Source organism: Vanessa tameamea, chromosome 6, assembly GCF_037043105.1.
Source record: "Vanessa tameamea isolate UH-Manoa-2023 chromosome 6, ilVanTame1 primary haplotype, whole genome shotgun sequence".
NCBI lineage: Eukaryota > Metazoa > Arthropoda > Insecta > Lepidoptera > Nymphalidae > Vanessa > Vanessa tameamea.
In genome coordinates this window covers 13016480-13160658 of record NC_087314.1, presented here as the reverse complement: position 1 = coordinate 13160658, position 144179 = coordinate 13016480, and the positions used below count along the sequence as shown (strand labels likewise).

At 32.2% G+C, this 144179-nt stretch overlaps 5 protein-coding genes across 8 annotated transcripts; 1 reads left to right on the top strand and 4 right to left on the bottom strand.

Annotated features, from left to right (window-relative positions):
* Window positions 1–24117: 24117 nt before the first annotated feature.
* Window positions 24118–29542, bottom strand: LOC113396384 (lebercilin-like protein). Its single transcript, XM_026634302.2, has 7 exons — window positions 29416–29542; window positions 28591–28792; window positions 27871–27935; window positions 27023–27214; window positions 26327–26546; window positions 25421–25558; window positions 24118–25085 (listed from the first exon to the last, which is right to left on the bottom strand). The coding sequence occupies exons 1-7, from the start codon at window positions 29460–29462 to the stop codon at window positions 24138–24140; spliced, it is 1812 nt and encodes a 603-aa protein (XP_026490087.2). The 5' UTR covers window positions 29463–29542; the 3' UTR covers window positions 24118–24137.
* A 681-nt stretch (window positions 29543–30223) lies between these two features.
* On the bottom strand, window positions 30224–42022 carry LOC113396383 (iron-sulfur clusters transporter ABCB7, mitochondrial). 3 transcript variants are annotated; one of them, XM_026634299.2, is made up of 14 exons: window positions 41815–42022; window positions 41623–41728; window positions 40581–40711; window positions 40149–40356; window positions 39826–39992; window positions 38687–38816; window positions 37464–37612; window positions 36845–37019; window positions 36388–36545; window positions 35909–36072; window positions 35158–35287; window positions 34348–34476; window positions 32703–32849; window positions 30224–32430 (listed from the first exon to the last, which is right to left on the bottom strand). In XM_026634299.2, the coding sequence occupies exons 1-14, from the start codon at window positions 41968–41970 to the stop codon at window positions 32215–32217; spliced, it is 2166 nt and encodes a 721-aa protein (XP_026490084.1). In that variant the 5' UTR covers window positions 41971–42022; the 3' UTR covers window positions 30224–32214. The 3 variants fall into 3 exon arrangements, with proteins under 3 accessions (XP_026490084.1, XP_026490085.1, XP_026490086.1); XM_026634300.2 differs by having other exon boundaries at window positions 40581–40657; XM_026634301.2 differs by lacking the exon at window positions 41815–42022 and having other exon boundaries at window positions 40581–40700.
* A 452-nt stretch (window positions 42023–42474) lies between these two features.
* LOC113396385 (uncharacterized protein) lies at window positions 42475–44090 on the bottom strand. Its single transcript, XM_026634303.2, has one exon. The coding sequence runs from the start codon at window positions 43854–43856 to the stop codon at window positions 42489–42491; it is 1368 nt and encodes a 455-aa protein (XP_026490088.2). The 5' UTR covers window positions 43857–44090; the 3' UTR covers window positions 42475–42488.
* An 839-nt stretch (window positions 44091–44929) lies between these two features.
* LOC113396387 (mitotic spindle assembly checkpoint protein MAD2A) lies at window positions 44930–46811 on the top strand. The gene is made up of 3 exons (XM_026634305.2): window positions 44930–45144; window positions 45320–45466; window positions 45717–46811. Exons 1-3 carry the CDS (start codon window positions 45075–45077, stop codon window positions 46121–46123), a joined length of 624 nt encoding a protein of 207 aa, XP_026490090.1. The 5' UTR covers window positions 44930–45074; the 3' UTR covers window positions 46124–46811.
* Window positions 46812–50861: 4050 nt separating this feature from the next.
* On the bottom strand, window positions 50862–115832 carry LOC113396415 (protein vein). 2 transcript variants are annotated; one of them, XM_026634334.2, is made up of 6 exons: window positions 115329–115832; window positions 56055–56223; window positions 54760–54905; window positions 53728–53824; window positions 53544–53602; window positions 50862–51023 (listed from the first exon to the last, which is right to left on the bottom strand). In XM_026634334.2, the coding sequence occupies exons 1-6, from the start codon at window positions 115741–115743 to the stop codon at window positions 51001–51003; spliced, it is 909 nt and encodes a 302-aa protein (XP_026490119.1). In that variant the 5' UTR covers window positions 115744–115832; the 3' UTR covers window positions 50862–51000. The 2 variants fall into 2 exon arrangements, with proteins under 2 accessions (XP_026490119.1, XP_026490118.1); XM_026634333.2 differs by lacking the exon at window positions 50862–51023 and having other exon boundaries at window positions 51719–53602.
* Between the last annotated feature and the right edge of the window lie 28347 nt (window positions 115833–144179).

The following is a 144179-nucleotide window of genomic DNA, read 5'->3' as shown; positions in this document are numbered from 1 at the left end:
GCTGATCTCAATATAACGTTTTAATATGCCCTTAATAACTATTATTAGTAAGATTTCTTCAACTTTTTTTTTACCCTGCTGTACATTCTGAATTCATAATCATAATAAAATTCGTACAAAGTTAAGCTCATTCAGAAAAATATTTACCCATTTTATTAAACCATATATTTTTGTACAAACCTCGATGAATCCTCGTTGAGATCTCGACTAACACTTAAGATATTTTTCTCCTCGATGGAACGAAGCTGATTTTTTTGTCCGTGGCATAACTCGCAGTTGACATACTTTTTTTTTAATTAAATAAAATTCGGCGGTGACTTCGGCTCGATTCGAAAATAATAAACCGTGTTATTATTTTATGAATTCAAATAATCTTTAATAGGCTAGAGGTACTACAAGATTATTACAAGATAATGAGTTCATGTATGATAGCAAATCTTGACATGAAACGCTCACCTCCAGGACTCCTGAAGTCCGTTTTAGTTTTTAATTTGTCAATTCTTTTTCTTATCAAATTCTAATTAAAATTACTCGAATGCTAAAATATATTCCATAAATAATTAATTTACCATTTTAAATAAATAATTTACAACAGTGTACAAATTATTTAATTTAAAATTAAAATGTAACTTACATTAGTTTCGATTCGAGAGTATACAGTTCATAGAAGACGTATTAAACGGTTGACGAAATCTCTTGAGTGGTAACATCAAAGTATAAATATATGAGAAAAAGATGATACAGACACACGTTTCGAGAGTTCAATGCCTTATGGCTGAAATACGCTCGAAATATGATGAGCCCGGTCGAGAATAAAGAGCAAAGGAAGTAAGAAACGAATTCGAAAACCAATACTTAATTCAGTCGTATAATATTGAAAGTCGACGGAGGATAATAAGCTATTTTGGAACTTATATCCTTTGACATTACTATTAAATTTTTATTGAATCACGCATATCAACAAAGGCCAATTTCTGACTTTTCACTATTCTAGGTGGTGGTGGAGGTCTAAGTCGATTTTCAAGTTTATTCTTACAGATTAGCTCGTGGTAAAAAATGGTTAAGCCTGACTTACTAATAAATATAAGCAATAGCCATATTACGAAAAATTTTGAGTAGTTTGAGTTAAGTATTCTTCCGGCAAGACATGTCTACCTGTCGTGTACATTTACTCTTATTATATAATGGTTCATACCTGACAAGCTCGCTTTTTTATTTTTATTATATATATATATATATATATATATATATATATATATATATAAATAATATGAAGATGAAGAATACTGAACAAGAATAAAGTAATAAAAATGAATCAAAATTACTTGTCAGAGTTACCATTTGTCGGATTCAACTTTCGTACAATATTGTGTAAGGTTATGTAGTTACTACGTTCGAAAATCTTAGATTCGTTCGTGCTTTTATATAGAAGAAAAAAGGTGCCACTGCGACGAGTGTGGTGGCGTTTCTGGAATCTCAAAACGTACAGTTGTTTTTAAGTGAGCAACTTTTCTAATTGAGATGTCCATTAGAATAGTTGCAGGTGCTGTGTATTCAATTTGTCGAGAGCCGAGGTGGCCCCGTGGTTAGAACGCGAACATCTTAACCGATGATTGCGGGTTGAAGCCCAGGCAAGTACCGCTTAATTTTCATGTTCTTAATTTGTGTTTGTAATTCATCTCGTGCTGGCGGTGAAGGAAAACATCATGAGAAAACCTGCATATGTCTAATTACAACGAAATTCTGCCACATATGAATCCAACCCGCACTCGAGCAGCGTGGTGGAATATGCTTCTAACCTTCTTCTCAAAGAGAGAGGAGGTCTTAGCCCAGCAGTGGGAAATTTACAGACTGTACTGTATACAATTTGGTGCACGGTGTAACGGATACAGAGCCAGTCAGTTGGTTCACTCTATTTTGTCGTTTTCATTAAACGTATTATTTATTTACGGAGTTCGTCAATCGATGTATCTAACCTTCTCTTTAAGCTGTAACTTACATAGTTGTGTTCCATTGAACCAATTAACTACTCAATTTAATTATCATGAAATATTTTTTTGGTGATTTTATCTCGAGTTATATAAGAACGTCAGAAAATCTAAAGTAATTAATTAATTGATGTTGAATGAAAGGCAATTAGTCGTATATTCAGGTGTCATGTGACGTTAATCCTTAATCAAACCGGTCGTACTTCATCGTATTCACCCTCAGAATACAAAACCCTTTGGGTATGATACGTATAAATTGGTTCACTTAAACTCAGCCAAACTAGTTACTACTAAATACTTAGTGAACCTTTGAAAGATAAGTAAGCCAGTGTAACAACAGGCACAAGGAGAATATCTTAGCTTTCAAGGATCGGTTGATATTTTTTACAGCGCCAGTATCTATGGGCGGTGGTGAACACTTACTATCAGGTGGTCACTACCACCCACAGATATTGGCCAGACAGTACACCCAGACGGCTCCGTACAAAGTTCTACTCTGAGGAACATAATCTTTTTCTCATTCTCAGTGACATTTCTTTTTCCCCGTCTTGTTCTAAGTTCTAATCCACCCCGTATTAACAGAAATCTACATAATACAACGTAACTTGAAACGATGTTTGTATTTGAAGCTGATTTACGTGCGCAACATAAACTTGATTTATTTCATGCAATTTAAATGTACAGTATTTTAAAAAAACAATTAAGAAAAAACACTAAACTTAAAAACGACAGACTTTAAAATAAATATTGCTATTTGATTCACTACTCAATTGGAAGCAATTAGTATAGCGACAGACTGTAAACTTACCACGATTAAAATGAAGGCTCTTTTAAGAGAATTTGCAGCTTATGTCACCACGCTTCATCATACGATTTGGTGGAACAAGTCCATCTGAAAAGACATTCAATCAAAACTTGATTCAACCAACTTAAACCTTTTGTCGAGAACGATTGTGTCAAATCATCAACCATTTTTTTTTTATATTTGCAGTAAAGATCACTTTAATTATCTAATTTGACCTGCAAACACGTATTAAATATTCAATTTATGTATTTTTTTTTGTTCTTAATGACTACAATATTCAATATTCTGTTCTGCAATATGAACCTTCAATTGACTAATTGGTTCGAAGTAGCCACTAAATAACGACTGACCACATTATTTATCTTGTTCTGTAGTTGAACTTAGTGTTGTTAGTTACTTATTTAACGCTTGTTTAAATAACATAAGTGCATATTTAAATTATGCAAGTGAATTATTCCTAGAAGACTAATATATTTATAAAATTGTATGTTGGTATTTTGTGATTCATAGAATTCGACACTGTCCAATCACTTTGAGCAGTGAAATTTGGCATATGTACATATTTAATTTTAAACTGTCCTATATTTATATATATAATAGTTTAAAAGCCTTTTCCGTTTCAAAGTTATTACTCAGAAATTGAACTATTTGACTGTATGTTTTATTGAGCCACCCCGACTGTGTAGGTACCACCCACTCTGATATTCTTAGATTCTTTATCAGATATTCTTAGAGAAATACCCAGTAATGTTCTTGAGTTTCAGTTTGAAGGGCGAGTGAGCCAGTGTAACTACAGGCACAAGGGACATAACATCTTAGTTCCTACGGTTGGTGGCGTATTAGCAATGTAAAGAATGCTTAATATTTGTTACAGCGCCATTGTCTATGGGCGGTGGTGACTACTTACCATCAGGTGACACATTTGCCAATATTCATTTACCAAACTATCGAGTTTCTTTCCAGTTATTCTAGGTAGAATCACATTCGACCAGTTAGTAGTTTTACATTCAATTAAATCCAGTAACATGATGATTTGAAAGCGCTGTAAAAAAGTCTACTTTAGTTGATGATATTTTTATTTTATTTTGTTTAGTAAACAACGCCATTGAATATTTCCGCTCATGCTCTTTTTTAAATATTTGAACAAACTGACAAGCGATTACAAGCTGCCGGAAAATTACAAAAAAAATTGCAAGAAATATTATTTCAAATTAATAATTTCGAAAAAAAATATTTATTTTTATTTTACAAGGTCATCCATCTAAGGTATACGATAGAATAAGGGTCTACATTAAATATTTATATTGAAAGACACACAATAACTGCGGACGTATTTTAGCAAATTTTCATTACAATCGGTTTAATGGTTGAGGAATGCTTAAAGGTCAAATATACAAACACTCATTTTTATTTATATTGATTACTATACGAAGCCGAGACGGCTCAGTGGTTAGAACGCGTGCATCTTAACTGATGATGACGGGTTCAAACTAAGGCAAGCAGGTCTGTATCTTCGTGTACTTAATTTGTGTTTGTAATTCATCTCGTACATGGCAGTGAAGGGAAAAAGTCGTGAGGAAACCTGTATATGTCTAATTTCAATGAAGTTCTGTCATGTGTATCCAACTGCACCGGAGTAGCGTGGTGGAATAAGCGCCAAGCCATCTCATCAAAAGTGGGAGGAGTCCATCAATGGGCTATTTACAGGCTGTTACTGTACCATACGAGCCATTATCATGTACGTAATTTATTGATAAATATTCGACATGGTTCCGGAATATGAATGCACTCAATTAATGTAGAGCAACAAAAAATGGGAGCATTGCCCAACTGCAGATTAAACATAGTAAAGTGGACAGTGGTTGCATCGGAACCAGAACTACATATTTGGAAATAGCTGTAAGGTAGCATCTGTGCCAAAACAACAAGAATAATTATCAGAATGGATTTAAGAATGGCTATAGAACGATTAGAGGTTCAGGAAAAAATTATTTCGTAAGAGATTAAGAATTCTAGGATTAGGTTATGTCTCAAGTCCTAGAATTATTTCAGCCTTTTTAAATTTTCATTTTATCACAAGATTTAAATGATACAAAATTAACGTGCCACTGCGAAAGTAAGCAAGCAGCAATCAAAAGGGCTGTCGTTTATTCCAACATACTCCTCCATTCGACACGATGTTTGTTGCCATTTTCCTAAAATGCATAAGATATATGATTAACACTAATTAAGTACATAAAAGTCTGTGGTCTCAACGAGGTTCAATCCCGAGAACGTTAAAATCCACGTGTTCTTTAAACTGGGTCAGCTGGCTCTTGATATAAAACGATTTAATTTCAGAAAAAAACCTTTCCACTCTCAAAGTGTTTAAGTGTGAACTAATTGGAATATTAGTGTAAACAGATTAGTGTGTAGCTTTATACATCCTTCTCACTCCTCACTTCTCTATCCTTCTCACTCCTGCTTTTTGAGAAAAACATTTTTACGCAATTTAATAGAACTAATTATTATATGTACAACTTAGTTCCTTGTAGTTAATAATTGCATGTACGGTAAATTAAATTGTAAATGAAAATATAAAACAATAAAGTAAAGAAATAGGAGTAAAGCGTGAACCGACTAGATGTATGGACCATTACAGCTAGTGTTAGTGTCCGGTCCGATACAGACTAACAAATCGTAGCGCCCGACACTCACGTTTCCAAAGGATCTCAATATCACGAACAAAATAAACTCTTCGTTAAAAATCAGTTGACACTTTTCTACCCTGACATGAATTAGCATAAAGTAAAACATAAAAAATCTATGTAAAGAAGATTCAAGTTAGTTTAATAAAAGTAATGTATTTGGCTTGCAGAGCATTAGCATTAGCATTAGCAGCCTGTAAATTTCCTACTGCTGGGCTAAAGGCCTCATCTCCCTTTGAGGAGAAGGTTTGGAGCATATTCCACGACGCTGCTCCAATGCGGGTTGGCGAAATACACATGTGGCAGAATTTCTTTGAAATTAGACACATGCAGGTTTCCTCATGATGTTTACCTTCACCGCCGAGCACGAGATGAGTTATAAACACAAATTAAGCACATGAAAATTCAGTGGTGCCTGCCTGGGTTTGAACCCGAAATCATCGGTTAAGATGCACGCGTTCTAACCACTGGGCCCTCTCGGCTTGCAGAGAGGCGATACGAATATATAATATGAATAAATATATAGGAAGAAGATGTATGTATGTCTGTCGTAAAGATTTGGAACCGTCAATAGTTTTCTTAAAGTAATGTGCGCTTAATGCAATCTTTATGCATATGAACTAAGCTTGTAGCAACACAAAGTTTTCTTAGTGCCTTTGAGCAAGTCTGTCTGGGTGCGCTCAATGTAATATATTTTACAACCAAACAGCAATTCTTGAAAGTTATGTTCCAGCTTGAATACTGACAAAGCCAGTGTATCTACAGGCACAGGTTACTTAACATCTTAGTTACCAAGGTTGGTGGCGAATTGAAAATGTTAAGTGATGGTTAATATTTAAAGATGTGACGTCACAAACTGTACAGGTGGGCTTGACGTATAGTTCCGATACTAACTTTACAATATAAGGTGTCAAAAAAATTCAACATAGTAAAAAATAATTCTTTAATATCAAGGTACCATTATTAGTAAATAGTTTAGCAGCATTACTTAGTAAATAGTTGTCTTATATCCATATGATAATGACAGTTGTTTTGAAAGTGAAAATGAGGGTAGCTCTAAGTTCATTAGTAATCTCGTCTACACAATGACATCCTTTGATATACGTAATCGTATGTCAACGTTTCAAGTTTGGGAACGATTGACGTTAAAATAGATCGTTGATTAAATCGATTTTAATTAAACTAATTACGATTTAGTCTAATTATATTGTTTATTGAATATAATTAAAACCTCTCAATATGCTGTCTGGTAATAATAATAAGTAGACATATACAAAATTAAAGATTGATACACTAAAGTACAGACATGTCTATAGGGATACAAAGGTAATAATAATAAAAACTCTCAATACATATAATTATATTTATTAGTAATTTAATATAAAATTGTACTTAAATTATATTTTGTATTATTAATATTATACGTGATTGAATCGGGCTGCCCAATATCGGGATGGTTGGCGTTTGTTCGGTTCGATAGCTTGTGGTGTTTAAATGAAAAGTGGACTGTATTTGTCGCTAACGGGAAATAAATCAAAATAAGATGCGCGTGCATTCGTCGGCTGTCGTAACAGATGAGCGACTACTGATGCCGGCGGCCTCGGCCGATGACTGCCGCGCTCGACCCCGCTCCTCGTATGCTTGTCGCCTCCTTCAACGTTGAATTGACGAGACAACAGCGTTCGATGGCGGAGGCGTTCATCTAGCAGTGGACGGTAAAAGGCTGAAAAAACTTTATATTATTGTGTACTGTTTGTCGATGTGTCATGTTTTTTAGAAACTTCGCTGGTTTATGATTCAATTATTCATATATTATATTGGTATATTTATTTCCTTTATCTTTAATAAAACGCAAAATTATAACTTTAATATTATTTAAATGTATTATATAACAACGTATATAATAGAAAGAGTCAGAGGGAAAGACAGGAAAAGATCACTTACGTGACGATTTCTGACAGTTCACTCTACTGTAGCCGCGTAAAAAAATCATTCCGATAACAATACATAAAATATTTAATTTCAATAACTTTTCTTGAAGGTTCCCAAGTCGTTCCAAGATTTGATTTATGGCACAGGCTTGTGCAGCGAATGTTGCAGATTTTCTGATTTGAAGTGATTAATATGCATAAGGAACAGAGTAAGTGATAATACGCAGCCCTGTGGAACACCAGAATTGACCAATTTTAAGTCAGAGCATGCACCGTCGACAATGACCTTGATGCTCTGACCTGCCAAAAAACTGGCGATCCAGTTGCATTTCGCGCGATGTCCATAGGAAGGTAGATTCGAAAGAAGCGCTTTGTATTGTACGCGATCGTAAGCCTATGTTATGTCCAAACTGACTGATAATGTGTCCCTCCTTGGTCTCAACTGCTTCCGCCCATTTATGTGTCAGATAAACTAGAAGATTACCGGATGAGCGAGGCCGTAAGGAGCACGCGACCGACACTATACCCTAGACCTGGAACCATACTATGGACGGCTACCCATCCCAGAAGGGGATCAATGGTAACCTGGTAGCCGTTCGGATGAGATGTCAGTAGTAGGTCTAACAGGGAAGGTGTATGATTTTCCACATCAGGTATTCGCGTTGGTATTTGATCAATTGTGTCGAATCATATGCTAAAAAGAAGTCAAGAAAAGATCTATCAGCAAAATCGGTGTGTGTGATCAGTTTGTGATCGAAGCCATTCGGCGTGGTAGACATTAAAATTATAAGAATTACGATCCCTGTCGATGGGATCTGCTGCAGCTCTGCTGTTGCAGAAGTTCCAGAGCGACCTCCACCCGGAAGGGGTTGCCAGTAAACCGAATGTGATGTTATTTGATACGAAGCTTGAACCTTAAGGATGGAAATACTTTTAGATACCTACGATCACCGATAGAATAATTTTCGCCCGCGAAAATTGTCAATAATTAAATTGTAAAACAAACTTTAATTTAATACAGTAACTTAGTAATTTTATTAAGAAAAAACTTCGAGGAACAACTCTTAAACTAAAGTTATAGAAAGGCAATATAATATATAGTTCACACATACATATATCCAACATTGCCGTTATAAGTCACACCGATGTTTATATATTAGCAATGTCTAATTTCATTGGGGCTGACTTAAATAACAAGTCATTCGGGAATTTATTCGGTTGTTTCCGCCAAATACGTATCTACGCAGAGAAACATGAATATGGAATATATAATATTATCAAAAATAATACGTTTTATTTTATTATACGTATTAATTTTTGTTACCATATCATGTCTTATAATTTATTCATATATTTAAAGTATTTTATTTTGATATTGAATCATTTAATATTAAATTTTATACACAAGCTAAAATCAATTTATTATAAATCACACACAGAATAAAAAGTATAATATGATCATGATATTTTGCGAGTGGTTAGACTAAAGTGTTTATGTTTACACACACATACAAGATTACATGTATACAGGATTATAGATGCCATAAATCAAGAAGCGACAATTATAAAAACAAATAAACATTGATACAATTTATCATAATAAGATGTAAAGATGTAAGTACTACTACTTACTACTATGTAGTTGCAATAGCCAAGTTGCTCACCTGTGTTTCTGTAAATTAATACGTAAAAACAACCAAACTAAATTCACGTCAATCCACACCCAATAATAGTTAATAAAAGATTAAATTTTATTCACATCCGTTGTTTTCGGATTAATAAGACATTTATTTTCATTGATAGAAATAAATACTCCGCGTATTCATTGATCGAAACAAGATGGGTCGGAGTATCTGCTAGTCGAAATGTTTACACACGGTCTCTCATCACGGTTTATTTCTATAATTCAACGTTAGTTGTAGGCGTATAACGATTCCGTGAGTCTGATTTGTGTCGATTTCAAACAATAATATATTTCGTATGGATGATTCATTGAACCATTGAGAAACCGATTTATGAGCAATTTCAATGAGCCATTTTAAAACGTTTTTTTTTTTCGTAAATAACACAAAAATAATTAAGTATCAAGATTGCTTCCGCTATAATTTAACTAAACATTGAAATTATATTTCGAATACCTATTTAGTATTACCTACTAATTCGAATGTATTTGTGATTATTTGATACAAAACTTCAAATACATATGTCAGTTAGATAGTAAATAATAATATTAAAGCGATCAATTCGTGGGAATCATAATGAATTCCATTAAATAAGGTATATCATTCAACACAAAATTATCGTAGATGATAAAGAGGCGTAGAGATAATACGTGTTTACTATCAGGCAGAATATATTATATTATCTTTCAAATGTTGAAAAAGAGTAAGAATTACTGGTTCTTTTCGATGGAATTTACATTACGAACCGGTGGTAGCTTTAATTCAGTTCTGTAAAATGACGATTCAAAATTGCTTGTAGTCCTACTCGAATAAAGTATATTTTGTTTTTACATAAACATAAACATAATCAGCCTGTAAATTTCCCACTGCTAGGCTAAGGCCTCCTCTCCCGTTGAGGAGAAGGTATGGAGCATATTCCACCACGCTGCTCCAATGCGGGTTGGTGGAATACACATGTGGCAGAATTTCGTTGAAATTAGACACATGCAGGTTTCCTCACGATGTTTTCCTTCACCGCCGAGCACGAGATGAATTATAAACAAATTAAGCATATGTAAATTCAGTGGTGCCTGCCTGGGTTTGAACCCGAAATCATCGGTTAAGATGCACGCGTCCTAACCACTGGGCCATCTCGGTTTTTGGCAAATAACAAATTATAAAATTAGTGCAGGATATATTACAGGGCACGACCGTACTCGTAAACAATGGTATCCCTTTTTGTTTCCTCACTCTCTTAACTTATTAACCAAACATCGAAGGGGTCACTGATAACACGTATAATATATTACGTAGATACATTTAGCGAGATACAAAGGCGTGATTTATACGGTAGCTAATGTCGTCGCCGTGACTACCTCGTTGGTCTAGTGGCTAGATATAAGACTAGACCAAGACCTCGGGACGATGAAAAGTTATTGAGTTTCTCTAAAGAATTTCTGAGTAACAGTCGTGCCTCGGAAAGCAAGTAAAGCCGTTGGTCCTGCGCTTAAACTCTTTCGGGTCGCTTTGGTTGTACCGTCCCATCGGATTTAAGGGTGAGGGAATAGACTGTGCGCCTGAGTGTCTGCACACATTTGTACATTATAATATATCCTGCATATATTGGCTGATCTCCCTTGAGATGGACCATCGTAGCTGTACTTTGAATTAACCGTAACAATAAAAATAAAAGCTGAGTAAATAAATAAATAACTATTGGACAACATCATACACATTACTCTGATCCCAATGTAAGTAGCTAAAGCACTTGTGTTATGGAGAATCAGAAGTAACGACGGTACCACAAACACCCAGACCCAAGACAACATAGAAAACTAATGAACTTTTTCTACATCGAACAACAATCGAACAATCGAACCCGGGACCTCGGAGTGGCGTACCCATGAAACCCGGTGTACACACTCGACCACGGAGGTTAATGACTACTTTTTTACGTGTGTTACATGTTAACCAGACAAAATGAGTAGACTCGAGGTTGATAACTTTTTGTTATAATCATACAATTAATAAATTAATAACGATGTTTAATTGAAATAATAAAATTACTTTTTCTAATTTACTAAAAAAAAATATCTCAACATTCCTGAATGACAAAAAATATAAGTTACCTATTTATATATATATATTTTGAAAACAATTAGCTATCTATTTGATTATTGAAATATCTTACACGTAGTTCGAATGTATAGTATTCAGAACGTGGGCTTGTGTGACGTATGTTTATGTTCAATCTCTCCATCGTGATAACTAATTAGGATATTGACATTAAACTAATTTCATCCGACGCGTACTGACAGCTTTATTTCATTAAATTCAGTTCATACTCTTAACTTCCTATTTTCTTTTATATACGCTAAAATGATCTCTATGTAATAAGTGTATTGTGTTTAAAGTAAAGTAAAGTAAAAAAAAAGTAATGTAAAGTTTTTTCACGTACACCATCGCGCATATTTGAGTAGAAATATATAAAGCAAATCCCTGAATATACATAACACATTACATACAAAACGAAATAGCTATATAGTAACTACTGATTTAAGCCGGTTATTTTTGGTAGAATCTACATTCTGAACCATAGAATATAATAAGACATAAGTATATTTCTAATACTGATTTTTATTTGTAAGAAGTTCTAAGAAGAAAACAATAGGCGACGTAACATATTGTTCGATTGGAAATATTAAAACCTGTTATTATGTTTTAATCTTTATTAGTAGAGAAAATAAAGGCAATTTCAAATGGCTACTGTTATATGTTTACTTAACTAAAGACTAAAGAGGAAGCCGGAATATTTCCTTGTTTTATTAGTATTACACCTAACTTTTAATACGTGACTTAAAATAACCATCATTATGTTTAAAAATATGACACGGCCAATATGATTTGGTTTGGTACAAGGTTCTAATTCATAATGATCATTCTGGTGTACCACAGGGTTCTTATTTTGGTCCCATAATATTCATATATTTCACAAATGATATTACAGACTAAATTAAATAAAGTATTCACTTTTTGCTGATGTTCTAAAGTTGTATAGGTGAATTGAAAACCAGTGCGATGTTATACTACTGCGAAGATATCTTAACAACATACAACAACGGTGTGACTATAACAATATGGTCCTAAATGTTAATAAATGTCAACCCATTAAATCTACAAAAAATCTAAATTTTATACGATTCACTTAACCTTGGAAGTAAAACATTATCCGAAGTAGAAGAGGTTCGCGATCTGTGAGTCATTTTAGACAAAACATAACAATTAACTAAACATATCAATAAAATTATTAGAAAATCCAATTAAATTATCGGCTTTGTCATGATTTCAGAAGTATCCAAGCTTTTATCATGTTATACTTCTCACAAGTGAGAAGTGCTTATACAATACGCATCGCCAGCTTGGGATCCCAATTAGAACTCATATAAACAGGGTTGAAAGAATTCAAAAAGCCTTTTCCAGGTTCCTCCAAAGATAAGAATTGTCCTTATCGTGCGCGGTTCGTACATTTTATGCTAGACACTGTACAAGCGACGTTTTATTAGTAATTTAATGTTTTTTATATAAATAAACCGTATTATAATTTATTCACCACAACTTCTATCTCAAATCTGCATTTGAATTCCAAGAACATTTCCTCGTTTTCCAATAAAACACACACACACATATCAGCCCGCATTCGTCCACTGCTGGACATAGGCCTCTCCAAATGCACGCCAATGTGGTCTTTTTTCGGCAACTCGCATCCAGCTCCTGCCAGCCGTCTTGCGCAAATCGTCACTCCACCGTGCCTGAGGACGTCCTACACTACGTTTGCCGAGACGCGGTCTCCACTCTAGAACACGTTTTCCCCAACGGTTATCGGTTCTACGACAAATATGGCCAGCCCACTGCCACTTCAGCTTACTAATCCGGTGGGCTATTGTTCCATGAGCACCTACAATTATATTCATTCCAATGACATCGAGATATTTAGCCAAAATCTAGTTTTAAAAAGAAAGTAGTGGTAGTAGTATTAGAGTTTGTTTTAAAAAAGTTTGATATTTATACATGTTTTTATTTTATTTTTGTTGCTTCTTCGGACTTCATTTTTGTGTATTCTGTGACTATGCCGCTGATGTTTCTTATATTAATAAATAAATAAATAATCATTCAAGGTAATGATTATTTATTTATTTCTACTTATCAAACAAATAACAAATAATTTTTTAACTGCCATTGAAGTAAATATTGTTTTTTTTTTTTGTATTGAAAAATGACTACCAACGTCCAAGACATCTCAACACTGGGGAGCTAGCAGGTGCGTTGCTGACCTTTAAATTATTTATAAGTTACTTTTTACAGTATGTACGTATAAGCAGAATGCGAGCGAATAGGTCGATTTCGTAAATATGTAATGTGTTCTTTGGTTTAATAAAAAGAGCAAGGAACAAAAACATTATTGTAACTGGGATGAATTATACGAAGTCGGGACATGTAACTGGTAAAATTTATTTTTATTTTCATCGATTTCAGCAAACACGTAGCAAATAGAAACCATTAACAATGGCGTTAACGATGTAAATAATATTCCTGTACAATTTAACGATGACATAAATTCGGTTGGTAGACTGGATACTTCCTACTCAGCAATTATATTTCTGTTTATTACAGAAGATTATTTTTATTTTGTTCGGCTTAATCAATGTATGTTTTATCTGTGTGTGCGGTATCCACCACTAATGAGGTCAAACGTGGCGTAATAATCATAATCGTTTCTCAGACGATCGCAGTCCACTGCTGGATATAGGCCTCTCCCAAGGCCTCTTCCACATCAAGTAGGATCCCACCACCTTCCACAGACCCACTGTCATTATATACTGCTATACTGCCATTATATTTTGCATGTAAAGTTATTATTAATTATATTAATTACGATGTTATGCACAGTATTGTTGTGTTCCGGTTTGAATGGTGAGTGGACATAACATCTTAGTTTCCAAGGCTTGTGGTGGATTTGGGATGTAAGGATTGGTTATTATTTCTTATAGCGCCAATATATATGGATGGTAGTAACCACTACTAATTAAACATTTTACGCTCGTGTAGAAATGAGGATTCAAATAATTTTACTATAAAATATAAAGATTTTTAATTAATATTTTTATTGATGTCATGGGAATGCATAAAATTATTATTGAATTAATCAACTTTAAAACGTAGGAGGTTATCAATTCTTATCCCAGCAGTTGGACATTTAACCAGAAGTTAATTTTTACTTTACTCATAATTACTGACCATGTAGGTTAGCGCCATGGACAGGAAGAAATGCTAAAGCACCAAAACAGCTCATTTGGAAAATGAGATTTAACGTAAAAAATGTAAACCATTTCCTAAGAGTATATTCCGGCGAAATATTTATCGGCGAATACATTATAAATATTAATAATGGAGAAGAAACATATAATCTGTTATCAAATCTCAAAAATATTACATTTTTTTTCAGTAAAATTATTGATGAATTGCACAGAGTCCTAAACCTATCGATTTGCAACATGAACATGTCTCAAAAGTTAATCTGAATCGTATTTCACCGACTAAACGAGACCACGTCATATCAATAAAGAGTACAATATTTACTTCATTCGATGCCTTAACTTACGATTTGGATCATGTTGTATCCACATCAATTTCCATAAATAAAACTAGAATATATTGTTATTATTATTACACGGATTCGTTCGAATGCGGTTGAAAACGGGCGATTCGATCTCTGTTATGGTTGGTGTCTTGTGGAAGGTGTACATGATTTCAAACTAAATTTACCTCCATAATATTATAAAATTTGTTTATTTTTCCGTTTTCATTCAAAATTTATAATCCGATTGATATTGAACTATCATATTATTTTAGGCTATGTAGGTAATATTTTACAAATTTATTGATCTATGCCAACGTAAATGGTTTAATTTTTATAATACTGTACAGCTATACTAATAGCCGAGATGGCCCAGTGGTTAGAACGCGTGCATCTTAACCGATGATTTCGGGTTCAAACCCAGAGTTGAGTTTGAGTTTGATCTCGTGCTCGGCGGTGAAGGAAAACATCGTGAGGAAACCTGCTTGTGTCTAATTTCAACGAAATTCTGCCTCATGTTTATTCCACCAACCCGCATTGGAGCAGCGTGGTGGAATATGCTCCAAACCTTCTCAAAGGGAGAGGAGGCCTTAGCCCAGCAGTGGGAAATTTACAGGGTGCTAATGATGACTATGATACTAATATAAATAAAATAAAATTAATTTGTTTGTATGAGATGGTCATCTTGGGAACTAATGATCTAATTAAAAAAATATCATCACTGGTAGAAAGACTGCTACATTTATCCTTGCCATAGTGTATAAATTATTAATATTTATTATTCATTTTCTTTATTAATAAATTGAAAGTCGAAGTCGGGGCGGATTGTTTGTATATAATACAAGCAAAACACGGCACACATTGTCCTGCCTACGTAATGATCGTCGTGGGGATAAGGATGAAAGGACAGTGAGGCTACACGAGTGTATTGTACTGCGTCGCAACGATTGAGTCGTATTTCATACGTATTTCAAGAAGACCCGTTTAGTTTATATAGAAGTAGAGTTATTCTGTAAAAACAAACTCGATACTTAACGCAGAACAGTCGATTTTAAAGACTAGCACTGCAGAAAACATTCCCGTACAGAAACGTCGACAACACTGAATATTTTTTTTATATGTTTTTGTCTTTTTATCTAAGAAATGTTAAGAAGCTTGCAGCGTGCAACCTTTCATTAAAATTTAGAATGCACAACGATTAATGTTTTCGTAAAACTCTAAGAATAACTGGTCTTGACTGTTTTCTCTTAGGAAATTCGTAGAAATGTACGTACCGAAGGTATAAGAATCATGCTCACTCAATGTTTGTATGAATTCACAGAACATTGTACATTCGCCTTGAAATGATTTGTTCTTATATAATAATAGTACATTCTGTTATTCTAACCTGTATCTATCACGGAATAAGGGCGTGTTCAGATTGTATTAAAACATATGAGATATAATATGTAGTACATTATTTACCAACAAAATATGAGTAAAAACCCCGTTTAATACCGTTACGATTAACTTACGCAGTTATGAACCCAGAAAAAAACGTTCGAATCCCGAATAAGAATCCTGGAATAGAAGTTTTCAATTTAAAAATTTACAGTACACTCAGACGCTTGTCGCTCCAACAACGTTACAGTTACATTGCCGTCTCTATTAACTCTATCGCGTTATGAGATTGAAGAAAGAGAGTGCCTGAGTTTATTCGTCCCCTCAATAACATTCCCTATACAAATATACAAGTATTTTCAATAATTATGATGATGATTATGTTCTGCTTACTAATTTTTGGACACGATGGCCAAACTCTAGCGAGATTAGCGAACTATGCATAATTTATTATAGTCGACGAGTGTTTGCCCAAAAACAAATCTCTATTCAAAGCCAAATTGACTTTTTATTGGCACAAGCTGGGTTTGAAACTCGGAATCTGTTGTTTTATATAAAACAAACTACTAGAATATCGAGGTAACGATTTTAAATAGAGTCATAATGTCATTATGTCTGCATGGTGACAGGACACTGATTTCGAGTTCAATTACGCTACTTCCAGACCCCTCTCGGTAATGTTTCACGATGAACTCATTATCACATAAAACTGAATATATAAATTTAAATTGAGTTTTTCTTCTGTCATGGGATATTTGCGAAAATTATAATAAAACTTTTCATTTCACCAGAATTAGTTTAGGATTCTTGTTTTATTTGTAATTCATGATACCGTTTTATATTTGAACAGTATTCATTTAATTCTGAATCTGCTAAAAATAGCATTAAGCGTTTATAAGGAGATGAATGATTTAATAAGACGTAAGTATTAATTCATAGCAAAATTTTACGCGCGACTTCGTTCCCTAAAGATGCTCACACGAAATTTCATAATGGCTTATAGATATCAACGTAGAATTGTTAAACTATATTGAAAGATAAAAGGTTGAAATAAAAACAAACAAAAACGCACACATTTTCGATAGTTTATCATCTTTAAGTTTGGTTAAGTTAGAGTTTTTAATCTACCGAAAAGTAATGCTTTAAAATGTAAGCAGTATGTTACGGTTCAACAATCTTTCGACAGTTTACAATCTAACGAGTTAGATTATTATCTAACGGTACTTACAATTTTACGATGACATATACATATCACCGTACAATTGTACCTTTTGATTGTAATTTGTTTAAACTGTCGTACTGTAACTTGTGTTATTACCGCTTAAATTTTATTATAACAAATTTGTTTATCGTACGTTAATCTCCAGACACTCGACGAATGAGAGCAAGACCTAAATTTAACACTTCAAAGTTTTACTATAGTATGTGTTCTAATAAGTTAATTGTACATACAGCATATTATATATATATCTATTGTGTTATAGGTAGGCGAAATGACAAATGGGCCAACAGATTTTAACTGCTCACCACCATAGCTATTGGTACGATAAAAAAATTTTATTAATAATTCCACATAGAACCTCCAACAACTTTGACAAAAAATATATTGTATCAAGGACCTGTAGTTACACTGGCTCATTCACTTCAAACCGGAACACAATAATACTAAATATTATCATATTTTTATTAATGTTAGGCAATGTAGCTCAGAATTGTTTAAAGTGCGTAATTTTATGTATCGTCGATTGTGTCTGTTTGTGTACTTATAAATAAATAAGATACTATTTGGCGTTAGAATATGTGACAATTGTGCCGTGTGCGGTCCTGCCTCTCCATAATATGTATTTATATGTATTTCGTGTAGTTACTCTTATTTCGTACATAATATACATATGTCGAAAGCTTTGTTCCAAGCGGGTATCCCACTGTACCTTTATTTTCGTTAATTCGTGACCATCTGAAGGTTTCTAGCGTAATTAATGAGTGAATAAATTATATTATATTAATTTGTTCAAAACAAAGAACATGGCAAAGAAAATCTCTCTTTGGAAACGGCTGATACCGATTTACCAATGTAACTTTTTAAAAAGAAACCCTATTGTGTTCCGGTAAAAGGCTGAAGGTTAGAATTGACTAAGCTTTCTTGATAAATGACTGCGGCTCGGAAAATTAAATGCATTACTTACTCTTTTCGCGGTAAGAATATTTAATTGTTATTTTTTACGCAATAACGTCGAAATTTCATCATCTTGATGTAAATTATACTTGGTAGGACATAAAATAATTAAATCCCATTTGTAAAATAATAATCATTTAATCGTATTCTATGAACTAACACTGGTAAAAGAGGAGGGCAAATTTTCTACATTAGTAGTGTATTGTAGGCGATTTCGTAATACCCGCTCTATTTTATTTATTCTGCATTTTATATTCATATAATCAATTTGGTTTCACATGTGTAAATATTGGTGTTAGAAGATATTTCGCTCTTTTCGTGAAAATCAAGTAAAGGCCACGACGAGTGATCAATCTTAATAGATCGGCTCAACCTCAAACTGGCTTACTATGTAGAAACGGTCCACCCAATGTATAGTCTATAAAGGGTTGTATTTATAGAACGCAACGTGGAAACTTTGTAAGCGTGATTCAGAATCGTTTTTAATATTGATCGAATAAATATGCTGTTAGCGAATAACTCTAGCCTCCAACACGGGCTTATGTTATTGGATTTAATAATTAATTAAATCCAATTTATATATTATTATTACATGCATTTACTATAACCGAAACTATTTAATTTAATAATATATATAAAATTATTATTGAAATTAGTAGTCCACTAATTTCTTAAACTTTTTATTATTTTATTATATGTGGCATAATATTTAAGACTGACATAAAATCCATTATTTCTTTTCTTTGAAAGATTGATCTGTCATGAACTATAATTACATGGTTGCTGAGGATTCCTAGATATATTTATTGAATAATTATTATAAAGCTTGAATTTATTTTATTATCCTGCTCTACCGAAATTACAATAGTTTGTCATATTTATGAATGTTCACTAAATTAAAATAATAAGGTCTTCGTACCGAAATAGACATATGTTTTAATTTGATTCTAACAATTAACAATTAGCTTTGATCTTAATATATTTCTTGTAAAGCACTTTTAATAAAAGTTTTATCGTATCAGATACGATAAGTCAATAGCGATTTAAAATTTAATTTCAGTCGTAATTTCTATTTAAGGAACTAATTGCTGCTTTCTTTGACCATTTTGTACATTCATTAGACTGATGAGACAAAATATCTGTGTGTGTGTAATTTGTTGGTCTGATGAAACATTTCAATGGCTAATGTTAGAGGCAAAAATGTGTTTTGCACTTAATGAAATGTATTTACGCCGTAATTATCGCCATAGAGATGTAAAGCTAGAAGCTGGTCACGAATATTACACTACACAAGCCCATTTAGAGAAAACTTAATCACTATAAATATGATTCATCGTTCGAAAATCAAATACATTTTTATTCAAAGTTAAAAAAATAATAACAATTAGCGTCAATAGCACAATGGTTGGCGATGTAAAAACTCGTACGTTATATCCTGATCTCTTGGGCTATTGTCAACCCCACTCCTAGCACAAACTTAAAGGTAAATTTGTTGCTTACTTATACTCTTATATGTGGAATATGCTCCATACCTTCTCCTCAACGGGAGAGGAGGCCTTAGCCCAGCAGTGGGAAATTTACAGGCTGATTATGTTTATTATTTTATACTCTTATCGAAAATCCAATAAAAGTTTGAAAAAATAGCCCACACTAGAGAAGAACCGTCGAAAGATAATGACGACTATTTAAATAATATAACCTGTCTAATGATTTCACAAAAGTATTAAGAGTCCCGTGGACAGTGACCATTGCTGCACTGCTGTCAATATTGTAGCGACAAATATCAATACTCAACTTGTTATTTTTTTTTTTTTTGCATTAATAGCCTGTAAATTTCCCACTGGTGGGATAAGGCCTCTTCTCTTTTTTGAGGAGAAGGTTTGGAGCATATTCTACGCTGCTCCAATGCGGGTTGGTGGATACACATGTGGCAACATTTCGTTGAAATTAGACACGTGCAGGTTTTCTCACGATGTTTTCCTTCACCACCGAGCACGAGATGAATTATAAACACAAATTGAGCACATGAAAATTCAGTGGAGCTTGAACCCGCAATCATCGGTTAAGATGCACGCGTTCTAACCACTGGGCCATCTCGGCTCTTATGATAATACCGTGATATTACAAATAAATGGTAATACTATTTATTATTTTAGAAAATATTAATAAACCGTTATGATATAACTGAGAATATTCACTGTATATTATGTTCTAAATGTCGTTTAATTGTCGTGCTGTACGTATCTACCTCTTATTTATAATTCTTAAAATTTATTCCTTCTTGGTTGTGCTCGAAGAAATATCTTTGAGAGATAAGTAAGACTTTTTTATAAATTTTTTTCTTGTCAAATTTTGTATCATTTTTTTCCTGTAACAGACGTCGTCTTAAATAACCTTATCACGAATAAAATAAAATTGTTTTTATATTATTTTGTCTCCATATACTTCATGAATAATACTTGTAGCGAATAAATAATTACAGTTTTAAAAAAATTAAAATATATATAGTGTGCTTATGAAAATAAGCAAAACAATACTTATAGCTGACTTTTGATGCAAAACAGACTATTTTGTGTGTAATTTGATATTCCAATTTACAAACAAGACGAGTTTTAGCTTAAGTATCACCCACTGCTCGCATGTTCTACAGTCACTCAGCAATACTTGATATTATTAACTACAGCTAAAAGACAGTTATATATAATATAGACAGCAATATAATAATATAGCTTATTTAGAGACAGCAGGGATTTTATTTATTGACGACAAGAAGATTCAGCAGATACGTAATTTCGATAAATCAAATTGCAGATGATTTTATTCCATTCCAAGTCTCTGCACAACGCGTTTAAAAAAAGTACCGAATCGTTCGGGCAAGGCCCTCGTAAAAATGCTTTTTTTTTATTAACGAAGCTGTCCTATTTTAACGAGATTTTTTATGGCTGAAATCTAGCATTAAAACTGTGATACATATTTTAAACAATAATTGTTTAATGTTCTGAAGTAAAATAGATATAAATTCAAAAAAAAAGTAACAGATTGTAAATATCCCAGACTGGGCCTGAGGTTGTTGGTTCGGCGCTTTATGCATCACTCTACGCTAGGGAGGGTTAAGGCCTGATTACCATCTCAGAAAAAAATATGTGTTACGATTTTATTCGATACGAGTTTCATTTTATATTTTTATTACATATGTCGACAGACGGACAAATAGGCCATCGGATGGTAAGTGTTCACCATCCATTCCTTACATCACCAATACGGCACCAATCTTGGGAACTAAGATATTATGTTCCTTGTGCCTGTAGCATGCACACTGGCTCACGCACTCTATAAACTGTAACAAAACAATACTAGGACACATGCAGGTCTTACGAGTTCCTTCTTTGACAAGTACGAGATGAATTGTAAACAAAAATAATCAATAATAATGAATATTCAGATATTCTCGGTCAGATTTAAGCAGTTTGTATAAACCAATATTTTTAGAAATAAAAATAATTATAGTAATTTTTTTCCTAATAATTCCTATGCACAATTAAATAAAGACAACCGTTTTAAATGTGTTTGTAACTTACATACGTACGTACATATTTGCGTCGAAGCAGTAGTACTTTCAACGTGGTAATTTTATGAATCAATCTGACGTAAAGAACTAATAAATTGTACTTTCGTAACGCTTCGTAACGCTTCGCTTTTAATTGTGTTGATTTATAATTACATGTATTACACTAGTAATTTCACATTTAGCAGTTTTATTTTTTATTTAATTCATTCTAATGCTTCCAGCCTGCGATCGCATATACAAACTGCGAGACTATCGACAAATTCAACATAGCTCCGCCTGCTATTGGGCAAGCTCTATTCCGATAATTGTTTAGGAATAAAATCAGCAGTTTTTCTGGAATAAAAAAGAGTTACTAAATTACCTGGCACATAGGAGATGATTATGAAATAGCACGTCTCATAAATTCAAATAATTTGTAAAAAATACATTTTTAAAGAAGGCATATTATTCGATACAAGATTATATATATGATAAAAAATCGTGGAGTTAATGCTTGTTGACTTCCAGGCAGGATATATAACATATGTACATATATAATTGTATTTAACTAACAGTGTACTAACTAGCACTCAACTGAACCCAAAAATCACTAATTTTGTCTCATCAGTACGACTTTTCTATAATTTGGTTAATGATGTAAAACAACTTTTTATTAATTAAAAAAAATATTTTAAAAGTATAATAGCAAGAAAATTCTACGCTTATGTTATACGAACTTGTTATACCTAACCTCAGATACAGTAGTCCGGTCACAGCTTACTTGGTGATAGTGCTTTGTGCAAGCCCATCTGGATAGGTAACGTCTACACATTAGTTTGAAGGATGAGTGAGGCAATGTATGTGTTCAGGCACTAGGGACATAACATCTCAGCCTCCAAGATTGGTCGTTAATATTTCTTATAGCACCAACATATGTATATGGGGTGGTGACCACTCACTATCATTGGTACATGTTACCACAGGTACATGTTACCTGCTTTATCGTAGTAATTTAATTGACATTGAACCTTCGAAACAAAATACGAGGTCAACAGACGATTTCTTAAAGTGTATCAAACAGTAACAAAATATTTGGCAACAAAATTTGCACCATTACCTTAAGGCTCTCAAAAGTGAAGTGATTATTGAAGGATTAACAAGAATATGTGAGCAGTCAGATCGCGGTTCGAACCAAACGTATTTCTAAAATTTATCCAAATGTACAAAAATAATGCTATCATACCTTGTTATGTACGATAACATAATTTTTTTGGATTTTTGGTTTAAAGTTTAAAATAAAAAAAAGATTCCCAAAATATATAATATATATTTGCACTATCTACTTTCGTATTTAATTACTAAAGCTAAGTTACATAAAAATCAGCGTACCAAATATTATAAGCGATAGAAGAAAAAGCCAAAATATATTTTAATCATTATCGATTCAAATAGTGAAAACTTTAATAACAATAAATATAAATTAATTCGATACAAATCACACAAAACACGAACAAATGCCGAACACAAATAGTTGAAGTCGACAAATAATTAATACGATACAGTAGTAAATAACGACTGAAAAATCGTTCAGTCAAGGAAAAACAATTAAAACGAAAATAGCTCGCGCCGAAAACTCATCCACTTGAAACGATGTGTAATCGGCGCTTTATAGCTCGTTACGTTTTATTACTTATCCTTTTGACTAAATAATATAAACTCAAATTTATATATTATACAGACAACATGCGAATTCGTTACAGGCAACATTGTAGAGAATTCAACTTTGCAAAAATTAAATATTGCGTGATAATTTTGTCCCTTTATGGTTGGTTGATTGGTTGAAATCCAATAAATTATATCAGCGTGATGCGCGAGCTGAAGACGCGGTCGAAAGACATTCAAAGATATATTTATAAAGTGTGGGGCAATAATAATAGGAGGGAGGAAAACGTTGAAATGTTTTAACATCAGTTTTGATAACGAAGCGAACCCGAAGAGTCTCACGACGCTTTAAAACATTACAATAACAACAACGATCGAAATTTAAGTCTCCATAAAACATTCTCACGTTAAAATCGTAATTGTTTATGGATATAAGACTAATATTTATTTGCATATAAATTACTTAAACGATTTCTTTGTTTAAGAACTGAAGTAATAAATTATCGAATGGCCAACGAACTTTGACTCTGATTTATCCTTGTATAAAAATATCTATAAAAATTCGGAATTATTGCCATGCGGTTTGAGTTAACAATAATAAATTCTATGTTCTGATCCTAACGTCTGGCAAGGGTATGATTAATCCTTCAAGGAAATACCGTATATCATTTCTTTCCTAACAGATCGTCTAGTAAATCTTGATTGCTCATGTTAGCGTCTCCCAGCAAATTTGTTTTGGATTCGATACGAGAATTTTTCCTACTGGACAGAGAACGTTTTCTAGCTACTGGTACACTTTCAGTGAAAACTTGTTCAGATAACATTTTAAAACTATTATTCAACTCTGTTAATGTTTCAGTTGGTATATCTCCGCTTCCATTTACGATCTGATTCAGTTTATCCACAGCTTGTAGCTGTTCAACTATTTTGTCGCCTGTGTATTTAGATTGACTAAATTGTTTCATATGAACATCAATAACTTTGCTGCTTTTCTCAATATCTTGTATGATATCTTTGCAATATTTCTCGATAGGTTTTACTACTGTCTTCTTATCAACGATACTTATCTCACGTTTTAAGTGTACTTTATCGCCTTCATCGCCAGTGCTATAATTGTTCCCTTCCGAATATGAATTATCATAGAAGGAAACCGTAGAATTCCTTCTTCCTCGAGATTTTGGTCTTTCTGTTGGAAGTTCTTCAACGATTTGCTCTTCAATCGATTCCTCTGTTGACATTCTCCTTAAACCGCTCGATTTTCTTGAACATGGCTCTTCGTTATTCTTTATTTTATTCATAAGATCCAGTTTCATAGCTTCCTTTCTTTTTTGCATTTCATCTGGTGTAGAATTTTTTAAAGTATCATCAATGATTGTTAAATCGGCCATGCCGTCTTGGACAGTTTTTGCAAGTTCTATAATCCCATCTGAATTTTTAGAACTTTTTCTTACTGGATTGGGCGTAGTGCGATTACTTGTTGAGGATCGACTGGAAATGTATCTTGAGCGTGGTTCAGTTGAAGAACTTGTATCTTCCTCGTGAGACAACGAACTACTGACGTTACGTGAATTTTCACATAACTTGGCAAGTATATTTTGTTCCGTTTGAATAATCTGAAACATAAAAGTAAAATATATATATTTAAATATTAAATTAGAGTATTCATTGTAAAAATATATCTATAAAGAAAAGTTGTATTGCTGTTTTTTTAAGAAAAAAGCATTTAGTCATGTCGCCAAGTAAATGCTTCACTCTAAGCTAGGTAAAAATAAATTAAAGAGATTAAATCGTGTTCACTACAAAGCAGACATTAATTTTTAACTTCATTTAATACATCCAAGCTTCCTCACGCTGTTTTGCCTACATTATTTTGTAAAACATTCTGTGACAACCGTCACGAAATATTAACATGCAAAACCACAAATAAATTTTCTTAAGAGTATCATACATTAGCTCTTTCATCATTTCGATTTGTTGCTTCTTTTCCCGTCTTACTAACGGGTCGAGCCAGGTTCATAACAGACGGTACTTTAGTAGGTGATTTACCACCTCTACTGGCCGCAGTGCTGAGCATTTTTTCTTTCATCTGAAAACATATGTTCAAAAACTATAATATTTTTTTACTTATAACATGTTAATATGTATACCATAATTTAAAAAAAAAATGATTGACTAAACAAAAATATCGACGGAGAATAGTAAGTTAGCTTGATATTAAAACACATTAAACAGTAAACCATACAAACATTTCTTTCACTACCCAATTAAAAAAATATATTTTATCCATATTTTAAGTAATGTTAAGTTTAAAGAGGAAAAGGCTGAGATTGACCAAAATAGATTTTAAGTCCAATGACAAATAGATTGTCCATATGTAAAGCCGTGATTCACAATAACGAGCTTATCCACAATGCATAATACCTGCATCTAATCAAAGTGACAATGTACTTGTAATTTCTAATTTACTTAAAGCTGAAGTGTTAAATAGATGAGGAATTATTTTTAGGCTTTCACGCAGAATATACTAAATATAATCATATTACTTGTGAGATGACGTCCGACAGAGAAGTATGGAGGAAGAAGACATGCTGCGCCGACCCCAAGTAAAATTGGAATAAGGGGATGATGATGATATAATTATAAATAGTTTAAGTGTAATTCGTATAAAAACGTAAGCATTGAATTTTCAACCTATACTGTGAAATAGTGTTTAATTTAAGTTTAATTAAATTTGTAAAATTATAATGTTAAAATGCTTGCTAATTTTCATTAAAACGTATGCCCTACTATGGATATCTATAGAATCAATAATCTGATGTGCCTTCGTAATACAGATTCCATTACTGCTTCCTACCTCTATAATAGTGGACAACTTATCAGCGTTGGTGATGGCCAGGTCCAAGTCGTGTCTCGTGTCTTTATGTTTGTTTATTTCGGCCTGTAACTGATGTTTGAAGTTCTTAGCCTCTAGCGCTATTCTTCTTTGCAGCATGCTTATAGTTTCGTTCTGTTGTTGAACTTTCGCCGTTAAATCTGCTACTTGACTTTGAAGTTTTTCACGATCAAGAAGATTTCTAGAAAATAAAATATTCAATTAACTAATGATATTAGAGCGATTTTAAAGTTACGATTTTATAACGCTCAGGTATATTGTGGTCACTTGCAAGGCTGATAAGATAGCCCATTCAGGGTGCTGTTGGTTATGTCTGTTTGTTTGCACACATCGACCGTTTCCGTTATTAACTTCCGTTATTAAAATACGATGTGGCACATTTTTTATTTTTTTTTATGTTATGTTACATACATTGCTGCGCAGGCTTCGCTGTGTTATAATATTCTGATTTTTTTCACTAAGCTGCAGGACTTTCCATGTTTTAGATGATTAAAGTTATTCCATTTACTAATAATTCTATAGATATGGTCCGTATTTTACTTATTAAATAAACTTATTTTTATCTGAATTTAATTTACTATTTATTATAATTTACCTATATATATACAAAGATTCAACTTAGTAATTAGGGTAACTCATAAATTCATTCATCATTACCTGTCCTTACTCAAATCTAATAAATGCTGGTGATCATCTCTTAGCTGTTGCAGCTGTATATCTTTCTCTTTTAACTTCATCGTCGCTTCCTTGAACTGCTGCTTCAACTGTTTATATTTACTTTGCTGAATTCTCATCTCTTCACTGTGAGAGTTTAGCACCTGAGGCAGTTCTGCGTTGGAGTTTTCGTATCTGATAAAGTTTACATTTTAAATATCTAAATTAAAGGTTTGGTCAAATAAATTTTCGTCCTGTTTATTCCTTCATTTTAATGTGGCGTTGTATTACTTTCAAAATGGAACGTTATAACTTTTTGTCTTGGCTTATATTTTTTATATGTGAAATTCACTATTACAAGTTGTAAATTGAATTGTACAAATAGACGATTCGATTTGATTCGATTTTTCACAAAACACCAAGAGCAATCTGCAAAACAATTGAATGGTAATGTTCAATAAACAACAATTATCATAATGTTCTTGTTTTAAAAACGCGAAGCTAGTTTCCCTGTGGGTATATTAGATGATTAGTTTTATTCTTAATTAACGTTCAAAATGAAGATAATGTTTTCGAGATTTTTAGTACCTTCACCTCAGTTGGTCCCTAATAAGATTCGAATGGAATGCAAACAAGTTTTATTAAAAAATGTCGTTGCTTAAGAGCCTTATCCCGAGAATATATAAAAGAAACCTCGCTGCTTCCTGCTTTTCTCATGCTAATTTACAAAAATTCCAACTTGCTGTTCCATTTTCTCATTCATAACGTTTATTTAAAAAATGTTATATTACATTAACTTATTACACTATAACATACTACAAATAACTTATTCGAAAGGTAAAAAATAATACCTCTGTAAAGCTATGTCTTGTTTCTTTTGTAAAGCTCGAAGCACTTTATTCTCATTACTTAGCTCCTGTAACAAATAATTAATTTTATTAATTGATTACTATTGTTATATTTGTTAAAGTAGTAACATAATATCGATGTTAACTAATCTGTAAATATCAACAAATGTAACATAAAATTCGATTATCACTGACATGTAAAATCTTAGACGATTATTCTTCTGTAATCTTTATAACGCTTTTACAATATCAAAACTTATTAATGTACTTTTTTCTTTTCTTTTTAGTCTCTACAATATGTTAAAATACCCATTGTGAATGATTACTCATTGAAATTATTACAATTCACGATACAACCACAAAAAGTAATTTAGTCTATTTCCATTAATTAATTAGGTTAATTTAATCAAATTATATTCCGGTTAAATATAAATATGTTATAGTGAAATTAAATACATAAAAATATATTGCCTGTGTTTTGATTTAGACGGTGAGTGAGCTAGAATAATTTCCAGCACACGAGAATCTTAAATCATGGTGCTCAGGCTTTAGGCTGTGCTTAATAAATAATTTTTCATTTAAAAGTACACGTCTTTATAAAACAGAGTTGTGTATATCTGTTCTTTTTAATTAAATAAAACAGAATAAAAATGAAATAACCAACGTTTAATGTAAGTATGAATATAAAAATAATAATACATTTTAATATTAATAAAACCTTACTTGTAAATGATAATGGGCGTCAGCAAGCTGATTTTGTAATTGTTTGACTCTGTGCGTCTTTGCAGATAAAACACGTTGGGTTACGTATTTATCTCCCTTGTTAATAGATTGATTCGACATATCCAGTATTGGGTTCAAACGCTTGCGTTTGTTAAGCAAATTGAGTCGAGAGTTGCTGCTGTATACGCTCTCTAGGGAATTTCTGTAATTAAAATTATCTTGTTATCGTTAGATAAGTTACAAGCTGTTTTTAGGTCACGGCAAATAGCCTAGTAAAAATTGTATAGGGCTGGAGTTTATAGTAGTATATAATTTTATTTATTGTCTATGTAGTTTCGTCTTCAATACATATTCTCACTTATTATAAATACTATACTCGTATAACGCATTCGTATCGTAATTCGTAGGCCGTAGTAACGTCACAGTTGCAAGTTTCTGTGTCCTTAGTTTAACCTTCTCACCATAACTTAAATTATAAGCATTTTCTATGTAGCGCAAGAAGAGCCTTTACTGTCACGGACTCTACCAGTACCAGTACCAATGGAACTGTTTATTACATATAGTTATTTTCTATAGAAAATACCGCTATTTTTAATTAAACACAGAACCAAATGACCATTAACAAAAGTTATAATTAGTGCGGAGATTGCTAGTTGATTCGCAAAAATTTACTTCGACTCATAATGTAAGGGAAGACACAAGTGGATGAACAACATAAGGCTTATCAATATATATTTTATGTGTCTGAAATGGTGCGTGAAACACAATTATAAATCAATCGGCACATAATATTTAGTGAGTGTTTTTTTAAATAACAAAACCAACCTCTGATCCCTACGTTTTTCTTCCGGCACGAGACTCAATACTGACATTATTTATATTAAAAAAAAAAATCCATTTTCTAAAAGAAAATAGACGATCTCAAAATAGTAATAAATATTTCTACGATTTGTTGTGGACTGTTACCATGGTAACCGAGTCGTAATCGATACCATGATAATGTATACTCTTTGCTCATTCCTTTTCCTTTAAAAAAAGAAATTCGAGCATAAATATATACATCTATTTTTATTTTATAAATGTATATAAAAAAAAAATATAATTTGGTGAACGATATTTCGATTAAGGAAAATATTAAAGGCGTGCAACTCAGAGTACGTGACACAAGTAAGCCCTTTTTTAAATAAGTTTCTCTCATACTGAGAACTCTCCATAAAAATCTTTAATTTTGAAATTGAATCTAGCGTTTTTAGAATCTTTAACTTCACAAATAAACAAGCATATACTTACATGCGTCCGATGCCTTTGAATTACACTATCGTACTCACGAATTAAATCAAAAGTATAATATATAAAAAACGCTTGAGCATAAGGATTTGTATCGGGAAAGCGTTTCTTGAAATATGTCTTTTTTTATGTAATACGTATGTGAATCGGCAAATGGGCCACCTGATGTTAAGTGGTCGCCACCGCCCATAGACATTGGCGCTGTTGGAAATATTAACCATCCCTTACTTCGCCAATGCCCCCCCAACCTTGGGAACTAAGATGTTATGTCCCTTGTGCCTGCAGTTACACTATTAGTATTGCTATTTGACGATAGAAAATAAAACGGGTAAATAAAACACATCTAAAAATAAAACATAATATACTTAATCAACAGTAACTGTACATAGTACCAACATACGTTTATTTACATTTCTTATATATGTCAGATATTTTAATTTTCTATTTATACATATTTTTGGGCGAAATGTAATAAAATCGATGATTGTCAAGACTAAAGAAGAAGTAACAATTTCGTTATAAATAATTTTAAACTAAAAACGTTGAACGTCTTTTAAAAAGAAAATTACGAGGTAGTATTTTTATAGAATTTAATATTGAATAGTTGTACTATATATCAATGACGATCCATATATTATAGACAAGATACATCTTGAGGATGCGTATACACTATGTTCGTGAAATGTCGTTCCAACTGCTCCAGCGAAGCGGCTTATTTTGCGAACAATCCCAGCCGTCGGTAAGTACTGATGCTGTTTAAAAATCGAACGCATTTTCCTAGAAGATACCCATACGCTCTTGACTTGAAAATAATAAGATTTTAATACTCAGAAAATATACGCCGGAACGATATCACGACCGAGTGAAATGCGTGTAAGGAGTTGGAATGTCGATGATTGTTCTTGATTGTTATCTGGTGGCAGAATACCGTCTTCAATAAAGCAGTTGCACGTGCACGGAACTTATTCGGTAAGAAACACAGTGAACAGGCACCGTTAGAAATAGATATATGACGTCTTATTTAGTAAATAAATAAAAAATTACTGATTTTGAGTTATGTTAAGAGGCTTCGTATTATAGTTTCGCCACTCGCACATAAATAAATAATAAATATAATTCCATATTTAAATTTGTTTCTAAAATATGGGTTCGTTTATAAATATTTTGCTCATATTTAAATTAGCCCATGGTTACTAATCATGACTACGGACAAACATCTAGACTGGAACTATTTTTGTTACTATAGAACAGATCTATAATGACTAAAGTAAACGAATCGACCTAGTAGTACGTAATAGCTCGTGAATGTCCCACTGCTGGGCAAAGAACTCCTCCCCCTTCTAAAGGATGATTAGTGGTTACCCGACACGTGCAAGACTCCTTATAATATTTACCTCCGAGCACGATATGAATTATTGAAGTAGAACAACTCATAAGAGGTATTAAGATTCATAAGAGACATTTTTATAGTGACAGTAAATATGTCACGTAATGTTGTAAATGTCTTTAAAATATGCACAACTGACGGACAACGGAACATTTCAGCGCAAGACGGTACAATTACAGTCACAAGGAAATCTGTACTCCTAATCGGATATGAAACCGCCATGTTTTTTATCCAATAAGCCCCGCCAACTCGACCAAACCCAAGTATATTTACACTTGTATAGCCTCAGCATTATAGAAAACAACAATGGCGATCTTTTCTACATCTCATAGTCGTTTGTGTGATAAATCTTTTTTTTTTTTTTTGAATTTTTGATACATAGTACATCTACATTTTTGTTTTGAGTTTGTTTAAACGTCTTTTATAACAACAATAAAAAAATAATTTGGTCAAAATCCATCCAATATAATAGAATGCTCTACAATGATTGCACACTGAATTACATTCAGCGACCACATTAACTCGTACCAACGTTTGATCCAATCAAAATATTAAATTATTGGTATTCAATAATTGGTAAAAAACATTTCGGATAATATTTCTAAAAAACGCTAATATAATTTTCAACAATTGTATTATAGGCCAAGGCCAATGAAAGCGAAATAAAACAGAGACTACTGTATCTTTTTTATAGTTATTCAGTATCTATCATTAAGTGTAGAATTATAAATTTAATAGGTGCTTAATCTTTAAACCCAAGGGTGTAAGGGTCATTTCACCCTGAGATATAAGTATTGAATGTTCTCGTAACGATTACATTTATAAACCCGAGTTTAAGAAAACAAAAAAAACACTACAATTGATTTCCATCAATATTTAGGAATGATTGGATCAAACATTGTCCTCAAATAACGGACTAAACATTTGCTCAAAATATTGTTTAAACGTTTTCACACTTTCGGTACAGCGTCTCTATTCTGTTTCTCCCACAGTCTAAAATACAATGAAGATTTATTGCTTATTAGGTCAGCATGTTTTCCCCTCTCTGATATCGAACCATTTTCTAGAACAAATATTTCGTCAGCGTCTGCAACGGTCGACAGCCGGTGGGCGATACATATCGACGTTCTGCCGACCGTGGCCGCTTTTAGGGCCTGGAGGATTGCCTGAAATGTATAATATAGTTCATAATTTAAAGATCGATGAGGCGACTCCATGCCGAGAATGATATTAGATAAATATGTTTAAAAACTGTTTAATTGATTAAATTCTGATTTTAAGGTCATCGAAGATTTTTCGGTTAGGTCAAGGGAGCAAAGTTAATCTTCGAAAAAAATTGAATCGCGAAATTCAAAAATCGCCTCCTATCAAGCGTAGGTAGGTAAACGCGACGAGGAGCAAACGTCGCCCCACAGAAATATATCTAAAGCGTACGCACGTGCTCGGTGAGCGAGTCGAGGCTGGAGGTGGCCTCGTCGAACACGACGACGGGCGCGGCCTTGAGGATGGCGCGCGCGATGGCCACGCGCTGCTTCTCGCCGCCCGACAGCTTCAGCCCGCGCTCGCCCACCTGCGTCGCGTAGCCCTGCGGGGCCGGATGTAGGCGGCAGAGTTATTTGGATTTCATTTGAAGAGTAGAAGACAGCGCGAGTACGATACGGCTTTTACGATGAAACACCTTACATTATAAAAATAATTCTTTCTTATGGTACCACATCCATACTTATATGATCATTCTCAATAGCTCCACAGATCATCGAATGACTCATCGCTATCTGATGACGACTCCTTTAACAGTTCTTTGATTTCCGTTAAATTACTCGAGACATTTTTAGAACTAACGTGAACTTTTATTTGGGCCTCCAAATATTCTCGATTGGGTTAAAATCCGGATGATAAGGAGGTACCGGTAAAACGGAGTGACCATGTTCCGCCATTATTTGAGTTTTTAATATGATCTCCTATGTGACGTGTAACGATTTCATACTATTCCGGTTTCATGAATGCAAAGGGTATATTTTCAGCGGTATCTATGACTATGGCTACTTTAGGTTGTGGATTCAGGACGAGATGTCGTTTTAACTATTTTTCGTAATTTTCTTTACTCATTTCGTGATGATAATCGCCAGTTTTTTGGAAAAATATATAAACTAGGAGAGCGCCGTGTACAAATCATGTAGGTACCTTCACTTCGAAACTTTTGTATTTGTCTAAGAAAGATCTATTTTATTTTACATTTTTTTTTAAATTTAAAACCTAGTTCATGAAATATTCTTCGCAGTTTCTCGACTGTCATTGAACATTTTTAATATTATTAACAAAGATTTTGTCACACAGGCTTTCTTTTTTTGGTGAAATGAAAGCCATTCATCTTCCTTCTAATGACATCATAATCAAAACCATCTATATTGCTCGACGTTCTTAATTTTTTTTTGAGCAAAAAGCTCAAAAACATGAATTAAAAGTTGTATGAGAAGAACCATGACTTGAACTAGTGAATTATCCTTTAAAACAGCGCTTATATGCGTTTTGATAGTGATCTTTCCCAAAAACTATATATTTAGACTCTGTATCCATTTGATAAATGAAGGAAAAATATTTCATACTATTATACGACCTACCCAGTTTCAATAATTCATATTTTAAAAAAATACCAGAAAATAAATAATATCTCTTTACCATTAAATTGTCACGCAGTGTACGGAATGAGTCACTCACGTGCATTCCCGTTGTTGTCTCGGGTTGAACTGAAGCGAGAATCTATAGCGTCGAATAGCGTCGAATAGCGTCGAGTGGCGTCGATTGGCGCGATAGAGCCATTTCAATTGGTTGTTTAAATCGGCAATAATCGGTTTTATTGAATTTGCCGATGCTACATCTAAATTGTGTCTTACTATACCACATACACCGAGACCCAGGGCGACATAAAAAAAAGAATAAACTTTTTCTCCATCGACTCGGCCGGGAATCGAACCCGGGACCTCGGCGTACCCATGTAAACCGGTGTACAGTCTACTAGACCACGGAGTTCGTCGATATAATATAATCTTAAACGTTACAAAAATTAACAAACTCGTATGAACCTTCGGCCACGTTACGACAGATTCGTGTAATTCGGCCATTTTGCTCGCCCTGAACACGTCCTCCTCGCTCTTGGAGAGGTCGCCGTAGTGCAGGTTGTGGAGAATGGTGTCGTGAAATAGAACGCAGTCCTGAAATTATGCATCCTATTATTATAGAGCAGCTGCCCGATGACGTCACTGCAATACACTATCACTAAGCATTGCGTTCATAAAATGACTAAACCTTTTAAATAAAAGAGTCATGTTTAAATAATACGAAAAAACTGTCATTTTTGTGTACAAACATCAGCCATTATTCAAGATATATTATTAAGATATCATACTGTAAATGTGCTAAATAATCTGATCATGTCAGCCCAAAAATTTGAAGTAAATTGGAATAAATTTCCAAGAACTGAAATTTTATGTGAACATTAGTTGACTTTTAGAATGGCTGATACTCAGTAATTTTTAATCTTTTGAGAAAATGTGTAAGAATTTTTTCGATAATTGGATGCTTTACAATTTTTGTCTAAAATATTTTTATCATAAAATTATCCTCAAAAAAAAAAACAGATAACTATTTTTGCGAACTTTGACCTTGCATTCATTTTTTGCACACAGGATCAATAGATACTTCATAAATTTTACTATAACGGTATCCCTAGCGTTTATTCTTGGAAATTTATGGGAGAGTGTGTGTCTATTTGAACCGGACTAAAATCCTTACACTCAAAGTACTAATTTCATATAATATCCGTTTTTATTTTTATTTAATAATCGTGTGGCACTTAGAGAAGTTTTACGTGATTTAAATTTAGTTATGCATACTTGAGGTACAATAGCGATGGCCTTTCGCAAGCTAGCGAGGTCTACATCTTTGATGTCTTGTCCCCCTATCTTGATATATCCGGATTGAGGCTCGAAGAATCTGAACAGGAGTCGCACCATCGTCGATTTGCTGAAATATATATTATTTAAAGCGCTTCATACTGACCAACGTTATAGAAAACTGTACCATTCGTAAAAAAGTTGATGAGAAAATATTACATTTACAGGAACAATTTCGAAACACTACTGCATCTATTGTATTGTACATACAAATATCAGAAATATTTGTAGGCAATTGTTCTCAGGAGTTGCATATTTTTCTTTATAAAAACAAACCTACTTGAACACTCCCTGATTTTAGAAGGTAGTTGCCTAATCGGACCATGACCATGAAAGAATTTAGAAGACATTTTATTTTAAATCCCATATATGTAGTCGGACTGACAAATTGGCCACCTGATGGTAAATGGTCGCCACTGCCCCTAAACTTTGGTACTGTAAGAAATATTAATCAATCCTCAATCCTCATATAACCAATGAACCACTAACATTGGGAGTTAAGAAGTAATATCCTTTGTGCCTGTAGCTACAGTGGCTCACTGACCCTCAAATCGAAACACGGCGATACTTAGTATTGGCGATAGAACATATGATGAGAGGTACCTACCTAGGCCCTAACACCAAATTGCCACCACACCTGATTGCATTCGCTAGTGACTATACACTGATCACACTATTAAGACCAACTCACCCACTTCCCGATCCCCCAACGATCCCAATCTTCTTACCCGCTGGTATACTGAAAGTCAGATTGTTCAAAATCGGCTTCCCGTTTATATATTTGAAGCTAACGTCTTTGAACTCAATGGACGCAGTTTTCGCGTCCACGTTGAGCTTTGGTGCTCTTTCTTTTTCCTGCAAGGTATTCAATAATTTTATGATTTTAAAAATAAACAAATTATTAAATTCTTTAATATAGTACGGATGTCATGGTTGAATCGAATCATATTATAATGTCAAAACCTGGATGTTCAACAAAAAAGTAAAAATTAAATACTCTGTGTATACTATTAAAATATTCATTAGAACTACATATAAAATAAGTTTTTAATCCAAAGCATTTCAAACATAAATAATGTATCACGTGATATAAAAAAAATCGTATAAAATATATAAAATAATGTGTTATAATTTCCCAAACTGTATAGAGGTATGTTTGAGAGCGCGCACCGCGACGGAGGACGTGAGCGTCATGAGCGTGAACATGGTGTGCATGTCCTGCAGCGCCTGCCGCACCTCGCGGTACACGGAGCCCAGGAAGCCCAGCGGCACCGACAGCTGGAACACCAGCGCGTTGACCATCACCAGGTCGCCCACCGACATGCCGCCTGCGGACCGCCCCGTACTCTTACTCGTGCCGTCATCTCCGACCATCTCTTTATATCATCCGGTATAAAAATTCCAAAATGACAATTATTCATACAGGTATTAGTACCTGTATGAATAATTGTATGGTGTCTCTCAGACTTACCAAGATCAAAACAATATTTAGTAACGACCGTGCAAATCATACAAACATTAGTAACTAATTATATAATGTATTCTAAGTTCTAAGTTTTTTGAATTTAAGGAAATATGTGAAATACTGAACATTATACAATTATTTCCTTTTAATAAGTTACGTTACCCTGAGCGATTTTATTGGCCGCCATTATCATTATAAAGCTGAGTCCCGTGCTGAATATGGCGTGCTGGCCGAAGTTCAGTAAGGCCAAACTTGACGCCGTTTTCAAAGATGCATCCTCGTACTTTTGCAAGCTTTCGTCGTACTTCTTCAGTTCGTAAGCTTCGTTATTGAAATACTGAAAGTATATCACAAATTGGATCACTTCCCACTCGGATAAAAAAATATAATATTTTCACGGGTCACTTAAAATAGATCTAAGATGTCCCAATTCAAACCCAGTCGAGCAAAATTGAATTAATTTGAGTTTCTAATTAATCTCGTACACCGTTGGGAAGGAAAACATCGCGAGGAACTAGCACGTATCTAATTTAAACGATTTTTTTTTTTTTATGTTAGAGGTGGCAAACGGGCAGGAGGCTCACCTGATGGAAAGTGACTACCACCGCCCATGGACATCTGCGACACCGGGGGGCTTGCAGGTGCGTTGCCGGCCTTTCAGGAAAGAGTACGCTCTTTTCTTGAAGGTTCCTAAGTCTTAATTAATTCTGCCTCAAATTTAAATAATAATAATAATTTAAATGCAAGTTCCGCAGAGGCTCCCTGCAGTGATACCAAGCACCTTGACGGTCTCGTAGTTGATGAGCGAGTCGACGGCCTTGTTCCCCGCCTCGTTCTCGGCGCGGTTCATGTGCACGCGGAACTGCGTGCGCCACTGCGTCACGGCCAGCGTGAACGCCGCGTACACGCCCACGCAGCTCACCGCCACGCCTGCGGGCCGCACGCACGCTACACTTGCACCCGGGGATAGTGGGCGGTAGCCCATCGGAGACATTATTTCATCCCCAATTTTAAAGGATGACTTTTCGTGGGCACTGGAGTGACTGGCCTATACTTATATACGAAATCCTTAATACGACGGATTTAGAGTAGGCATGTTTTTTATAACTACGATTATGTCATCTCAATCGTACCCGAACATCATAAACGATCTTAAATATAATTACAAGTATCGAAGCAACAAAATTATTTACCAATGGTAGATTATACAACCATCGAATCGATACACTACCCTAGAAGAGTTTTACAGTTTATGACGGCATAATACAAACTAAAGTAATAGCGCGTCAAGTTTGTGCATGCACAAATTTCGAGCACACTTGGTCGGACAACTTGTGGTATTCAGCCTACACTAAATCTGTAATTAAAACCGATTTCCATATTTCAAACGTTTAAAAATGACGAACTTCGTTATAAGATTTTTATTTCTTAGTTCTCTATATCCTATAAGACCAACCGGTTTAGGCTGAATGTTTTATATCAGTACGTAATTTTAATATTTAATTAAGTAGATATATACTCTATTCCAACAATAACAGAAGAAAAGTCAAATAAACAACATTTGACAGCAAATTGACGCGATATCATTGGTCGAGAGCTTGAATAATTATATTTACTATGGATTTGCGAAACAATGGCGTTTTGAGCGTCGGCGAAAATGTTATTGAAATTTTGTAAATAAAATTAGAGTGGATATAAGTAGTTAAGTGTAAAAGTGTTGTATTATAAATAAATATACATATATTCATTATAAACACTTAGTAGTGCACAATGTAGCTGAGTTAGAAGCAAATCGCGTGAAATACGAAATTTAAGGTTTGTTTATATTTATACCTACTTCGATTGGAATAGTTTATAATGCAAGATGTATCTGCTTAAACAGACACTTTAATTTTATTTAGTAGTATTCAAATTTGACTTAAATTTTTTTTTTTTAAATAAAATAAGAAAATTATCTTTTTGAACAAAATGTCTATCAAAATATATATAGGTCATATAACGCACCTGCGAAAGCGAGTCCTCCCTTGAGACCCAGGATCATGGACACCAGAGTCAGTTCAAATATAGTAGGCACGATATTGAACACCATAGCTGATAACACGAAGTTTATGGCTCTAGAACCTCGGTCTATAGTCTGAAATTCAATTTAAAAAAAAAAACTGTAAAACAGAATAAATACCTTATGTTTTTTAAATAAGATGTGCCATTTATTACCCAGACCTACCATGATTACGTCAACAATTTTGTAAACAATAAAGGATGTTTTATTTATTGAAAGACTTGCTATCCTTTTTAACTTTAGAAATAAGAAAGAAATAGCAATATTGTGACTTAAGTATATTATTATTTATGTAAATAAATGCACAAATTTGATTACAGATAAAACAAAAAATTGCGTTACTATTTTTTGTAAATGTTTAATTTATACAAATAACGTCACTGCGATTCGACTTTTATATTCTACTGCTACATAATATGACTCATTGGGTAGCTGTTAAGCAAAGCAACTAAACAAAGCGTGCTTGTACATAAGGTCAGTTTGACATGTGCCTTGTACTAAAAGCATATCCATCTCTAATATCTGTGGTACGAAGGGATTCTCAGCTTCACTATTGTCAACATGACTTGTGTCATACGCGGTTTAGAGTGAGAGTGAAAGTTTAGAGTGAAGGGAAAAGGCTATATCTATTAATCTCATATAACTCTCTTTCTTTTATAATTAGTTTTTTTTTTATTTAAATTACTTTATATATTTATTATTTTTTAATTTATATGGAATTTTTAATTACAATTTTATTTAATTGTGTCTATTATTTAATATATAATACAGCGAAAGAAACTTCGTTCCAATCGGGTCTCCCACGACTATTTCACAGACAAGTAGTTTTAGATACGTTATTTCATTTTATTTACTCACATACTACAGATGTTTTCTTTAGAGTTTCGTCCTCATTCGTCGAGGTTCCCTTAAATTGGGGGTCTGTTTGCACACTAATTTATCCTGTTTACAACTTTAATATGTGTAAATAGAACAATTTCTACGAGCAGTAACATTCGACGAGTGTAACCGCGCAGAGAAGTTAATAATGAAGTCGTTGTCACAGATACAACTTGCTCGTCACACAACTTAAATATAGAACTACCTTAGATAAAGCACCAGTCTGCCTGCCTAAGTGAAAACTGAGATCCAAGTTGTGTAGATGTGTGAATACATTGCAAGCTAACTTCCTAATCGAATGTTGAGCGACTTTCGCGAAAACGGCATTCCTCAATTCATTGAAACCTGCAGCTGTAGCTCGGGCTATGCCATCTGAGAAAAAAACAGATATTTTTTTTATCTATGACATTTTAAAAATTTATTAAAGAACATATTTTTGAACAGATAAGACTATTAAATTCTGTCTACTGTTTTTTGATTAATTTTACAAACAATAAAAGTGCATTGATAAAAATATTTTATACTTACAGCCCACCAATAAGCTAAAGGCAGTGGTACTCAAAGCCTGAGGTACAGTTGCCATCCCTAATAAAGCATCACCGGTTGGTGTTGTCGTCAACAGATTTACTTCATCCACGGCATATTTGAACAAAAATGGAACTGTTACATTCATCACTTTAGCACCAAACAGGAGTGAAAGGGACAGCATGACTCTTTTTCTTATCATTTCATTGTCCTGAAATAAGGCAAATATTTGCATTAGCAGTCTATATGTGGTTCGCCCAGTAGCATTACATTATATCATTGATGTTTTATTTGTTTTATTAAAGAGGAAATATTTTGGCAAATATGATTTGTTTAAACAAAGCAATATTTCTCAAAGCAACTCTAATAAGCTAAATGAAGTGCCACCTTTGCAGATGCAACCATTTTTTACCTTTTATGTGTAATATTTATTACCTTAGGCCAGACGTAAGCCAGCATGCCCCTAACCATGTCCGTCCCAGTAACCGGCTTCGCACCACCCAGGCTAATATCTTCTCGATCCAAAACAGAAGCGCCTGGATGAAAGCAGTCTCTCTTTTGGATCCCTAGGACGGGGAGACCATATCAGGATATTTTCAGGATAAGGGTTAATAAATGAATGGAAAAGGTGCAAGCGGAAAAATTGTTGCAGGAGAGACTGTATCAACCAGGCATAAATAAAACACAAAACAAGTAACAAATTAATTACAAATAATATGCAAATCACATACACAGATTCAAAGAAAAATGGTAAAATGTGTATTACTATAAATATGCAAATAAAATATTACTGTGCACATGTTCTATATTAAAGTTTGATTATTTAACTGAGCATTCATTTTTCAATAAATAATAATTGTTACAATCTACAATGTAATGAACAAACTAGTCATAAAGAATACTATAAGTGAACTATTAAAACAAGATAATGAAATAGATTTACAGATAAGCATAGTATGTAAAATTTGGTTTTATAATTAATATTGTTTAGGGTGATTAGGTGGAAAATTCTGTATCTTCTTTTGAATAGCAAATCATTAATAGCAGATAGCAGAACAAAGTATTTAACTAAACAACAGTTAATCAATGTTTATAAGTAATACTGCAAGTCAATACAAAGATTTTAATCAACAGGGAGTAGGAAATCATATTATTTTTACTACTTACAATATGAAGCAATATTAGCATTTGAAATCATAATAATATTAAGAAAAACACACACAGTATTGGATTGTATTGAAAATATACAAAAGTTATACCATTTCATAACTCTAATACGAAATCTCTTTTGTTTTTGTTTTAACAATTTTATTTACATTTATTTACATTCTTGAATTTTTAAGTGTAATATTGACAAACAGTAATTCAAGGTCAACAATTAATTACGCAACGCTATGTAAACGAATCATAGGTATATATTTTTTAGTAACTAACAAATTAATATACAAGGATCTTTTATATTTACTAAATTACTTACCAACTGGAATTTTTCCAGTCTTCGGTTTATTAGCCAAAACTGCCGCTAAAACATTTTTCGCGGAATCTGGACCACCAGGGTTGCTTGGTGGGGAAGAAGAGTAACACTAGAGAAGAAATAAATATTTAGTGCGATAATGACAGAAAAATTGGTTCGATCATAAAATATCTCAGCTCCAGAACATTATCATACCCTGAAGTAGCTCGTAACCGCACATTGTTTACAAGTTATATTAAAATGAGGCTTATTGAGAATCACTGATTTTTTATTCGAAAATGCTTTTCCAAATTTAACATGATTTTTTAATATTTTATTAAATTTATTATTAGTCAATAGCGCTGCGGCCATTGTCACTCAACCTCCGACGGATGACAAATGTCAAAAAATGTGTGTTTAAATTTTGACTTCTGAGACAAAATAAATGTCAAAATAAACCCAATGTTGCCTGATTTTTTGGTTTGTTGCCTCAATTATTAACTTCATCGCAATTGTTTCCAAAATATAAAATAAGTACACTTCATTATTGTTATATTAAATTTAAAAGTCCTATAAATAAAAGTGTATTTAATTTTAAATTAATTGGTATTTTTGGTATAATTTATAGCAATAACTATGAAGAATATTTGTATCTAAAATGTATTTATTAAATATTGTATTTAATTTAAACAAACAAAACAGTGTCTTGTTAAGTAATTGTGTATATTTTTAGATATTAGCAAGAATACGTAATATACATATATATAAGTATAAGAGTAAAACATACAGTCACGATGTTTTACTTATAGGATCATGATGGTACCTACTATATTATAGGTCTCTTATAGTAACAAGGGTAAAAAAAAACGAAACTGATTCTAAGAAATATACTAACATTTAATAAACTTCTCTAATATTTTAACATACTGACACATAAGATTTGTACAATTTTCTAAAGTAAAACACTTACTAAAATTGCTTAATTTACTAAGAGCAGCTTGAATATTTACAAGTCTATCATTGACCATTGGCTTTATAAATTCTATTAGGACTCTATCATTAGAACAAATAGCAGCGGAATATATTAATCTACTTATATCTACATTTTTGTCATAATAATATTTAATGACCATTAATAGACCATAAAAATTAAAACTTAGGCCTCTTAAATCAATATACAAATCTTTATTCAGTCCATGGTTATTGATAAATGCTAATTGATCATTAGAAAGTTTTATACTTACTGCATTCAAAAATATATTAATTTTATCAAATTGAAACAATACAAAATCTATATCATTTGAAGGTAAATAAAATCCATACTCTGTGATCAATTTTAAGTTATGACTGTCTCCATAACATATAAAAACTTGTGTATATGGATCAAAATTATTTTTTGTGTATATAGAAAATCTTACATCAGAAAATATACTCTCATCTATTTTAGTAACGGGCATTACACCTACTTCTTTATTTATCATGAGTTTTGTTTCATTTCTCGCACTTGGACTATGGTTTATCATATCTAAATAAGGACATAAAGAGATTTTAGTATTATCATTAATTAGAGATAAAATGGAATTATTAATATTTTGTAAGTCAATCACTTTTGTTAAGTCCATATAGACACATCTTGTATTAACAGTAAAATAGGCCCATTCATAATGGGATATTGAATAATAAGATTTAAAATTTTGAACAGTATTACATAAGGTATTTTTTAAAATTTCATCAAAAATATGAAATGAATGTTCAATTATATTTGTTTGCTTTGTAATCACATCTAATATTTCATCATCAATATGTTTTTTTATCTCTATTGGCAAAAAATATGGTACTGTATACACTTTTGGCAAACTCTCCAAATAAATGTACCATTTACATTCATTTCCTTGAGATTTTAAGTATACTAGATAAAATGCCATAAGCGATTGAAATGACACTTTATAATTGTATTTTAGTAAACAGGGAATTTTGTTTTCTAAAAAAATACTACAAAATACAACATCCATTAATAAGCTAGTTACGTTAATAGTTAAATTAAGCGGCAGGTTCATTAGCTCTTCTCCCGCCATTATTTTCTTTTTGGTTAGAACTCCCCGACCGGTGTCACTGAAAACGGCCAATACAAGTTTCTTATTGTAGCGAACTCCATTTTTCTTTAGCCAAGAATTCAATAATATTAAATCCTTTTCGTTATTGCAGGAGTAAAAGTTGAGCAAATTCTTGTGGCGCCTCTTTCTTTGTGTTCTTCCCATCTTGTTTTTATTAAAAGACGGCTTTAATTTTATTTTAATTGACTTCTACTTGTTTTCGTAATTACTGTTGATTCAGTCATTGTTAAACAATGAGCATAAAACGCAGTTAAAGATATTATTTTCCATTTTAATTTGATTTATGCCTTGCAGGTGTAAAAATCCAAAACATCAATGAAGAAGTCTTATTCTAATAGTAATTAATATTAAAAACATTAAGGAAATATGATTCAACTGACAGTGACAATAACAAACATGGCATTTGACATGTGGCTGTTAATCAATATTCAATAATAGATGATAAATAGTAATACAATTATTAAGTCACATGTACATTTTAAGCAAAAGTAAAACCAATCAATAAGTAAATTAAACGATAAAAGACATTGCAGATTCAAAAAATTCCGGCCTATTAAAAACATATTGGGTTATACCTTACGGAAAGGACATAATATAAATTGATCTTGCGCTGAAATTTTTCCCGTCTAACTTTTATTGGTCTCATAATAAGAGTTAGGAATAGAACTTGTGCATTAATGATGTTCTATAATATCATTGTTGTGCATTATAATATTTTTTTTGCACAGGTAGCTCGTTCTCCATTATACCCTTCACTAATGGTATCGCATTATATTTTCTTCTTTACATAAATATGTTTAACAAAGCATTTTCAAAATAAAAATGTACCTTAGTGTTACGGCTTTGTCACCTGTCTGTCTGTTGTTACCTGTTTGATTAGGTACCACATCCACCATCACATTCACCGCCAACCAGCAATACTTAGTATTGTACAGTACGTATGTCTATAAGCAGTCTTCGTGTACGAAATAAAAAAACGACTTTTGAAATGTTACTTTTAGACATTAATCAAAGTATGTACTTTCTAGCTACAATTCTGTTTTAATCTACTGAGTTTCTACTATAACTTTTCTACTACTACTTTACTATTAGTATAGTCCTTTGAATTTTTTGTTTTAGCTAATGCAGCGCCATCTAAATTTCATACAATTTTAGGGACATTTTTTTTATACACTAAGATATATCTCCTTACACTCTTTTTAAAGTTTTAACAGCTAACCTAACTAAACTGTCAGTAGTGTCAGTTCAAAAGTTAACGGCTTTGTTTAGTTTTCGATGCTTAATATTCAACTGTTTTTTTGTTTATTTGATTGAACTTGGTGTTCTAAATTTGAGTTATTATATAATCATTTGTTTAAAGTAATGTCTCAACAGCAGACGAAAAATTGTATAACGCTTCGGGGTTCAGCACAAATATTGTGTGAATATTTAAGTACGTTAAGTTTTACATTATTTGAACAATAACAACTTCTGCATCAACAATCTGTGTAATTTATAATTTGTAATATAATTAACCCATAATTATTGTAGTGTACATAGATCTATAATAAAATATAAATATATTACATATGAACATTACAATTATTATGCTTTCTTTATTTTTATAGATTATGCCATAAATTCAGTACTATTTCAACGTGGTTTATATCCACCGGAAACGTTTAAGGCGGCTCAACAATACGGAATTACTTTACTCCTTTCTGAAGATCCACAAATCAAGAATTTTCTTACAAATCTATTAACTCAAAGTGAAGGTAAATTAATTACTTCAATATTACGTATATTAGCAACTTATGTTAACCATTATTAATTGTGCATCGTTCAGATTATTTATTGTATTTCTTTTTCTCTAAAGTTATATTACACAAATTATGTAATGTTGAAATGTTACTGTCACATAACTGAATGTTTAACTTAATATACACAAAATATTGGTTTAAAGAAAGTTTTATAGGTATTTATTGTTTTCGAAAATAGTAAACAATGAATTTTTATTGCTTACAGAATGGATATTAAATAAAAAAGTAAGTAAACTCTCTCTAGTAATATTAAATGTAGCCAATAAAGAAATTTTGGAATGTTGGGATTTCAACGTCCAATATGAAGAAGGTGATGTAGCATTATCTAAGGAAAAAAATGAGACTGTTGGTAGTAAAGATTTGAAGAAAATACAACAGGAAATAAGAGATGTTATGTTGCAAGTTGCGGCTACAATATCTTATTTACCTTTCCTAGATTGTAGATGTTCATTTGATGTTCTAGTACATGCTAAGACGGACTGTGACATACCAGAGAAATGGGCAGAAGCCGAGCCTGTTGCTATAGTTAATGCTCAAAATGTACAATTAAAAACATTTTCAACAAGTCTACATAAAATGGAAACAGTAGTTAGTTATAAACTTGTTGATTAGAATGTAGTCTGTGTAATATAGTACATAAGATTTTGTAATTTTATTTAGTAGTTTTTTTAAATAAGCGTTAGTTTCAAATAATCAAAAATTTTAACTTTTGATTAAAATAATTTAAATAAATTTCACAGGCAGTATGAATACTAAATATAATAATGATATGTATCTTATTATAGTGTTATGATGCATAAGGAATTCTACTTGTAACACCTCTTGATGCTCGAGGTGCGAATTATGTTATGAATTCCAAAGTATTGCCACATAATCTGTAGTGACTACCACAGAGCTCCAAGCAAAAATATATGTAGATTCTAGACACTATATGTCAGATTCTTAATGAATGTAAAGTTAGAAAGGAACCTTTACAAAACAGAAGTTTTATATTTATTTCATGTTCTGATGTTTGGATAGACAGATGTTATGATACTCTAATCACGGCAGAACAGCTGAAAGGATCTGAATGAAATTTATATTATATGATATAAATAGATTATAGTCTGGAATAAAACATAGGTTAATTTTTACCTATAATAATGGCAACCCCAACACCTTTCTCAGATCCGGGCCGAAACTAGTATTATTTTATAAGCTTATTCGATAATTCGAATCTAAATTATACACTTATTCAATATACTTAATTATGTGGATATGTGGCATAATTCGCCCTTTGTGCGCGACGAATTTAATAAATCAACAATTGGCTATTTGACTGGTTTTTAAAATGCATTTTATATTATTTAGTAGAGGTTAAGGAACCCAGTAAAAGTTGTTTTTTAAATTCTAGTATATATTTGCTGAAAAATATCAAAATAAAAATTCCATATTTAAATAGCGCGCGAAAATGCTACTTTGACAATATGGCGCTGCCAATGGAGTTGATGACGTCACTTGCCTGTATTGTAATCTGTGGCACATACAATCCACATACAGTAGGCAAACGAGGTTAATAAGCAAGTGACGTCATAAGCCCGACTAATGGGGAGCGTTTTGTGTCATGTGACAAACATTTAAAAAAATGCAGTTTTATGGATTTTTGAATAAACTAATTATTATTTTCAACTTTCGTTGATTAATAACCATTTTTAAATTCATAATTTATTCTGATTAAAATAATTGACACTTTATTTTTCGCATTGTCAAATAGCCTATTAGTCCAATTTGGAAACATCGCCGATAAAAATATATATATTTTTCTAACACTAGTCTTAATTTTGTTATATAATAAGGTTTATCTTTTGATTTTCGTTTTATATATCCCATTTTAACTTTTAGACTGATTATTTTGAAATAAAGATTTTTCACTTTTTATAGTTTGGTAAGTTTTAGGGGAAATATTACAATGTTTAACATGCAGCTAACATTCTTGTAAAAGTTTGTATTCAGTAAACTAGGATGGTTCATTGAAAATATTGCTAATTTCCGTTGATAAAACTGTAAATACATTATATTTTAGAAAAATTGTCGAAATTAATTGTAATTAAGTATATACATTTTTCACGATCGCATGTTGATGTTGCAAATTATCAGCTTGTCTTACAGTAAATAATCAAGAGTGGTTTGATTAAAAAATAATCATGCTTTACAAATATGTTTATTTTCTTGATTGGTCAATATTGGTTTAAATAATTCGCTGTACGTTATAATATACATAGCTTCATATAATCTTATACATTATATTCCGTTTTTTACTACGATCATATACATGCATGTCAAGACCCATTTAAACGGGCAAAGATAAAAAAAAAACGGTGTGATCGCGGTTAAAATTTGGAACATAATGTGTGACTGAAATAGATGTCAATACATTCTCATCTTGTCTTTGTTCTTTGGAGTGTTTTTTTATGTTCAAAATTTGTATAAAAGGTGTTTAATTATTCTGTAATACTTATTAACTGTTCGTTCGTTTTAAGCACTTTATGTCTAGACATTTTTGCAACGTAAAATTTGATATGGTTACCAATTTAATTTTAATTTTATATTTTCAGCATTTGAATGAATAAAAACATCATGTTCTTAATTTTTATGCTTTAACAGTGTAGTTTGTATTCAAAACAATTATAGTTCAGCAACTGTTGGAGAACCGAATGCCGATAAATGTAAGAGCCTTCTTAAATTCATCAATATTCGACTCGTATCACCTCTCTCTGTTTGTGTATTTTTTTTTCAATATGAAACTTCTAGGGATGCTTTGTCGATGGTTTTAAAATATAAACATAAGGTTCTAGTTTAATTATTGTTTATGAACTGTGATAGTACAATAAGCGTAGCGATATCGATTTTGCAATTAATTTTGTAGAAGTTATTTTATCTAACTTAATTCTTAGTATTGAGTGCATGGTAATATCGATTGCAAATATAGTTTGATATGAAAAAGTCTTATTATTTACAAATTACTGACCCCTACTATATAATTATTAGATTATTAGTGACATTATTTCTAAGTAGGTCCTAATAACTATGCCCTTCAACTTCACACGGTTTCGAAGCGCTGCAGTGCTATCTTGTAAGGACTCGCTTTGTATCTTACTCGTGAAATGTTGAAAACCGACTTAAGGTGATTTATGCTTGTATTATGTTATAATTATAATAGACAGTTTTGCATAAAACTGTTAGACATTTCACGATCGTTTTCGATTTTGAGTTACAAGTTTATCCTTACAGAAAAGCATTAGTCTGATTAAAAAAATACAATTATATCTAAAACAAAAATTTCAAAGTTTCTATAGTTGTTGTTACAACTGATATCTATTTTATGACAATCGATAAGATTTCTGATGTATCGATTAATTTTTCTTTACTAAAATACCGAATGCGTATAACTGCATCTGCTATTCAATAATACTGTGCTTTGATGCCTCGTTGGTCTTGTAACTAGCTTATAAACTGTCACTCGCTTACCCGTGCACTTTATTTCAAACGGAAACAATTAGGTATTTCAATTGAGAGTTCATCAGTAGCAGCTCGTAGTTTTGAAGTTAGCAGTATTAACGTTCCTTTGCCTCGCGAAAAACGCAAGGCCGTTGGTTTTAAGCCTGGATTTTTTCATACGTACCATCAGATTATGAGAGGGGTATAATAAGCTCTGCGCAGCTGATATAGTGTCCGTTGAGGTTGACCACCGTGACAATAATACTGAATACCTCCATGCTTGGGGGCGAAGATAAAGTATCTCAAGTCACTAGAGGTTACTAGATGCTACCCACTTTTTTTTGCTTAAAAGTGGAATCAAAAGTTAATATTATTTTTCATTCATATTTATTATAACAAAGCACTTATGAAATAGCCTTTAAGAGTACAATAAATAATGTTTTTTCAGCAAATAATACTGTACAAAAATTGTTAATACAACTTAACATTTTAGTAATGTGATAAGCCTTAACTATAAAGGTCTTAATTTTTTTTTTCTTAATAAGCCTCTATAAAAATAAATTATGAAAAACCTACTCGTGGAAAATCGTATGTATAATTTAAAAAAAGAAAAATCAATTCTCTTTTGTAATGTACCAAAATGTTATTAAATATCTTAAATAAAGTACATAAAATAGAAAATAGTGATTAAGATCCTGTGCTAAACTGCCAAAGCATTTTCATTCGTCAATAATTTCGTTGTAGACTTGGGTCAATAAGGTTAGGACTTCTACATAATGTGTAGGTTACATTGTTATTACGTATCATTGAAATATAAAGTGCGATAAAGTGTAAAGTAATATAATACATTCATTGTTTCTACATGTTATTGTAAAGGTCTCATTTTAAAGAATTGTCCATAATTTATCACTATACCCACAATTTTAAGTTTAATTTCGTAGGAACAGATATATTTTTTAGACACTGATCAGTTAGTATATAATTTTTTTTTACAATGACGGAAATATATGTGATTCAAATTTTTTTATTAAAATTTTTATATATAGTTAGGAGATAATTTAAAAAGCCGATTATGTAATATTAATTCCTGTACATACGCAACTACAAACTAAGGTATATTTATATACAGACATCTATTAAAAGTTTATTTTTAATTAATTTGTATAAAGTTACAATCGAAGTCAAAATAATTCCAAAAAAAATACCTCCTATTTTAATGAAATAATAAATGAAAATGTACTTTAACAGAATAACATATCAACTTACGTTTTATTTATATAAATTAATTTGAAATGAAATAAATGTACTGTCTTTTACAATATTTCTCTAAATAAAATAAAAATATATTAAGCAGATCTCCCGTCTTCACGTAAAGGCCACGAATCAAGGCACTATCAGCCTAATTTTCTTTCATAGTGTTTTTCACACATTCCAAATTTTTTTTTTTTTATTTATTTACCAAAGAGGTTTGACATATATGTATTGAGTGTTTTAATGAAATGAACATGTATTTTCAGCCTCAAAAAGCTGTATATATATAAAAGAGTAATTATGATTACAATGATGTGTCAATTCAAAAAAAATTATATTCTAACTAAAACAAATTAAATTCACAAGATTCCATCGTAATATCTACAAACACATGAATTACGGAATTTTGATACATAATATGTATCGGAAGCAGTATTTTGAAATCTACAGGCTCGATGTCGATATTTTGTTCGGGGAGAAATAACTATAAAAATGAAAACGAATATAAAATAACTTCTTGAGGCTTATTATACATATATATGACGTATCAAAATCAAATTGTTTTCTGTTATCAAAATATTATTCGAAATAACTCCAATTTTATAAATATACACAATAAGTTTAAAATCGTATACATTTAACTTTTACTAATTTCTTTGAATATTAAGCTAAACATATTTTAAATGCGGGAATGCTTTACAGTATAACTACTATATATTATCGACCAGTTCGTTCCCTTTCGTCGTTTCGCTTTCTGACATTTACCAAAGTCGCTCTCCTAAACCTGAAAATAATAAGAAAAATAATTTTGAAAATGAACTAAAATAACACCAACAAAAAAAGTAATATTGCACCAGGATTCCAATTTGTATTTATTAAATATATACATTCAACCAAAAACGGTCTATAAAAGCCATTTTATTAAAAAGTTAAGATTCTAGTAGTCTAGTAGCTTTGTAAATGGTCAATGTATTTAAAATGTAAAATCACGATTGATTTTGATATTTGACAATATATCCTTAAATATATATACGCTGTGGCAATCATAAAAAAAAAATGATTGGCGCCAAATTTTAACCACTAAAGTCTTATCCTTGTATTAGATTATGAAATGCATAGAAATAATATTTTTTCATGCATGGTTATTTGCTAGTTATCTCACAACAAATACTTAGTAAGTTTTATTGATTGCGACCCCATAGACAGTCCAAGCATGCTTCCCAAAACATTAGTGAAAGTGATGAAGCATTAGTATTATGATGTTAGAGAAATGAAAAAATGTAACTGCAACAAAAAAATATGTAAAAATAGAAAATTGGTTACATTTTTCCACGTGATGAAATGAGTGCGGACAGCGAAGATTTAGGTGAATAACAAGAATAAAATTTTGAATAAAAATACATACCATTTTCCGTTTATTCCACAGTATTTTCAATGTCTAAGGATTAAGGAGAGTGCAAATGAAAAAAAAAAACAAAATAAATTATCGCGTCTCTGTTAATTCCAACACTCATTCTTTTATTGTGATTTTGGTATATTTATTACATTAAATAACACTGCGTCTTAGTATTTGTTGTGAGACTACAAATTAATTAGGAGAAATGACGTCAAAAACTGCAATAAATTATCTTCTGTCGCAACTAGGCTTTGTTTTAAAATTTGATAGACTTTTCTAGAAGAATATAACGTCACTTAACCTCAATGTAATGCCCTATAATCCTCGTACTGAATTAAAATAAATAGTCCCTTTTCTAGTTTAATTACATAATATAAATAATGAACTTAAACAAGAACTTTATACAAAAATGAATTATTTAACTATAAAAACCGTGTAATGAATAAATAGGTTCGGTCCCACATAGCGAGTTGATTTGACGTAAGTACATTTAATATCTGAAAGTTAACAGAAAAATACATTTCGCTATATCCACAACCATCCTTCCAACATTCCACACTCGTATTAAAATTATACATACATTTATTTATATAGTCCTATCTAGGGTTTATGTATTAAAACTGCTATTTGACTAGGTGGAGTATAACGATTTTCTGTGAAGTTTTTAAATGGCTCTACTTTTGTTTTTACTTCGCTATATTAAAAACATAAAATAAATAGTTCTTGATGAGGCCGATACGCTCTGAAAACTTTTTATCACGATAATATTAAGGCAATTATTTTATTCATTGATATCTTGGCGTTATTTTATTTTTCGGATATTAATACTGTGACAAAAAGGTAACAAGTACGTAATCAACTGATTTACTAGTCTATGGTTTCAGTTAAATTTTATATGATAAACGAGTGGATATTTTCTTCATTAAAGGGTAATTAAAAATCTTATCCTAATAGATATGTACAAAACTTGCAAGTCTCTTTATCAGAATCATATTATCTACTATAATGTTATCAAACCTTAGAGTTAATAACAATATAAAAATCGCAAAATTACAAATATGTGTAAAATATTTACAACTTTGAATATAGAACGAAACAGTTTTTTTTATTAATATAATGGGGTCATTAATTATGTTTGCGAATTTTTCCCTTAATAAATAAAAATCATTATAAAGGCTATTTCAATTGCCTATTTTTATAGTGTTTAGTAATAATTTAGTATTTGTGCTAGTAAAAATACTTAAAAATATAATCTCACTGGGCCAGCTATTTATATACAACATTTAAAAATTTCTAATGTAATTTAAAGCTTTCGCTAAAAAGTTTATTAATCAGTGGCAAAAGAATGTTGAACGCATTAGTAATGGAACCTGCATGTCTTCTCGTCATAAGCGCGAGACACATGAGCTTCAAAAAAATAAAACAAAAATGGCCATGCAAACAGCTGGCCCTATTGACAAACGTTGCAACTTTAAAAACGCTCTAATATATTGAAGCATTTCGCTATTTTAGCTACAAAAATCTGTGGACTAAGAAAATATTATACTAATGCAATAAATAAAATTACTTTTTAATAGAATAGGAATAAACGTGACTGGAAATAATTGCGTGACAGGAATATATTCTAAGTCCAACAGTGAGCAGTCATAGACATATATCACGGAATGTACAATGCGTATACTATTTTCGGACCAAAAAGGAGTGAACCAATTAGTTGTCTAGGATCTCTCTTTCGCGCGGTTTTCTAACATTATTTATCTATCACATGCTATATGTCTATGACGCGGCGTGTCCGAACGGTGCTAAAATTTAAAATTGGAACGAGGTGGGTAATGCGCCGGCTCTACGCTGGCTAACAGTAGTAGGACGTTGAGAGGCCCAGTTTGCATGTGTAGGAATGATACATACTGCTCCTGTTCGACACGTCCTTGTTTTCGCACCGTTGCCCATTGAAGCCTTCCGGACACCTGGAAATTAGAAATAATTTATTAATTAACAAACAAAACTTGCTTCAATTTTAACTAAAATAGGTGTGGGACCTATTTTATTTATAACTATTTTCTAACTTCGTTGAAAATATATTTGTACTTACTTGCAAGCTTGTTCCTGAACAACTTCAAAAAATAAACAAGTGCCTCCGTTGAGACAGTACGAGGCTGGATCGGGCATTGGACATGGGGCACCAGGTGCTATAAATTAAATGTTAAAAATGTACTATAATTTATTTTTACATAAGGCATGCAATAATCGATATGTCTATTACATTGGAAAGCATTTAAGGTATTCAAGCCTTAGATACATATTTTATATCTTTTGTAAAACCTTGTTTAGTAAACTCAAAACTATTTATACAATTCGCAGAGCAACTACTCTGCGAGGTTTTTTCGGATTTCAATATTACAACTGTGCCGTGAATCCTAGCGTGATAATTATATACCTCGCTCGATAATTGGTACTACTATCTTAAAAAAAAAAAACTTTTAAAATCGGACGAACGGACAATTCTACGTGTAAAATATAACTTAAATAAATATTGCCCTCTAACGTCATATTTTGTCACACTTCATCGATTGTTGGTGTAAAGTTCCATAGACAAAAAAACGAATAATACCGATATTTATTAGAATACTCATATAATGTATATTCATCATGGGTAACTCATTCTATCGGCCTTTATATCATTGTTTATTAACATTCTCGGAATATTCTGTGAACTGTTCCCGTATGTCAGTAAACTGAACCGGTATTTAGAGTTGGTAACAATAGCACATGATACCTTCTGGTTTCCAGTTACTACTAAAAGCTGTTAATCGACAGCTACTTTAGTTTTTTTATAGTGTAAGAAGTTTTTTGCATAAGCATTTTAATTAATTATTTTATTTAATGCTACCGAATAAATAATTTCTGCTCGTCTAAGTAATACAATGTGACATAAATAATCGTAGTTAGAACACTTTAATTATTTAAAATTTGAAATATAATATAAATAACATATTTCTCACGTCCATTAGAGATTAATCGTTCGATTAAAAACTAAATAAGTATTAAACATGATAAGATGTAAATAAATAAATATTAAAATATTTATACTTATGAGATATTACGACTAATAAATGTTGCTTACGTGTATCTGGAGCTGCTGTGACTTGTGGTAAGACGCTAACATTAGCACTTGCTATCGCTGGCGGTCCTACTGCGCCTTGGGCCCTACACTCGTACGTCGCGGCGTCATCACGACGCGCATGCCTTATCACTAGTACCGAGCGCCTCCTGAAACAGATTTATTTATATTAAACTAACTATTTACGTACGATGATCCAAAATGTTTTATTAGATATTTCCACTACTACTACAAAAATATTTGGAGAAACTCTAGTTAAAATATAATTTCATATTGATTTTCAAATCGAAACTTAGAAGTTAATAAGTAATCGTTACTTCATTTTCAAATTATCATCAAACAAACACAGTCTGTTATTTGTTTCTGTTAAATCACTAATCAGAAGTCAGACATCTGGTGATGTTGTTTAATACGTGATGCTTCATCAGCAAACGACCCGTGAAATAGCTGTTCGTATCACTTCATTATAATTAACCCATACAATTATCATTTCGCTCTACCCCTTTATGAATAAGGACCATTTTGTCTCCAGAAAGATCTATATCACCTTAGGTCAATGACAGTCTGTGTCTGCTATTAATGCAACGTAATCTGTTTGCTGTAATTGACCGTTGCACATTCCTAATGTAAGCACCACATGAACATTGTCTCATTGTTGGTATTGCACCACGACAATTCCGTTTTAGATCAAGATCAACGGCTTATTATAGACAAATGAATTAGGTCGTTACAATAGATGTGACGGAATTTTGTGCAGTTTTTCCTAGAAAACAGCTTGCTCTAGATTACTTTATGATTTTAAAAAATAAAACGTGCTTCATTTTGAGATGAGTAAACATTTTTAGATTGAAATTCGGTAATATTAGTAAATTAAGAGGATAAATATGTGTATAGTAAAGTGGAAAATTTCTGTTATGAATAATTAGAAGGTATGCTTAAAGTTGGAGTACTTTTTAACTGCACATCGTTTTAGATATACATATTATAAAATATAAATTTAAATTTTCTTTATGAAAGCGGATATTATAAGAGCTTTCGAATTAATATATCATCAACGGAGTGAATGTATACCACAGTAAGTATAAGATTATCTAATATCTGACTTCAAATTTAATTATATTTTCTAGATAATTTTAACGTCATCAACTTTTTTTTTGCATCCCGCTTCATTAATACATTCTGATAGTGCATTACCTGAATAGAATTTCATTCATTTTGATTTGGATTGACTAAAACGGTACTTGGACATCGATGTATTGTATCGACTTTAACACAATCGAATTTAGTTAGCTGAGTACCTGTAATTTTGCACCCGGAATCTTCTTAAAGCGATATCGGCAACGGGCTTGCCATCCTTGTACCAAGATATATGCGGCGGTGGACGGGCGCTTGCTCGGCACTCGAGCCTCACCCGTTTTCCCTGCATTGCCAGCACCGACTGCATTGGTTCTATTCTTGCTGGACTACCTGTTAAGAGAGAATTTTGACTTAGTTTAAAAAATACAATTATTAAGTGATTATAACTTTACAGGAGATATGTCAAGAATTTTGTTTTTGATTTATTTCTATTTAGATCAAAAGACGATGCGAATCAAGTCTTATAGCATATTTAAGTAAGACAGTTGCACGAGCGTTCCTGCTTCAATTTATTGAAAAGTGTTGTTATTCGCAGTAGTAGTATATGATCCCACTACTTTGTCTTTATTTCATTAACATCAGTGTTTTAGGTGATTTGTATATTTAGCTTTGTAAATTAGTTAGACTTAAGTGTCACGTTTTATACGATTATTTATCCGAGTTCTCAGAAAACATTTCACAAGAAAAAGTTCGTTTATTTATCACTTTCAGTGTGTACCCATTGTTTACCTTCACTTGCCAAAACCAAAATGCCGTCACTAAATCTAAAGAAAATATACTACCGTGCGTAGTACGAGATAATTTCCACTTTCGTTTCTCACCTCGCACTTAAAACGAGTCGCCTTCAAAAGTCCCGAACTAAAAATAATTCCCTGTCATTAGGCCAATGGCCTTATTATTTCATCTGACGAGTAACATATGTAAGAACCGAAATAACCTGTATTATCTAAGCAGGAGTCATTGGACAGGCCATCCTGGTGACAAAAATTTTGGCTTCGTTTCAGTGTATGATAATGAAGAAAATTAACAGGTTTTAATTAATCGAAAATATATTGAAAATTAAATAGTCCCTAGATTAATATTTTATTTTAAATGTGTCACTAATTTAAAGTAGAATTATTAACAGATCATTGATATTTTTGATTGTTGATAATTACCCATATTAAAAGAACCAATTTATAGTTCCACTCAGCACTGACGGCAACAGTATTATTTTTTTTTTGATTTATAAATTTTACTCAGGAGAATAATGCTTGTAACGATTAAATTCTTAATAAATCATCTAAAACTTACACTATATAATATAAATACACAATATGAACAGTAAGTGAAATCTATTTTGATCATCATTTGTTTTATTAGACTTGTTAAAAAAAGGCAATAATTTAAATATTTTGATTAATATTAAAGTATATTCAGAACGTTTACTTTTAAATTATTATTTGATAATTTACCAAATTAATGACTATTATATATGGAATTCACGAAGCTTTTGTTATTGGAATGATATTTCCCACGCATTTCAATTCATGAAAAGTTTGCTAACTCATAGATTACGCCCACATAAAGAGAGTTAAAGGTCAAAATAGTTAGTTCAATGCCAATTATATGACGTAAGCCCATTGAGGCTGTACTACGATACGTCCATTCATAACTACCTCTAAAACAGAATTTCTTCCCTTGCCAATACTATCGCCTACGTATGACGTAGATAAAAATATGAATGAGATTCCGTAATCGTTTTGGTATACGAAATACTGAGGCGTTGAAAGTTTGCGTGTTTTATGAGCTCCGGAAACAACGTATACAAATAATAATATAAAGTATGTCTGTGCATAAGTATTTCAGGTAAGAAGTTTCTTAATTCTTCATCTACAAATAGCAACACGAGGACACAGGCTAAATAAAAACAAAAAAGATATATTGTAGGACAAAAATCGAGATCTTAAACATGCAAAATATCCCGCGAACCATAAATTTGACTAAAATATTATCCAATTGTGCAATAAATTATGCCAGAAAATTAAGCTTATTAGTCAATCGAAGTTGACATTTTCATTTGTAACATTTAAGTAGTCCTTCATTACGCATGGGCGATCTGTTTCATCATGCGGTGAAAAATTTACTCACAATTTTTGGAAGCCAATTATCTCGCAGTTGTCATCAGGCAACTCGTCACGCCATTATAAATAGATGCTACATCCTGAGCGGAAACCAAATTGGTACGAGCAGGTAACCTGGACGACGTCCAAGATCATTCGTAACACGATTAAGGACTGGCGACTGTCATTCAGAGATTCGATATTTTCGGTGAAGTTTTAGAATAATTGCCGTGAGTACGTTCACTAATTACGTACATCAATTTATGTGGCGACGAACTCTTGGTAATGTATGATGTCATTTGAGCTGACATACCCATAAACTTTGTTTTCGTACATAATAAAATAAAATGAAACTTGATTTTAACGACTGTCTAGATATAATTAAACAAGTGTTGGATGGTCAAGGAAACCTTATCCTGTATTTGTCGGGTGTTCTGACAAATGTGTATCCTCCAATCTGAATTGAAGCAGCACGATAGAATAAGTTATAATCCTTCTCTCTAACAGCGGCACGTGTCCTAATTGTATAATGATTTTGAACAAACGTTTTTTTTTCCTTTAATTAGATTTTGTACTACAAAGCAGTATTATGTGTTTGTCGTAACTGACTTCAAAGTCGGAATAAATAGTCGCTTTAAATATAAAAAGGTGATTATACTTTTCAAGCAAAAACGTGGTATAATATTTTAATTTTAATAATTATATATTCCTACGTTTTCATGCTACTAGCCCAAATGCAAATGACAGCGATAAAATTTACTCGAAATAACTTGAATGTTTTTAAAGCAGTCAATGGATCTTGATTGCGCAATTTTAGTAATATCAACATTTGTTTTTTTCCCATCTTCATAGAATTTTTAGTAGATATGTAGATACCAATATAAATTAGACGTTTAATGTTAAAAAATCATAATTTTTAATCTAAAATATAATTTAACTTTACTCATCTTGTTCACGGCGGTTTCTAACATCACGTGTACAATTATAAATTACAATTAAATATAAATCTACCGCCAGTTCGATATTTAGGTTTTAACGAAAATAACGGGTAAGAAGTCAGTATTTACTATTTTGTACATATTATATATACCTAGTGCGAGAATATGTATTTATTAAAAATTTAAACATCTGCGGAGTTTTATAATAAATTCGAATACCTTATCATTGGAAGGATATAAAATGATATCATAGAAACTAAAACACGATAATTTTATTCCACATTCCGGTAACCTTAAGATTTAAAAATCAGCTCAATTATGTCTACAACCGTAGCTCATTGGAGTATTTGAATTACTAATGTATTTTATAGACACTAGCCAAAAAATATTTTATTGGAAATTATTCTAACGCCAAATTTCAGGACAGACGAGGAAATAGGCCTTCCGATTTGTTCACGTAGACTCGTACTAAATGTGTGTCACTGCAAGAAGTATATTGAAAAACTCCTTTCTTCACTATTATTTTGCCGTCGATGCGCCAACCATACGATTTAAGATCTAATACACTTGTTCTCGTAATTACATAATAACACTGACTCAGTCACCCTTCAAACCGGAACACAGCAGTACAGAGCATTGATATTTGGCTATTGGTTAATCGAGTGGGTGGTACCCAATTAGACAGGCCTACAAAAAGTATTATGTACAATTTCTTATTATTTAGAATTTTCAATAATTAATATTTTGAAAACTCCACGTGTACATAGGCGAAAAATAGAAGATTATAAAACATATAAAGGGTAATCGTGGTTCAAAACGTAGATGGCGCTAGTGAGTCGAAATATAAATATCCCAGTAGCAATTAAAGACAGACGGTCGGGAGGATTGAAAATAAACTAACGTTACTCGCTTCGTTTGAACATTTGTTGCTATAAGAAGTGTCTATTGTTTACGATCTTTAAATGAAAATAAATTGTATCAAATAAGTGGATTTATTTTTAGATCTTTTATATAATCTGTCTGTAATGCTCTCTTAGCATAGACAAAACCATATGAATGTATGATTACCGAGGCCGCTATAGTTTATTTTCAAGTGTTACATTGAAATGTCAAGATTATCTGAACATATTTTAATAAGTTTGTTGATGGTATTGAATGTTACTATATTAGAAATTTCATATTGAATACAGACGGAAAAAAAGTTTTCCGATTCGGTAAAATTATGACCTTATTAAATGTGTAGACAAATCAAGAACTGGACTTCAACGACCCATTTTGTTTAAATAAACAATATTTTTTACTGACAATTATTTTGGTGGTATTTGAAATTCTTGTATTATATTGTTCATATATAATACATTATACGATCTTCATATTCTTACATAAATCCCCTAATATATTACCCTACGAATGATGATTCAGAGAATGTTGTAAGCAATATATTTTATTAAATGAGTGCAGGTGAATTTCCTTATGTTTTCTTGCGATACGATTCAACCTCAGCTAAATCATTTATTAGTATCTTGGATTCCATATTAGTAATAAACATTGCGAGAAGTTAACAAACTTTAGTCAATATTAAAAATATACATTTTTGATGTTAAACTTTAAACAGTCGAATTAGCTGCAAGTTCTTATTAAATCACAATACACTGACTAATAAATCAAAGAAATCATTCCCAAAACCATAATAAAGACAGTCGATCCAAAATCGCGGATCGCGTACAAAGACCGATTAAAAGCCGTACGCCGGTCGAGGCTGAGCGCTATACCAGTTTGTTTACGCTACGTAGTAGCGGGTCGCGGGGGTAGGGGGGAATTCTACTACTACGCCCGATGGTTTCGTTTTTTTACCGCATTCGGGTTACCTTTTGATTCGCTCACTTTTTTCGTTATCGCCCAGTTTGGTGCTGGCGACTCCATAAACAGTTATACTTGAGAGGCAACCCCGCTGAATTGTTTTTAAACGACGTTGGCTGCGCGGTGTGCGTGCACAGACGTGTATAATGCGTTCGGGGAAATCAGGTGCGGTTTACTTAATCCGATATTTGTGTCTGTATTGATACACAATTTTGGGATAACTTTTAGGGTACTGTATTTGGGAACCCTTATACATACCTTTCTTTGTGCAACATAATTTTCTCTAATAAATTATAAATATAACAAAGAATATAGATGTGATTATCGTACTCATCTACACGAGTTTGCATTTTTTTGCGTTTATTTTATCAAAAACATTACACCAGTTTATTTTGTAATTTTTTATCTAATGAAGCCTTTTGAAGATCTATCTCGTAATTTTCTCACATATTATATGCATTTTAATAATTTGTCGCTATTTCAAAATTTTATCTTATATTTAAAACATTTGGCCAGGACAAAAGTAAATGTATAAAATATAAAAACTCTTTTATACCCTTTTTACCATTACACACGGTCAGAATTGTCGCAACAGTTATTATAATACTTAATTACGTCCAGTAAACGTAATTTTTAATTTTATTCGCCAAGAAATGGAATATTTCTAAGATATCCATTATATTATTAATGTAAATTCATAAAGCGAGTCTTTTGAAGTCCACAGAAATACATTTTTAATCAATCTAAAAGGAATTCGATTTTGAATTTCGCTGCACGTCAATCATGCGAGCGGTCTGCAGTCGGCAAAATCAATACGATCTTTTGTTCGTCCCCACATGGCTCGCTACGATAAGCGCATCGCAATATCCCATTCCGTCTGAAGACAGTAGTAAGTAAGTAACCATTTATTTGTTTTTCTCTTTTCTGTTATGTCTAAATTCAGACTTTCCTTATTCCACGTAGTCATGACGATAAAAACGTTCACGTTTGCAGGATTAACTCAATGTTGCAAGTATTCATGAAAATATTAGATTGATTTGACATTTAGGTATAATTACAAAATAAATTTCATTAAAACCCTGTTTACGTGACATAGGTGTATTTTTTTTAATTTTCGGGTTGTGATTTATGTAAAAATAATGATTGATATTAATTATTTCTACCTTGACATAAATGTTAGTCACCCCGTTTTTCGAGAAACTTACCTAAATTATTTATGAATTATATTCTTGACGTAAGCGTCAGGAAATATTCGAGTAGACAGTTGAATTTAATGAGTATGTATATTACTTGAACAGGTATATTACCAATAATAACTTATTTTCCGTTTGCAATTATTGTTACTAAAGTGCAATAAAGCTTCTAACTTTTTCATTAAATTAAAAACATATTTAAACTGCTTTTGCATGTAAATGTGAATTCTTCGCATGGTCTTGCGAATTCAAAGAGACAATTATGACCTATCAAATTTAGTATGAAACGTGAAACATTCAATGTTAACTACTCGCTTCGGGCTGTGTTTAAATATTTATAGGCCATGCGTGGTAGCGATGTTTGAAATAATTCGATTATACGAGATGAAAAAAATATATATTAAAAAGTTCAAGCACCTAAATGCGAAAGAATAAATTAGCTTCAAATACTCCTAGTCTTCTTTATTTTTTATATTATAGTTTCGTTGAAATGATGGAGAAATAATTGTTTGACAAACCGAAAAATGTCTGGCAGATCTTTATGCAATTTTTTTTTTTCATTCGAGATTAGACCGTGATTCAGGTGGTATTATGCACAGAAATTGGATTCCAGTAATTTTTCGCAAAAGTTGCGTGATAGACGGGACGTTAGCCGTTTTGGGAAATATTTTAAGAGTTCGATGACTTTTGTTTAGAGGTCGTGGCCGTTGCTATGCCCAATTTTGCAGGATGAAAGTTATTTAAAAAATTATATTTGATACCATCGATCAGTCGTTATGCCAAAAAAAAAGTGTCAAAATTAGGCGGAGGTAACGCGTTTATTAACATAGGTGTTGATTACCAACTGTAATAAAATATTTCAATAAAATAGTAGGTACATATTCAATCATCCGTTGCGTTATTGAAAAGAAAGACATGTTGTCACCTGGACTGTTTTAATGAAATACAACCCACGATGCTGGTAAGTGTAATTAATGTTTATTTATACATGTGCAAAACGTACGAACAGATCTCAATCATTTTCGTCAGGGTTTACGGAAAGTCCCAGCAAATATAAGTTGTGTGTTTTAATCAGATTGTATTTAACATATGTAAGACTATATTTCTCCGTAAATGTAACAATATATCGTAAAAAAGAAATATTTGGAGAATTTCAACCCTCGTAACACACATATCAATATTGTAAGTAACAATTGTATGTCATTTTAAAACAAATTTAAAATGGAGCTATTCAAATTATGTCATCTGTAAACAAACATAAGGCGGCGAAGAAATCAAAAGGACCGAAGTATTTTCAAAGCATACAGCAACAATTGTTACTGAAAGACAATTTTATACACAACTTACGCCTATTTGCACAGCGATTGATCACAAAACGAGAGCTACCGTTTGTTTAATTTCCCGATACTTAAATGGATTGGGCATATTATAATAAGCGAGATGATGATATAGATGAAGCAAAAGAAAGAGAGGGATAGAATATAGAAACACTTGAGACCACAGCGGTCCGTGATGAAAGAACGAGCGGAATACCAATGAGGTGGTGTGACAATGCTAAGGAATCCACACAACAAGTGGGTTAAAAGGTGACTCTTACATGTATTACTGTAATTAGAGGTATGTTGGCATAATGCAAATGGAGATGGCGATTCCATTATGCGAAGAGGAATTTTCGAATAAATATCGACAATGGAATGCAATCCAATTCATTGTACTGTTAGATGCACTCATGATCACTAGCTTGTAGCATTGTACCATTTTGTGATATTAGTATTTAGTAAATATCGTATGAGTAATAATCTATTCAAATCATTTTAAGTTAATATTACATACGCTATTCGAAAAATATTTAAGAAATTTAACCGTCCAAAATTATATTGTATGTTATTTTTTAATCTAATTGAATAAGTAAAACTAATAGTATTTATTAAACATATCCAGACTTAAAACTGTAAGTGTAAGTTCATAATAATTGATATAAAAAACTGACAACAAAATAAATTATTAGAAAGAACAGTTGTAAAAATATTTAAAAGAAAAACTCTACTATAAATTCAAACTAAAGCATATCCCTTAATCACATTTAAATGTAGACGGTTCTTTTAAATTCGGCCCACATGCAGTGGCGGTATTTGTCGCTGGTCTTAAATCGATACGATCGCTTTAATTGTGGTCCGATTAAAGTCGATTATGGTCATCGCAAAAACAAACGAAAACTGTGTAATTAGACCTCTCCGTCTGTTACCGTTCGGAAATATTTTAATTACTAAGTCAATGTGACTGCAAGAAGTATCTGATGGTAAAAGTTTAGCTGAATCTGCTATTTGATGAATTGAAATGATGGTGGCAGTTAGCAATTTGGTGTATATTTTAATACTAAAAGCAACATCAAAGCTAGGCTTATAATATGGTTTCTAAAACGTTTTACCATAATATTATTTTAGCCGCCTCGTTGGTCTAGCAGTCCTACTGCCAATCAGTGGTTCCTGCGTTTAAATTCGAGTTGACTTGAAAGGTATTTATGATAAGAAAATCTCAATAGCAGCTCGGAATTAGGCAGTTAGTCGTGTTACGCTTTCTGGCCTCAGATAGTAGGTAAATCCGTTTGTCTTGGTCTTGATCTATTTCTGGTGATATTGTCCTATCTGATTATGAAATGCGAGATAGCCCGTCGTTGCTAATATTTGCTCAAGATGACTTTAAATTAACTGTAACTGATGTTTTTGTATATAAAACTATTTGACAGCTTCGCATAGTTATACCTGAAGATGAAGGGAGATGAAGAGATGAAGAAGAAAAATGCATCGAAATATCGCTAAAATATTTCTTCCTATAGGAAATACTAAAACACGGGCAATGGAAATCGTGACAGTGAAAATTATTCCATTAGATTCGAGTAAAGCTTCATTTAAGATAATCGTATTATTGGATGATAATAAATGAATATAACAAAACGATGTTCAATTAATGGTATTCGTTGTCTTCCCTCAACATTTTATCAAAGTTCGCGCCGACGGATTGACGTTGATAATATTAGGTGCATAGCTTCATGCATACAAGGGAATTTATCCACGACACCGAAGCGTTGCGAATCGAATACAAAGTCTGATGAAAACGAAAGCCTAATACGAATTGCATACAAACATCGGCTACTGTAATTAACGATGTCAACTGCACCTGCTTGGTAATGACTGAGGTCTTTTATAAGATTTAAATTTTAATTATTTCATTGTCATTTTAACCTACTAGTGTATTTTATGTAGTTGTATCTCCTGTTTACTGTGACTCCTGTGTATGAGATCGTAATGTTAGTTCAATTTTATATGTACAGAAAGTCCATTTATTTTGATCTATAAATTTATAGTTTATATTTTACATTGTATTGATTGTTATATTCAAATTACAGTTGATATGCTGTATAATATTTTATAACGTCATTATTTATTGTAAAATGTATGTTATATTTACTTTTAAAATTTAACTCTATTGAACATTATTTTGTAATAAATCAGTCCTCAGTTCAGATTTCAAGTGGTTAAAAGGAGGTTAATCGTAATTTATATAACCTCTTTTACTTTCAGCGTCTAACCGATCTAGGTTGTCTTCTAAATTCAAATGATTTTGTTCTCGATATGTTAAAATCATTTTTGTTCTGCAAGATTACTGTAAGATATTTCGCGCTATAAAACAATAAACTAAATAAGGATCACATCGTATTTTAAATACGACCATATGCATGTATTAATAGTAGTTTTAACGTACCTACTAACACAAACAAAACGTTTTATCCTAAACATGTTATCTCCGAACTCTTAAATCAAAGATTAGGATCTTTGAGAGCAGACAAAACAAAACATGCAAAAAGCAATGGACAATAAAATTAAGATACTGTTAACGCAAAAAGAAATCAGCTAGCCTTGTCGGCAGCGCCGCCGTCCGAAAACTTAGGAATTCTTTGGGTAATAAATTGTAGTTTTCATTAAAACTGCTAGTTTAATTAAACATATTATCAAATACTAATTGACGTATTATAACTCATTAAAATAAATAAAATATTTTAATTTTTAATGCTATTCACATTTTTGTCATGATCTTACTTATTATAATATTATAATTAAATGTTTATAATTATTATTTAAAACAGTTTTAATGAGCAAAGAATAAAATTTTCAGTGAAGGTGTGTAATTTAATAAAAATAATAGGATCGCGTAAATCGACCGAATGCAAATTTTTCCAACCCGAAAAATTTAAACTTTCGCCGGCTTTTTTCGACATCTCATTGTTTTTGCGGAGCATTTACGGAATTCAACCATTTACATAAATACCGAGGTCTTTGTACAGCGTCGCAGGCGCCGACGACCGATGGGTCGCATTCACACGGTGCCTTGGAAATGGTGATCACGTTTACTTTTAGGGTTCTCTCAGGCATCCCATCTTGTCACTCGTAAACTTAGTCAACAAGAGCCTACCTGAACATTAGATGAGCGCGTTCATATCTAAATTATAGCATTTAATTTTTATTTATAATTGTATTTCTCCTAATAGTCATTCAAATAACAAACAAAAATAAAATTTCGAGATACGTACTTTTAAATCGGAATGATACAGGATTAAATAAATGAGAAGCTTACAACAGGATTGAAATCTTGATACCGAGCTGAATCTCTAAGAAAATCAGTAAGCAGTACCGCTTTTGTACCAATTCAATTATAAAGGTATGCAATCGAGTTCAGTTAAATAAATATTAATACTGCATGAAAATCAAAGAACCATAACTCCAGCTTGTTATCACCTATAAATAGTATTTTATTGTTTTATAATAGTCGGCTGTAATGAAGTATGTTTGTAAGTCGTCTTTACGGTAATACATAATTATTTTTTGTGCGTCTCAAATCAGAAGATCGAAGGTGCAAATTACGTGCTAGGGTTTATAAACTTTTTAAATGTATTTGCATATATTATATAAATAAATGTATAATTTTTATATTTATAAGTTTTATAGATACTCTAAACAAAAATCTAATTGGATGTGTTTCTGTAATCTCAATACAATCGATACCGATCTCTGGAAGGAGCCCGCATGGGTCATTAATCTTGCCAGCCATGGCGCCATTTTTTCACTGACCCTAACACCCCGATCTCTAATACAAAAATTATACATTAATTCTGTCTGTCGATAATCCTTCGCAAATCAGACAATATTCTTTCAGATGTGATAAAATAATTACAAAATTACTTTTTAGTTTAGTCATTAGACTAGATCACGATAGAATAGTTTTAATTTTGATTTCTTATTCACTAGTTTTGTAATATGGACAAATAATTAACTTTAAATAACATAATCTACTATATATAAATATACTATACTAAGTATATAAATATTCAAGAGATCTTGGACAGGCGTACTGGGTTACTTCGTGTTAGAGCCTGTACCTTACCTTACCAATTTCAATTGTTATTACCTGCATATCAATTTAAAAATATTTATACATTTTTGATGAAATGTTTTTAATTTTTGTTTGGTTATATACTAATACTAATTATGTTGTAAGACTATAAAAAAAAACAGTATGGCTTGAATGTAAAATTAATCAATTTTCATTATTAAATTGTACGTTTAATAGGTCAATCGAATACAAAATTTAATTAATTCAAATGTGAATTTGAAAGGCTGTTATACAATTCAAAATTTTCAAGTTACTGCCGTTTCGGAATGTGGATTGTACCAAGAAGAACCGACAAGGAAGTTAATTATACAAGTATGTTAATTCAATTAAATTTTATTTAAAATAGCTATTACATGGTTTATATAGATTTCAATAAAAGCTTAAAGAATATTTAATAATAATTCTCTAAGCAATCGCCACGAAACAAGCAAATGTCTTAGACGTAAAAAATAAATGCCTCCAGAAAGCGATGCTACTATAAAGAATGAGCCGCAAAAACCATTGCAAATTCCTTAATAAATCTGAACACGTAAACTATGCCTTCGGTCCTTGTGTTAAAGGCCTTAGTACCAGAAAATAGGATTTTAAATTTGGTAATTAGATTCTGACAGGTTGAAAACTGTAAAGGAGCCGACTGTCAAAAACTCGGCGCCAGTGCAAACGCGTCGTAAATAAAACATAACGTATAACAATAAAAATGTGATATTTTTGATTTAGCACAGTTTGGCTTATACCCTTTCTAGACTTTAAAATGTTTTGAAGTTCGAAACAAACATGGGTGTCGGGGATTAATGCAGTTTAAAGAGATTATTTGAACTTCTATAGTAGTAAAAGGCAAAAGTTTATTGTTAACAATATAAAAAAATGTTGTACCCAAATATCGTTTATGTAACAGAAAGTACCAATGCTAGAAAAGCCTTCGTTCAATTTAAGAGAACAAGCACTCTTCTAAGTGTTAATTGCCTGCGTATTTTAACTATTTCAAATCCGTAACCTTAGCTAAGTCATATATCGTATCGAATATCCGGACTCGTTTCGTTTTTTTGTTTCTATAAACATTTTTACGTATTTTATTTTTAAAAGATTTACACATTCTGGCGCGTCTAGACGGCTGTAAATTCACTAGTATTTTTTTTATATACATACTATGGATTATATTTCCTACTGCTTTGACATAATTTTAGTGCTCCTGTTTAAGATCTCATAAATATAATGGAACACGAAAGATTAAGACGGTCACATATAAGAGGTGATTATTGTTGATTATTAGGATTTTATTTATGTTATTTATCGAGGAATGCTCGACATTTATCGGATTACGGAGTCCACCATCGCGTCAATGACATTCAAAGATATTTTTCTAAGAGCTCTGTAATGATGTATGAAATCATTTTAAACAGGTGTGACCGATGCGTTATTAATTTATTACTTTTCTGTGCGCTGTGTAACTTATTAGATTTTACATTCGTAATAAGAATATTTTACATATGTCGGCTGTTATTTAAATGCCTGTGTCTTGTCGTCTATCTGTCTGTGTCAGGGTTATATATTTAAAAACTAACATGTCAAATAAAAAAGTCAGTAAAATCAAGACAAAAACCAAGGGCGGTACGGAACCTCTTATCTGAATCACACTCGTTCCGTTTGTTATATCTCATAAAATCGACCGAAACCTAATTATAAAAATAGTCCTACTTTGATGATCACAATTAATAATCTGAAATCATTTTTTTTTAATGAACACGTATTCCTAATAAACAAGAGTATGCACTTGCTCTTACATTTGGCACAGTTGCAGCTTCATATCGTTTTATTGAAGCGTGAATTTGAAGACGTTTTATCATTACGTAAAGTATGATTCACGTAAATGAAAGATTTAAACTGAACGCCGGCGAATATTGAAAAGTTTAGTCATATTTACATACGAAGGAAAGAATGCTACCACTGGGTTGAAATAATTCATAAGAATTGCGAAATTTTATATCAAGTCAGTGATTTATTTATTTTTGGACATTCAACAATAAATTTGTTATACAAAATTGAACCTTAATTGATCCTATATATTGATAACGGATATTCAAATATCACAAGGAGGCTTAAGTGCTCATTGAGCTATGCTTTCAAATAACTGAAGTTTTTTAATTGTTTATGTGATGAATCTGTTGAGTTTGAAACGTATTAACGCAGGTATACCATACCTAGTGTATAAGTGCTCGATTATCTAGCACGTGTTTTATCTAAGGAACTACATTTGGTTTCCACGACGTCTCACACAGAGGCGCTCAGCCTGACAATATTTTTGGCTAAGAAATATCTCTGTAACAAAGTCCATATCATTTTAATTTAAAAAAAATATTATTGTACACGGAGTTTCATGAGTAATATCAAAAATAATAAGAAAAGATGCCGTTTACATTTGATTTAATATATTAAATTATAATAAATTACTAATCTTCCAAAAAATATATTTTTACGTAAAAACGAAAACAGTCATAACTAAGCATTAAACTAATCCACTCACAGAAGATATAAAAAACCAATAACACTGCAAGGAGAGAAAAGGTATTAATTACATTTAATTCGTATTACGCATATTTAAAATAAAACTATTTTGGTGGCGTCAATGCGTCATGGTATGACAATATAAATTTACTGGTAGTACTCTTTATTCCTTAGACCTTGGAGGACCTTGTGCAGGTCGACCTGGGTATAAACTATTCCTTAGGTATTATATTTCTAAGCAACAGTAGAGGTTATTCATTGTGGGACGAATGAGCCGGTGTAATTATAAGTACAACAGACGTAGTTTCCTAGTTTCCATGTACAAACTCAACTACAACACGACCCATTTGACCGATCGTCTTATTAATGTTAACTTTAAAAAAAAGCGCTATAAATATATTGGTATATTTATTTTTCAATTCGTTTTTGCTAAATATTTCCTCAATCTAAACTGAAAACTGATTCAACTAAGAGAAACAATTGCAATGAGCCTCTGCAACCGTTTATGTGTACTAGCTTGGCTGAATGGCTCTACAATGACTTTGTGTACTAAATAATTACCGAATCAAATGTTTGTATTCATGATTATGACCAACGTTACATACGAGGAACAATAACATTTTTAAAATAATAAATATCTTTAACGAGAACAAATATATTTTTATTTGTTATTAGTAGAATGTCGAGCAAATTGACCAAATGTTGGGAATTAGTGAACTCGTTGGCAACGTTAGAGATATTAATCACTAAAAATGTTGGCAATGCGTTGGCAATCCTTACATTTAAGTTGCTATGACTCTCTAGTAATTACATATATTTGACAAAATGTTCTGATCACCCTTCATTGACCATCTTTCATATCTAAACAAAACAATTTAGCTATGTAATCATATAATTGTGATACACAAACGGGGTTGCACCTTAGCTTTACCTCGAGTGAATTCGTTTTATTACAACCAAATTAAGGTTAATCTTTTAGCTTTAATTATAACAATTAATAAAAGGCTATAATTCTGATAAGAACTGTATAAAAATGACGATTTCAAACAATTTTCAATTTCTTAAAATATTGATTATATGAAACATTTTTTACAAGCAAAGAACCAATAATGCACTTGTGCGTTTTCGAATCTCATTCACAATTTTCTGTTCCGAGTCACTCATATCCGTCGAATAGCTTAAGTCGCGTAGAAATTATATTTTTAGACATTGCTTCTTTTTACGTCTCGACGAGGTATTTTCGTTGCAAAGTTTCGAGACAAATGGAGAAAATACGAAATTCAGCGTTCCTCTCTTAATTTCTATATCGTTCAAATAATAAAAATCGACGGTATTGGGTTTTATTTTGTGTTCCTAATTTGAATATAAATTTTTAAATAACTATATAAGATCATAGATCTTGTAATATCATACACGACATGATATCAAATTTCAAGACGAAATTATTGATTTTCACTTTCAATATTATCGAACATTTATATACTGTGTATTTGATGTTAATTTAGACGTCAGAAAATTTATCAATTTTCTCAAAATATTCTATATTCTTTTCATATACCTAACCTAATCGAAAAATTACTACAGTTAAGATTTTTTTAAATTCTCTGATACAATAATTTTCTCACATAAAATTATCTTCTAAAAATAGTATTGCTAATATTACATATATCAGTAAGTTTATTCTTTACTTTATTAATATGACCCAAAACACCTGGCTATTAGCCTAATGTACAAATCCGAGTAATCGCCACTCGTCAAAGTAGTTGAATTCTAAGCAGTGCCCATCAGCGTGGCGGAAATACAATATATAAATATATAAAGCACCTGCTTTTTCACCCAGATATGGGAAATAGCGTGTTGTTACTGTACTTTATTTCTATCCAATGAAATATGATTATATATTAAAAACAATCGTTGACAATGTTCAGTTTTAATAGCATCTATTTAATAGCTCCACGTATTATCCTCATTTTGATTCCGCTGAGAGTATTTATATTTACGCAATCCGAGAAATTGGGATAAATGTGCCGACAACGTAAAAAGCTTATAATTTGTCGTGTAAGTTGTACAGCCGTGACATATACAGCTGGCGAGAGCCTCTTGACCCGAAATTTTATACGATTCGAAGAATCACTACTGAAAAAGATTAAAATTTTTATTCGAAAAGACTAAAATGGGATGATTTGATAGTGCATTAAATGTGCGTACATGTCGCATAATTAATTATGTAGTTTAATTATTTTTAATGTTAAATTACGGGTGTTGACTCGTTCAATTAATTTTCATCTTACGACTTGTCAATGAAATTAAGATGAATTTGCGTATAAATGCTGCTGACATTTAAGTGAACGAGTGTTTTAATATTTCGTTACGTTAAGAACTTAATTTATACTTTAACAATTCATCTCAAACATCGTCTAAGGATTAAAAAAAAATTGTTTATGTACTCAAAGGTTTCCGGTGAAATAAAATTGTAGTAACAAAACCCAGCCTAGATTCGTGTGTGTCGTAAGGGCTGGTGGTAACTTTTTGGTGTTAAGCCCATCGATCGCTACTACTTGTTTAGCTTATAATCTGATGGTTAAAGTTAGCCAAATTCTTCTCCAAAACTCCTAACAGCAATAAGGCTTTATAATGAAGCTAAATTATTTGTACAAGAAAATGTGTGTGCCGATTGTGAATCTTATATGAACAAGACAAAAATATTAAATATAGTGCTTATTTACAATTTCAAACATATACATGTTTTTTTCTCCTCAAAAAAAAACAAACCCTATGTCACAATATAAATTTCAAACTAAATTAAGATAACAATTAAAGATCAACCGTAAGTGCGGAGTTAGTATTCATTATACACCACAGGTCTTCATCCAGTGGAATCAGACATAAGATAACTAAAAGCAGAATTACGTATGAAAAAAATAAGAAACTTTATGTACTAAACGCGAGCACATAACACCTGAATCCGGCACTGAAATCTAGACAGATGTTAATGTCTGACGCATTATCGAACAAACACGTAATACTTAAGTGGTGTTCCTGAAAACCGTCTGTAAGAGGACACCCACTCGTCCCCATTTGTATGAAAGCATGTAATGTCTCAATCCGAATACGTGCTATGGGAAAAAAGAAAGAGATGAGGTACAGTCAACAGAACAATTGATATTCGATTTTTTTTTTGCTATTTGCTAATCTCATATCGATGACAGCTGTGAATATTACACTAGCTTATAAAAAAAGTTTTTGCTGTCTCTACGTGAAATTGTCAATAAACTTGCAAAACATTGTATATAATTTTTTAACTAAATTAATTGCAGTATTGTTTGGTATGAATTTTTGAAAGTTTCATTTTAGCTGTCTGGGATTTATTCAAGATATTCACTAATTGTGCAAAAATATGCTAGAAATTTACCAAAAATATTTATATAGATAATAAAATAAATGCATTTTATTTATTTTAAAGAATTGTTTTTTTTTTTAAATATTGAGCGAGATACTTGTGATACTAGATTATAAATAAAACTTTACAATCTAATATTTTAATTAAGACACATTTAGTTTAATTACACGAGGTAAAATATTAAACATTTAACAAAATACCATATATACAGTAAAAAAATAACTACTTCAAATTGATTTATAGAATTATATTGTACCGTCAAAAGTTCGATGTGCGTACATGAGTTTTCTTTTCAAAATCTGTTATATTTTAAAACCTAGAGTTATAATAGTTATATCGTTTGTGGTCAACTGTTGTTCAAATGAAAATATAGCAAAGGAAACATCGTTAACGTTACGAAATTATGTTACACATCCTCTTTGATATTATGTGGTGTCGAAACATTCAGTTCTTGAAAGATAAAAATATAAATCCTTCGGTTATGTTTATCGCCTTATTAACGCGTTAATGTATTAACCTGGTCTTATATTGTATTTGATCACTGATGAAGTATTTTTATATATCAATGCCAATTAATATTTCACTTGAAGGAAATTCTATAGAACACTTAGTTCCCAATTTAGGATTGTATGTTGTTGTTTTTGTTCAAATAACTCTCTTTGTCCTTATTTTATTGCGATTAACTGACACTAATCGTTACAACTTCAAAAAAAATATATAAATACGTTATTTTTCTCTTTATAACGATGGCCTCGCGAAGCCTCCAATTTTAGATATATTATTTATAAAAATATACAGTAGTTAAATAATATGTTAAGCTCCTTGAAAATAAATTAGAATATGACGAAATTTTAATCATAACAAAGACGCTAGATAAATATATTGTTCTTGTGACCAAATGTCAGTATTGAATTCATTATTGCCAGTAGACCTAGTTTGAATCTAAGACATAATAATTTATGCATTAAACGTTATAGAAAAATATAAATTATAATAATTATTTATAAGCAAAATCGCCATTTAGTTGATAATATGAAAACACTATGATGACAATTCTAACATTAAATCTAGTTCAGCTGCTGACGGTACACGGCGCGCCGTCTCGCCTCGCTATTTCTAGCGCGCCCGCCCAACCAAGTTTATTGACTCGAGTCGACTCCTCTACCCGGATTTACCACATACTTCAGTTTCATATCGATACTTTGAATGAAAAGCGATGATGAATGATTCTTTGCCGACCGTCATGTGTCAAAATCGTTTGTATTTCAATTGTATACCATTACTCGGGTAAAGATTGTAAAATTGAGAGACACGCGTTTCGTTTGTTAGTCAGTTTTAGCGCCCATACATTTACGTTTATCTGGTTTGGCCATGGTTAGTAATATTGGAAATATTTGTCATAATATCAGTGTAATAATTTGCACTTAAGTGGCTCATTTGAAAGTGCAGCTACCTTTTTCATAAAATATATTATGTAGATTTTGTACTATATATTATAATAGCTATACTAGTTTATGAGCGATCTAATGTTTATGACTGATATTTCAGATTCAATTACAATTTCTCTCAAGCTCAATCAAACTTTCGCTTTTGACGTTGAAATATTTGAGTATTCACTAAATCTAGTGTCTTAGTGGCATTGTCGAAATAATCTTTGTCTATTGGGGACGATGTAAATAAAAAAATCTATAAAAAAATAGTTGTAGCCTTCATTTGTTATTTTGATAGCTCACTTCACCTGCGATTTATCACTAAGCTAAAAGTAAATTGTTTATTCTGTGATCATTTCACCATGCAATTCAAAAATGTTATCTGTAGGTTGTTCAGTTTATTTACAACTTTAACTTTGTTATAAAAGTGTTACGTCTGTTACATAAAGTTTTATATACACTTTATTAGTATTATAGTCTATTGTGCAGATGATTGAGACGGCTTCTTATGTACAAGAATAAACAATTGACCGCATACTATGTACTGAAACGTCCTAATAAGATATACTAAATCGATATGGAATTTTTAAAGAGAGTCTTGATAATAAAATAAATATTTTTATGTTATTATAATATTTCGTTTTAAGTTACTCTCTAAATCATTATAGTATTTACAAATTTCTATATTTTAAAAAATATTGTCTAAATAATATTTTTTATGCTGACGTTATACGTTACGTGATCTTATAGTTGACATTCAAATATAATTTTAACTATGAATTGTGAATCGCTAAGTTATAAATATTTTTTTAAATGAGATACTTGATGTTAACATCGACAAGTGATTGCGGAATGTAGTTCCTAGTCAGAAAAAAACTGCCAAGAAAACTTAAGAGGCTACCCTTTTAAAATCGATTTACTTCAAATGACGTTAATGTTAAGTTTTATTATCCTGTCGGAGAAATTAACTACTGACTTCACAATTTCTCAGGATCAGTAATGTATCCGATACTCTAAACTCGGTCTAGTACCTATCATAATATTAAATAATATATATCAGATATATAAGGGATTATATCGTAACTATCAATAAAATAAACAAAGCTAGGCCGGTCTAAAAGTCCAATTAAGTACCGTTTACACCGCGTCGGTTGCGCACGCGCCGGCAGATGCGCGCGCCATCTGCCGCGAGATCCCGTTTTTACCTTTAATTCGTTTGTTTTGCCCTTGGAAATAATTATGTACGGACAGCGGGTTTGACTGTGAACTTTATAAATGAAATGTACATGATTAAATTGTATTTTCATTTGTTAAATACAAAGCTATTATTTATTTCCTTTAGCCGTAGTCATTTATTTATTTTTTGACAAAATTTGTAATTATTTTCAATACTAAGTTTTTCGCGACTTCATCGTCAATTTGTTTCCATAGATCGTTGTCTTTATTCAAGTTCCAAGGCCGTATAGATAGCCAATGTAAAATGTCATCGCGATAGATTCAGTGGTTTAGGCGTAATAAAAAAACAGACAGGATTATTTTCGCATATGTACTATAAATGCAATAATACCCTCTAAATGAATTAATCAATATTAATATATATATTAAAATATAAAATGAATTTAATAACACGACGTCCGTTGGTTACACCGTTGTCTGTACGTGCAGCAAGGTGTCTGCCGGCGTGTCTAGCAATGGATGAAATTAATAGCACGAACTACTTACGTATAGCGCTGATATTATACAAGTTAAATTATAATTGTCATTGAAGTTTTATTGCGTTATTAATAAAATGATTACTTTTTAATTATTTTGTATGTTACGTACATTCTGCCTAAAAATAATACTTATAAACATACGTATCGGGAATGTTTTATGGTGATATTAAACATGTCAAATTGTTGCTTCCTATATTTTTAAATTTATTTTACATCATCATCTTACATCTTACATTCTAGCGAACCCACGCATGTGTGTCAGAAACGGACACGCGTGCAACGCACTAAAGTTTAGTAGTAGCTTTACTTTTAATAAGGTAGTATATTTACGAATCAAAGGTGCTTCTATGAGGCTTCTTTTTTAATTCAATGCGATGTCCTAAATTTTATAGGTAATTTTTTTTAAACCTATAATATACAGACTGTGGAAAACTGAATAATAAGGTAGGTACATTAAGTTCCAATGGAGGAAATATTTTTGTAAACTTTGTATCGACCTTATTAAACACGAACAAATGTTACAGTTTGCTATCAGTATCGATATATGTACGCGCAGAGCAAGGTGTCTCCGCCGCGTCTAGTTCAAAGAAATAATGTTAACTAGATTAAAATCATTAACACGGATACTTGCGTCTTTTATATCTTCGGTTTTTAATTAATGTTTATATTGAATCGTATTCACGCGACTGATAAAGGCCATGGGATACAGTCAAGGTAAATACCTACTACTTTAAGAAGTCTGTTATAGATTTTTTTGTATCGAAATCTGCATTTTTAGGAAAAATTCATATTAGATCTTTTAATTTTCCTAGCATTGAGACATCACCATGCACTTTTGACTTTTTTTTGCTTTGGGTCAAATTGTATTAAGATATACATTCTTGGTGATATAAATATAATATGATATAAAAGGCGTTATTATATTAGATTTTATCAAAGAGAGGGAGTAGGGAAACTGTATTTGCTTCACTTGTGCAAAATATCTCCTGCGCAGTTCGCTAATCTTTGTTGAGAATGTGGTCGAAGTTAGTAAGAAAGAGAAGAAAAGTTTAAACTTTAAAACCTTTTCTAAAATTACCGCTGAAGATATGATCAATAAATATTCAGCAATATTAATAACAAACATATATTTTAAGTTTTTCTATTTTCATATATTCATGAAATGTCTGAAATTGAACCCAAAACAATACCACCGTTATTAAGATAAAATAATGATACATTATTAAATATAAATTAATATTCAATTCAAAGCGTATCGGACTTACAGAGTAAAAAATTAAACTACGCAATAACATTCTATTTTTAAAATTATCGTAAAAGCTTATAATCATTATTTATTTCTTCATACATAATTGAGTCTTTTGTTCAAAGCCAATATCTTATATATATTATGTTATTTGAAGAGCAATAAAAACATATAAATAAATAAATAAAGTCACTTCAGAAGAGCTTAACTAGCGTAATAGTATAAACTTATAAATAATATTAAAAGTGCTGTTAAAACTTGAGTGTGCTCATGAATTTATACTTTAGGCAAGTTTATATTACGCACGCGAGCGATTGAGGAAGCGTTTTTTCAATTTAACATTTGATTGATCGTTACAATGAAGTTATATCATATATGTTTTCAAATAGTCAAAAAAATACTAAATAACTCAAATCAAATAGTAATCTTATTTTAAAATAAAAAGAGAAGGCTTTACAAGTTAAAGCGAAAGAATCGCATTAAAAATATATCAAAGTTTAAATATGTAATCCTAAATTGATCATACTTATTAATTGTTTTTTGTAATGGCATGGAAAGAAATTTGTTTTGTGTCAAATGGCATGACAAATGCCATACGGAGTGTTCTAAATTCCTTCTCGCTACTGATACCTGTACAGGTGACACATTTAGTTTCGTCTCATACGAGATTCACTAACGCATAAACAATTGTGGGATTGTGTGAACACTTCCAGCTTTTAGGATCTTTAGTATTATATTTCTGTCAGCCAGGCCAAGGCCTCCCCGCCAACGCCGTCACCATGAAAAGGCATTAACTGAGTTAATTAGTGTTAACAACCGGTGCAAGCGGTTTTTGTCCGCCATTGTTTCAGCCTGTCTCGCTCGGTTCCCACGTCCCGTGCGACGTTACACATATATTTTTTATGTTAATCTCATTTTTTGTTTATCTATTTTTTTCTCGTTTGAGAAGGCCGCGAGGAAAATGTGATGCCGATGATGTATCGACTTGTTAGACATTTTCATTGTATGTTTATTCGAATTAGGAATTATAATTTTAATCGTATCCACTATTCAGTTTTAACAGTCTTCATTTCAAATGTGCCATTTAGTCTGTCCTTGTGACTAATAATTTTATTTCTTCTCTGATATATTTTATGATTCAATTTATACAACTCTCAGCATAAACCTTAATTTCTAAAATTCAAATATAAAAAGGACTTGCGTATATTTTGATTTCAATGATTGTATCGCCATGAATTATCATTAGACTATTCATATTAGTTACATCATTAAGTTGTCCCTTTTTTTCTTAACAGTATCACCTTGCAGAATAATAAAATTTGAATCTGCAGAACTTTTGCACAAGCAAGATGAGCCGTCTCGTTCTTAATGCCTATGTCCCGTCTCACTCTTGAGGTGTAGAATTATTTTCTAGTTCGCGTATTTAGGTGCGGACGCCACTAGATTAGTTTGGAGGTAGGTCAAGGGCGAAGCTTGTATGTTGTTGCCAACAAATACTTACCACAGATACGCTATGATGTGTTCGGCAGTTACAAAATATTCATATTTTAGGTACTTTTTTTAAATATAATTAATTAAAGAATTTCGACCCGTACAATCGTATAGCTCGAAAAATTATTTACTTTTTTGTAAATATGATTTAATTTCAATAGAGACAATCTGTGCCTAGCCAAACCTATGGCGGTCCATTAAATTTGAAAAAGTTTAACGTGCGAACAATTTTACTTATATTATAAATGTGAAAGAATGGATGAATGTTTTTTACTCAATAACGATATAGATTATAGTCTGGAATAGCACATAGGTTACTTTTCATCCAGGAAAATTTACCCAACAATTGCTCCCTCTCACCCACGGGCGGAAACTGGCGTCTTATATATTTAAAAAAAAAACAATTAACTTAGTAATCTAAAAATGTATATTTAATAAAGCTGGGCAACCTAAATTTTTCCAATTTTTCGTGTACTATTATCTCGACTACTGCTCGATTTTCATCAAAAAAAATCGGCGAAGTTTTACAAAAAAGGGTTACTTAAAGTTTGACCAACCCATTTGCGATTTATGATTGTACGATGCATGTACGTATATTTCTTATGACGTATCGTAGACTATATAATTGATCTTGTAAACCTGGAACCATTTTTTGGACAATAAATTAATGAAAAATACATAATATCCGATCCAATATACAATATTATTATCGCGTACCTTAATATTTATTTAATATACTAAATAGATCATTAAAACATATTACTGTTAGAACTGTAATAAATTGATCGTTTAGAGACTATGCAAATTTTATTCGAATAAAGTAATCATGCTTCGCACATAACATAATTACTTGGAATAGTTTTTTTTTGCAATTAAATAGTAATTGATTTTGTTTTATTGTTTTATTGTTAAAACATAATATCGGCTATGAGTACTATTTTATACCATTAACGACCAATGCGTATCGTTTAATATTAAATATTTATATCTCTGATGTTAATTTCCAAGTAGGTATAGGTTAAAGCAACAGGCCGTTGGTAGTCCACTATGCATTTTTTAAGAAAAATATTTGTAGCTAATTTCATCACTCTAAGGTTAAAGGGAGAGGTACGTCTTTGGGCAAGCCCGTCTGGGTAGGTAATCAGATATTTAGAATTTTTATGTTCCGGTTTGAAGGGTCAGTAAGCCAGTGTAACTCTGCAGTTACAAAAGCACAAGGGACATAATTTCTTAGCTTCCAGGGTTGGTTGGTGTGATGTAAGGAATGGTTAATATTTCTTAGAGTACCAAAGTCTATGGGCGGTGAACATTTACCATCAGGTGGCCCTACTTGCTCGTTCGCCGTTATTACTTAAAAAATATCATACTAACATCCGACACATGGATTTGGAGCACGAGAATAAATATTAACGCAAATTAAGTCCGTGAAAAATCTGTGGTGTTTGCCCAGATTTCAACTCGAAGTCTCCGGTTATGATCTACATGTGCTATCCACTGGGCCATATCTGTTCTCTTAGATCATATTATCTATCATATCAAGTTTCCGAGCCCTGTCACATAGATGCTAATGAAGTAATTAGTGCATACTTAAATCTTTGTCTCTGTAACTTAATTCTTATTGTTTCATGTTACGGGTACTGTATTTCTGGCTCAGCTAGATATAAAATTGTAAGCACATAGTACAGTGTTATGTGCATTTTTAAGGGTTTAAGAAAACGAAAGTAAATGAGGATTTACGAATTGGTTATAGATCGGAGTCTAGACTGGATTATGAATATATTGACTGTCTGGTTTTTGAATTAACTCCAATTTTCTGAAAGCGAGACAAACTGAAAAATGATCTAGTTCAAGTAGAGATTACTCATCAGGCAACAGCATCAAAATGTCGTAGCGGTCTGTCTACACCCTGGTCTTCAAACGAAAGAATTACTAAGCATCTAAATTTCTAAGTAAATAATATCAGATTATACTGATAATACATGATTCAAACTATTATTTCAATTCGACGTAGCATAGTGGAAAAGTATAATTAATTTGGTTTTCCATCAAAGTTCAGCGACCTACCGCTTACAATTTTAATGCCTATCATAAAACGTCCTCGGCGAGACTGATTAAAGACGCAATACACGTTTAACGGCCTCAGTGGAGACGACCGATATATTTTCGTTTATTTTGCCTCACTTGCGTAAATTTCAACACAAATCCGTCTATAATGGCCTGCCCGTTTGATGGTTAAATGAACACACCCCAAAATAAAACTTCATGGCGCTATTATAGAACGATCCTTTTGGACTTATATATAGGATATATAGTCCCCTCCGTGTAAACATAATCTATGCCTCAGTCATTGTCATTGTATTGTTTGTCATGTTGTATTGTTTTTCAAACAACAATCATCTTTCCTCTGTTTAGATCAAACTTCCAGCATAGTATAGTACGTACTATAATACTATCATCTGGATATATTCAAAGAAAATATGTAAGCAAGCGACCTCCATTTTAAACTTCATCAATACTTCAGATATATCATCACTGACCTAAAATACTTTTCTCCGACCTTTAAATTATTTGGTAGTTATTTTGTATTATTATATATTTTTTATTTATTTATTAAAAGAGATATACATAAAGAAATTATTCACGTTAGAAATATTACCCATTCTTTACAATCCACCACTAATGATGAGATTTAAAAAAATTGTGATCAGACGCAGAAAAACCTCTCTGAAGAAGTTTAATTGAAAAAAATTGATAAATTATATTATTTCATTGAAGACCATAAATGTGACTGTAAAGAAAATGATTTAAGACAAAAGTAACGAGTGTATATAAGGATCTAGCTAATGCCTAATGTACGTTGCAATGCTTCTTGAAAACTATCGTCAAATAGGTTTTCGGCTAAAGTATTATCCGCGCTCAATTCAATTTTCTTTGAGAAGTTGATATGACACGAATTCCCATCCAATCCAATTAAAATCCATTTTATATTATTTAGTAGAGTTTAAGGAACCTAGTAAAAGTAGTGTTTTTTAATTTTAGTACATATTTGCTGCATAATATCAAATTAAAAATTCAATATTTAAATAGCGCGCGAAAACGCTACTTTGACAATATGGCACTGCAATGGGGTCGGTGACGTCACTTGCCTGTGTTGTAATCTGTGGCACATATAATCCATATACAGTAGGCAAACGAGGTTAACAAGCAAGTGACGTCATCATAAATCCGACCAATCAGGAGCGTTTCGTGTCACGTGACAAACGTTTAAATAAATGCATTTTTATTTATGGATTTTTGAATAAATTAATTATTATTTTCAACTATCGTTAATAAATAACCATTTTTAAACTCATAATATATACAGATTACAATAATTGACACTTTATTTTTCGTATTGTCAAATAGCCTATTGTGAGTAAAAGAGTTAATAGCATAAAACCTCCATGTAACAATCCACAGTATACGTGTCAACATTGACATCGTCTATTAATCTCAAAAATATGTACGAACATCCACATATAGTAACATATTATAGAGGAGAAAATTTTCTGACATTCTAAATATACTCAAGCTCATAATGAAAATCTTAATAATTACAGACATTAAAGTAACATAAATTATGTAATATTCGTTTAAGAACGTTCTTAAATAAAGACGCCTGGTCCCAAATGGGGTTTTAAAGATGGTTTGATTGATCGTTATATTTTATTATCTAATGAAAGTAATAATATTTTATTATGTTACTCGTATATGGTCTTGTTGATTTATAGTTTTTCGATATGATAGTATTTGGTCGGTATTGAAATCTCAAATTTATAATAAAACTTTTTGACTTTTTTTATAGAAAAGTGAATTTTACAGTGAATAAATAAATCATTATGAAATAAGATTTCCATTGGCATCGAATTTAATACTTTGATTTAACAAAAAATTACCAAATGACTACAAAATTTTCAGACTCTTAAATCATTTAACGACAATACCTACCCTTTTAATCACAAAAAGTACCATTTGTCAGATCCAGTTTTCTTTCAATTCCACATATTCTGGGCACTTTGGTTAAAAATCACCTACAATACAGGTTGTATTCTCCCCATCACCAGACCAAAACTTGTAATTTTATGCCATATAGCACTATGTTTAAAGAAGCTGAGGCTTTGATGTACAAGTCTAATGTATCCGTTCAAATGAACGGCCCTAATGTTCGTTGTTTGTAAGTGAAATATTTCAATCTGGGAGTAACAAAGCAAAACAAATCCTAAAACATATAATACCTCGTCGTATTGCCTGTAGGTAGCTGGACGTTTGGTTAATTTTTTTTGTTAGCGTTCTCATCACCATTCTACGCAGAGATCATCTTCCGTTTTTTTAAGTCCTATTTTTGTATAATTTTTAATATGTATGCCTTTAAAAAGATTCTTAAAAAGTAACAATGATGAATGAAAATTTAACACAATTTATTATTGATAAGTCAATAATAATTACGTCATAAGTACGCCTGTTTCAGCCGCCTCTTAACTGTAATCGGTTCGTTAGTGATGTGCGTAAACACTCGATAATTTCAAGTGGAGCTACGAGTTGATGACAGTTATCGATAACTTTTTACGATGTACTTGAAAGCGTTTTGAATGAAGGTCAATATTATTTAGTATGTACTATTTTTAATACTGACGTTAAGTCTAAAAGTTACTAAAATATATATGTTTTAATAAGGATTTTTTTACATTACTACGAAAATTAAGATAACTTTTATGTAACTTGATTGATATATAGTTAAAATAAAGTTAATTTTAAACAATAGCATAATCCCATTTTACATTTTAATAAGTATTTTAATCTTGATCAAAGTCGTAAAAACATTTGCACCTTTAATGAAAGGAAATTATAAATAAACCGAAATCTTTTCCGCTTCAACGTATAAACACATTGACACGTGATTTTGAAGAAATAAACATTTTTATCAACAGTAACATATTGTGACAAATTAATTTATGAAAAAAAAGTTTAGGTTTATTGACCTATATCAAAACAGTTAGGAGTGCGATTCTGTAAGAATTCACTTCGTATCTTACCCTTGAAATGTTGATACTATATTTATTACTAGTCATTTTGATATGTGTATTCTATAGATTATGTAATGATTATATTTAATTTAGCATATCAAAACTGAAGCTCGTGTTAGATATGAATAATGTGATAATGCGAGTGAGTTTCTATTTTATTTTTCTGGGATAGTTCTGCAGTATCTTTTTCTCCTCCGTTTGTTAACCTTTTTGTATATATGTTTTGCAATAGTGACGAGCTTTAGTGTTACCAATAAAAAAAAAATGTTCGCAATATGCGAATTCAAATATGTGTTACTCTAATTTTATTAATAATAATGGTCGAATTTTATCTACTAAGCGAATGTACAAAATTCATTGTTTTAGTATAAACAATAAACTTAATAATTAATTTTATTACAATTACATAGGTCGCTTATGGTAGCCCTACAAAGCATCCGATAATTGTAGCCGTTTTATGTAATCGACAAATAAACATGCTGAACGCTATTAATTTTAATCATCCCACACAGATGGGTTCCTGCGTTGGTCTTCGAGTAATCCCATAAAATGTGGAGCAAAGCCACAAACAAGAAACAATAATTAACCTATATTTAGCAGATCAATCTACCTTTCATTCTGGAAATAGTGAAGACGGCTTTAGTGGTAATATTTATACTCGACGAAATGTACACAAAAGTTATCGTAGCTATCGGACTATACGAGTGACGGAATAGAGATTGCACCTGCGTCGCTAATATACTGTGTTGCCTACGTTGAGAATAGCCGCTGTGTTCAAAATCAGTTAAGAGATAATTATATTATTGCAAATCAATCTTAACTAATTACTGTCTTTATTAAAAATGATAGCGAAATTAAAATAATTCTTACAATAAATAAGATCTAGTGAAAAGCTCTTTGAAGCTAAACATTCATTTGTGGAAATGATTTGACGTCTTAGTATTATACAATACAATTCTAAAACCCAAGATAATGTAGATATATTTTTTGTCATAGTCATATATTCTAATATATTATATTTCTAATATCAAAAAGCAATACTTAGTATTTGTGTTCTGGTTTCAAGGGTGGGTACAAGCAAAATGATAAATAATATCTTAGTTCCGTAGGTTTGTAGCGCATTCTAGATGTAAGGGATGATATTATTTGCAGTGTCGATGGGCGAAGAAGAACAAAATCATGACCACGACCACGACCACGACCACGATGACGGTAACGTCAGGGGCCTTTTTACCAGCCTGCCTACCAATTTTAAATAAATAAAATATAAAAATAATTGAAACCATATAAACTATATAAATAACTATGTTTATGAATTCTCCAAGATGATATATTTAGAACATAATATTAACAATCTTGTATTACGTATAAAATATATATTTTAGATCCAAAGTAAATATTAATTCTAACCATACTTTTATTGCAGTGCAAATTGATTTCCACGTCTTTATTGGAAACGTTTAAATTCACAATCCGCAAGCAAGCGATATTTTGCAACTGGAAAACTTTGGAAACTTTCCAATACTATCTGATAAAAAGATTGTCCGTTCTTTCAAAAAAATACTTTTTGTTTCAACCATTATAGATCAAATATTAATTTTTGTATTTAGTTTAATATATAAGCATATAAAACGGAACATTGAATTTTTAAAAGTAAATTATATTCTATAGATATTTAAATATAACTTTTAGGTGTAATACAACTTACACAGGTGTTTGTTTAGTAAACTGTAATGTCGTTATAATAAATAAATGCGGCTTATTTAAGTAGTAAAATTAATCGATTTATCGATAGCGTTTTGACATCTCTAGCAGGTGCCGTGCAACTGCGATATCTGTAGCGCCATTTTATTAAAGGCATAGTAGGCAGATGGTCAACTGATTATCACGTTTGCATGTAAACATTGTAATTGGTAAAAACTATTTGGTTATACAATTTTAATAATCAACTACATTTGGTCACTCGACTTTTAATGGGTCCAACAGTTTTATTCCGTAATCTGTCGTATCTCTCTCGGGAAATTCTGAAAACTGACTTTTGGTCGTTATTATAGGCAACATCGGGTATTTCACTTGAACGTGTTCTGAGGTAAGTTTGAGCTTGTTTTTACAGAACAGCCCTATTGGACTTGGCAAATACAAATTCAAGAAAAATTAAAGTGATTTTTTTAAATTGTTCCATATTAAAGCGTACACTTTCTTATTGATAATAATCAACACTCTAACCCAGTGGTTAGAGTTTTGATTCCGGTGATCAGCAATAAATACATCGGACCTGAGAAGAACCGGCGAAAGAAACTCAGTAGTATTTTTATTGAAGTTATATACACATACATATATATACTTTTTTTGGTGTGTTGTTAAAAAATGCTAAGACTGTAGTTTTATGAGACTCACGTATAGGGTGACATGCAAACAACAATGAAGTTGCTCGCTAATCCGCCAATTAAGTGTTAAGGCACTCGAAATAAACAACTTCACGTCTTATCTTTTTGTACTTGTGTTATAGTAGTAAAAAAGAAGAAATTAAGTTTATATCTTAATGATTATTATTAAGTAATTTATTATTGTTTTATTGTATTTATTTGCATGCAATAAAAAACTATTTTTAACTACGGCGAAGAAGTAGCCCTCCTCACACGGGTTCATAAGTACAGGCAACTTTTTTCATATTTTTAATTTAAGTCTTTTAAGGTTTATTTCTAAAACGTATCCTTAAGACTTATCAGTATAGACGTAGAGCCCTACGTGTATAAGCGTCATGTTGTGACTGCTACCTTGTTTGTGTGTTTTTTTGAGTTTTTTACTACAGACCGGAAATGTGGCGAGTCAGTCGACCGTTGCTAATGACTATGGCGCTTGCCGTCGATTCGTTAACGCCTTGTATTATTATTCCAGTTTAAATTAAGTGCTTCATTTTGCTACGAGTATTGTTTATTTCTTTTATAATTATAGTCATATCAATACTTGAGTCATAGCACCCCAAGACCGATATTATTTATAACAAATATAAAATCCATTCGAAAATTTATTTATTATATGTAACATTCAGGTATTATATATTGAATTTAATCGTTTTTAGATACTGTATTTATTCAGAAATCGACTATGTCATCGAAATATAAAATATTTTTTCATAAATATAGACTCAACGAATTTGCTTAATTTTTCTCGTATTTTTTTTAGCTATTCTGAATCTAACGCGACAATAATTATCAATAACTAATATAAAAAACCGGTAGCGGGTGGTTAAAAATGTAATATGCTTTTTGAAATTTGGAAAATATTTTTAAATATGTATTTTTAAAAACAAGTCATGGCTTATTTTATATGAACATAATTCTTTATATTTGCATTAAATTATTTCATAAATTAGTCTCACATTTTTTCCGATTTACAATTGTCTCAGGTCACACTTGAGTTCTCAAGATGTCGGCGGGTCGATTAATTAATTTCTAATCCTATCCACAGTCGGTAGTAACGAAATCGATAGTCGATGCGGTGGACCGTGGCGCATCACTTTTTGTAAGCTATGAGCAATAGAACTAGCTTTCGCCTTTCGGTGTAAGTTATACATTACATGAAATTTTAGTCACTGAAAGAGGTTATATTTCAATCAGTGATCAGTGAATTATTATTATATAAAATGTATTATACGACAAAAATTAATACACCATGTAAGCTGTAATATGTCAGAGTAAAAACGTTGGTCCTGCTTGTCATCTCAATCCGGTCGAACTATGTGCGTGAGGAAATGAATGAATTTTGGCTGCTGTACCGTCGTCGGGTACAAAGACCATACGATCTCATATGCATCATCTTTCATCATCCTTTTAATGTTTTAATAAAACACCCGTATACACATAAAGCTGAATTGATAAACTCCTTCTTTTTATAGCCAGCCGGTTATAGTATTTAATAATACGTTTGTGTACTTGGGAAGTTCTTAGAAATCTATTAAGGAAAATATATCTAAATAATTTGTCGAAGACTGCTTCATGTACAAGTTTTATATCTAGTTCACGATCTATTTTATTTATTTCAATAAATTTTACTAGTTTATCTTAAATGAACTTATTATTTTATTCAAGTTTTAATTGATTTAAAAAATATAACTTTACAACTAACACGTTTATAGCAGTTACTGGACAATATTTAGTACAGTATAAAAAAATAAAAATTATAGAAACAGTTGCTTTGAGATACATCATCACATAAGAAATACAAATAAAAATACTTAACAATCTCATTGTTTATTAATTTTTAAGCAATGTGAAACTGCAAGTCCAACGCTGACTAAGTCCCGTTGTCGTTGTCTTCTAACACAATATATAAAATAAATAAATATTCGACAACATCACATACATTACTCTGATCCCAATGTAAGTAGCTAAAGCACTTGTGTTATGGAAAATCTGAAGTAACGACGGAGTACAGAAGTAAATTTTAATATTCGGTGAATTGAAATTGACGTTTCGAGAAAAATATAAAAACAATCAAATAATCGTAATGTTAGGTATCCTCTCCTTACTAATCCCGCTGTACATTATCCTTGTAACCCTATACACCAGTTCAAAGTAAACAACAACCTCTCCAAATCTCCAAGGCGACTTCAACTAGCCCTGAGTACGTAGGTGATGAGTTACGCCTGTCTATAAATACAGACATACACGTATCCAGTCTATAATTAACCCTCACTCATTGGAATGAGTAACCGAGCTATTGTTAACTCACTTGTCAAATGAAATCGCCAAGAGTTTTTGTTAGCTTTGAACAATTGTATGAAGTTGCTTACTTTCAAGTAAATTTTGGCAAAGAAATATAAAATATCGGTCAAGCTTTCAGGGCTACTTAAAACCGAGTACTTACTCGTACGATGAAAACAGATTATTAAAGTTCTGTATGCTAGATTTGAGGAACTATATGGCATTCTTATTCTTTAAATGTGTAGTCAAAATCCAAGGCGTTTGCTTTCAATGAAGTTTTACTTTATTAAGTTCATCTGAATAAAATATCTATTAAAATTCTGCTATCTATATCGTGTTTATTTACCAGACTATATACAGGCTTTTAATATGAGTGTATAAGAAAGAGTAATGTAACAGTTTATTAAAGTCCCACGGCTGGGCAAATGGGCAAAAGCTCTTTTTTTGACGAGAAAGTTTGGAGCTTCTCCATGCCATCATCCGCTACCTGCAGGTTTCCTCACAATGTTTTACTTATGAGATGAATTATAAATACAAATGAACCACATGAATTCAGCGCATGTTTAGCCAGTGGTTAGAACGCGTGCATCTTAACCGATGATTTCGGGTTCAAACCCAGGCAAGCACCACTGAATTTTCATGTGAGGAAACATCGTGAGGAAACCTGCATGTGTCTAATTTCAACGAAATTCTGCCACATGTGTATTCCACCAACACGCATTGGAGCAGCGTGGTGGAATATGCTCCAAACCTTCTCCTCAAAGGGAGAGGAGGCCTTTAGCCCAGCAGTGGGAGATTTACAGGCTGCTAATGTAAAAAACATGAATTCAGTGGTGCTCTGTTTGAACTTAGAATCGGCTTAGATTAACATCTAGTATCTCTGGTTCATCACGGCTTGATTGTATAAAAGACAATAAAAAAAAATTATGATACAAATTGAAGAGAATCACCTTAAGTAGGTTATCATATCAATTATTATCATATCAAATGCTTGGGCGCTAAACTACTAGTATACTAGATTCGGCGTAAAGCTGAATTGGTATTTATTATGGAAAATGGCAATTGGCATATTTATTGACAATGATATATTAATTCCCACTGCCTGATTAAGTTAACGAATTGACTTTAATATCGTTAAAAAAAATGTTCTTCAAATAATGAGTAGGTAAAATTGACAGTAAATTATGGAGAACAATGCTTTTATAATAATATAAATATTAATTGTTTTGTTCATTACTTGTTTTATTTTGACTTTCATAAGCATAGTAATTCACAAAAAAAATCTAAACATTATTTATTCAAGTAGGCTCAGAGAAGCACTTTTAATTCGCCTCTCAGTGTTGAGTTAAATGTAAAGCTGTCCCCGGTTCTGAAAGTAGATTCTACCGATAAGAACCGGCAAGAAACTCAGTAGTCATTTTTCCACCACTTTAATTGCAGAGTATGACAGTAATGTATAATAACATTTTTATATATACCTAGAAATAAATAAATAAATAATAACTAATAGATAACAGGATTTTCATTGTTCAAATCTTGGTCGGTGATCCAGTGTAATTCCCGTGTACAATACAGTTAAGGTGCAAGTAGCAGCATCATCATGTCCAGAATTATGATTAAACGTCGTGGTTCCAGCGAAATATTATTTATCTCAAACTCGTAAAACCCGAAGCGGTAGTCAATCTAAGAAATGTGTGTACCAATAACCAATCAACAATTATACGATATCTATACATACAATAATTGTCATAGATCGAATGGTCTGGACGTTTAACTTGTGGAAAAACTTTTAGCGGTTTATTATGGAAATAAAATAATTGCAATTTATTTTCTCTTTACGATTATTTATTTAAAATTTATATGCGTTTTTCTGGTGTTCGTACTAAATTATTTTGTTACATAGAAAGTACAGTACATCGCCTACCATTGTGACCTGGGCCCCAATTCTGTTAATAAATAAATAGTTTATCGCAATCGAATACAAACGTAATCATTGCCGTTCAGCCAGATGCGAATTCTACAAACGCAACGATTCAGTTGCGGTTCGGCCAAAGTTGGATGAAGTTTGGAATTCAGTGGGGATCGTATCGTAACCGATATAAATATTGGTCCTCGGTTACGATTAAGCTGAGTTTAATTTTGGTGAGGAATTGTCGATAATGGGCCGGAACAGAATCGGGAACGTATCATTACTTTTATGAGTATTAGTAGAATCGTCCCCCTGGTATCAAACGGACTTTGACATCCTAAATGTACGAGCGATCTGTTAAATTAAATAATTGGTGTGACAGAACTGTATCACAAACTTGGTACATAGATTCAACTCGAGGCTAACAATTTCATTAGATGCCGGATTGACACAACAGATACGTTTGAGATCTCTTATTAATATAATTTCTGATGGACGATACTGCGTGTTAAACTAAGTTCGTAAAATATAGAGTAATAAACCGTTTAACACGAAAGGTGTTGAAAACGGCTAGGTTAACAAGGTAATGGGGTAATTTACAAATTGATGTATTATATCGGTCGTCGAATAGTTCAAGGATATTTAAGTTGAGTGGCTTAGAAGGGCCTTTAAGTTGAATGCACAGTTTTTTGTGTTGGTTTTTAAAAGAGTGACGTATTAATTAACTAGCACTTCTACTAGTCTCATTGGTTCATTATATAGTTTCCTGTGACTTCAATGATATTACAATAAATTGGTAACCCTGATATGATACTGGATCATCATTTGGAATCAGCGGGAAAGACACACCCAAAATATTTTTAATTGATTTAGAATAAATGCCTAAAATTTTTGCGATATTGGTGTATTGTTGTCCTGTTTCAATTATTTTAACCTGACGTTTTCATTGAAACGTCAGAAACGTAATAAGAAGTCATTATTTATTCTGTGCGGCATCTTTGTAATGGTTGCAATGTTTATTATTATAATTGATATGTTCTTATAATGATAACTTATAATAAAAATAATATAAATTGAATTCCATTTTATATAATTACATAACAGATTTTTATAATTTGCAAAGATTTAATAATTACATTATTATTTTTTAAATTATCTATTAATTTTTTTTTTTTTTAAATTACTCCGATTCGGAAATTACTCGTATTTTCTACGGATAGGAACCAGCAAGTAACTCATTAGTTACTAAAAGACTTTAATTTCAGTGGCCATAGATTCACGCAAAATCTTTGGTTATCCACGTGTTTATTCAACTAAGATGGTGGTATTAAAAATAAAGGTATAAAGTTATACATATGGAAAACAATTTAATTGATTGATAAATAACTGAACAATTGTTGATTGTAAGAAATATAATTATGAATGCAATCGATTATCATTGAGTATAAAAGAGTCATAAACCAATTTTAAATATTGTATATATTCTTATATAGATTAGAATAATTTCAATGAATACTTCGTTCAATATATAAATATTAAATTAAAAGTGTGCGAATCGTATCTGCTCAAATTCAACATACACCGAAGCGTTACTCTCCTTGTATTCAACAGCAAAAATTTAAATTTCGAATATTATTTGAAATATTTTTTGAAGTCACACGTAATCGTGAGATTGTATTAGTATCGAGAGAACGGGGCTGTACAGATCTGTCGCAAATGGCTATCAATGATCGTTCTCACGTTGCTGAATCATAAAGTGATCAGCTCATATTGAGTATGACTGTCTTCTGATTTATCGTTATGTAGTGTGATTTGAATGCCGTTTATATTCAAATGATGTAGAGTAAGTTCGTATATTTAGAATTAGAATATGTACTATTCTTGACGTTGCTTTGCTTGGATGCTTCGCGTTATTACATAGGCTTTCGTTTTTTTTATTATTATTATTAAACATTGATAAATATAGCATATTACTCAATACAAGATTGTATTAAAGATAAAAAGCGTGGACTTAGTATTTGTTGATTTGTAGGCAATATATACATATAAAAAAAATATTATCCTTTGCTGACAGAAAATGATGGAAAAGAGTAACTACTGAGTTTGTTCTTCTCAGTAGAATCTACGTTCAGAACCGGGGGTAGCTTCACATTTAATTCCACTGTGACATGATGATTTGATTTACCTACAAGTAAATATATCTTTTGAAATTTAATCGTTATGACAATTTTTGATAATGACATTAATTTTATATTTGCATATGTACTTTGATTTGAAGTTGAAATGAGTCGAATTTAAGTTTAACTAAGTGTTTCCATATGGAACACTAAATGATTTTATTCGTTGTAAAATGGACCACCTCACGGTAAGTATTCACATAGAAGCCGTTCAATCATCTATATCAAATTAATACGAGTACATGTTTTCTTTCGTATTCTATACGCTTGCGTACAGTTCGATTGAGTTGAAAGTTTGTAATAGTTGTTTTTGGCACTGGCGTGAAGGGATCTGGTATGTTATTATTACTAAATATATTTCGATCATATCGTCAATGGATAAGAAGAAACTTTAAAGCGCCAAAATGGTTCATTTTGAAAATAAGGTTTGCTGAATTTTAAACCATATTTACCACAAGTACAATTTTGGTACTTCACTTGCCTTTCTTTCGACTCTATTTCCTCTGGTTTGAACCCAGGATCTCCTGCTGTCCTCTTATAGGTTAGCCTTTAAGAAATATTTAACATCCTTACATCTCTAATGAGCCACTGACCTTGGAAATTAAAATGTTACATCCCTGTGTCCGTTGGTTTACTGGCTTACTCACTCTTCAAACCGGAATCTGAATCTAGAAAGTCTGCTGAGTGGTACAGTATGAGGTATCAAATCATCTATTTAACAAAAGTAATTGATTTGTGATACATCACATTTATTGATACGTGTCATAAATCTGTCATCAGCATGAAATATATCATTTCTATATACTTAGTATACTTATATGTTTTTGAATTCTCAGAAAACGGCGCACGGCGTCGTGGCGCCAACATTCCGAGTATTAGTCAAATAAACAAATGATGTTCAGGATACAGAACTATTATCTACGATATCATAGTATAGAAGTACCATTAGTGGGACAATATATGACGTCAACTTCTCAGTTTGTAATCATTTAAAATAACTTAAGTATTTACTTTACATAACAAGCTGATCATCTTCAATGACTACGACTTCTGATTCGTAAAAAAAATCGCTTTGTTTTTATTATAATTTAGTTCATAAAAGTAAAATAAAATGTAACTGCCTTTAAATGTATCCCAGTAGTATTCTATGGCCTCACATTTTGGAGGGTAGGAGCTCATTCCTTAATGTGATAGATTTACGTCCAAGTACCGAAGTATTTTCCTTCAAATTGCAGCACCGTAGTGGAGAGGAAGCCGTTCTCCAGCCGTGTGACATTTACAGATTATTAATGACCTTTCAATTTAGATACTAGTTTCAATTAAAATGCGTATGGTACGGAGACTTATGCTAACTGTTTTGCCCAAGATTTACGTTCTGTAACTAAAATTGATTTTATGGCAGTTTGCAACCTGATATTCCATTAAAACCCTGGTTTTTTGAGTTTCGTAACTGCTCTAAATTTTCTACTTCGACAATAATTCGGTTGCGTCTTGGCCATAACTGCAGCCCTCATTTTTTATCAAAGATCAGGGTTCGGGACCACTCTTTACGTTAATGTGGCCTTGATGAGGGTACCGTTGTACATATTTTCTTTGATTGCACCAGATTTCCTGTTTCTCTGTATGATGTTCTTCCTCCTACTTTCCCTCGCCCTTTCAACATGTCCTGTATTTTATCTTCTTCAGAAATCTCTATTATAACTATTTTATTTAAGTATATTGAAAGATATAACATTAAACTTTGAGTAAGTTTAAATATATATTATTTATATAATAAGTATATTTACGTAGGTAGTTTTATTATTTTGTATCTTAGTGGATGTTGGTGTTGGTATATTATATTGTGATGTCCTATTTGTTTTAGATCGTGCTACTGGTCATTTGGCAGAACGATAAAGTGCTGTTTCAAGCAACCACGTGTATTTTTCAACCCTGACACTGGCAGAATTGTCAACCTATTGACAGAAGCCATAAATATAATTAATAATAATAATTAAGATGCATGAGAAGAAACGTGTTAAGTGTAAACGTAACGCCGTCTTGACCTTGGTTGACTCGAAAACAAATCTGAAACGTATAGATTTACGCGAGCTTCGTGGAATCCACCGGCTCACAATACGTTGACCTACGTTGTTTACATTATGTAAATAAAAATTGCATATAAACTAAATTTTTCACAGCTCCAGAATATTTACGACCGTCTACATAGGTTTACGTGTCTATTTTATTTTCTAGGTGTTTTCGTTACGGACGGAAAACATGTTTGTTAATTAATACGTTGCTCAGGAAATTATATATATTTGTTTAACGTATTTGTTTTATTAAACATCTTGGACTATTAATGAAAACTTTTGTACGTCATATTTTATATCTGATACTCCTTTTAAAAAATTATGTAGCCACGGAATACGAACTTGTCTTCGTTAAACGTAACATTATCACCAAATAAAGATGGTTCGAGTTGACGCTTATTTACGAATAGAAATAACACCAATAAAAAAACCGTATAAATCAGTAGTTTATTTTTTTTTTAGGAAATATTATATAATTTAATTAGAAATAATAACATCGAATATTAACTCCAGATCCTACAGCAGAAGACAGAGCTATGGATCAAAATTTTTAACTTATTATTAAGGTTTTAAGCAAAAAAAATAATTAAATCATTTTTTGATTATAGCTAATTTCACAAAACGATCATGAAAACTAGCAACACTGTTTTTTTATCGAGGAATAGCTGAGCAAATTTTAGTTCAGTAAAATGTTTACTTTCATTATTTTTTTCATAAGATAAAGTATAGCGCGAGTATTATATGTAATGTTAATTTTTTTAATCTCATTTTGCCAGCTGGGCAGAGATTTTTTGCAATAACAAGTAAGATAGAAAGGACACGAAGGAGGTTGGTTGGTGTTTAAACATTATAGCGGCCCTTTATCGATGACATTGACATTAGACGTTTATGTACGAATAAATCGGAACTAATTAATTCGTATTGAGTTGTCTATGTAAAGTAACCATAAACCTTAATTAAAATCATAAAATGGCTATTAGTAGCTTAATGTGTGATATGATTACATCGAAATTGTGAAAAAGTTTAATTATTTATGAATATCAAGTAATTTTAAAATGAACGAACGCTAACAAAATATTATAACGGCTTTTGGTTGTAGTTCAAAATGAATATTTCCAGTTTTATAAAGTTATATAATTTATTATATTATTGTTAATGGTCTTTAGAATATTTAATAAATATTGCTTTTGAAAATTTTGAAACGGAACACAGTCCTGCTAATGTTATATTAAAGATAAACATTTTTCATCTCGAAACGGAAATCTGTCTAGTTTTACACGCAAAAGTCTTTTTGCACATATTTCTCGGTATGGATGAAAGGTTGTCAGTTTGTTTACTACGCCCGAGTCTAGACAAGGGCGTTATTTAGTCTAGACTCGAAAGATACACAGGAAGCGAAGAAATTAAATATCAACGCTGGCCATCTCACATGACAAAGGTATCAAAATTAGTGCATCCGGTCCGACTTAAATATTGAAATTACTTTTTTTATCGCAACCAAAGAGTTTGTACATATATGTATTTATATTTTGTATTAAATAATTTTAAATTTGGAAATGATTATAATGGCTTTTTAAACTCTAAAGTTTGTAAGCTAGTAAGGAGTCATCATCAGCATCTCAGTTTCCAAGTGAGGTAGCGCATAGGCGATGTAAGAAATGGTTAAAATAGCTTACGTCACCTGTGTCTCATTTTTAAATATTGTCTTAATATTCGTCACATCGTTATTACACGATGAAAACGCTAAAAAGGTTAATGAGTTTTCGTTACATTTATGTTTCTGCGTAGGAAGTTGCATTAAATTCGTAGAAGTTAAATCGAATCTGTGTGTCATAGACTGTATGCATATGATTTGATAAATAAATTTTATGTCTGATTTATTTTTAATAATACATATCTAAATGATTTTGTTATTTTTAAGCAAATAAAGAAGAAATATCGAGTCAAATTGAGGTAATTTATATAACCTATATATTATATTATATATTTTATACAACGATATATAACAGTGTTGTAAATAACAGTAAATTAAAAAAAAATAACATTTTAAAACTATTGGTGTATATATAATTTATAAGCAATTAAACAAAAAAATAGTAAGTATTCCCTTATATATACTCCTGTATGTATATTGTATATATATATTTCGAAACGTCATATAATTGTATATAAAGTACAGAGAATGATTTTACAATTTATAATTATTTTAATACGTTCCTCATCTTAAGTTAAGAACTATAGCGGTGGACGCAACGTATACAAACATATTGTAAAATTATATTATTAATATTTTTAGTGAATTGTCTGTGGACAGTAGGCCTGGCAGTATACACGTCAATGCTTTTAAATGATGCCTTCTTGATTTTAGGACTTTTTGCGTACGTTTGTTAGGGAGTTGTCTGTTATTCTATAATAATTATGTCAGTGGACCTGTAAATGATTTTAATCGCATAATTAGCAAATTTGAATCGATCCTTTCGTATCTTTTGTTTGTGAAAAATTGTTATTTCTCAATCGATGTATCACTTTTGCTAAAAGTGAGTATATATATATACAAGTAGTCTTCGATTAAATATCAAGATAGAGCGTCGCACTAAAAAATAACTAGTATTTTGGCTTAGATACGTTTGACACTCGCTAAACGTCATACAACTTCACTTAGTCAATTGTTTGCCATAATATTTTCGATGTCTTCTTGACTTTCTATCCAGATATATACATAACCAAAGCATGTAGTGTGTCTGTATTTAAACGTCAGTGATTTACTATCAAGAAAATTAACGGTAGCAGTTCGGAATATCGTAGTTGACAGTATGTAAACTTTCGTGTTTCCTAAAGTTAAACCTACTTCGCGTGTTCTCTACTTGATTATATCAGATTACAACATATTTTTTTTAATCCATCCCCGATTATTATACGGGCGTTATCGAATAAACAGCAAATTGCAATGTGAAAAATTTGCTCTTTACCCCACTGAATTTTCCAAGCATACAATTTGTGTTTACCATTATTGATCCCCTGATTGATTGTTAAGGAAAATGTTATGAGGTCAGAGTCATCAGTCGAATGGTTTAAGTGCTTTCTAAGGCAAATGAGTTGAAACATTGCTAACTTTGAGGATTTTTTAAACACCGGACCTAGAGTTTATAAACTAGCCACTTCACCGAGACAGTCAATGCATCAAAATAAAAATAGACCAATCAAAATAAAACCCTGATTTTCCTTAACACTCAAGACGACTTGCAGGCACAACGCGGGCAAAGCAATAAGAAATATAGTTACAAATACAAAGTTGTAAATATATAAATATTAACGAGGTATTGAGAAACCACGATTTTTTACCCATGTGTCAGTTTCTTATTGCATGGGCCATACTCTACGTGGCATGGCCGAGGTCAAGACATATTAGGTTATGACCAGGCTATGTGACGCGCCTGCGCAATGAAGCTCACATCTAGGCTAAGGGGAAGTCTTTGTATTTACTACTTAACAATATATTGATTTAAATTTTGTTGTTAAATATATACGCTCTAATTAATTGATTAAAATGGTTACCTATGTTACATACCTAATTCATTAGGTCTAGATATAATTAATACAAGTATAACGGGCTAAGAAACACGTTCAATATATTTAAATTATAAGTAGAGACACATTACATGCGTTTTATTATTTTTATATATTTATATTTAAAGGTACTTGCAGGCACTTATTAATCTATTTATAAATATTTCATCCCAGTTTTATGTAGTTTATTATTCTGTAAGAATACACTAGAAACTCATCGCTAAACACGATTATGAAATATCAAAATGTGATATGCGACTATAGTAATTACGACATTTAACGGATACTCGCATCGAAGTACAGTAACGTTGTTAATTTAATTTCAAAAATTTCACGAATGACATTTTAAACTTCTTACAGAATAGTAATGCTATTCATTCTACCTTCAAAAACCATCAAAAAATTCAATACCTCTATTGGTGTAGTTCTTTGTAACCCTCTATGACGTAATCAAACTCAATAAACATTTCTTCTTTCTGTGTCGTAGCCGAGAGAACATCGAATGTTAGATGAGGTTAAATTAAAGGGAAAACTTTACCATCTCGCTCTATCTCTTCATTTTAAATGAGACCAGAGACCAATGAATTGTTTTGATTTGTGATTAGAGAATGGTAAATAATGACAACGTTTCTAATATATATATTTGTATTTGTAAAATATGCGTGTAAAACAATATATTGTTGATTAAATAAATGTTTATTAATATAGTTTTATTATTAATTTACCGAAATGTTCGTAACATTAAAATCAAATATTGTTATTAGATTTCGCGTCCATTCCACGACGATGTGAACTGTTGCCTGACAATTATTTCGTGTGATCCTCGATACACGAAGTTATTAGAATTAAAAGATAGTTTTGTTTAAAAATAGAAACTGCGCTTTTATGTATAAGAATATAATATAGTTTATCTTCTTTTAAACCTTCTATTAGGGCTTCATGTTTTCTATTAAAATTAATTCATCACAATTCATCGCCTCGGCGAAACATGGACGCTGAATGAACATGAAACACTTGTAAACTCTCTATTCCCTCGCACCCATAATCCGAGGGGACGGCAAATCCGTCGCAACCAGTAAAAGTTCAGTACCAGGACCAATGACGGCTTTTACTTACACGAGAATGTACACGATTCCACCTTTCAATAACTTTTTTTCGGCTCGACCCCGATTTTGAACCCAGAATTTCGGGATCTCCGGCCTTACATCTCGCCACTAGACAAACGAGACAGGCGGATAGCATATTATATGGAACAACGTTACGTACAAACAAAAAAATGACGTCTTACAATTAAGCTATGACAAATGGTTCATATTTTAATAAAATATCAATATCAATATTAATCCTTATACGAATAATACAAAGAAGGTACGCTATGCAGAATTGTCGCTACGTATTCTATCTATAAGGCAAGGTATTTATACTTTAGTCATATCTTTCCCGAGTTCCCAACGATATTTTCTCACACAACGTGACATAACATATTAAACATCTCATTTATAAACGATCGTTTAATAAAATTATTCCGATTCGTGAAATTGTATTACGTATAAAGTTTAAATCATACAGAATTAATATAAAAATATTATTTTTGTTAATTACATTGATTGTTATCTAGCGAAGAGAGACTTCTGGTCAGAAGGTTTGTGGTTTTGTGTGACGTAATCCCCCATTGACAAGTAGATCATCAAGGACTCGAGTTCCATACTATGCTAGACGTACGGAAGTATATGTGGCTTATATCAAAATACACTTTATACGAGTAGACTCTTACGAGCACATTTGAATCGATTTTTAAACTAGATTATTTAAAATGTAAGCTATGGTGGAGGACGAAAACTATGTTTATCCTTTTTACCAATCATTTACATACATGTAACAATATACATTTAAATTAATAGAGCATGTAATATATTATATATTATATGATATTGTATATAGTATATGAACTTTATTTTCTCTTTTATGAGCTTTTACAGTATATCAATGTCTTATTTATGATTTCAACTTAACTTTGGAATAAAAAAAAATAATTTTAAATATGGATTTCTGTAACTGTATTAACAAACATCATTGAAGCAGCTTGTTGGAAAAAGCTCTAAACCTGCTCAAAGGGAGAGGAGGCTTTAGCCCAGCACTGGGACATTTACAAGCTATTACTGTTCTCCAGTCTGCCTAACTATTTTTAATTAAATGAAAAGATCAGTTATAGATTGCAATATATTTTACTCTTATTTATTTCAAAGTGTGTAATTGCCTGGAGACGAAATGTCACCAATTAATCTACTAGGATTAATTTAATATGCATTTTTAACAAGACTCAGTCTTAACTTGGATTAGGTGCGTGTGACTGGTGACTCGATGCGTTATTTTGTAGGTCAAACGGAATATTCCTAAGCGATTTAGTTGCCTCGTTGGTTTAGTGGATAGCTTATAAAGAAACAGATTACGAGAATCTGGATTCAAATCCTGGATTTAGACAGAAAAGTTTTCACTGTAAAGACAAGTATTACTTATTGGTAGGGCTTTGTACAAGCTCGCCTGGGTAGGTACCACCCACTCATCAGTAGTCTACCACCAAACAGCAATACTCAATCCGTTTTAAACGATAAGTGAATCAATGTCCCTATTGGTTCATATAATATATTTGCTTCTAAGGTTGGTGGCGTATTGGCGATGTAAGAATGGTTAATAAATCTTACAGCGCCAACGTCTGTGGGCGTTGGTGACCACTTACCATCAGTTGGCCCATTTGTCCATCCACCTACCTACAACATATTTAAAAAAAATGTCTTCATTTAATTTTTAATTAATCTGTTCGCACGAGTAAGAAGTAGTTATTAATATTTCTTTGTGTATATAATATATTACATAATGTTGTGTGACGAATTAATTATCTTAATTAAGGTTATAACTTTGAAATTGCCCTTTATTCCGACCTTGGCTTTAAACCCCGGACCTTTCTAAGCACCACTAGACCTCTCCACATGCGGCTCAATAATCGTTATCATCTAATATGGCTATAACATCTTTTTATACCGACTAGTGTTCTGCCATACATTCGATCCCAGCCCGTTACAGGCCGACAAAGTTACGAGTACATATGAAATTATTAAATTTCAACCTTAAATGAAATAAAATAAGGTTCAAATTTATAAAATATTTGAGTTATAGTAATTGTGCTGCAAGAACGGTTTGTTTTTAGGTTGTACGGAGCATCGAAGCCTGCCTCTGGTGATTATATGGCGGAGAAATAGTATATGAATTTCTTTGCTATGGCTACCGTATAGAGCTATAAATCCTGAGGACTATAACCAAATTCTGGGTCGTCTTAATACAAAAAAAAAAAAACTAATTCTTCCATAAAATAGTCAATAGGAATCCTTCAACAGTTGGAATCGTTTCATTGCCGTGCCTCGCAAAGCTCGAAACAAAAAAGTATTGAAAGTGTACATGTGTGGCGCACACACAGCTGCACTACAATATCCCGTGCGCAGGTGCCAAGTCTCTGAGATCGGCCCGCCGTGGCTCGAATTCGCTCAGAAGGACAACATTATTTATTTAACATGAAGATATGTTATACAAGTGTATAATCTCGTTGTCCCAGTTAGTGTTCCGGAAGGTCTAAATAGTAAATAGATAACAATACTGCGATAAAGCATTGCGATCTTTAGTTATTTGCAACAATGTCAATTATAATTTGAAGAAAAAATCAAATAAATTCAGCATATCCTACATATTGTTTTTAAACATTCGTGTTATAGCTTCCTCTTTTATTTTAGTTAAAGTTTCACAAATGTCGTGGAATCAGCTCCGAAAATTAGCATTCCATGAAGAAATATAAATATTCTCACTATTATTAAATTTTGATATATCTGTTTGTTATAATAAATCCGATTCATTATATTTCTTGCATAAAATTCTATTTCGTAATTTATAGTAACCATATAATTTTACTATGCAATTGAAATAAAATATATTATATTAATATATTAAATTTGTATGTTAGGCGCTATCAGACGGTATAAAAAATTAGGGTAATTTTTAAAAAACTTGTAAAGTATCAACTTAAAACTGTCCAACGTATCTCTTAAATTGAAGTAACATTAAATGATTTCATATCAAGCTCGAATTGAAATGATTTCTAATTAAAATAGATACGTTCGCTTAAAATAGTAAATATAATAAAAAGTAAGGAAGTCGGTGATTCTCTCTCAGCCCTGACGTATTTATAATCAGTTATTCGTAAAAGCCGTTCAGTTTTTCAAATGAATTAAAGAGTTGGATCGTCGACGTATTTTATATTACGCATTAAAACCGTCTGACTACGAGGCGTGCTACTAAACTTTTTTCTTTAATATTGTCCAAAAGGAACCGTCGTGCCGAGTGATATGCGACACGTGGTGCGCCCACAGCGAAACGTCACAACCGCCACGTTAATACTCATCGCAAAATAAACTCTAACAGGTGAATTACAAGGTCGATATATGTTTGCCAGCAACACCGGTCTCTGAACTCTGAAAATAATATTTCAGTTTGGGCCACTGGCGTTACGTAACCAATGTTATAATTATAAAGTTAGGACGCGGTTGTAAGGAAGATGGCGATTCCAACTTTGGGGAATTGACTTGTTAAGTGGTTCCTTTGCAGTGTCTATTACATTTTTGCAACAATTTATAATAACTTGTATATTTATGATTCTATAATAAACAAATATTACAGAATCAAAACGTGGCTCGTCCCGACTTCGGTCGGGTTAAAATCATACAAAGTTACCGCTACCATTTTCTCCCTTCAAGTTGAAATTTCCAAAAATCCTTTCTTAGCGGATGCTTGTATTATAAAGTAAATATGCGTTCTAAATTTCAGGGTTCTAAGCTCATTAGTTTTGAAAGTTCGTTGACAGTGTCGCAATAAATAATTTTATAGGTATTGATGTATTTTAAATATAAAATTCTATACGACTTTGTTAGGGATATGTCGCTCCTGATTATAAAAGTCAGGAATTATGGACGAACATGTGTTCCAAATTCAAAATTAATGTATTTAGTAGTAAGAATTAATAAATATTTAGTATCTAAACGAAAGAAACTAAATGTCAGTTAGAATATATTGATCATTGGACTTTAAGCATCTAAGTTATTCAAGTACTATGTATCGCCCTAACATTACATCAACATTTCTAAAGGTTACAAAGGTATTTATGTCAAAATCCTATGTAATTATCAACGAATACTTTTTTTGCGCATGTCACTTATTTAACTTAAGCACATAAAAACATGTTACTTGATTTGAATTATGGCATCAAATATAATGGGTTGAGATCAAGTATCGCTCTTAACTTGTTTGCGAAGCCTCCTTGGCTTCATCGCGGAACACGAGACGAGTTAAATATTTAATTATCGTAATCGCACTGTTCAAAGACTGGATGATCTATGATAGCGCCATACATACAGACGTAATGACATTAATTTTCGAATCAATAGAAAAACATCGAGTCCTGTTATGGTGATGGCGCCATTCAGCCCGATCTGGCGGTGTCGATCTGTGTGCTACGTGCCGTGGCTGTTATATGTGCATTTATACATATGTATTGTGTATTTAATTTGGTTTCGAATTGTATATATCATTAAAAGCGTAACACGAGCGAGACTTCGTATTATTTAATATTTATTTCAATAGTTAAAGAAACTCATTACTGAGTACGTTTTACTAGACAGAGTTTTTTATCTAGTTGTTAAGATTTTAATGTTCCACTACTAGGCCATAACATCGTCATGCTGGTTAGAGCTTATTCCACCATGCTGCTCCAATGGTGGATGGTATCCACCAAATATATTCGATTTTCGCGAAGATTGTCTTTACTGTCGAGCACGAGATGAATTATAAACGCAAATTAAGGACAAGAAAATTCAGTGGTGATTGCACGGATTTGAACCCTTAACTTACGGTTGGGACTCACGTATTATAAGAAGCTTTATATTAGTAGGTTATTCTAGAAAATTCGATAAATGTATCAATATCATCCTTTAGAAATTTAGATTGTACAGAGAGCAATTGACATTAAAGTCAACACTTACCCTTTATACTGCTGATTAAAATATATTCCTTTATATTAACAATTAATTAAATGTTGATATATTGCAATTAACTACATGCACATGATTAAAGGTTTTCTCAATAACAAAAGGTCCTAGGGTGGTCCTTTATATATATAAATAATAGACAATATACTTAATGTTACTTTTAATTCGATTGCTTTACTGATTTTTTGTGAGCGCGCGAAGGTTTTTTACAAATTGCGCGAGGCGTCTCTACAAATTTTAAACCATGCTAACGAGATCGCGGGCCAGAACCATTTAAATGATTTTAGATATACACAATGTTACTAGATATTAAAATGCAATAACTTCATAAATATCTGTCATGTGAAATTTTACCATAATTTATCAGAAGTTGACATTTAGTTTTTATTTTAATGATGAAATTAAAATACAGTCGAATTAAAAATCAGCTCGTACTTCGGTTAGTTTTAATATTAAATAAAAAAATACTTTACAAGTTCATAAAACATTTCTCGTATCTTTTAAATTTATCAGTGACATATCGAAGCGAAGTTAATATCGACCTTTAATCAAATTGGAAATGATCCCGCCGTTTTGCGGTACTTTCTTTTAACATTATATTCGGTAGACATTTTCACTTATTCGACTGCACCTACCAATTAATTCTAAATGTCATATGAATTGGGTTTTTTTACGCTTGGCGTAGTTTAAAGAAGCACGGCGGTTAGTAGAGCGATTTAATCATAACCCGACACGACCGGAGAGTGTTTATGCGCAAGATAGAATAGCTTTATACTCTATTCCATAACAGAAAAAAAACCCAAATAAACAACACTATGATTTTGACAGCAATTTGACGCGATATCATTGGTCGAGAGCTTGATTAATGATATTCACTATGGATTTAAATGCGTTTCATATATTTTGAAATTCAAATACAAATCTGCAGCTGTGCAGAATTGCACTACGGAAGCTTATTGTTTAATATTTCAACGCTTACCTTTAAGCTTAGCTTACTCGCTCACGCTGTCGCCTATGACTTATAACTGTGCCCTCGACATTTGCAATGTGGTAAATTTTACCGAAATCGTCATCAGTCGGTCACAAGTTACACAATATCTCGTCCGTAGGTTATCATTTGCGTTCATTAAATTTATGAACGGGAATTAGAGTGATAAATATATTTCTTTACGGATATTGTGTTGCCAGAATTAACATTTGACGTAAGTATTGACGTGGGACAGATTGACCTGACTGTTATTGTTTAATTAGGTTAAGCGATGTTTTTATTTAAAGGTGTGTTTGTAGCTCGAGGAATAAATTATAGTTTTAATTAATTTAATTATATTATATAGAATAAACGCTGGTTCCTCTTCGTTCGTACTTTTGAATATTGTTATACCGATGATGATAATAATAATAATAATTTATATTTATGAAAAATTTAATGGTTGATCTAGGATATAATAGATCAGGCTATCTTAGCTAGGCTAATTCAATAATCTGTGTCAAACATAATTAGGCCTCTCCCGAAAGTAGAAATTATCGAAATACATCAGAAATATCGCCCACATCCGATGATGTAGAAACTTTGTTGTTGGCACACGTATGAAGGCTGCTGGGGGTTATAATCATAATTATCAACAAAAATAGGTTTAAGATATATTGATAGGCTAATATAAAAATTCAAGGAATATAATGTTAATATTTACATCTAATATATGTACGTATATTCCTTTGCAATCTTGTATATTAGTTTTTGATTACACTCCAAGTTGAAATTGATAATTATTTAAATATAAATTTTTATTATCGTTCAGACACTTAACAGTGAGCCTACGCATAAGCAATTATATGACAACATATTAAATTCATAATTTTACCGATACTAATGAATAAAAAAAAATCCAAAGTAGGCTTATATAAATTCGTACAAGGAAAATTGTATGAAAACTAACATCGATAAGAAAATACTCGATACCGTTCGCCTTGCAAGCCTTACCGTGTGAAAGGCCCTTACAGCCTCATTACGTATGGGTGGCCGCTAATGTCAGTCTACCTACCGCAGGATAACGGCTGATGATTGTACATATATCTCGATTATTATCAATTTATTGATATTTATCACGTTTTCTTAATTATAGTACCGGGGATTGAAAGAACTTCTCGACTTCGAAATTGACATACTTTTATTATGATTTTGGAAAAAGAATTTATTTTGCTCCCAGTACTTTTTTTTTTTTGTAAATGTGTTGACAACCGTATTAATAAAATAATTTGCGCTGTGATTTTAAGCAGGTAGAATACATTTTGACACGGTAATAAGGAATGGTAAGATCAAAAATCGTGTTTTAATTTTTTAACTTAAAATCAAATAGGCTCCTCGACGGTAGTTCACTAAGACCTACGTCACATATTTAATTCCACTTAAAACGTTTTGGGAACTAAGATGTTAGGACTCGTGCCGTATATTGGCTCACACACCGTTCAAATCGAAACAAACCAAGTATTGATATTAGATAGAATACGTGCTTCAAAAATCACAAGATGTTTGTCTTGCGCCTGAACTCATTCCGGGCATGTAGGATCGCCGTCCTATTGTGTTATTAGAGTGAAGGTATACAGACCGTACCTATATTTGCGTTAGATACATATAATATCTGAGTGTGCGTGAGAAGTGGGGGCTATCTACAGTTCATATTACCAGTTAATTTAGTTACGGTCTGAAATTAATTATATTTCTCTCATGATATATCCTGTAAGAAACTTTGTTATACACATTAAATTAGTTCAACTTAGTTCTGTTTCCAATAAGACTAAACACCAATACTAAAATCTTGTCTAGAGGAAACGGCTAATTAGCCATAAGACGATTTCTTGTACACACTAATTAAGTTCAAAGCATTTTTTCTGTACTATTTTCAAGTATTATCCAAGCGATGCACATGGTATCATTGTGTCTGATGCTCTTCGAAAATTATCAATAATACAATTATAAACTAACTAAACTTTAAAGTCAAGTAATTATTCAGAAGTGCTTGTATGAGCTATGAAAATCATACTTTGTTCAACAGAACAAAGTATGATATTCATTATGAAAAACAAATAGCTACTCCAACGTTGGAAATGCTGACCTTATACTTCGTATGGGTGAAGTGAAAAAAATCCTGGAAAATCGCAACGCCATCTACTGTATGCAATCTAAACTACCCAGATAATCAAAATTCGTCCAGTCGTTTTGGTATACTTCGGTTACATACACGTATAGAAGAATTATATGTACAAAGATTTATATGTAAGTAAACAATACATATACATACAGTGGAAAAGAAGAAAAGCTAAAGCGACAAAATTGTACCTTTGGGAAAAGAGGTTTAAGCTTTTCCCTTAAGTCTCATTTTCCAAAAATATGATATTGGCGCTTTCCACTGATTTCTTTCTTTGTAACTACATATCATAATTGTTGATATTTTCAAGCATACGGTAGGCATATTAGTTATTAACTAGCAGTACCCTTTATTATCGAGTTACATCGTTATATAATTACGTATGAAAGTTATGTAAGCTTTAACAAGTATCAAGATTTTTGACATTAACGATTTCAGCACACTTGCCCTTTGCCACAATTCAACGCGGTCATGATTAATTTTGATACATGTTGACAGTTAAACGAACACGTTCAAATTCATTTTGGCAAAAGGAGGCGTAGACATTTTTTCAATATAAGATTTTAAATTAACATGCTTATTTTTATTACTAACAGTATCTAAAAGTCTCGTGAACAAGACATTCGTAGATAATGTCGAAATATCGAGCTCCACCAAATAAAAATAAAAAACATGGCAAATATCCCGTTTTAGATACTGTTAGTAATCTTTTCAATATTTTAAAAAGGCAGACGATCTGATGTAAATATGATGGTAAGTGGTATGCATATACTTGCACTGCGTGGAATATAGACCGCTCCTTGTACTACGAAATGGTCGTGATAAAAAAATGGCAATTACGTTAATCAAGGGCACAGACGCTAGTCTTTGGAGATTAACTAATATATAAACAAACCACACCTTACAACGTCAATACTTCGACAACCTTGGGATCCAAAATGTCATATCCCTTGTGCCTTACACGGACTCACTAGCGTAGTGATGTTTGGTGGTAGATTCGTTAATGAGTGATATAAATGTTCCACACTATAAATCAACGTTATACAAGACGAGGCACTGTTGTTTTTTCTGTGCTTTCAACAGAGGTGACTTCTTAAATTTAGTATTTAACGTTCGTATAGTGTAATTAATCAGCCTATATAGAATGCCTCATTCTCGTCCGTCTGAGGCGGTTGGCACGGCAACGAGATCTTAATTTAAAGAATTGCATTTTACCGAAACATTACTTACTTGACGTGACTCAAATGTTTATTCATAGCACCGGGCTAGACGTAGGAAATTTCTAGTCGACAAATAAGAAAATTCACGCCATCTTGTCTGGGCGGATTAGTTTATTTTCGTAATTTAAATCATGAAAAATCATTTTGATACCTCGCACATAAAATGTGTTCTCGCCTGGGAAGCTACAAGTCACTAACCAGTTAATCTACCAAAAATCATCAATATTTTGTACAGCTTTGGTGCCGTTTGAAGGCTGAGTTAGTGTAATTACAGCACGAAAAAACATAATATTTTAAATGAGATCAGGTTGGTGGAACATTGAAAGTCTCATGGGAGACCAGTCAACGACGCAGGTCATAAGCATAAGTTAGTGCGCCAACTCAGGTGCACTCGCATAATCCGATGGGACGGCAAATCCGACGTGACCGAATAGAGTTCAGGCGCAAGACCAACGACTTTAATTGCTTTTCGTGGCACGGGAGTGTAGATACTTCTAGAAAGTGTTCAAAATGCTGCTGCCATATTTAAAAATTTTGTTAAGGAACGCTTATTGCGAAAGGGTACTATACAATTAGTGAGTTTATGATTGATAGAACACCTTGGGAATGAAACGATCGCCTCCTGGATATTTCTATTCATATTCAATATATGTACTTAATTTAATTGACAAAAAAAAAAGACCCGCTGAGTTTCTTTCGCCGGTTCTTCTCAGGTCAGGGTATTTTCTTTTCCGAACCGGTGGTAGTGTTTAATTTGACTATCAATAAGTAAGTATAATGCTTCTTTATTGAATAAAGTAATTTGAGTTTGAGTTTGACTTCCAACTTCCAGACGTTGGGATGTTACTGAGTATTTTTCGACAGATTTATCCAATAACTTTTTATCGGCCCGACCTGGGGTTTGAACCCAGAACAAGAAATTAATCTGTGGCCTTACTAAACCTTTAATACAGTCGTTATATATTTCTTCACAATATACGTAAGTGATTGTGGTACTTACGTACCATACGTTGCTTTTGGTTTTTAATAAAATTAATTCAATAACAAAATTAATTATTATGCCTGGCGTCTCACTGGTAGTAAAGGGTCTAAATAAAACGTTTATATCGAAACTCTCTATTGAGGTCTCTGAAGCTTCCAGACGGCATATTTTCTTCCGACGTCTTCAACGACCATCGTCATGTTTCAGCCAATTTATACAAAGTTTAAGCCTTTCTCACAAATCACCACCCACTGGCGCCCACTGGCGAAAACCTTATGAAAATCAGTTAGGCAGTTTTTGAGTTAATCGCGATCAGACAGACAGACAGCGGGTTTAACTCTGTTTTACAATAATGTAGTGATTGTTTGTCCGTACACAAATCAAATGAAAACAATGGACGATCAATTCACGTCAGGTAAATATACATATTATATTACGTTTTCGGTTAAAAAATTCGCACCAGCCACTCTAACAGCGTTAGTTGGTATCGTTGTACACCCGAAAGCTCGTTAAGTCGTTGGTCTCGCGTCACTCTCCTATCGATAAAGATATTATGATTTGCCGAAGAAAGACTACCCCATTGCTTACACTTTCGCACTGTAAAATCTTATACACTGTTTACTAGTTTGAAATTTTTCGCCGTTTCTGTTTACGTTAAGTAGCAGACAGTTCTATGACTACTAATATATAATTTCCTTTCTTTACAGTTACTAGACCATACCGTATATGTAACTCCATTGTAACCTTTGACCATGGCTACTTAAAACTTTTCCGCGAAATAATAATGTTAAATAAAATGTAATTACCTCAAAATATTCATATCAGACATTTAGAATAATGAGCCATGCAAGTCCCATGTTCATCTCAAAGTACATATATATCTAATTGTTGTAAATGACATTTAGTAACAAGTAAAGAGGTGAAACTATTACTGATAAATAACTTTAGGTATGAATTGTTGTGGTCCATCGGATCTTCATTTTTTTAGGAAGACATTTGAGAGATTGTAATCAAACCACAGAGTTATCATTTGTTTCATTTGAGTTTGTAATTGATCTCTTGATCTGTGATAAAGAAGAACATCGTGAACCAATTTGTATATGTTGGATGAAATGCTGTCAAAAGTAGAGCCATCATGAGATGAAGGAGAGTGGTTGAATAAGTTACAAATTTATTCAATTCTTGGGAAGAGCCAGGAATACATACTTTCATTAGCAGTTTATTTAATGGACATTTCATGATTTACCTAAACGCATCGACATTTGCATAGGTTCGTACATTTAATTTACTACACGTAGATATAAGGTAAGCTTTGGGTTGTTTAGCAGTGAGGTAATAAATTTACATTACTACACGTATGCCTCAAATTTTTGTTATTACAACAATTAAATTAGCCGCAAATAGGATTTATGCGAGTTAACTTTTAGCCGTTTACACGCACGCGTTTATCTGTGCAAACGGGTTCGTATAAGCTCGACGTGATACTCGAGCATGTAGCAGAGCTTTAATCGTAACACAAAAATACCAATCCGACGTTAGTGTCGGCCGAGAATTCCACGCGGCGAATATATGAGAGTTCATAAATTAATGACCCATTCAAAAAACTATTTTAACTAAATTTCATCGCTGTTATATAATTTCAACATCTCAAACGTAGGGGATAGCGTTGTGAAATAGGTTTGTTTAATTATAAATCTAATGTTATTTATTGTAATGCTTCGGTTTTTCAAAATAATCATTCCATTTTAGTCAAATTTTAAATGTGTTATAAATTTTTAAATAACATCTATTAAATAAATAATTGGAATTTGCAATTTAAATTTAAAATAACACCTCTGACTAGCAAAATCAGCAAGTGCGCGATATTCAAATCGCGTGTTTAAAATCAATTATCTTTCTGGTTATAGAAGTTTATCAAATTTTCATACTTAGAGAGGAATTTCGTCAAAATGTCCATTTATGGGTGACATCAACTTCGATTGCTTAAATTCACATATCTATTGATATTGCTTCTTTTAAATACAATTTGATAAAAATAACGAACAATGACTTAATATTTCAAAATAATATAAAACAGAGACGTATAAATTAAACGCATAAAATATTTTGTCGTTTGAAAGAACTTTAATTTAAATTATTTCTAAAGCCATCATCAATATAAAATGTCAATCAGATGGTATAATAAAAATAAGGTTTATTTTATACTTCATCTAATTTTCCCTCCGATTCGATTTTAACCACTCGTACAAAACACATAATTAACCAGGAGGCAATGAATCGAGACTATTATGTCGTGCGGATGCACGCGTTAATCACAAGGACGATCCAATACTCCACTTCAGCCATTGTTCGACGCCAACCATCGATGTCGAAACAAATGGACATACATAGGTTAGACATATAAAACCTACATTATATTATTAAATTGAAGGATTGGTATTGAATTGGAATAAATAATCCGAAATCGAAGATTCTAAGGCATGTAGCAAACTCAACTATGTAGAAGCTGCAGATCTAAATATTTGTTATGAGCGTGTAAAAAATTTAGTAATTAAACATAGTAATATGAAATAAAATAAAATAAAGCAACTTTCATTATCGAAGACTAAAGAAATAATTGTGTAAGCTGATGCTATATAAAATATTATAACAACGTACGTTAATATTTCTGATAGGACAGTAAAGTCGGCAGAGCGCGTCGAGCATAATGGTGAGCCGGCAACCCGTAACGCCGCCATTATGAAATAAAAGCTTTTAATAAGACGCCGTGTGACTTCTCGAATGAAGGTCGACCGCACCCATGGAGATAATGTTTGTATTGTCGCAATAATTAGAGATAGAATCACTATCAGAGCAAATATTATTATTTTGTTCTTAGTTGTCATAATATGAAAATAATTCATTAATTTCTTATTGAAACGTTAAGGTTACAGGCGGTGATCTTACTAATCTTATACGAACATTTTATATTGTGTTTCATTATTTTATATTATCTGATATACTTTAAAAAAATCCAGAGATTATTTGACACTAAAAGTGAAACTCTTTATTTTTAGTTTTAGTCAATATAAAAAAGCTGACAAAATGGTAATTGATTAAGTTCAAAATTGACATAGAAATTATTAAAATTCAAATCAGTAATGTTTTTTCTATCGCCTATTATCAAGTCAGTGATGACTAATCCGCAAATTAGTAATACCAAAGTTTGTTGACTCGCGTATTAAATGCCACCAGACGACTTGACGATCTATTCTATTATTCGATAGACAACAATGCTAAAAATTCAAACATCGTAAACACATCCGATAATGTTTATAAAGAAGCCGAAAAAAAAACACAAACAAAGTTGAAATCGAAAGGAATCTTTGATGAGTACTCGATGCGTAAAATTTTGATAAACCGTGTAACCGGCCTGTAGATTATGCTGAGAAAGATTTAGAAGGCAATAATGAGAGAAAGAACATTAACAAAGGAAAAACGACGGATAACATCCAGATAGATAAACATTTTGAACAGCCGAACGCTGAACGTAAACATCGCGGCAAGCGCCACTCTCCTACCGAAAACAGTTCGCTTATGAGTAATTAAACTTTAAAGAACTTTACAGGTTAGAAAAATATAACCAGGATGACCCTGGAATATACATTAGAAACACATCAGTATATACTTACAGTGTATACTTATGTGCTGTGAGTAATTAGACTTGTCTATATTTTATTTGATTACGCATTCAGCGGAGATGATAGTTAAACAATAGACAAAAACTATTCGCTTGATTCGATCTAACGCATCTATCACATTGGATTCGCGGATTGCGGAGGCGTATAGATGGTATCGGATCCGTAGTTGGTGACGTCATGACACGCTCCAGTTCATACCTGTCGGTGCCTGTCTGTCAAATGTAGCGTAACGTCTCTTACGTGAACCCTGCGCTGAGTTTTTTTTTACACTTGTTCCGATATTTCCGGATCGTCTTAATTTTCTACGTCTGGTAATTCGTCACGATTAAATTTGTCTAACTTTTCGGTCGTTTTTTTTTTTTAAAGTGACTTATGTAAATTTTGGATGTTATTAAAATTAAATATTTTTCTTTATAATATAGTAAAATTTAGTTAAAAATTATCTATCTCAAGATATTTGTACTCGAAACTCGGTGTTTATAAATAAAATTTAAGGCCGACAATTATAAACACGTTAATAACTCAACAGTTAGTTTTTTGCTTACGTATTACAATTTTGGTACGAGTAATTTTCTTAATTTATTCTTGATATCTCTTCTCAATTAATTTCTTTGAAATTTGCGACCTTACGGTATATTTGTTTTTTCTTTGCAAAATTACAATTACAGTTTATTTCTTAACAGACTTGAATCCACTTATGTTTCGCGAAGCATAATTATTTTCACGAGTTCAAAGCTCTTGAAGTTGCGACGCCTTTAATCTGTTTTCCCAATACATTAACAGATATTGTATCGATTCCTATAGCGCAGAACACATCATCAATGACTTGTGTGACTTAATTATATAATAGTTTTCTTGGAATCGGCATCATAATTAAAATTATCGCACTAGAATGATTTAACGAAAGACACGCATAGTAACGTTACGATCTCGTTTGAAAGGAATTATATGTTTCCTTATGCTTCTGACCGCTTATGAAGGGTGCATAAATGAGATCGAGCGAAATGCCCACATTTAGTGGCTGTTTTGCTACAGTGGCCACGCTCGATTATTTACACTGCACCTAAAATGGATTCCTAATGGCTACTTGTTCGTACGATACACCTGCCATAGCATATTTGTTAGCAGTTAAATTTATTGGTGTCTTTAACCATAGTGATATGTTACGCATTGTGCGGCCTCCTTTAGTTACAAATCGTAAATTTAAACTTAAATATAATATTCATCGTGCAGAGCTTTTCTGTTTTAAAATAAATTAAAATTATTTTGTTATCAATGTCTATGATCGCGAAACCGAATAATTGCGTGAGTTAAAATTAAATTCTTCACAGACAGAAAACATGTAAATATCTAATGTTAATTCGATATTCAAACTAATCATGCAACAGCATAGAAGTTGATGTACAATCGAACCTCGAGGAACCCAGTGGCAAACGATACCTTCACGTGTTCGCATTCGAAGAGTTCAACTTCCATGCACTTAGAAAACACAAAACACTCACTGTAACCAGCCTTGTAGACCGCGCGGATCCTCCTAATCAATTTGCCAGTCCTTCTGAGAGGGGGTCCGAGCGCCACCGCGGCGTGGCCTCTCCTCTCCGCGAACACGATATAGTTCTTTCGATTCTGTAGGGGCACTTCGAAACGTCCTGCACATTCGAGGGCCTCCTGCGGCAGCTTGAGGCGGATAATGGCATCCTCGCGGGGCCAGCGGCCCTGGCGGTGGAAGACACGGCGCACCTGCACGGTGGCGGCGTCCCTGGCGAGCGACTGCACGCGCACCTCGAAGGCGGCGGGGGCTCGGTAGGCGCGCCAGGCGACGTCCGCCCGCTCGCAGTAGAGGCGGCGCGGCGCCGCCAGGCTGCCAGCGAGGCACAGCAGGGCCCAGCAAAACGCCGCGCGCCCGCACGTCTTCATCGCGCCATCGCAGCGCTCGCGCGTCGCTCACTCGTGCGACCCTCGCACGTCGGCAGCCGGGGCGCGACTGGACCCGCCGCTGATTCACGCCCCGCCTACACCGAAATAGTCGCGACTCGCGGTACTGTGCAGTGTGCGGGCAGCGGGCACGCGCCGATTTATCTCGTGAGATGATTAATTTGCGAGCTCTCGATTGTAATTAGCGGTGGGTTAGCGCCTGATCGGGGTGCGCTCTGCGGGTGCCGGTGCCTTTATCCGTTACGAGTTACGAGACGTGTAACGTTAGTTGATGTCGTACTAGGTGTTTTTATTCGCGCGTAGTTATGTTTAATTTATGGCGTACCTATATTTATACCATTGAAGTGGGGCTTATCTTACGATATATTTTTATTTACATTATTTCATGATTGAGCAGTGTATAAATATAAATTTTTAATAAAATTATTCAACTTCAAAATAGTTAATTTAAAACAATATGATTTCCTTTAAATTTCTATTGAAGAAGATAATAAATTGTAGATTTATTTATAAAATATTATATTCATAAATATAATTAACATTATAAGGATATTATTACAAATAAAATAATAACGTATTGAGTCGCTGTTTGCTAATATTATTAATATATGAGCCATGAATCTGTGTTATCCAGATCCGGGTTGGCAGTTCTAAGAAGGAATATTCAGAAGCTATCTATTTTAAGTGAGATTGATGGGCTTCGATCTTTCGAAAATAACTTGGAAAAACTATGATGATACTACTTTGATGATTTGAAATAGCAACGAGGATAATTATTATATTAATTTAATATAAATGTAATATTAATTATAAAAATAAATTTAATAATAAAATAATATTAACACAAACTGTTTTCGTATTAAGAAGTTTTTTTTTTTTAAATGGTTAAGCAAGAAATCATTAATTAATGTTTGTATCATATTTACATTTTTTATAATATAAGTGACAAAGATCACAGAATAATTATATTATACTAAGAATAGGATTATTATGACACTTTATAGATGTTGTCGATCAACTTAAGATAGCTCTTATTGCAATTATATTAAAGTATATTTTCATTGTTACTGCATAAAACTCAGACGTCGTAGCGAAGGTTTTCGTGTAACTTTCTCGCGTAGCCGCGTCTACGGTACGTAGCGCGTAGAGTCGTAGCCTTACAAGTTTTTATCGTTATTTTTGTACTAATTAAAACATTATCATAAATATGATATAAGTATTAATATTAATAATGAGTTTATGTTTATTGTAAAATAATGACAATTTTTTGAAGTAGCACCTGCTTGAACCCACCCGGTGAAACTTCAATTTCAAGGTCAATCGAGTGCATTTTTTTTAAATTAACATTTTAACACAAAGTAAATTGTATTCCTGTCACGTGTATTGAAATTGTTTGTACTTTTATATTTCATTAACACATAACTAAGTTCTGAAAATAAATTTGAAATAACATGCAGGTAAATAACAAACAAGCCAGTAATAACAATATTATATTCATAATTACCATTTAACAAATATAAAAAATGTTTATTTCACGATAACACGATACAATTTAAATGTAGGCTACTAACTAAATGTCCTCGAGAGAACTATTAGTTATATAATACTTCAATTTCCATTATTTGTTTATCGCGTTTTTTAGATTTTTAACTCAAAAATGGTTCACTTTTGCATAATGCATATGGGGGTTAAAATTATCGCAAATAGTCACCCCTATCACCTCCTAACGGGAATACGTCGAATTACCAATAACCCTGTTTATATATATTATACTAAGAGATCAAACAATCGACATCATCATTAATCTAATCAACTTCTATGTTAAAATTGATCCATTTCAGTATCCATAAATAATAAACAATATTTTACCTTAAACAAACATTTATAATCTGTGTCATTCGGGATAATGTATGGATTATAACTACATACAAACCTGTATAGGTATTTAATCGTTACGAGTTAATAAAGAAAGTCACATACAACATGTCATATCATATGAACAGTTAAAACAATAAACTCCTTTTTTGGCTAGTCGTGTAAAAACAATGTTTTCCCACCAGTTATATTTAAGGAGTCAATAAACAATTATACAGTTTAGAAAGTAAAAACAATTATTTAAATAGTATACGTGTTTTGACAAATACAAATATGCAAAGATTCTAAAACTTCAATTTGTTTACGAGTAATCCTTCTTAAAATAGACAGGTATATCAAGAATATCCCACAGTATCCTCTGTTAAGTTCGAAAATATTTAACTTTGCAACGGTTCCGTACATATATTGAATTGATGACTTTTATGTTTGTAAAATAATATAATTTCAATGTCATAGAAGTATACATATATTTTTATAGGACTTCGAATATACTTTAGGCCAAAACCATTGAATAGGTTTGAATATAAAGTTTATTTCGTAATTTGAAACTCATGTCCAAATAGTTTAGAAAATGTTGGCTTTTAAACGCTGATTGCTGCTTTCGACAGTTCGTTTCGACAGATCCGCATCTGCATACTGTGGAATAAGCGTCAAACTTTCTTCTCGTAAAAATTGGATGCCTATGTTTCTCGTTCATACAATTACAAGTTGTTACTTGACTTATACTCAAGTAAAAACTTTATTTGACCATCATTAATCAATATCGTAACAAATTTAGTTCGTCAGAATAATTTACCTTTAAATTTTTACGGAACTCTAATTAGCGTACGACCTAACGGTCAACGCCAATTTGCTGCACATCCGGACTGCAAGTAGAAAAAAGCAAACAAAAATATAAGCGGAAAGGCAGCCCACACCGACACCCTTAAATACTTTACTTAGTGCAGGTAGCGCCCATTCATACTTCGCTATGAATGAACAGTGTGAGAAACATTTTTTACACGAAAATGAATAACAGATTTTTTTAAAGATAAGTAATATTGCAAGCAACATTCGACCTTAACACGTACAAGATTTAAGGTCGAAATAGTTTCAAGGTTTCTAAAAGTTTGGCTAAATTGTGTCATCAGGTGTAAATCATCGGACGCACGTGCATTCAGGCAGCCAGTCACACCGCCACGTAATACAAATTGAATGATTTTTTTTCATGTATTAGTCATAGATCTCGTAATATTTGGTGAAAAAATTTGTGTTCGTATTTACATTTAAGACTACAAATAAATAGTTTATGTAGTCGAGTAAACGTAATGTTATTAAGCATAATTTTATAAAAACGGTAGTTTGGTTTTCAGTGACTTAAATTACCCTAACAGACGATATGATGTATTTTTTATTAATTTATTTGAAAAGGTCGACGTTTAAAGAGCCAATTGACTGCAAGTCAGATGACCTTCACTCTTAACACTATCACTGCAAGAAGTATTCATACCTTAAAACCCAAATTGGATGGTTGGGTGGCTAAGGAGATGTCATCGTCAAACCGCCAATTTCCTATGTCTACTGAGTGATAGGTTTGATAGAGTATTGTATAAGTCCGTATGGGTACTACCCACTAATCATATTAAATTCTACCGCAAACAGCGAACTAAATATTGTTTTATTCCATTTAAAGGTGACTGAGTCAATGCAACTAAAGGCACAAGGGATGTCTGTAGAACTATTCTCTTAGAAGAAACTCGAAACTCACCGATGAACTCGTGTTCATCGGTTCATCGGTGAGTTTGCGTGAAATATCAGTATGCCGTATGCGATAATTATAATATTGACAAACGGCTTACGGTATTCCTGTGTGAATATCGTAAGTCGGTTGTGAATATTTCACAAGTGAGACATGAAGTGAATTCTTCCACTCACACTGCTGTATGCGACCTTATTTGTATCCGTGAGATGTCGAGTAAATATAGTAAGTAACATACACAAAACTACAAAAGTGAATACTTCTATAATATTTATAATCTTACTGATTACTTACTACTGATCTTACCGGCGAATTTATAAATACTTTCGTCAGTGTGACAACCAAAATAACTAACACCTTTACCTGTTTCAAATAAAAAAGGCACCGATTAGTTAAAAAATATTATCTAAGCAACAAAAGATCAGCCTACGTTAAAGGTTTTGTAGTATTTAGTCGATGTGTTAATACCTTTTGTTGTTAACACGTGAAAGTAATTATTAATAATATAGAAATATTTATTTTACTTGCTGGTAGGTCTTCGTACAAGCCCATTAGGGTAGGTAACACTACTCATTACGTTTTATATCGTTAAGTAGCTCTACCTAGTATTGTTGTGTTCCGGTTTGAAGAGCAAGTGTAATTACAATCATGAGGAACATAACTATTTCGTTTCTAAGGTTGATGCCATTGGGATATTAGAAATTATTGATATTTCCGATATCTGTTTGTCTTGACAACCCTATACCATCAATGTCACATTGGGTAGTCCATCTACCTACAAATTAAAAGAAAATATACTTCGCGATTTCTTCCTTTTCAATTGAGAATAAAAGACAAAATACGTTTCCATATTTGATATTTATTTCATAAGATTTACAATCCGTACAAACTATATTTTTATGGTATTGTGCTGTAAACAACGAAATAACTATTCCTTACCGTCAATGCGCAACCAACCTCGGAAACTGAGATGTTCAAACCGGAACATAACAATACTAAGTATTAAAATATGACGAGTGAGTCGTATTTACCTAGACGAGCTTATACAAAGTCCTATCACCAAGTAAAAAATATATTTATACTTATTTTGTGCTTGTATAGTTTTCCAGAGACACGTGACGTATCTAAAATTTAAAAATAAATAACCATCCAAACATATTCATAATAAAAACAGTTTATATTAGAACGGCGATGTACTAAATTGTATTGAAGAACATGTAATACCAATTCAAACTCAAATTCCTTTATTCTATATAGAAGCATTACACCTTCTTATACATAGTCAACAGTTGGGTTTTGTATTGACCCAAGATTAAATACCAGAACCTCTTGATCTGCTCTTAAAAGCTAAACACAAGATCAACGTGGTAGTTACATTAAATGTATATATAAACTTGAACTAAAAACCTTTTTGGTTTGTTTTTGTATCTGTTTAAATTTTCAACTTCTGCAATTGTAGGTGAGTACTAAAAGTTTCGATACAAAAGATATGCTTATCGGTGTAACAGATGTTGATGATTTTAAACTATTGTTTTATTTTGGAGTTATTGTTCAAGGTCCACCAGGTGTTTCGGATTAAATCCTAATAAACTTACCTTTATAATTTTGTATCTTAAAAATAATATAATTTATTTGAGTTATACACATAGTTTTGTGGCTCCATTTTTAGAATTAAATAATTAATTCGCTTAAATTTTAATATATAAAAAAATACATTCATGATAAATACAAAATAATATGGATAGTAAAAACTGCGGAATTAGTATTTGTTAGATAGTTTGTATAAATTAAATTGTATTTTATTAAAATATATATGGTCTTTAATTGAACGAAGAATAACTTGCCGTTGCTGGTGAGTATTTTGCCGCATCTTTTCGATTATAATCAACATTCCAAAATGATTGCAGATTTCAATTTAATATTATCTTATAAAATCTTAAGTTTTACTATATGTGCGTTTAGATGGCTAATGATGCCTAAAACTTAAGAGATAAATCAAAACAATGTACTAGAAAATTGAATTTCGGCATACAGACAAGTCAGCGATATAGCTACTGATAGTATGTGACTTCTGTGACAGATCTTCTAAGCAACACTTATAATAAAAAAATTTTTGAGCAAAGAACTATTGATTGTTTCAGAAGCTATATTATCCAATTTATTATTAATCTATATTCAGATAAAAACGTATATTATTAAGCATTTAATATTAATTACAATTGCTCTTAACACTATAACATTAAAATTAATACTTTAAAATATATCACTGCTTCAATTTATGTGCAACGATTTACAATAATCATATTTCTTACATATAATATACTAACGAATAAATAAATGACATTATTAAATAAATACTTACTTAATATTTCTTTGCTAAGTGTACTTATTTTCTTTATTAATAAATATTTTATTAGTCAATTATTAATCGGGTAAATAAAATTTTATTTAAACTCGTATTACAATACCTTAGTATGACGTCATGGTGTATTCACAATTATTTAAAAAAACATTAATAATATTATTATTAAATGTAATGTATTAAATTTTATTTCAAAGGGTATTTTAATTCTGGACAATAATGTCTTCATTGCATTTCTGCGCAATTATGAGATGTTAAGTCACTAGGTGAATGTTGCTCTACTTTAATTTTTTTTGAAATTTTATACGAAATTAAACTTTTTTTTTTATTTCGATATCCCACACAAATTAACGTCACTTCTTTACACAACTATGATTTCAATATGAGAATTTATTTTAATGCAAGTATAAAGATTTTTTTTCATATAAACTTTTACATCAATATCACAATATAAATTTATATATATAATTATTTGACTATAATTTATATGGAGGTTATAAAAACATTTATACATAGTAATAATAAAATTTTACAGAATATTTTTTTAATAAATAGACAAAGAATAAATGATACTTAGTTTAATTGTACAAAATATTTCGCTATGAATGTATTATAAGAAGCGGGACTTAATCGTGAAGTGGACTACTCTCCCGTCGGGAGTCATCGGCCACCCTCGTTGGTTTTCTTGTTAAGTATGTAATTGTCAAAATTGTCATAATTTCAGCTCGACGTACGACACCGATATTTATCTGCTTGATAATGATTATTATCGATGTATTCGATTTATAACTGATGTTTGCGAGTCGCTTGGACATTCGAATATTATTCGGTATTGATTTATAACGAATCGAGAAGTCATATTCGACGCAGGATTTTGCCTTTTCATTAACATTAAAGAAATCTGTCAATGCAGTTTGGGGCGTTAGTCGGTACTGGTCCGGGATGTGGAATGATCCTAATCATTGGTAAAATTCAGTCTAGGTAGATTCAGATGGCAGTCGAAAAAATGAGTCACGTGACGGCAAGTCATTAACACCGCTTCTAGACATTGACAATAAAATAAATTACTTTAACGCTCGTGACTCCCGACTCTCATATAGGCCGCTGGAAACATATCTCTTTTCAGCACGAGAAGGAGGCGGAACGGTTTGAAAGCAGTAGAAGTTTGCCTCTCAAACATGCAAGTTTTATCGTTACCAATGAATACGGACATAACATCGATATACCAGCGGGATGCGAGCTAGTAGACTATGTGCCGCTTTCTAATTATTTGAATCTATACTGATTAATAAATTATCTATACAAAAGTCACTCCGTCTGTCTGTTGCTCTTTCACAGCCAAACCTCTGAACCGAATTAAATTAAATTTAATATGAAACAAGTTTAAACTCTAAGGAACGATATAGGCTAGATATTACAACGCAAGCGAAGCCGCGGGCGTCGACTACTATTTTACATCTAATTGAGAATTCCTTCAATCTGTCAACATAAAAATAATTGAACGAGGATTTTAGTCACAAACTGATACGATTTGTAAAACGGGAAATACGAATGACGTATGAGAGACATTTGTATTCTAGCGACGATATTTTCCCTGTCTATTAATAAAGTGTTTTGTTATAATAGTTACATTGATAATAACTAATAATATATTTATATTACGGACAAAAATAAAATAAACTGAGAATTGCTTTTATAAAACTATTTATTGATCTAATTATACAAATCTCTAAAAGTGATGGTTTCATATTCGTATAAACATCACGGAGTTTTCATTATCAGTCACAGTTGTCACTGTGCGTTTTGGTTAATTTTCATGTTGATGAGAAGCTATATGGCCTGGCACCGCGTGCGGAATAATCTCCAATCGCTTTCTTCAACAAGAGATGTTTTGATAGAATAACATAGTCCCCATTGGGTAATATCGTATTTGGTTGAGATAAACATTTGTATAGTCAAATAATATTTATAACAATTATTAGGCGACGTAAATAAATTGACACATTTTAATTGAATAAATAGAGAACAGATAAACTCGTTATATCCTATAGGACTATAATTTGATTAATATGTTTAATTTGGCCTTGACTTTAATATATAATTTTATATACTACGAAGAGATATTGTCATATATCATTATATAGATAACTTTTTAAATTTGTTACATATGATAGAGAACTAACAAGTACACGTGCTTATTGTTACGTATCAGATTAAACATGCCTACTGACTTTTTTATTTATATAATAATTAAAAGTATATACAGCATGTAAAACAAAATGTCGTTAAGAAGTGGTTGTTGTTGCTGTTGTGACTTGACTGGTTTGGGCAACGGTGGACACATTCAAGGGAGATCGGCCGACGGAGCGCACACAGATGCACTCTCTATTTTCAATCTCATAATCCGATGGGACAGAAAATCCGAAACACCTGGAAGTAGTTCAGGTGCAGGACCAAAGGCTATACGTTCTTTCCTAGGCACGGGGGTGTACACACTTCTAACTTCTAGAATCCGGACTGTTATTGAGAATTTTTATATAGATCCAAAAACACAATAACTTTTTACCGTCGAGATTTGGGTTTTGAGCCCAGAGTCTGCGGCTTTATATCATATTAAGAAGATATTGAAAAAGAAAAGAACAAAATTGTTCAAGTTAAATGGCGTGGTATATTCCACTATGAAGTTGATGATATTGAGAGCGCTTTGATTGTAAATATAGGTACCTACATATTAAATATATAGGTACCTACATATTCTCAAACAAGCTTTGAACTGGAGTCCCCAAGGGAAAAGTACCCTGTCAAACCTGGCGACGCTCCGTGTTGGCAGAGGCGACGAGCATCGGAATGACGTGGAGCGAGGTGAAGCGTGAAGCTCAAGACCGATCGCGATGGAGGACATCTGTGGACGCCCTCTGTCCCATCTAGGGGACATAGGACATTCATCATCATCATCATACTAAATAAACAGGTACGTTCATAAGCGTGTAGTTCAATCCTGGAGGAAAAGTAATTGAGTTTTTCTCACAAATAATTTAAAAGAACCTATCCCGAGTTTGGTAGTTGGCCATTTTTTCACAGTTTCATTCGATTTGACTATTTGAGTGGGGAAAAAGAAAAATAATCTGTGTTGCATTCACTTGACAGCCTTCGAACGCTGTAGCTGAAGTTTCATAAACCTGTTCCATTTGATACGTTAAACCATTGATATTATACATATTATATTATACACTGTTAAGAATAAGGTTGATTGATATAAAAGACAGACTGAATTATATCGAAACCAATGTGTTTTTCCTCAACCTCAAAAAAAACTCATATAGTCTTAATATAATAAATATTCCGTTTCCAATATAAAGACTGTACTTTGAATTGTATTAAAAGCAACCGATACCGACAGTTTTCCTTTATAATACGTTAATACTTTTCATAGTCATCGCGATTCAAGACGTATTCAAAAGAAATGTTCATTCTAAAATTTCACACTACACCTACGTGCGGTGTCGGGTGGGTAGGTCGAGTGTGGTTAATCTCTTTCACGCCTGCTAGTAAATATAACTCCGACGGTGCTAACACTACCGTTGCAACTCGTAAAACTAGTATTGTTTAATTCGACTTTAGTTCGAGTCACAGTCCATATTGTGATTTGTTAAAACTATTCGTAATTATGACATTTATAAATGATTTAAATCTAATCTATCTTCAAAAACGTTACTGTTGTCATCTTTACAGGGTCTATTAAATTGAATTATGGTCACAATAATTCTCAGAGTTTCTAAATGGGAGTGTCATTCAACATCGATTAAAATCTTATGCTTTAAGATTGTGATCGTCTATTAAAAAGCACACATATCGAAGAACCACTATTAGACGTTACGGTTTTTAAAAGTTATCTGGAAAAACACTCCGTATTTATACGTACACAAGGTTTCAGTCACACGATTTGACGCGGCCTTTAAATAATCGCATTACTGTTTTACGGAAGCCGAACATACCGTAAAACAAGTGCTTAGTTACACGAATTTAAAGCGACAATTTTATGAGAATTTAGCACAAGTGGTAGGGGTTTAGTATAATATGAGTACTCTCGCCTTTATCTCGTGACACTGACGCATCGCAACAACGCAACGTGTTTAACTGCTATTTAGAACAATTTCGATTTAAACATACAATAACATTAACAATTTCCGATCAATATTGACTTATATGCCGACTAATAACATCGGAATGAGTTCATTTGTAGCCTAAATAGAACGTTAGACTATTAGTCTTAAGTGCTATATTTGTGTTTACGTTATAAATTATATTATGCGCTGAAGGAAAACATTATGATGTTGCTCCCATGTGTCGGAAGAAATTCTGAGACTTGAGAATTCGATCGCATTTGTAAAAAATACATTGGTAAAGAAGGCATATTATTCGATACAAGATTATATTGATGATAAAAAAGCTTGGAGTTAATGCTTGTTGACTTGCAGGCAGGATATATAACATACATTTACATAATTGTATTTAACTAACGTGACTGTATTTTTAGATGTTGAAAAAGTAACTACTGAGTTTCTTGCCGGTTCTTCTCGGTAGAATCTACATTCCGAACCGGTGGTAGCTTTACTTAATATAGTTTGTTAAATAACGATTCAAAAGTGCTTGTAAAAGCCTACTTGAATAAAGTATATTTTGATTATGATTTTGCATTTGATGCATTTGATGCATTGCATGAAGTATATGAATTTAATTAAATTCTTTTTTATTCAGTTTAGAAGTTTTTTTATTAACAGTCGAAGTAAAAACTTTCACCGATTCGGAAAAAAATGTATCTTGAACTGCGAACCGGGTAAAGAAACTCCGGGAAACTTTTTTGCCATATATTTTTGATTGTGTACAATTTTCAATGTAATAGAGAATAGCCAAACGTCGTCATACAATTTCCGATTCCCAATGTTTGAACATTTATCATTATTATTTATAAACTCCCTTACCAAAGTATTACCAATTTACAATCCAAAACATTTTTTTTTTATTTATTAGAGCCCACTAGAAAAAGTATAATTTTCTCTACGTTTGATTACGTTTGACACCTTGGACAGGCTTTAAAATACCGTAAATCTGATTGTTAATACTTTATGATAATTTCAGCGGCTTAAACAAACCGGGAGAAAATTCTACAAATAAATTGTCCCTTTATCGTAATCGAATCGTAAAGTTTTTAAATGATACCGATTTTTTTCTTTATTAACACTACGAGTTAGTTCGAAATAGACTCGGAAACGTATCGTAATCTTTATAAATGAATTATTAGAATTGGTCCCTTGGACGTTTGATCCAGATCTATCGTAAGGCCGTTCACGATCTATTTTCGAATTATAAGAACCTTATCTTCAGGGATCGGTATTTTGCAAAGGTGTCACCTTCAATTCGGAGCCACCAACGTTGTTAGTGTGCGCCGTTCGTCCAAAAAAAGTATCAGAAGATACTATAAATTCTTGATAATTTATTTGAAAGCAACCAAGAAGAATTTTAATTAACGGGCGGAGTCGACCGTCTAATTTGAATTTTATGTATTTGTTTGAAATTTAGATGAGGAGAATATATAAAAGTCTGCTTATATATATACTTGTGAGTTTCTTGCCGGTTCTTCTCGGTAGAATCTACACCTGTGGTAGTTTTAAATTTATTTTGACTTGGGAACCTTCAAGAAAAGAGCGTACTCCTTTCTCAACGGCCGGCAACGCACCTGAAAGCGCCCCGGTGTTGGTCGGTTGCCACCGATCACATAAAAAAAACTAAACTAACTAATATTACTTACTAAAGAGGTAAAATTTATTTGTTTATACGTAGGGGGTAAATATCCGGAACTAAAAATAAAATTCTAAAAACACTAATGAAAAGCAACATTATCACTGAGTGCTCTAGGGGTATACCTTGAATTAATATCATATCAATTTCTATATTCATAACATTGCACCTATGCGAAACTAGGGCGCGTGCTCGAACCCTAATGAACGTGAAGTTCTATCATAATAGTTATATAAGAGTTAACTGTATATAGTATATACTCGTATATGTTGTAATCTGTCTTTTTCTTTCTCTGTAAAGAATACTAACGACATTGAGTTGATTTAAACATCGGAGATAATAGTCTGAGTCATCTGAGTAGGTACACCTACCACCCACTTGATATATATTCTACCGCGAAGCAGCAATATGTGACTCTTCCCTTAGGAGGGCGCGCCCCTCCGTGTTCAATTATGGGCATGTAATGAGAACTCATTGGTGTGGTTGGTATGTTGCTTATATAGCTGTATATCCTATAGTCCTTGGCCACGTGTCGTACAAAAGAAGGGATTAGTGGTTTCAGTAGAAATAGGCTGAAGTTTGGTTATTGGCAGTATTTATATCACAGTAAGTACGTAAATCTGTTGATCCTAAGACTTGAGAGAGAGGGAAAATACTGCAACAGTCACTTAATTTTCATGACGTGCTTGATTTATGTTTATAAGTCATCTTGTGCTCGGCGGTCAAGAAAAAAATTGTAAAAAAACTTGCAGATGTCATTGAAATTCAACCAATTTTCTATCTACGAACCTGCATTGGTGCGTCGTGGTAGAATGGAGCTTCTATTACCTGCTCGTCAAAATAGGGAGGAGGAATGAGCCCAGATACAACAAGCCGGCCAACCTGTATAGTCAGTTACGATAGACTATTGAGGTAACAATCGAATTTCATGTCCTTGTATGTTATATATCTAAATTAACAAAACTCTTATAATACTAAGAGGACTAAAGTATTCTGGGAAGAATCACTCCTTATCTCACTCGCAAAATGGTGAAAAGCGACTTACTCTATTTGATCCGTGTGTTAATTTAATGCTATAAATATTATTACAATTAATTTTACAATATGTTTCTGACTTTAGACGACCATGTTTGTTCCTACAGAACAACTCTACAAGTCTCACTTGGTTCATTGTTTCAACGATATTAAACTATATAAATACGACTACAGAACAAAATTATAAAAGTAGGTTAAATACATTCACGGTAATCTTAACGTATTAGTTAAAATTAACTCTCGGTGATCCTGTTTAAATTCTAAGAAACACCATACTAAGGCTTGTTCGGTAATAAATATCATAATATACTTAATTTAGTATGCACCAGTAGCCTTTATAAACAGCCGTGCTAATTATATTTGAGTTATGAAATAAAATAAACAAGTATTAAGATCGAGAATAAACGTAAAAATCGATAGAGTATATTCTTTGCATCGGTCATGTTCGATGCGGTCAATGCTTTCAACCTATTTTTTTATTATTGTATTGAATTAATATAATATTATAAAATATATCTAATAGTGTTAAATCGTATCTTTTCGTATTTAGCCTCTTACTTGTAAATTAAAAATAATGATCGATATATTTTAGCTATTGCTAAGTTATTGTCATCTACTTTTGGATTTACAGTTTATTTAATATATTTTATATTTTTCATAGCTTTTATGTGTTGTTTTAATATTAAGAAAGATTTAATATTTTTTATTACCATTTATATGTAATTTTTACTTGCTTACTTTAATGTTAAATATCATAAATAACGTGAATAAGTATTTTGAGTGGTTTATGACCCTTACCTTCTGTGTAAGAAAGTTCAAAATCGAATACCGAATTAGAAAAATGATTTGATTGAACCGTTTTTTCTACATATAATATATCAATTATCATAATTAAAATATTAAGCACAATTTTTATTTAATTAATAAATACTATTTATAATATATATAAATTATTTTATTTTAGCCATTTTTTTAACAAACGTTTATCTAATTTCATAAGTACAGTCGTGTCATATTTTATCATTGTTCTACTACTCATATTAACATGACATAAAATTTATTATAGAAAATATTGTAGAAGTTACTAGAAGCTAGCTTTTATACGTATTGAAAAAATACTCGAAACTAAAACTTGTTTTATTTTGCGATGTAATTTGTATTCAAATAAATATATAACTGAGTTAGTATTTTATTGTAACGAAAGTATTTCTCACTATAAATCATACTCGAGACTCAAAGGTCACAGACAAAGTTTGAGACGTGTCTACTTGACCGCGACCTCGTCACGCATCGCGGAGCATCAGACACGAGCAAAATTATTTTATTCGAAAAGTTATAAATGAAGTGCCTTAGTATTTAGTGGCTTCTCTGTAGTTGTTATGGCGCTTCAAAGTATATACTTCTACCACTACAAATCTTATGTTTAATTAGGACGTGGGTGTTTTACCATTAAAATAGTATTTGGGATTTTGGTTTAACAGAATAGTTGACAGAGTAGTACTTGGTGGTAGGGCTGTCTGGGTAGGTACCATTCACTCATCATATATTATACCGTCAGGCAGCAATACTTTGCATGGTTGTGTTCCGATTTGAAGGGTAAGTAAGCCAGTGTAACTACAGGCACAAGGAACATAATAACTTAGTTACCAAGGTTAGGGGCGCATTGAAAATGTAAATAATGATTAAAATTTTTTACGGCGCTAATGTATATGGGCGCGGTGACCACTTAACATCAGGTGGCACATTCGCCCGTTCGCCTAGTTGTTTCATAAAATAGGTTAAAATTAGTTAGTCTGAAAGTCGTAGAATTAATTGTTATGGAAAATTTAAACTAATGAAATTTCTTGTCTCCACGATAGATTTTTTTTTTACTTTTTTAAAGATAACATAACAGGTTGGTGGCTTCCTTTTCATTACGAGCAAGAGCTTAATTATAAGCAATAATTAAGTACCTGAAAATTTAGTATCGCCAGCCCGGATTTAAGCGTTACGATTCATGTGATCTAATGACTCGGTCATCTCGGTTTTTACTGATAATTATTCTCATAAAATAAAATTAGTAAATAATTTCTGAACATAAAGCTTCGTTTAGTAATTAATTAATAAAGTTCTGTAGACAGTATCATCGGTTGGTAAGCTGTTCGTTACGCTTTTGTAATCAGTCTGCTACTTTCGTTTTTTACTTTGATTATTATATTATCCTCATCACTTGAACCAATAGACATCAAATAACGTCATAAATATAAGACACAGATGTTGACGTAATTGCTGTTTATCGGTTTGACAACGATATTATTTTGAAGATCTTTAGGAAGCTTTGTACGTTTGTATAGTAATATAATTTTCATTTTTTTATACAATTTATGAATGTTTTAGTCACTATAAAGAAATCGAGATCTAATTGTACGACATGTAAATGAAAGTCATTTTGACAGGTCTTGTTGAGGTCTTAGCGCAGACAGCTCGAGACGCCTCCAGTTGAACGCGACCTCGCCACGCATCGCAGCGCTCCCGGCGAACTGATTATATCCGATAACATTCAGAGCGAATGCGCCGACCGTAACGGGAATCTTGATCGAAGAAAGTACTGATAAGCGAATAAAGATGATAAAAATGTTGGTATAATTTACTTAGTTGCATATTTAAATAGTCTCTTATTTATAATAACAATCAGAGAGGATACTTTTTAAAATTTGTATTGAATATATTACTGTGAAGCATGAAACGATTAACTTCGATAGATAAAATTTTAAAGCTTACTTTAATGTGAGTACATAGATTTTGTTGTATTTGAAGTCGTCTGTTTTTATATAGATTACATGAAATTTATACAAAGTTATGTTCATAAGTTATATGAAGATCTACATCAATAACTCAGAAATTTGCGCTTTAAATTAGAACGTTTATTGTAATAATTAGACTCTTACAAATTCTCATTTAAAAAAAAAGATTCATTAAACAATTTATCGAAGGAATTTTCCCCAACTACGTAGTTCTTGTCTTTGAGTTCATAATTAAGAAAAAAATCTTTGAGAGAAGAAGAAGTAAATAAAGATTATTGTTACGTTAGATAGTTTTGCGGTAATTTTACTAGTGGATTAGCTATATTATCCAGGAATATCCATGGCTAGTTGAGGTGCTACTATTTTAAATACATTTTATATTACTTAACGAATGTTAAGTGGTCACCACCGACCATGAACAGTGAACAGCACTATCTTATATATAAATAGCGTAAGCCGTGTCCCAGTGATTTTGGGACGATGGCTGTATATGAAAAACAGGTTATAGTCTCATTTTGAAGAGCTCCAGTCGTAAATGTGCAGAAAATTAAAGAGGGTTCTTGATTCTAAATTGTTACGATTTAATAAAGAATTAATTTTAGAGAGCGGAAATAAGCTACTGGCCGGTTAGAGAGCGGTAGTACGGCTGTGTAAGAAAAAAATGAAGACGTAAACATTCTAACTGAACTAATGTAGTATACATTTGATATTAAAAAATCATTTAAAAGAGGTTTCATGTAGATGAGTGACTTGCAGCTTACGATGAAATCAAAACAAAACCTGTCATAGGTTACGTTAACTTCCTAAAAAATCTTTAGAATAAACGCGAAGTTTCGCGAGAAATTATTCCTTACACCCCCAATTACACTCTGTGAACTTAGAACTTATGTCACCACTCACTCACCATTCAAACCAGAAAATAACAATACCAATTAGTGTGTGACTGGGTGGTACTTAGCTAGATGTCACAGTTCTTTTTGACAACGACACCTCAATATTTCGTGATCGTTGTGGCCATCGCATGTCAGTTTATGAAACATTTTAACCTAAACATTACTTTGTCCAAGCAACTTCAAGGCTGAGAGAGTATTGCGAATTCGTGACGTCACGGTCGGCTCGTTGGGGGAGATGATGAGATAGGAAAATAAGGGGTTGTTCGTTTTCTCTCAGATAAGAGAATTGGTTTGTGGGCTTGGGAAAGATATGAGGGTCTCTGTTCTCAGCCTGCAATTAAACAGAGCGTTACCGCAGACATCCATATTTATTTTGTATAGATACATCGTAAGAAATATAATCCTATTGGTTAACGCGGCGCAAGAACTAAATCTCGCAGACTGCATGCTTTCTTCCAAAATCTTCAGCGAATATCGTCACATTTCTGTCAATTTACTTTTGGGCAAAGTAGTGAATTATAATTAGCAATTAGTGAATTACAAACTTCCTCGGAAATCATTCCGTCTATTGGTGAAAACCATATGAAAATCTATTCGATAGTTTTTTAGTTCATCGCGTACAGACAGACAGACGCGGCGGGGTGATTTCGTTTTACAATAGTGATAATTTTCAGGTAAAGTCAAATGCAATATAAAGTTAATATGATTGCTGACATGTTTATCTATGTAAGATTTTATTATGGTACGAAGAAACAACTAAACCATTGACTTGGTGGTAGGACCTTGTGCAAGCCTTGTGTCTGTGTAGGTACCACCCGTGTGTTAGTGGCGCATTGACGACGTAAGGAATGATTAATGTTACTTAGGAAACGAATGTCCATCAGCGGTGGTGGCCACTTATCATCAGGTGGTTTTATCTGCCTATCTATTTTATACTAAAAAAACAACTACCAACGTTAAAGGAAAACAAATTCATTCGTAGTCTATGTACTGTTAAAAACATTAAAAATAAATAAATAAACCGCTTACTTCGCAAACGAATTCCTCGAGGAACCACGTTTTGGTAGGAATTGATTAATTTAAGTTGAAGTTGAATGAGCCAGTAATAACATTATTAAGATAATGTATGAGTGTCACAATAACCGACTTAACTTATTATCAAAAATAGGCCTTAGTTATTATTCTGTAAAAAAATATATCTTATCAGCAATATAATTCAGACAGTATATTATAAGTTCATGTTTCATACAGCCGACGTTTTCAATCTATCAAGCTATCAAGATGCTGATTCACACAATTTGAAACGTACGCGAGCGTAGACCGTTTTATTGCTGAGGTTACATAAAATACGCAACATTAGAGAGGTCCGGACGTAGACGCGAGTCTCAGCGGCGCCAGCGGACGCAGGCGACTCGGCGCCGACGAGAACGCCCAGACTCGTTCGTACATAAAGCAATACTGGAAGGAGCAAGACGCTTTATGGTAAAAAAGGAAGGTCGTGTGTCATATGCTGATAAACAGTTTTTTGATCAATTGTGTTGTGTCAGTAGTATACACAAGGAACTAACATCAACGAACTGCGGGGCCTTCTTGATCTCATTAAGTCACTCTTAGTAAATTATATAAGTGAATCAGAGCAAATAAATAGAGGAATTAACCATATATTCGAAGAACTTCAGATACATCTACCACCTAAATCGCTCGAAATCTATATCCTTAATAAAAGACGTGCAGTCGCAGCAGTGGAAGCTGTCACTTATAAATATTTACAACGACATAATAATGACAAGGTTCTAGTGTTTTTTGTGTAACACGGATAGATATTTTTGATAATTAATTATATTGAGCAAATACTATAAATACATATATCTCAAAGCAATACTAATAAATAAAAAAAGTTATCAACCATCTCTCACTAAAATATATAATAAAGAAAATACACTTATAATTATCATTGAAAAATAAAAACATAGAACTCATGTCAGTAAAATAGATATAAATAAATTTCGATACCACATTCAGTTTATCTATATCCGCATAATATTCATAACTTTACATATTCAAAATAAACGAGTGATTTTATATCCATTACCGTGGTACTGCTAGTCACATATTAAAATGTTCACAGACCTGTCCGAGCCGCACTGATAACATCGGATGACTCACACTACTATTGTATTATATTGAGTTTTATTTGATATAATAACATTAGTGTTCCACTACAGAAATCCACGAGATTTTCTGTGCTTTGATTTATATTTAGACAAAGTTTCCGGTAGAAGTGTTTTCCATTTAGGTATATATATTTTTATCGTTGATAATATTTATCATTCCTTAAGATGTCTCTTGTGCATACTTGATAACTCTTCAGTCGAACCGAAACAGAGCCCAACTATTTAACGGTTGTTTAATGGAAGAATAATTGTGGTGTCAGTTATACCCAGTATTTAATGCTCAATGTTACTACCGGTAGCCATGTACGTATGGTTCCTAGATATCATCAACTAATCCATTATTCCAAGTCAAAATAGAATTACTTTGTGATGGTACATTCTTGTTTGAAAAATCTTGGTTTGTGTAATCCCTCTTGGATACCACTCGTACATCAGACATTCTAACAAAGCAATCATACTAAATATTGTTGTATCCTGGTTTAAAGGGTCATTTTGACTACAGCTACAAGGAACACAATATCTTAGAGTCATGGTGGTGCATTGATGACGTAACTCGTAAGGATTGTTAATATTTTTTATAATGCTAATGGCTCTAGGCGGTGGTGACCACTTATGATCATGAGGGCTATTTGTCGTACCAAATTTAAAAATATAAAGTCAAGAACCAGGGACATAACATCTTAGATCGGATGGTTGGCGGCGTATGGATTGTGTAAGGTTTGGCTCAACGTATTATCTCATACAGTGTTGGTGTGTATTGCGAAAATGGCCACTAATAACGCTATAATAATAAGTAGCATATTTGCTCGTCGATTTTTTTATAAAAAACACCGAAGCAAAGGAAATCGCCGGCGATGAATCACCGCGGGTGATCGGACGAAGAAAAATCTGGACACGAGTCGGATTATGTCATAACACGTAATTATGTCATGTGACGTAATAAAAAATATTTTTGAATAAAACTTTTTTCAACCAATGAGATGTCAGTGATGGGGCGTCAGTACTATTCTAGAATTCGAAAATATGTATATCGGCTTCAATATGGATTTGCCAGAAGTCGTTCTTACAGAGATTTGAGATTTGAAAATCGAAGACATGTTATTTTCATTGATTATTTAATGTTTATACTCATAATCAGGAACACTTTCAACTGGAACGCGAAACTAAGTTTTCGAGCGTGGTTGACAACTTGTCTGCATGTTCGATGATCACTGAACCATGAAGTCATAAATTTTGAAATAAGGTCAATAAATTACCAAGAAAAGTGAACTGAGAAATATGAAGGAAAATAACATTAATAAATCTATATAAAGCGATAACGGGAATAATGTCCCTGCAAAAAAATTCCATGATTACAAGCGTTTCCCACGTACGCGAATGCGCTCGTAAAATCGTCAATTTGGGCAAACTCTGAAATGACCGGTAGGACCACCCAGAGTCATTGTGCGGTGTCGCTCGGCCGAGCCCCGCGTGTGTGTGTGCCCAGATAACGTACACACGGTAGCGCTCATACGCGATTTTGAATTATAATTTTTTTAATTTACTTCAAGTAAAACTTTTAATGGTCGTGTTTTTTATCGATATTTAATTATTATAGTGATGTACGTTGCGAATATTTTTATACTATAATCGATTTAAATTTTTACTGTCAACTAATTAAGAATTCATTGAAACATTATATTGTAACAATTAAAGCCTTAATGTAATTCATCAGTAATAACGTATTTAGTTTTTATTGTGAGTATAAATATAAATGTTTCTATTTATATTTTATATTAATAATTAAATTTATTAATTAAAACAATTTAATCAATAAATAGTTTCAATACCACCGTCGCCCATGTATTAGGAACGCGCGGCTGCCTCACGGAACCGTGGGAACCGACGTTCTGCGGGCTTAATCCATCGGGCGACGCTTCTCCTGTTTTGCATAGTTTATTTGTGTCGCCAGTCCGCGTTGTTCATACACAAAGGTAACTTTAATGTAAGATATAAAGGTATTATAACACCCAAGTCGATTAGGTGTTAGTTGAAATACAGATTAAAAATACGATCTTTTTTTAAATATCGAATCATTACACTTTTTTATCGATTATTTAGTAGTTTTAAATTAAACATAGTGCCATGAAAAAGTTTGCTTGAATACAATACGATTTTGATTGCCAAAAATACTATTCTTCAAACGTTAGAAGAACCGGTGATAGTCGTTTTACAGAATTAATGACCTGGTAGTCTGTAATACACGTCTAGGCGTATTATAGACACCAGCTCCGGAAAAACAGGTTGAACGCAAATTGTTTTCATAATTTACTTTGCAATTTATATTGTAACATGACGTCATATTAACATATGAGTTTACGTTTACAGTAACATGATATTATTCGAATTTGTCCTGGTTGATTGTCTTTTAATTAATACGCGAAGTTATTGTCATATTCTAAGTCTTATAAGGATTTAATAGAAACATTTATATCTATACTTGTTTGAGTAATTTTTCTTGCACTGTTTTCAAAATACTCCAAGGACTAGTAAAGTCGTAGAAGGAGCTCAAGGTGAAGAAGATTGGGGAGAAGTCGTCGGTAGGAGTAGGGAGGTTCTCTGCACCCCTTCAACTCCTCTAGCTTGGAGGCATGCATAGATGGGCCAACCGTCAAAGCACCAATGTAGTCTGCGTTAAAGTTCCCGTGATACCCAAGAAGAGACTAAGCGGTACCGCTAGTTTTTTTGTAGGTATTTCGGCGCACCGGCGAGCCACATACCCTTATTCCACTTCATGAGCGAACTGATTTTTGCCTGATTTTCATTCAACACGTGCATACTTCCTCACGTCCCGTGCTAAGAAACACAAATTGAGCACACGAAGATTTAGTAATGTTAGCGTATTTCAACCCGTAATTTTTAAATGCACGCGATTTGACCACTGGACCATCTAGGATACTATTGTATGAAAATCAATATTTTAGCTAACACTATATTATACAAAATCAGATGATCAGTTAATATATTCAACTGATAATACATTAGTATTCTCTTCTCAATAACAAACAACATTGTAATGTGCAAACGTCGCTTGTTCTAAATGCTTAGTACATACTCTTTGGACCTTTGGAACCTCCCTCCATTCATTTAAATTTCTGTAAAAACCGTAAATATCAAACAAGCTATTTATTAAACAAAGAAAATACAATTACTTTTAATTATTTATTAAGATATATATTTTTTTATAATTATTCTTATATGATTTAATGTGTACTGTTTTTTTAAAAAAAATATTTCTTACCTTTAAAATATTTAAATTAAATCGCCAAGAAGTCATAAGAAATAGAAGGAGAGATTTAAATCTAACCCAGTTTCCACACTAACATTGATATGTGTAGTACGATATATACGTATCAGAACCTCAGAAACAATTGCCAATCGATCGCATAATCCCTCACTGGCTAACATCGCTATTTAAAGTCGACTCTTACACCATAGAAACGAATATTGCGTTCCATGCATACCTTGCACGATGGTATAATTTAAAGGTTACCACGAAACTTAAAAAATAATCTGGGTGTTATAATTGGGAATTGTAATCGATTTCATATAGAAATAAATACATTTTAAGCGTCTGTTCGTGTTTTGTTGCCAGTTAGCAAGACTGATAAAGCAATTATTTTTATTTTTGTATGTTAGTTCGGGGTAACCGTCAAGACAGGTGAGAATTAAAGATGATATTATCGAATTGTTACAGAGTGTCATAACGTATTGCTGAGTCTTTATTTCATTGATTTATTTTTTAATGTATAATACAATATGTTAGGAATGTTAGAAAAAAAAGTAGTAACATTGTCTATGCCTAGATCTCATTGTCTATGAGACAAGATTAAGAACTCATTAGTGATACACAAAATATATAAGTGTGATGGAGGTAGAGTTATGTTGTTTGTTGTGTTATTCAAAAACACAAAAACGTTAACATAAAAAATTAACAAAGTATTTCTTGCCAAACGACGAGGTTTTTAAAATAGTCAAATCTAACAAGCTATCGAAAAAAGAAGATAAAAATTTAAAAAAAATAGCACAAAATTTAATTAATTTTGTTATTAAAAAGCAGCATGTTTTGATAACATAATTTAATCTTGGATTTTTTTCAATACAAAGCAGAGAGATATATTTATAATCAGCTAGAGAATCACGACTGAGACAGTGTATTTAAAGATCAAAGGTATATTATCATATAACCGATCTTATTCTAATACTCAAACTGTCTTTGAATCAAACTAGTAATCGTGGTAACCAGTAACAATTATACAGCTTATGACTTAAACCACGTGCAAATACGGTCGATGTGAGAATTTGCATCGAATGGAGTTGGGAAGATCGTCCGCAACCTCCAGCGGGACACGGAATATATCTTATAAGCTATTATATACGCGTATAAGGATACCCGCTTTGTATTCATGAACATTTCGGACTTGAAATTTCAATTTAATTTATAACTATTTTACGCACGCCCTGAGGGCTGCCGTTTGAATGCCTACATATAAATACATTAAATCGTAATGTTTTATGACTTTAGGGAACGAGTTTAACGAATGACTTCAATTTTCTGTATTTTTATTTCTATGCTTTAAATAGGCATTGTACGTGGTTATTTTAAATTAAATCTTTTTTTTTTCTGTTATATTATAAATTATTATTATACTTATTAAAAAAAAACATTACGATATTTTTTATAGTAAGGATTAAGTTACAACTAGGTACTTATTTACATATGTATTTTTTGTAATAATGGAAAAGATTTGCTGTAGAAGTTTAATTAATTATTAACTAATGTCTTACGTAGTGTCAGCCTTCAAAGTCGATGTCCGTGAGTTCGATTTCCATTCGGATCAGGCATCGTCCTTGTAAATTCCACAAGTTAAAATTCGGGGTCATATTCGGAGGTCACTTGGCAACCGATACAAGTAACCTGACCGTAAAATTAATATTAAGCTAGAAATACGATTATTATAATTTATTATACAATATTTACGCACTGGTACGTGACCGCCGACGCTTGCGGCGGATTAAACAGTAAAATGTTCATTGCGAGGGACGCTTTGTCCAATAAAAGGTAACATATTCGATAAAAGACACGTCTGGACGTCCCGAGGTGTCTTTGAATGTTTTTTGGACGTTTCTCCGTTTGTCGGAAGTCACGATTCGACTGCAGCTTTGTGGGAAACGGCGAAAGTGTTTTTGAACAATTTTTTGTTGCAATTGACGACTACATTCATAGTTTCGTGCGAAATTGATTAAGCGTTTGTAATTATCATTCTTTGTTTAAACGTTAAATAGCAAAATACGATGGAAAACAATGACGAAACGATCCATTTGGCTTATTTTTATCAAGCAAAAAGAAATCGTAAAACGTTTTAAATCAGAATTTGAATACAGTACAGCAGTAATGTAACAGTGATCTACTGGGCAAATGCCCCTTGAGGAGAAGGCTTGGAAATGTGTGTTCGTGGAATATACAGATGACAAAATTTCGTTGGATACAAGCAGATTTCCTCAGGATATTTTTCTTCACCGAAGGACCCGGGATTTTTTTTGTACAAAAATTCTTAATAACAGCCCGAAATCTGGAAATTAGAAGTGTGTACACTCCCACGCACAATGCTCCCAAGAAAGCACATAAATCTATTGATCCTGCGCTTGCTGCTTCACTCTCCAGTTGATAAGATAAATCGTTCAAGACGACATCAAATTTAAGTTATTATTTTATAGTTCGTTTTAGTCCTCCTCTAATACGTGTTTTAACCACTGCACCATTTCGGCTACGCTATATTTATAGAGATGGCTAGCTGAAATTGCGACTTTTGTAAGATAAAACCGCCGTTTTATCCCTTAAGGGTGGAATTTCGTTAAATCCTTTCTTAGCGGATGTCTACACACTATAAGGAACCTACCTGTCACCTGTCAAATTTCTAGTTTGTAAGTGTGATCAATCAGTGAGTGGTATTTCGCTTTAATATATAAAGTATATATATTTTTATTGTCAAGTATTTTTTTTGTATTTACCCGCTGAAATAAATCTAAAAGCGAAAATGCTGAGTTTTTTTTCCAGAACCTCTCAGTATACATCATCGTTGGTGGCTTGGATGTGTAGGGAAATACTTATTCGACAACAAACATTCAAAAGTACACATAAATACTTAATACTTTTTACAATTTCATACGTCATTCTCTGTCTACGCGAAGAGAGAGAGTGAGATATCGATATAAATATCGCTTAATTTTTATTTGAAACTAAAAGGTCACAAAAATAAACATTCAATGGTTTTTTTTTTGCTATAAAGCAGTTGTGGTTCAGAATACTTTCGAGTTTCTTACCAATCGAATCAAAAACTCATACAGTGTAGTACATGCCCTTAACGCGGCCCGCAAATTAATCGTCCCTTCGTTAGGTGGGGGACCACCGTCGCGCGCCGCTTTGTAATACTGTGAGTCTTTGTTACTGTGTTTTCAATATTTTTTATAACTTTATTATAAAATTTGATAATGTACTTAATACTTTTAATGAAATTGATGGGAAACTGCCAAACATACTTTGTTTATTTTAATTTTCCAACAGATTGAACGCATATTAATTAATAACGACTCACAATTAAGTCATTCAACTATTTTCTTAGTAGGCTAGTCTGTTTTATGTGAACTCATATTTCACGTTAATCGTAAGATATCTACCTATTATTTAACCTTTTTCTCTGATGTAACCTATCTCTACAATATATTAATCGTAATATAAAACAATCCGTGTACAAATAAAACTACATAATGTACAAAATTAAACCTATGAGAGAGTTGAGACTATGAAAAGAATTACGACCTAACTTGGTCTTATATTTCTCATTAACTTTTCAACATTATGCAACTTTAACAACTACAAAAAAAGGATTAGTGCTTAATATAAAACAAAAAAAAAATCAGTAATATGACAATACACAAATTACATTTAAGCTTTCGACAAAAAAATAAATAATTAAAAAAAAAACAAATCACATAGCGGTATCGCGGTTTCGTACACTAATAAAGGCTGACATTTTTTTTCATCTTATTTCCACCGCGCTGCGCCTCCAAAATTGAGTTGTACGGCTTTCGCGTGTTTTTTACACTTTTTGCAGTTCGCCGGCGGTCCCCGTAATCACTTGCATGTTTATTTATTTATTAACCGACCGAGTAGAGGGGAGTTATGTTTTTATTGTTAAATTAACTTTGACGTGTATATTTGCTTCTGTAACATTTTATCAATTTGTGACATAGAATATGTGAGAATTAAACTACAATTTGACTTAAAAATGGATTGGTATAAAATAACATAGTTATATTAATAATAATATTTTTATGAATATATTGAGCCGAGATAACCCAGTGGTTAGAATACGTGCATCTTAACCGATGATTTCTGGTACAAGCCCAGGCAGGCACCACTGAATTTTCATGCGCTTAATTTGTGTTTATAATTCATCTCGTGCTCGGCGGTGATGGAAAACATCGTGAGGAAACCTGCATGTGTCTAAATTCAACGAAATTCCGCCACATGTGTATCCTCCAACCCGCATTGGAGCAGCGTGTTGGATTATGCTCCAAGCCTTCTCCTCAAAGGGAGAGGAGGGCTTAGTCCAGCTGTGGGAAATTTACAGGCTGCTAATGTTATGTATGTAATGAATATATTATCAACAGACAGACCTACCTTTAGCCTGAATATATAATAATATCTAAACACGTGATAATTATGGTTATCATTTCGTCGCAGGTGGTACCATCGCGACGGCAATCAATCATTACTTCATTACTTTGATTAAGACTGCGCGTTGGACACATTCCAAGTTGTTTTTAAGGTCAAGTTTTTTCCTATCGATATTTTATTAAATAAAATTACTTACATGTTAAGCAAGTAATTTTGAATTTCGATACTACACTTTAAATGGTTTAAGTAAGATATTTTATAGGAGTTAGAGGTTTGCTGCGAGGTCGTCTGGGTATTTCTTATATACCCAATGCGCCACCAGCCTTGAGAAGAATGTTTAATCCCTTGTGCCTGTAGTTACACCAGCTCACTCATCCTTCTAAGCGGAACCCATCAATACAAAGTATTGTATTATATGGATGAGTGGGTGGTACCTTCCCTACTACCAAGTAGGTACCACTAAAATACATTATTGAAAAAAAAATGAGAATTTATCGGTACCGTCAAAATGAAAACGTTAAAGTAATCCTCTTGTTAACTTAATCATAATTGCTCGTTATATAAATAGTTAACAGTTGCAGATAAGTACATGTATTATTTTTAAATTTTCTTTTGTTTAGTAAATTAAGTGATTCAGTTTATTTATTACTACATCATAGACTGAGTGTTGTTGGCTGCTGCAAATATAAGGAATAAGGATTTTATAGTAGGATTCGGCAGAGGTCGGATTTCTTATTGTATTTTAAAAAAGGTCCGTTAACATTGAGGGTCGTGAGCAAACCAGTATTCATTGTTAGTATATCGCCCACTATAGGTTCTACGATATTACGTCCTTTGTGGTACTAATAACACTGGGTCAACCACCCACACAATATTTAATTTAGACATTCACTTTAACCTTAACAACAACACAAATACTTCCGACAAGAAGTTCCGACGGTTAGGTACTGGTTGATTTTAATTTCAACATTTCGCAGTTAATTAAACATATATAATACATACGGAACCGTCTTATAGCTGACCCAACTTGCACTTGGCCTCTTAAAATATCTTGAGTAAAATGGCACGTATAAAAACCTGAATAAGTATTACAAGTCGCTCGCGCACAGAAATCTAGAACGCGCAAACTAATTTTAGACTAACGATCAAAGGTATACGGGAATCAGGAAGTGTTACATTAGATATTTTATCGAGTCCACAGTAAGTGAATAGGGTCTGTCCACATGTGTACGATCTCGTATTTGATACATTAATGGTGAAACCTCAAATGATTGGTAAGTGTTGAGAGGTAAAAATTTTTATTAGAACAGAGCTCTGCAGACTCACGAGCGATGATGGTACCGAAGGGGTCGTAGATGCTCTTTCCATCGCAAATGTTTTAATTGAATTATTTCAACAAATAGCTTCCTGTCAGTATCCGGATATTTTACGAAGATCACATCAGAAAGGAACTTCGCCGAGAAAGAAGAAGAACTTCGACGAGCCACAAGTGAGACCAACCATGGGAGAAACTGGAGATGCTTAATATGGGAACAATTCTACAGCCTAGGCCTTAGGTCTTAGACGGTTATTGGAAGGTCTTAGAAGAGCGCAGGTCCCTCTCTAAAGTTTTCCTGTGACTAAATAGTGGCAAAAATACGCAAACGACTTGATATAAAATTTTTAACAATATTTTATATGTTGTATTAATAAAAACAGTATGATCTGCTCGTACCCTTATCCCATTAGTGTAATCCTTAACAACGCAGTGGATAAATATTGTTTTAACTTGATCAATAAACCATTTGTTTAAAACACTATTTATATGACTAATAAAATTGTAATGAAATTCTCAATGAACAATATAATCGACAATTTATTTATTGTAAGTATAATCTTATGGAACCCATGAAATATCTAATACCCCATATCTATATTAATAAATGAGAATACGTCTTTTTGTCTTCCTTAACTGAAATTAAATACAAATAATTACTTTAATAATTTTTAGTATATAATATAGTATGGCAAACAGTTTCTATAGACGGTTTTGCCTGTTA

Excerpts from the sequence above, each read along its gene's own strand:
- LOC113396384 (XM_026634302.2), bottom strand. The coding sequence starts at position 29,462 with ATGTCAGTATTGAGTCTCGTGCCGGAAGAAAAACGTAGGGATCAGAG. Across the intron at positions 27,936-28,590 it reads ACGCCCATTATCATTTACAA|GAGCTAAGTAATGAGAATAA; the intron begins GTAAGGTTTTAT and ends TATTTGTTACAG. Across the intron at positions 25,559-26,326 it reads AGTTGTCCACTATTATAGAG|ATGAAAGAAAAAATGCTCAG; the intron begins GTAGGAAGCAGT and ends ATATGTTTTCAG.
- LOC113396383 (XM_026634299.2), bottom strand. The coding sequence starts at position 41,970 with ATGGCCGCAGCGCTATTGACTAATAATAAATTTAATAAAATATTAAAA. Across the intron at positions 36,073-36,387 it reads CGCTCACGTCCTCCGTCGCG|GAAAAAGAAAGAGCACCAAA; the intron begins GTGCGCGCTCTC and ends AATACCTTGCAG. Across the intron at positions 34,477-35,157 it reads CCATCGCTATTGTACCTCAA|GACTGCGTTCTATTTCACGA; the intron begins GTATGCATAACT and ends GCATAATTTCAG.
- LOC113396385 (XM_026634303.2), bottom strand. The coding sequence starts at position 43,856 with ATGGGAAGAACACAAAGAAAGAGGCGCCACAAGAATTTGCTCAACTTT.
- LOC113396387 (XM_026634305.2), top strand. The coding sequence starts at position 45,075 with ATGTCTCAACAGCAGACGAAAAATTGTATAACGCTTCGGGGTTCAGCA. Across the intron at positions 45,145-45,319 it reads AATATTGTGTGAATATTTAA|ATTATGCCATAAATTCAGTA; the intron begins GTACGTTAAGTT and ends TTATTTTTATAG. Across the intron at positions 45,467-45,716 it reads TCTATTAACTCAAAGTGAAG|AATGGATATTAAATAAAAAA; the intron begins GTAAATTAATTA and ends TATTGCTTACAG.
- LOC113396415 (XM_026634333.2), bottom strand. The coding sequence starts at position 115,743 with ATGAAGACGTGCGGGCGCGCGGCGTTTTGCTGGGCCCTGCTGTGCCTC. Across the intron at positions 56,224-115,328 it reads GGTCTACAAGGCTGGTTACA|GTAGTCCAGCAAGAATAGAA; the intron begins GTGAGTGTTTTG and ends CTCTCTTAACAG. Across the intron at positions 54,906-56,054 it reads TTCCGGGTGCAAAATTACAG|GAGGCGCTCGGTACTAGTGA; the intron begins GTACTCAGCTAA and ends AATCTGTTTCAG.